The sequence below is a fragment of the Solanum verrucosum genome, unplaced genomic scaffold (genome assembly GCF_900185275.1).
Source record: "Solanum verrucosum unplaced genomic scaffold, falcon-dt-bn FXZP01000261.1, whole genome shotgun sequence".
Taxonomy (NCBI): Eukaryota; Viridiplantae; Streptophyta; class Magnoliopsida; order Solanales; family Solanaceae; genus Solanum; species Solanum verrucosum.
The window spans coordinates 8,669,813-8,771,235 of NW_026019969.1; the positions used below are offsets into that span (position 1 = coordinate 8,669,813).

At 33.8% G+C, this 101,423-nt stretch overlaps 7 protein-coding genes across 9 annotated transcripts; all 7 read left to right on the forward strand.

The window, feature by feature from the left end:
- Positions 1 to 517: 517 nt before the first annotated feature.
- Positions 518 to 14,437, forward strand: LOC125816830 (uncharacterized). 2 transcript variants are annotated; one of them, XM_049496464.1, is made up of 20 exons: positions 518 to 598; positions 1,170 to 1,228; positions 2,558 to 2,668; positions 3,144 to 3,200; positions 3,284 to 3,357; positions 3,735 to 3,834; positions 5,266 to 5,327; positions 5,587 to 5,687; positions 5,769 to 5,872; positions 5,971 to 6,024; positions 6,186 to 6,241; positions 6,796 to 6,834; positions 6,995 to 7,139; positions 9,028 to 9,209; positions 9,292 to 9,359; positions 9,526 to 9,598; positions 11,119 to 11,180; positions 11,269 to 12,193; positions 12,691 to 12,981; positions 13,969 to 14,437. In XM_049496464.1, the coding sequence occupies exons 2-20, from the start codon at positions 1,175 to 1,177 to the stop codon at positions 14,243 to 14,245; spliced, it is 2,835 nt and encodes a 944-aa protein (XP_049352421.1). In that variant the 5' UTR covers positions 518 to 598; positions 1,170 to 1,174; the 3' UTR covers positions 14,246 to 14,437. The 2 variants fall into 2 exon arrangements, with proteins under 2 accessions (XP_049352421.1, XP_049352420.1); XM_049496463.1 differs by lacking the exons at positions 518 to 598; positions 1,170 to 1,228 and adding an exon at positions 1,238 to 1,392.
- Positions 14,438 to 15,445: 1,008 nt separating this feature from the next.
- On the forward strand, positions 15,446 to 16,561 carry LOC125816842 (mitogen-activated protein kinase kinase kinase 18-like). The gene has a single exon (XM_049496481.1). It carries the CDS (start codon positions 15,479 to 15,481, stop codon positions 16,544 to 16,546), a length of 1,068 nt encoding a protein of 355 aa, XP_049352438.1. The 5' UTR covers positions 15,446 to 15,478; the 3' UTR covers positions 16,547 to 16,561.
- A 6,911-nt stretch (positions 16,562 to 23,472) lies between these two features.
- Positions 23,473 to 84,720, forward strand: LOC125814973 (zinc finger CCCH domain-containing protein 19-like). Its single transcript, XM_049494405.1, is given in 13 exon segments — positions 23,473 to 23,532; positions 23,649 to 23,852; positions 24,487 to 24,804; positions 24,806 to 25,379; positions 26,439 to 26,560; positions 27,953 to 28,012; positions 29,289 to 29,339; positions 29,577 to 29,647; positions 79,003 to 79,961; positions 81,080 to 81,201; positions 82,354 to 82,413; positions 83,774 to 83,824; positions 84,103 to 84,720. Coding segments are annotated over 13 exon segments (2,802 nt in total). The 3' UTR covers positions 84,253 to 84,720.
- LOC125816849 (zinc finger CCCH domain-containing protein 44-like) lies at positions 48,310 to 50,936 on the forward strand. Of its 2 annotated transcripts, XM_049496492.1 has the most exons (4): positions 48,310 to 48,413; positions 48,974 to 49,053; positions 49,920 to 50,107; positions 50,744 to 50,936. In XM_049496492.1, the coding sequence occupies exons 1-4, from the start codon at positions 48,310 to 48,312 to the stop codon at positions 50,795 to 50,797; spliced, it is 426 nt and encodes a 141-aa protein (XP_049352449.1). In that variant the 3' UTR covers positions 50,798 to 50,936. The 2 variants fall into 2 exon arrangements, 1 of the variants encoding a protein (XP_049352449.1); XR_007442243.1 differs by lacking the exons at positions 48,310 to 48,413; positions 48,974 to 49,053 and having other exon boundaries at positions 49,967 to 50,107; positions 50,739 to 50,851.
- LOC125816856 (zinc finger CCCH domain-containing protein 44-like) lies at positions 57,588 to 75,176 on the forward strand. Its single transcript, XM_049496499.1, has 5 exons — positions 57,588 to 57,675; positions 62,331 to 62,482; positions 68,547 to 68,626; positions 73,589 to 73,776; positions 74,798 to 75,176. Exons 2-5 carry the CDS (start codon positions 62,379 to 62,381, stop codon positions 74,849 to 74,851), a joined length of 426 nt encoding a protein of 141 aa, XP_049352456.1. The 5' UTR covers positions 57,588 to 57,675; positions 62,331 to 62,378; the 3' UTR covers positions 74,852 to 75,176.
- A 6,233-nt stretch (positions 84,721 to 90,953) lies between the features above and the next one.
- On the forward strand, positions 90,954 to 98,237 carry LOC125816831 (probable serine/threonine-protein kinase At1g09600). Its single transcript, XM_049496465.1, has 8 exons — positions 90,954 to 91,976; positions 92,185 to 92,469; positions 94,032 to 94,349; positions 95,168 to 95,395; positions 95,752 to 95,852; positions 96,665 to 96,779; positions 96,891 to 97,361; positions 97,608 to 98,237. Exons 1-8 carry the CDS (start codon positions 91,512 to 91,514, stop codon positions 97,812 to 97,814), a joined length of 2,190 nt encoding a protein of 729 aa, XP_049352422.1. The 5' UTR covers positions 90,954 to 91,511; the 3' UTR covers positions 97,815 to 98,237.
- Positions 98,238 to 98,700: 463 nt separating this feature from the next.
- Positions 98,701 to 99,585, forward strand: LOC125816845 (glucuronoxylan 4-O-methyltransferase 1). The gene has a single exon (XM_049496487.1). The coding sequence runs from the start codon at positions 98,748 to 98,750 to the stop codon at positions 99,576 to 99,578; it is 831 nt and encodes a 276-aa protein (XP_049352444.1). The 5' UTR covers positions 98,701 to 98,747; the 3' UTR covers positions 99,579 to 99,585.
- The last annotated feature ends 1,838 nt before the right edge of the window (positions 99,586 to 101,423 follow it).

A 101,423-nucleotide genomic window follows, 5' to 3' on the forward strand; every position in this document is an offset into this window, starting at 1 on the left:
GAAAAATAACTAACAACAATTTTTTGAGAATATTAGTCTGTTAGGTAATCGTGTATGTTTGTGTTTTGTCTTGTACCATTTTTTCTTTCTTTAAATGTTACTTTCAAGTCTGTGATTTAATAATACATCTCGTTATCAAGTTATGACACTTGTTAAACATTAAAAAAATTTTATTTTTACATCCACAAAATCTTAAAAAAGAATATATACTACATCTGTCCACTTTTACGATAATAATTTTGACTAGAATTTTACGATATATTATTTTCATCATATTGATATATAAAAAATTGAAATTTATAGTACTTTTCGTGTAGTTTTTGAATATCTAATTTTTTTGTTTAATCTAATTTAATTTTAAAAATTAGTTAAATTGACTTCAAAAAGCGTAACATGACAATTAAAAGTTGACAGAAGAGTAATATTTACTTTTATTTAACTTATTTTCACGACTTCCATTAATACAATCATTTTTTTTTTATTAAACTGAATTTTTTTTAAAAGTCACTCCCAAACCCATCCCTATTATAAAGATACATAACGCCTATTTTCATGCTTGTTGGATTCTGAAGTAGGAGTGATTCAGTTACTTTTCCAGGTTAGGGTTCTTTCTCATCCAATTTACTCTTTATCTATTGTTCATGCATTTCGATTTGAAGCTGATAAACAAAAAGCTTTTGCAGCATTCTTTTAATTTGACATCTGAATTTGTAAAATTTGATGTTATAAATCTGAAATCGAATCGAATCTATTGTTGTTGATCAGCGAAAATGGAAGTGTTTTGTATGCAAAATGATGGAGTATATGCATAGTATAATTATTCATTTTTCTTTGTTAGAGTACAGCAACTTACCCAGTATAATCGGGGTGAGGGTAGAGTGTAAGTGTGAAAAATGTTTAGACTTTTCAACCAGCTGATAGTGCGTAATTCATTCTCCTTCGGACTTGTTAGACTTTCAAACAGCTGATGTGCATAAAGCTTTGGCAATATAGCCTAGATTTAAGACAGACTAGACAGAGAAATGATGATAATTTGAATCTTATGGAAATTATGTATTTTTCTACCATTGGCATTATTTGAACCCTGCTTCTTGCTGTAATGGAACTTGAGAAAAGAAAATTAGGATGCTTTAGAATATACTGACATCATATTTCTGTGCTCAATACAGGAGACATGTTGATTAATGGATCTAATAAAGGAGAAGGAGAATGTTGTAAGGATCGCGAGGTACACCATTTTCTTTCCCTGCTATAGTGTGTGCTGTGAGGAGCTTTTCTTTGTTTATTATTGCTTATTTCTCTTTTCTCCAATTTAATTGTGATGGCATGAGAAAATTGATGAACCACATATGCTTTAGGTGCAACAAGGCACAATTGCGGCGCCTACATCAGGTCCCTTGTGCAAAACACTTTACTGCGTTCAAGGCCTGTATTATTTGCTCGTATTTATGATTAACCACAAGAGCTGTTGTCTATTAACTTCTGATAGTGGTCAAAATCCATGCAAGCATCTGCATAGCTAGATTCTCGTAGCGAGGCACTTTGAGTTAGTGAAGCACTGTAGTAGCGCCAAAGCCCTTAACTGAGTTCTGAACAAATTAGCTTGTACATTATGTTATTACTGGATAATTACTTTGAAAGAGTTACACTATATGAAAAGAGAACATTACGTGAAGAATCTGATGGCTGTGTATGATTTGGTTAGAAAAGAAAAAAACTTATGAGCTCTGTCAATTTCAGTTTTATGTATTTAGAGCATCACAGTTGACAAGTTATGTACTCGGTGTGAACAATTTTATTTACAAATTTCTGTTTATGTTTATTATCGTTCACTTTTGTCACTCATGTCTATGGGGTTTCGGGCAGCTATGCGTGATGACTCTACAGTGATCATAGGCTTGTGATACCCTTTGGTGCCTTCATATAGATTATGCCTTAAATGCCTATGCCTAAAGATTTTTTGAATAATTGATTAAATATGTTGTTAGTATAATTACTCAAGTTGCTTTAAGAAGTTGTACCTGCACACTGGTTTTTAAGCTTTTTGGTTTTGAATTGTCTGACTTGTTTATTTGATTTATATGATAACTGCAAAGGTTTTATCCGTGATTTATCTTTTAATTGTGCTTATAAAAAAATCTTTGGTCCATGAAAAGGACTCCCTTATCTAGTGCATTTCCATTGCCTATGAGAAGCTACATATACAATAATATTCAACAACAACATACCCAGTGTAGTTCCACACAGTGGGGTCTGGGGAGGGTAGAGTATGCAGACCTTACCTGTACCTCAGAGAAGCTACTTATGCAATAATATTCAACATGAAAATAGAATGTAATTTTGAAGATTTTGTATGTAGCACCAACTGGAACCTACCACAAATTAAACCATATGGTTACATAGTTATGTGCAGTTTATCTCAAAATAAAAATAAAAGATAGTTACGTGCAGTTTATAGAACACAGATACGCGGATCTTTACAGTTTTCTATGTAGCAGCAATATGGAAACTAATGTACTGCTGCTGATGAGGTTGTCCTTTCCCCCCTTTTCTCCAGGTCACGGTTGACCCAGCGAAACTTCCATCTTTGACTTGGCAGCGCAAGTTAAACTGTGATGATATTTCCCTTTCAGAATTCAATCTTAAGCTGAAAGAAATGGTTACTCTGGTATGTGAATAAACTCTGATTTTCATGGTTTCACTGATTCGTGCCAACCTTCGTTTTACCAGACATCGTGGTTGAACATATTGAGAAATACTTTAGAATTCCATGAGCTCTATACTTTTGTGAAGTCAGTCAAAAAGCATGTTTTCAAGCCGTTAGATCAATTAGGAGCTAACTGATAGCCGCTTTAGCTTTTTGGGAGTTTTGCTGTTCTAATCCTAGATTTGTTAAGTCAATGCTACTCATGTCTCTATGAGGCTGATTAAACACCTGTTATATAAGTATTTGATGTGAATTGTACTTGAATTTCATGCATTAACTTAGAGCTAGTTAGACATGTTGTCAAATAAAAAAAATAGCTACATGAAAATGCATGCACCAGGAGCCTAAGTTGGTATTGTGATACCTGTGAAAATCTTGTCACTTTCTACCTTGAACTCATTGTTTGTTATCTTGTGGTACTTTTTGTTTCATGTAGGCTCCATTAGGTTTCCGTCTATGGAAATATCTACAAGAAGAAAAAGCCAAAGGAAAGGTGATTTCCTTTTGTTTCAAGTTTAAGTATCATCATCTTTCTAATTATTAGATGCACTTGTCACCTATATTTTTGTCTTGCAGGATGCTCTGTTTATCAATCCTTTCATAAAAAGGGTCTACTCATCATGCCAAGGAGTTCCTATTGGTGGTATGGGGTATGATACTAGATATTCAGAATCTTTTGATTAGTCAAAGAAAAAAATTGCTGCACCTACTGTTATTAACATTTTAGTCATATTTGCATGATAATCCATTCTCTCTGTACAAAATTATAATACATTTTCATGTTATCGATACACTTTATTCTGCTCTCATTAAGATGTTAATGAATTCATATCATACATGGGGAATCTTTAGAATTCCCACTGGATCAGCACAGCTTTAATTTTTCTATTCACCGTAGAAAAGGGTTAATTATCCTACATGTCTGCGTACTGTTTGATTGAGTAGATATGTGATCTATTGCTAATATGTTGAAGCCACTTCAACTGAATTATTTGGTATCTGTTATCTAAAAAGAAAGAACTTTCAGTGCAGGAAGCATAGGAAGAAGTTTCAAAGGAGAATTTTTGCGCTGGCAAATATTTCCTAGGATATGTGAAGATAAACCAGTTCTGGCAAACCAATTTTCTGTAAGTTCTATGAAGTATATGACTATATAACTGTCAAGTGCTTTGCATTTCACAAGTGTATGATTTTCCTTTAATACTTCAGATGAGCTACTTTTTAACAAGAAAAAATTTGACGAAGGAGTTCAAATGAGTAGGTCACACTCATCTTTGATTTATGCGATCTTGTTGGGATAAATTACATTCCCACCGGGACTTTGTGATTTTTCCAGAAAAAACATTTGAACTTTGCGGGGGACCTATTATCCCCTTATCCTTGTAAGAAGTGTATCATTGACCGCCTTATGTAGCAAAGACCACTGTAAGATAGGTGTGTGTCTAACACGCGGTGCCGCATGTCCAAAAAAATTATTTTGTTACTTCAGATTACCCCCCATTCCTCTACTCCATCGACATTCTCCCCTTCCTCCTCAAATACCCCCAGTCAAACTATCACCGTTGTTCTAGTCTTACTTTCTCACACCACAGTCTTGTCCATTATTCAAGATCCGTTCGAATAATGCACCAAAGGAAATACTCCTCTATCATGCTGTCAGAAAAGCTTGCATACTTAAATGGACCAAATGTATATGTGTTGGCTACCTATAGATGGCTTTTCTAAATCAAAGAAAAATATCATAAGCTTAGCACATTCTGCTGTTAATGGCTCTTTTCCTTGAGAAATTATTTGATTTCGTCGAGAGGGGTAGATTGGTTTAGATGGTTCAAAACAGTTCTAGCTATAAAAAAGATCATGAGAGAGCATTGGATGCTGAAATTAGTTATATTCAATTGATTTTTTGTTGTACCAAATTCAAAGATGTTTGATATTTTCTAATTTCCTGTTAATTGTGCGCCTCATTTCAAAGCAGTGGATGCTTCGCTTCTTGTCACTTCAAGCCCCATTGACCTTATCATTTTTTGGTGCTTTTGCTTCTAAAAATACTCGGGATATACTTTTATCTTGGTCTACTTACTAGTATCCAATGTACATACATGCAGAAGTAAACTTTGAAAAATCATTCAAAAAAATTAGTTTACCAACGAGTTAAACAGTTCTATGCATGAGTACAGTTCCCTGGATGACAAAATAAGGTCTAGCAAATATGAAATTAGCTCCACTTTCTGATGGAAAGAGAAAAAAATGAATTTCTCAAACATGGGAGTGGTCTATGTTTGTTCAAAGGATTGCCTCCATGAATATAACATTTTTGACTTAGCATATCAAGATTCTAAAAGTTCTTAAACTAAAAAGCATCTGCAGCAGTGCTGTATGAATTTTGATAGTCATTAAGAGCCTGCATGTGCAGTAAAGAGGAATAGCAGGATTAAATCTGATCAATGTTAACGAAGCATTGGAGAAGAGACGGCGAGCAAAGATAGAAGCAGGAAAAACCTTATTTGCTGTTATTATTTCAGCGTGTGACCTCACTTGACTGTGGAATACTATTGCAGATATTTGTTAGACGTCCAAATGGTGAAAAATATTCTACTGTGTTATGCCCGAGAACTCCAAAGTAAGGAGCTATTCTTTTCTTTGGTTATAAATGTTTTTAATTTTCTCACTGTTGTCTTGCCTTCTCACAATCTATGTTGCTCATACTCTTCAAAAATGTCGAAGGATGCATATCGGATCCTCCAAGATTAGTGCAATTTTGGAGGTTCCGACACGGGTACGGCATCATTTTTGGAGAATCCGAGTAACATAGCTCACAGTATTATATATTTATGGAAGAGATTCAGTGGTAAGGCCATTAATATTTTGTGAGTAAACAGTGACTCTTCAGCTTCTGGGATAGGATCTTGGGACTGGAATTTGGGTGGCCAAAATTCTACATATCATGGTCTTTATCCAAGAGCGTGGACTGTATACGATGGTAATTTTATGTTTGACCAATATATTCACTAGTTTGATGTGCTTCATTAGGGGATGTCTTATATTTTCAATTTTTATCAAGGGGAACCTGATCCAGCACTCAGGATAGTATGCCGTCAGATCTCTCCTTTTATCCCCCACAACTACAAAGACAGCAGCTTACCTACATCAGTCTTTACATTCACGGTTGGGAATATTCAGATCTCTTTTTAGCCCTCCATTTTTTTCTGGTGGAGATGTATTTTGTAGCATTAACTTTGCGGGTTGAATTTTATTTTGTTCAGCTGCATAACTTGGGAAATACGTCTGCAGATGTCACTTTGCTTTTCACCTGGGCAGTAAGTTTTCTCATGTGACTTTGATTTACTCAGTATTTCAGAATCCAGATTATGAACGCTGCTAATCCATCTTTCGGAATTTTGTATTATTTACTCGTTCTCAAGAATGGGAAGATAGTGAGTAAAACATTTGTTTTCTTCTTTCCTTTTTGTGTTCACAGAATTCTGCTGGTGGAGATTCTGGAATTTCTGGCCATCATTTCAATTCAAAGTTTAGGTCAGATCACTTTTAGCAAGGTTATGACTTAGTCATAAGTCCCAAAATTTTATTGAACTTCTGTTTTTGGTTCACCATTAGATATTGCCTGCTTTTCTGAAGCTCCTAAAAGTGAAACCTTTGCCTGACAATTCATGTTCAAGTAGTTAGATGGACTTACTGTTACATTTCTTGGTATGGATTCATCCTTTTTTCGTCTGTGAAAAGTCAAAAAGTAGCTTGTGGTGCCGACAAAGGGTAGACATTCTGAAGTCTGCCCTGAAAAATCCTGCCAAATCCTATAGGATAATACTATTTGGGACAGCGTACGCAGGACACACTTCACTCATCATTCTGGGTTCCAGCTTTAAAGACACTTCACTTGCCACTTTAAGCTTTATTCTATAAATATGCGCAAATTAATGTAACAGAAAAATAAAAGGAACCAGAAAAGTGACTGTTTTCTTGGGATTATTTGACTTGGTAGTCTAAAGGAAATGTTCAACCTTTTCTCTGAAAATCTTCTTTTGTTTGTTGTCAATAACAATAACTTGTTCTTTGATGATGGATTTTAGAACGGAAGATGGAGTCCAAGGCGTACTCTTGCACCACATGTAAGTTTCATCCTCTTGTTAAAGAAAAAAATGAAAGGAAAAACAAAACAAAAATGAAAAAGAAAAAGAAAATGAGAGACTTGGTTACGAGTTTTTTCACAGTTGAACAATAAATTGGAATGCTGTAGAAAATCTGTATTACCATACTCTGTGAATGCAGGACTTCCAAAGAACTTCCTTCTGTGACTTTTGCAATTGCAGCAGAGGAAAATGATGCAGTTCACGTCTCTGAGTGTCCTTTCTTTGTGATATCTGGTGACTCCCAGGGTATTACAGCAAAAGACATGTGGAATGAAGTTAAAAAGGTGTTTGCAATTGCTTAAAAATGGACTAACTTTGTCTATGATTTTCAAATTCGTTTTCACGGGGGTGCCAGATCTGGACCTTTTCTACCAGCATATTATACATGCATTACCCACTAAATGAATGACTCCCTCCGTTTCTATTTGATTGTCATGTTTTGACTTGACATGAAGTTTAAGAAAGTAAAGAAAACTTTTGAATTTTGTGGTTTTAAATTAAAGATACGTAGAATGTACCAAAATGTCATTTAATCTAGTGGTCTTAAACATGTCATGTGGACAATTGAATTTAAAGAGTTGTCAAAAAAGGGAAGAGGCATTCTTTTTGAAATGGACTAAAAGGGAAAGTAGGACAAACAAACTAAAACGGAGGGAGTATGACTTTAACCATTTATGTTTATTTTCTATCATAGCTAATGTCTTTCGTGATTCAATATACTACGTGTCCTTGACATATCTTTTGATCATTTGATGGGACTCTTGATTTCCTACCCTTAAGTTGTGAGAACTTGTTGAGTTTTTATGACATCGTAACATTGTTGATATCTCAGAATTCTGACAACTGAATTTCCCTAAAAGAAGGTTTTGATTTGACTTTTTATCAAAGGTATACTCTTTCTTCCCCACTTCCGAATTTTCTTGAACCATCTTCTTCACACTTCGAGAGGCAGATAGAGTGAGCAGCAGGCAATATATATATATATATATATTGTGAGAGGACAAATCCTCAAAATCATACTTTCTACCCCCTCAGCAAAGAAGCTAGAAAAAAGGGTAAGAAATCCTATGTGTTGCCAATCCACCTGACACCTCCAAAGGTCTTCATTGATTACCATATCTCAATTTATTCAGCTACTAGGCCAGTACCAGAAATAGAAAGAAGGGAAGTGTCTAATTAGTGTAGAAGGTCCAAACCTATTTTAATTGCAGACTAAACTTATTCTTGGTGCTTGCAAAAGCAGCTTAACAGTTCCATTCTCTGCATCACACTCTTTGAAATTGTGTATACTTGTCCGTGTGGCTCTTTGATATTTTGTCTCCATCAAGATATCTTCCTGGTATTAATGGTGACTTCGATAACTGAACATTTGGATTGTTGAAGCAATTTGAAACGTTATAGAGGACTCTTCTCTGTCTCTGTGTGGCGTTTGGCCATAATTTTTTTTTTTTTTGGGAGTTGAACTACAGAAAATACGTTGGCCATAAAATTCCATAATTCAACTTCAATTTGAATTTCAGAATTTTCAGAAATTTGAATAACACAAAAAAGCTGTTTTCACTCCATAAGTCCATATTACTCACAAAAATTGAAAAACAACTCCAATTTGTATTCACTGCCAAACACAAAATTTTCAAATTTCATTTTTCACTTTGAAAACAAAAACTACTTTTTTCAATTTTTACAATGAAATATGGCCAAACGGTAACTTAACTTGCTTCTGGTGTTAGAAGTTTCCGCTGTTGCTGGATGACTAGTTGCTTACTCTGTGCGCCTAAAGCAGTTTTTCACATCATTATTACTAAGGCTTCTGAAGAATTCCTGAGAACATCTATCAGCTGTTCTAAATAAGAATATTAGTTTATAGAATAAAGACTCAGCAAGCAATGATTTCTTCATGGTATTATTTTGAATTTTTTTCTGGTTATATTGCTTCTTATGTCCACCTTGAAGGGGAAGTATACATGATTCAAACCCATTCTATATTGAAATATTATAAAAAAAAGTTTTTCTCATTTGATTTTCCTTGTTTCTATTTTAATGTCATTCTTTTGTAGGTTATCTGACTTTCAGTAACTGATTCTATACATGAGATATCATTAATAAAATTAAAACTTATCAAAGGGGAAAAAAACATTCTTGACAGACTTTGACCTGTTTCTGCTCTGATAGCATGGATCCTTTGACCACCTTCAATCTGAGGAAAAGTCAATGCCTTCTGAACCGGGATCACTTGTTGGAGCGGCAGTTGCAGCTTCACTAACTATTCCAGCAGATGATGTAAGAAGTGCAACATTCTCATTGGCATGGGCCTGCCCTGAAATTAATTTTGGAGATGGTAAAACTTATCAGAGGCAAGTAGTTATAACATTCTCGACCTTAAATAGAAATAGATGTTTCTTATGCTTTTGCTGATTAATGTTGCTCTATGAACAGGCGCTACACTAAGTTTTATGGCACTATGGGTCATGCTGCTGCAAAAATTGCACATGATGCTATCCAAGGTAAAGCTTGTGCTCCGAATATTTTGAACATGGACTTTCTGATAATATGGGGTTCCATTTACTATTTTTCCTTGTCTTCTTCTGTTGATATAACTACCTAAGATCCTCAAGAGTGTACATATCCAAAAATCATATTTTAAAATTTTATTTTCTTGATGGGACTCAGAGCATACTCAGTGGGAGTCACAAATAGAAGAATGGCAAAAACCTATTATTGAAGACAAGAGGCTTCCCGAATGGTGAGCTTTAATTTTCTTGTGTGCACCATAATTACCAACAACAAAATATTATAGCCAGGGAAGTCCCACAAATGGGGTACACCATGAAAAAGATTATAGAACAATATTGAGAGTAAAAATACAACTCTTTATCTTCTCAGTCAACTCATGCACATAAGTGGTTCGTATATAGCCCTACGACTATCTATTGTACTTAAGTATTAGGATTCTACATTCTAATTATAAACTATATCAAACTAATCTATTGTAAACATATTAACGTTAGAATTCTATATCATAATCCTAAACTATGTTGCTTTCTACCATCCCCTCAAGCTGGAGGTTGGCAATCATGAAACTCCAAGTTTGCTCCAGAATGCAAAGATTGTTGTCTGATGGTTCATTGCTTGTTGTGGAGTTTCCTGTTGAGATTGGTAGGAGTGATCCCACCTTTAAAAGCAAGAGATAGCAGTGTGGTTGTTTCTTCCACAAATGTGGTATGGGTTTGCATGTCCTCTTCCATGGGAAGAGTTGCCTCTACCTCTACCAAACGAACCTTGTGTTTTATGGGTCTTGAAAAGCCACGACATCCTTCTCACTATCTTCATCTCTCATATCGTATCCTCTCAGTGCATTAATATATTGAGTGAAGGTTGCATGTGGAGCTTTGCCCAGCATAACAATCCTCAAGGTCTTCTATTTGTTTCCAAGACCCTTAGCAAATTTTATAACCTTGCTATCTTCATCTAATGGGTTGCGTGTTGCGGTGAGACCATCACAAATTCCTTTGAATTCTTTTATGTATTTATCTACAGATTTCAATCTCATCTTGATACTCTGAATTTGTTGCTTCAATTGAAATTCCTTATCCTGTAGCTTGTAAGTAATTGTCCTCAAGACCCTCCTGAATTTGTTTGATCGAACTGCAGCCAATAATAAAAAACATTGACTCTTCATTTATTGTTCCAGTTAGTCAACTTCTCATGAAGATGTCTTTTTCTTCCCATTCTATAAACTTAGGGTTGTTTGTTTTCTTCATCGTCCTTTTTATTTACCACAACCTTAGATGATGGTTCATTCACAATATCATCAGCTTATCTGGGTTCTCCAAACAGGACAATTTGAGAATTTCAATTTTATGGGACATATAATTATGAATTGATGGAGAGATCCTGGTGAAAGGGAGAGAGTGGAGGAATAATTGACCGTTAAAGAACGTGGAACAGGGTTCAGAATACAGAATAAATTAGGTTAGAATCAAAATTCTGATACCATGAAGAAGATTATAGAACAATATTGTGTGTAAAAATACAACTCTTTATGTTTTATCTTCTCAGTTAACTCATGCACATTGGTGGTTCTTATATAGCCCTACGAGTATCTATTGTACTACGTATTAGGATTTTACATTCTAATCATAAACTATATCAAACTAACTTATTGTAAATATATTAACTTTTAGGATTCTACATCATAATCTTAAACTATGTTGCTTTCTATGTATTACCATATTTGAGAATTATTTTGTGGATTTTTTGCAGGTACCCAATAACACTCTTCAATGAGCTCTATTATTTAAATGCAGGAGGGACAATTTGGACAGGTATGCTTTGATTTCATATGCTTTAACAGTGCTTAAATAAGCTGAGTGTAGCCGATTCATGATCCTTTTTATTTTATTTTATTTTTAGATGGATTGCCACCAGTTCAAAGTGTATCAACAATTGGTAAAAGATTTTCCATTGAAAGATCTAGTTCGGATGTTGAGAGAAGTGCTCATTTAACCCATTCAGATGGCACTGCTGTTAGCATTCTTGAGAGGATGGGTTCGGTGTTTGAGGAACTTCATACTCCTGTCTCAGTAAATGCTGCTATCGGAACAAATCTTCTTCAGAAGGGAGAGGAAAATATTGGCCAGTTCCTCTACCTTGAGGGAATTGAATATCATATGTGTAACACATATGATGTTCATTTTTATGCATCGTTTGCTTTGGCCATGCTATTCCCAAAACTTGAACTTAGCATACAACGAGACTATGCAGCTGCTGTGATGATGCATGATCCTAGTAAGAGAAAACTCTTGGATGATGGAATGTCAGCGACAAGGAATGTTCTTGGCGCTCTTCCTCATGATATGGGAATGGATGATCCATGGTTTGAAGTAAATTACTATTGCCTGTATAACACAGATAGGTGGAAAGATTTGAACCCAAAATTTGTTCTTCAAGTTTACAGGGATTTTGTTGCGACAGGTGACAAAAAGTTTGCCGAAGCTGTTTGGCCGTCTGTGTATATGGCAATAGCTTTCATGGACCAATTTGATAAGGATGGGGATGGGATGATCGAAAATGATGGATTTCCTGATCAGACATATGATGTATGGTCTGTCTCTGGTGTGAGTGCTTACTGTGGTGGCCTATGGGTGGCAGCTTTGCAGGCTGCATCAGCCCTAGCTCGAGAAGTAGGTGACAAGGGTTCTGAAGACTACTTTTGGTTTAAGTTTCAAAAAGCAAAGGAAGTTTATCAAAAATTGTGGAATGGTTCTTACTTCAACTATGATAATAGTGGCAGTGCCGTAAGCTCATCCATTCAAGCTGATCAATTGGCTGGCCAATGGTATGCATCAAAGTGCTTTTATATATATCAAGACTGAAGGATAAATATTGGAAACAGAATTACCCTTCTTTTACTTCAGTTTCTTACTAGCAGCCTCCAGTCCTTTTATCTTAGGTTGAAAATTATAATTATACAATATACAGACACAAAGATAAAATATATTTCTTTATGAGTATATGGCAAAATGGCTAGGTAAATTTGTTTCAGTTTCTGTATCTTGGGTGGCAAAGCCTATATAGCCTTGTGGGTCAGATCACATCCATTTGCCTGCTTGACCCAAAATAGCTGGATCCTTTTGAAGTATTTGTTTTTATGTCGTTGCATTTTTCAAATCATGATTCTTCTGCACCCTTCTTCTCGTATCTACGATGCATGCCTATGCAATCTCCTATGTGCATTCCACACTGAACATCTGCTTATATCAATATAGGTAATGCAGTTGGTTATGTTATTGATGCCTCTTCTTCTTTCATGATCACCATTTTCTTTATTTGTAGGTATGCTCGAGCATGTGGTCTTCTACCAATTGTTGATGAAGAAAAAGCTAAAACCGCACTTGAGACAGTGTTCAATTTCAATGTCATGAAGATCAAGGATGGGAGGCGTGGAGCAGTGAATGGAATGCGGCCCAGTGGGGAACCTGACTCATCTAGTTTGCAATCAAGGGAGATATGGTCTGGAGTTACATATGCTGTAGCTGCAGCCATGATTCATGAAGACATGGCGGATACGGGATTTAAAACTGCAGCTGGAGTCTATGAAACTGTTTGGTCTGAAGATGGCTTTGGGTAAGTGAAGTTCCTGTTCTTTCCTTCATTTGTTTGAGGTAACTTCATGTTTTGTAAGCTTTTGTTCATTGGACTACAAGAATTCAAGCAAAAACCTTGGCTAGTGGTATTGGGTATTTCTTGTCATGTTTATTTGAGGCTGTTAGGTAATACGATTGCCCCTAAAGGGGATTTTAATCTCCTGGGATACTCCACCCATTGCCTTAAGGTTTTGGATTAGAGTTCAGATTCTTTCACATGGTATCAGAGCAAAATTTGGTTAGCCCACTTTCACTATTGTTTTCTCTCTACATTTTGTTTTCTACGCTGTCTCTCTCAGATCAACCTATCGACTTAAACTAACTTTGTTACAGACTAACTCCTTAACTTATTGAACATTCTCTCTCTCTACTTCGAGTCTACCCTTCAAACTTCTCCAAGAAAAAGAAAAGAAACGAAGTGTTCAAAATCTCCAGACCCAATTCTATTGAGCCTACTCTCTCCCTCTCTCTCTCTCTCTCTCTCTCTCTCTCTCTCTCCACTTTAAGCCTACGCCAGTCTTCTCCAATATAATGAAGAAAAATCTCTTCAACTCCATATAGAATTAGGTTACACGTGCTGAGAGTGTTGGACAATACAATTGTCCCTCATTGGTTGTGTAAGGATTTTCAAAGGGATTTAGATACCTCTGCTACTTCACCCATTGCCTTAAGGATTTGATTGATGATATAGATCTCCTGTAGCTTTTGTTCAGTAGCAATTCTTCTTAGAAGGCTCCAACTCTACAACAAGTCTAGTCTGATCCCACAAGTTGGGTATACACAGACCTTACCCCCTACCTTGTGTGAGGTAGAGAGGTTGTCTCCGATGGACCCTCGACTCAAGAAGGCTCCAACTATATCATTGTAATTTTTGGAGTAACACTGACATCAGTATTTGGCAACTCTCGGAGGTTGTGAGATTTTTCCCTATTCCTTGCTTGCTAAATCTGTTCTTCCTCATTCGCAGCTATGCTTTTCAGACCCCAGAAGGTTGGAACACAGAAGGCCGATACAGAGCTCTGGGTTACATGCGTCCTTTGGCAATCTGGGCAATGCAGTGGGCATTAAACCCACCTAAGATTCCCAAGCAAGAGGTGAAGCCAAAACTGGAGGCAGATTCATTGTCTAGGCAACATGCTGGTTTTCAAGCGGTAGCTCGTCTTCTAAAGCTGCCCAAAGAGAAAGATGCTAAAAGTGTTTTTCAGGTCCTTTTCGATTACACCTGTAAAAGAATAACAGGCTAATAGAAGCTTTCTGAAAGAACCTGCATTCTCATATACCAGAACAAATATTCTTGATCAATTCCTTGTGGATACATTCATTGTTATTCTTCTGAATAAGAGATGGGAAGAGTCAAGTTACAAATGTGTATCTGTTTGTACTAAGACAGAATTCATGTGGAAAGAAAATTGGCAATTTGTGTGTTTCATAGAAAATGATTCATGTATTTTTACATCTCACTTTTCTCAGTTTTATAACAATGTAGATAGTAATTTCTAAAATACGTACACAAAATAAACTTACACTGCTCGAAAACTACTGTAGACATTAATTTGTGATGGAGTTTTAGCCTTTATTCAAACCCTCACAACTTGAATCCAAACTGTTATACTAGTTAAGTTGACACCATTTGCACAAAATTTTGCATACGCCACTAGACCTGAGTGAAGAGTAAATCCACAAGATGTATCTCCCTTTAAATTAGAGCGTTGATTCTTACTTCATTGAAGATTTTTTTTTTTGAAGTATATTAGCTAGTTGTTTTTTGGTATTTTTTCACAAGGTAGAAAAAGGTATGCACACGCACTATATTTAGTTGGTATTTTTTTCACAACGATTCTTGCTTTTCTAAAACGTCAAATATTTTTAAAACAAATTTAGTTAGAGTCAAATACATCACTGATAATTTATTACTATATGTATAGGCACATTTAATCAAGTTTTAGGTGACATAGGAACATCCCCCAAAGAAAGTTCCCCTTTATTAATCAAAACAAAATTCAAAGAACATGAAATTTGTTTACTTTAATGTGGCAGTTACTGTCCGTTAATTTCCCATCCAATAGGAACACATAAGTTCCAAAATTCTTGGATCACCAGACACCCCTTTATAAGTTGGATTTTTTCATCCAAAACTCATACTTCCTCTTTCTCTTTTGTTTCATCAACACAGCAAAAATTTAAAAATTCAATCTTCTTATTTTGGATAGAGCGGTTTTCCATCATATGGGAAATGGAAAACCGCTCTTTCAATATTCTCTCTGTTGATTCTGTTGAAATTTCTGTGTATGTACAAGGAATTGCAATATAAAAATCTAATTTTTTGAGTTCTTGTAAGTTGTTTGGTAGTTCCCCGTCTTTCGTTTTATGATAAATTTATTCATAATTTGAAAAAGTTGTGATCTTTAGTCCAGATTGTGGATTTTGTTTTGACACTAAAAATCAAGATTGGTGTCATTTGATCTTGAGTGCACACTATGGCTGAATTTTCCAAATGTTCATGTCTTAAACCTACTAAGTGGTTGAAAGGAAAAGTGATTGGATCAGGATCATTTGGGAGTGTTCATTTGGCAATGGACAAGGCGACCGGAGGATTTTTTGTGTTGAAATCTACAGACTCAGAGGCAGGATTTAAGTGTCTTGAGAATGAAGTTGAAATTCTTGAGAATTTGGATTCACCACATATTGTTAAATTCATTGGTAAAGATTTGTCTTTTGAAGCAAATGGTAAGAGAAAGTTGAGTCTTTTTCTTGAATTCATGACAGGAGGGAGTTTAGCTGATGTAGCAGAGAAATTTGGAGGGTCATTAGATGAAGAAGTAATTTGTTTGTATACAAAAGGAATATTAAAAGGTTTAAAATATCTTCATGAAAATGGAATTGTGCATTGTGATCTCAAGTGTAAGAATATATTGTTAGGTACTAGTGGAGAAATCAAATTAGCAGATTTAGGATGTGCAAAAAGAATAAAAGACCATAAGGTAAAAGGCATAACAAAATCTCTATCAAAGTCTATTGGTGGCACACCTTTATGGATGGCACCAGAGATTTTGAGGAATGAAGAGTTAGATTTTGCTGCTGATATATGGTCTTTAGGTTGCACAATAATCGAAATGGCGACGGGGAAAACACCATGGGGAGGTGATATATGTACAAATCCCCTGGCTGCAGTGTTGAAAATTGCTTGTAGTAATGAAATGCCACAATTTCCATCACAATTTTCTGATGTTGGTTTGGATTTCTTGGCTAAATGTTTGGAAAGGGATAGTAAAAAGAGGTGGAAAGTTGAACAATTGCTTGATCATCCATTTGTTTCAAAGGGTAATTCAGTAAAAATCAAGAATTTTAAAGTTGCTAGTACACCTGCTAGTGTTTTAGACGGTGGAATTTTCTCCGAGATGGATTTCTCAGATGATCAATTATCAAGTGATGAAGATGAATCTATGAGTGGAAATGCATTACGCGATCACGGGTTTTGGATCTCAACAAGAGGAGGGAAAATGGACTTGGAATCATCAGAAAGTTGGATTAATGTGAGGAATTAGTTGTAAATTTTTCAAGAAAATCATATGTTTTTTTTTGTTGAGGAAGTTGTAAATAGACTAGGTGAATTTTGTATTGCATGTGTATGAAATTGTGAATTTTTTTAGAATATGTTAGGATTTTTTTTTCTCTCTTTATTATATGAGGAGGCTACTTAGGGATGTGAATTACTGTACTATATTGGCACACTGCTTAGTTTGCTTCCTTGTGGAATAACGTTCTTGTTTTAAATCAGTGAGTAAATGTAAATACTTTAATTGATTTGCATAGTGAGTATTAAACTATTCATTATTTTGTGTTCATTCATATTTTCGAGTAGAGGTGATTAGACAAGACATGACACAGTTGTAGTTTATTGAAGATATGACCTTAGAAAGGAGATTGCAAAAGACACATATTTTGGTAGAATATTAGTAGATAGTTGAGTATTGTCTTGCTTATCCTTCCGTACTAGTAGTAGTGGTATTTCTTCTTGTCTTTCGATTTCTATTACTATCTATTAACCGTTTTTTTTTTTTTTCAAAATGTTTTATCATGCTTTCTGCAGTATTTTGCCATGATTTCTTCACTTCCGTTATTTCTTTTCAAGCTACTTTGATGTGACTTTCTTTGTACTAGGGTCTATTGAAAATAGTCTCTCTATCTCTCCAAACTTCACTTATAAAATCACATTGAGTATATATATTATTGTTTTCATTTCATATTTTTGAGGTTTTATGTTTTTTTTTTTTTCACCAAAGATTTTTTCGTGTATTTTATGTTGGAAAAAAATTCAGTCACACTTGATGTTTATTCTAAATACATGATCGTATGACATGTGTCTTCTACATCCTCTTTTTCCCTTTAGTTGTGACAGAGATTTTCAATTTTCCAATTGCTTCACAAACTATTATTACATGACATATTTTAAGTGTGTGTTTCGATTGAAAAAGTGTTTTTAAGTCAAAATAGTTTTAAAGTATTTTTGAAATGTTTGATTAATTTTTAAAAAAAATGATTATAAATACTTGATTTTTAAGTTAAAATAATAAAAATAAATTAAAAATCATAAATTAAAATTTGTGACTTGTAACTTTTGGCTTGTAAATCAAAATTCAAAAATCAAAACAAGCTCTTCATACTAAGTACGGAAATTATTGTAATAGGGTGTTCATAATAGTTAAATTATACAATAATTTATCATCAAATAATTTGGTTATTCATATTATATACGAACATATGAGGTTTAATTTAAACCGAACACTTGATTTTATTTTTGATAGCAAATTGTTTTTTAATCATAATATCCTTGACCTATTACTAAAATTTTGTCCAATCTGAAAGTGAGTTGTATTATCCCACGTGATTAAGAGTAATTAGCATAATGTATTTTACTTACTTTGTCCCACTTTAGGTAGTATTTTTTATTTTTCGAGAGTCAAATAATTTAAATTTGATCGGAAATTTGCACATGGAATTTTCATTTTTTAAAAATGAAATTTATATATTTGTAAACTACGTAAAAAATATTATAAGTCACAATAATTGATTATTGAAAATATTTAAAAGATCTATGAAAAACTTACAGTCAAAGATAGACTTGTTTGAATCTCAAAATCAAAAATTGTCACATAAAATAAGATGGGAGTATTTGTCACATTTTGCTTTTCAACGTCAAATTGACCAATTTAATTAAATAATTATAAAAATTAAATAATATTTAAATTTATAAAAATGCTACTGTGGTAAAAATTGACGTATCTCGATGAAAAATGGCAGTTTGTGAAAATTAGGAGGAAATCGTGTTCCCCCAAAAGAAGTAATCCGTCAACGAAATGTGAAAGCTAAGTGTAACAAATACTCCCTCCGTTTTTATTTATATGTCATTATTTTAGATTTTACGTCCCTTAAGGAATTAGGTGGATTACTATTGTACTCTTATTTAGTAATCTCTTACAGTCAACTTTTCAATAAATGAACATAAATTAATTTACTTTGATTAATTAAATTGACCAATGATCATTTAATTTTTCTACGTTAGTCAAATTTATTCTTTCAAAGCTAATAACTCTGAAGGATAAAATAGGAAGAATATTGTCATCTACACATTGATTTTGTGAAATGACCAATACTCCCCTATTCATTTTTATTTGACTTGACACAGTCGTTAAAAAAAGAATTATTGATATAAGTATTTACCATATCATCCCTACTAATTAATGTTTAGTATTAAGTCATGAAAAATGATATAAAGAATAATATTTAATGCTAAGGGTAAAAAATAAAAAAAAATAACTGTCTTTTTCTTGATATTTCAAAAGTGACCAGTAAAAATGAAAAATCTATTTTAGAAATTAGTGACAAATAAAAGGGAACATAAAAAGTATTAAGGACCATCTATTTTAGTAATGACGACATATAAATAGGAGCGAAAGGAATATCATATTTGCTCCATTCCTATTTACAAATCGTCTGTACTAAGAGCATGTGTTGACATTCCTCCTAAATACTGCTTATTTTCATAAATATTTTTAAAAAATAGTTTTTCAGACTAGTGATTTTTAAAAAATAAATAAAATTGTTTGGCTAATAATTCATTTGAAAAGTGTTTTTTATAAGAAAATTGTGTTTGACTAATATTTTTTAATAAATGTTTGTGAGAGTCAAATTACGATTAAGGGCAAATATTAATGTACTTATAATATTAAGATTATTTTATAGAGAGAAACTAGTTTAAACATCTATTACAAAAAAAATAAATTAAACTTTTATTTTTATTAAGTTAAAATGTTCATCAAATTTTCAATCAATATTATACGTTTTTTTGAAGGGTTGAAATCTTTAAATTGTTATTTTCTTACTTTTTGTCTAATCTTACAAAAATATTGTTGTTACCTTTTTTTTTCTCCTAATTCTGTAAAATAATACGTAAAATATTAATCAATAAACGTAAAATAAAATATAAATTTATTATATAAAAAAAATAAAAAAAATTATTGAATGGAACTTAACTAGACATGTGAGATATATGTAAATAAAATAATTTTCTGCTTCTATTTTTTTTTAAGAAATAGAAATTTTTAGCTTCTTTCAACAATAAATAAATTGATTTTGTTTCCAATTAAAAGCAGTTTTACAGATTTACCAAACACTTGATTTTTCAAAAAAAAAGTGATTTTTTCTCAAAATAAGTGCTTCTGGGCTCCCAATAGCAATTTCAAACACGCTTTAAAAATAGATGTTCATTAATACGATGTTTGATAGGAAGATAAAAAATATGTTATTCACATATAAAATTAATACGACGTTTGATTGACAATTTAAAATTATCTCTAATTAATACATGTATAAATTAGAAAAAAAACTATGTATTATTTTATACAAATTTAAAAAATAAAATAATTAATACATTAATAACTATTTTTTACTTAACTAGATACATATTTAAAACAATATATAAATTCATTTATAATTAATCTTCTAATTCATTTCCAAACCGGTTACAAGTAAGTGACGGCATGATGGATTTATGTCAATCGCCAGAAGTTGAACCAAATTCCGATGCCACCTTATAGAAGTAGGGAGTAATATTTTATAGTCTACATTATCTTTTAATATTTTAATTTTTAACATTATTGAATAATTTTTTTCTAATTTATAATTGAATTAGACCAAGTCACTAAATTGAGACTGTCCACTTCCATTATTATTGATTGAATTTGCTATTATCTTTAAAATGTAAATTTTTAGTTGAATTTATTGTTATAAAAAAAGTTATTATTGGAAATTATGAAGTAGAGAAAAAAAATTCAATAAATTTAGTTAAACAACAAAAATTTTGTTAGGTTTTAAATATATTGTTAGTTTTTTTAACATAACTAAATAGCAATTATACTCTATAGTACTTTTTGAATCGTTTAATTATTTCAAAATTAAGTATCACAAAATAAATTATTTTAATGTGTATATGAGATAACTTTTTACTTAATATCTCCCATCAAATACAAAATAAAATGACTCTACGTTTTATAAATTATTCTTTACAACAAGGACTCCTTAGTATTTTAAATTGATAAAATATAAATAGTTTAAAGGGTGTTTGAGATATTAACTCAAACTTTAAAAGAAAAAACTAATTAGTCCTAAACATTGTTTTGATCGTCCTCTTTTTAAACTGACAAATGTTTTCATTCTTCTGTTTAATTGTTGAGTGTGTGTCAGCAATTACTGTAAAATCCAAGAATAGATTGCTCTCAGTTTCAATAAGTAAAACTTTCTTGAAAATAGGACTCTTCAACTAAAATCTCTCTCTTTTCTTTACCCCATTTCTCTCTTCAATGCTTAATGTTATAGCAGAGTAAAAGTTTTCAGTTTTATGTTGAATAAGGTACCAAGTAAAGCTGTTTTTCTTTATGATTTTTGTGAACATCTACAGTTGATCAAAACAACATTCATAGGTTTTAGGTTAATGGGTGCCACAATTCTTGAAAATCTGTAATTTTTGTTATGACTTCTTGGGATTTTTTAGAAGTTTTTGTTATGATTCTTGGGGTTTCCTTAGATTTTTTTGTTATGATTCTTGGGATTTCTTTAAAAGTTTTTGTTATGATTCTTGGGGTTTCTTTAGATTTTTTGTTACGATTCTTGGGGTTTCTTTAGATTTTTTAGTTATGATTGTTGGGGTTTCTTTAGAATTTTTTGTTATGAGTTCTTGGGGTTTCTTTAGAATAAGCTGATTTTTGTTCTTGGTTTTGATTTTCTTTATCTGCCAATGTATATACTATTTCTGCAAAAAAAATTACAGCAAGAATGGGTGGGTATAGCTGCATTTTAGTCCTTTTGTTTATATGAACTGAACAAGGGGCTTTTTCTTGATTACAGTGAAGTGGGTATCTGGTATAAATGGCAAAGAAGAGGGGTAAGACGACTTTGAACAAATCAGAAATTGCAGAAGATTGGTGCTTTGAATGTAAAGATGGAGGAAAGCTCATGATTTGTGATTATGGGTAAATTCTTCTTCCTAAAAAAATTAAAATAAATCAATTTTATTTTGGAACAAACGAAATTCTCTCAAAGCTGGTCTTGAATATAAAAATTATATTTTTGTTTTCTGGATGAAAACGTGGGACATTGTTTGGAAACTGTAATTATTAATTTATCTGGCTTGAAAAGGACGCATTTTCCAATTTAAGGTCAAAATTGCCCCTCTTCTTGGAATCCTAGGTTCTTGGTCATCTGTTATTTGTTATGTCTTTTTTTTTTTTTTTTGAAATTGTGCATTAGCTATTAGCTGACTCTTCAGTATTTCTCCATTATTAAATTAAAAAAAAAAAAAAAAAACATATATATATTTATTTATTTATTGTTTTATTTTTTTCTTGTTTGATAAACCAAAAAAATTCTTGGATAAAATCAATGTTGCTTGCAAACATTTCTGTTTTGTAATGTCATGTTATAAACAGGTTGGTTCTTTCAGTTTTCTGCTCTACTTCACTTGTATAAAGCACAAATAAATCTATAATTCCTTGGATGCTAGAGTGGATTGTGATTCTTTAAACTCATGCTCTACTTGCTGGTCATTCATCTTTTGAGATGAGCACTGCTTTTCTTTTTATATAATTTCATGTTAAAAGCTTCAGAAAATCAATGATATAAGCAGTATATCGCCTAGAAATTAGCTAGGTAGTCTTTGTTTTGGCTAGCCTTTTCTCTTTTTGCTTGGTACTCTGCAATGGTATTCATTAGGCGTTCCAGTTAATTGTCTCTGGTCTAATATGGTACAAAAATTGAAACCAACCTCTCTCTCTAATGAACAACTGAGGTCATGTGCAATTGAGAGAGTGAAAGTGCAGACAAAATAAATTGTGCATCTCCGAGAAACGCTGGCACACTACTTATGCTACTAAAGCACTTCTGTGTTTTAATCAAGTAATGATTTGTAAGCCCTCTAATTTAACAAATGCAAGTAATCTTCACTACAAAGTGAAATTCAGTTTGGCGGGGTTCATGCATTCCTGTCACGATTGCAGTTTCTTTCCTTTCATTTTTGAAATTCAAAGGATTGAAAGTAGTTGACTGTGACTGATTACCTTTGCTGCTGATGTTCACCCTGTGACTTGGTGATTCTTTCTCTTCATGGACTTCTACTAATAATATATTTTTGACTTTGCAGGGACTGTTTGAAAGCTTATCACCCTGCATGTGTGGGGAAAGATGACTCAGTCTTGACAAGTGATATCCATTGGATATGTGGCAAGCATCTTAATTTATCCTTCTTCAAGCAAATTTAATATTTCTGAATTTTATCTTTCTCCTTTTGTTTTGTCTGAGTGGTTTTTTTCCTTTTGCTAGTTTATTGATTTTGACTAACCAAAGTTGAGCATGAAAGAACATAGTTTATATTGAGCGAAAAAGGCAATTGAATTTTGAGTTTCTGTTATATTGAGATTTTTTTGAAATAATCACTGGAAAATAAACTGTCTTTGCCATTTCTACATGTATAAATAAATTTTTATAAGAACTTGTAGATACAAGTTTGAATTTCATCACTTATCCACAACCTAAATTCTCCAGGGATAGGTTCCTTTAGCGGACGTGTGTTGTATGCTTAACAAACCTTGATAAGAATATGATTAATACATATTAGCCAAGAGAATATAAAGGGCTTAAATAGTACTATACTGCAATTATTGTAGTCATGTTTTTCTTGATTGTTGGAGTTTGATTTAGAAAACAAAATCTGCTTCTCTATTACAGAACAATATTGGAATAAATGTAATTGCTTAATTTGGCTCCAAGTTGTTACTGCACCACTTTTTGGAATGACGACCACAATGTTAGAGGATCCGTAATCTGTGGTAACTTTTTCTGAAATACATAAGTACATCTATCACTTAAAGACATTAGATTAAAAGGGTAGTCTGGTGCATGAAGCTTCCCGCGTTCACACATGCTCCAGGGAAGGCCACACTCCATGGGCGGTAATGTAGATTGCATTCAAATATTTGAAGTTTGAGTACTTATTTATTGTTGGCGTATTTTGTCTTGTTAGTTTCACTGGTCATGTGTTGCTTACTTGCTTTTCATTAAATAGAATAAAAATTGTTGTGCAAAAAGTAATATCAGTTTTACCGTGTTCCAGGATGGCATACATGCTTAGTTTGCCAGAAAAGTTCAAATTATCAATGTTATTGTTGTGATAGAGCTGTATGCTCTCGCTGCATTGGTCGTATCAATTTTGTCCTTCTTAAAGGGAAGCATGGATTCTGCAATAACTGCCTAAAGCTCGCATTGCTTGTGGAAGAAGACAGAAATATTGATTCTGATGGGGTATGCATGATTATTATGGTTACTCTGAAACTGTAATTTTTTGGTTCAGTATTAACTAGTTAGTTACTATACTATTTTGGAAATGTTTATTGTCACACCCGAAGAGAACTTGTCATGGAAACTATTAACTAAACTAGCCCAGGCAAACAGCTTGAATGTTAATAGCATGACGCCTTAGGCTTCTGTCACATTTTGTGGCATGACCAATAGGTGATAGGCCGTTGGCCACTGCACAGTAAAGGAGCAGGTATTGACTGTTTCTGTGCTATTCTGACACATGTATCATTTATTATCCAGATCAAAACCTCTTTTTTGAGATTAACTTGTCTTGAACATGCTTCCTGGAGAGCAATCCAACAAAAACGGATGATCTTGGTAGGCATTTTGGTCTTCCAAATAAGTTTCCAGGGCCAAAGATCAGTAATCTAGCAATATGTGAGATGGATATTATCACGATTGATCTTGTTGTGTCACAAACTTGATTAACAGCTTATGTTCCTCTGTATGAGCATGTGAGATTACAATTTGCGTGTTTATCACTATTAATTGGCAATATTCTCTTATTTGCTTTATTTTTCCTCTAGTTGATGAGTGATCTATTCCATTTCTCATATGAATTATTGTTGCTTTCCAGGAAAGTGTAGACCTCAGAGATCGGGAAACATACGAGGGCCTTTTCAAGGAGTATTACGAGATAGTAAAAGAAAAAGAAGGATTTGACAAGAATAGTCTCCTTGCTGGTAAGGCTAAACTAAATAAGGAGAAGATTTGCCAAATTAGCTCTGATTCAGATAAACGTAGTGAAGAAGAGAACGAACACAGTGAAGAAGAGGATGAGCAGATTTCTTCAGACAATGGAGATTTCAGTGACGGAGAACCTCAGAAGAAAAGGCTTAAAAAGAAGAGATGTACACAGCAGAAAACAAAGATGCAAAGAAGTGTCAATTCAAAGAAAAAAAGTATTTGTTGGATGGGGATCAAAAGCTCTTATTGACTTTCTTCAGTTTACTGGTCAAGATACCAGAGAAAAATTATCCCAATATGATGTCACATCAATAGTAACCAAATATATAAAAGAACATAACCTAATCCATCCAGTTAAAAAGAGAAGAATCCTTTGTGATGTTCGGTTACAAGCTGTTTTTGGGAAGAAAGTGGTAAACAGACACAGAATATTTAGCCTCCTTGAAAGCCATTTTCTTGAAAATGAGGAGCAATTACAAAAGGATGAGCTTGATCATGATCTTGAAGACGATGACACAGAAATTTTGGTGGCTCCTAAAACTGAGAAAAAGGTTGAACAAAAGAAGATATCCTCAATTTGGTATTCAACTGCAGCACAAAGTCAATATGCAGCCTTGATTCCTGAAAATATCAAACTCGTTTACCTGAAGAGGAGCTTAGTGCAGGAGATGATCAAGCAGCCCGAGTCCATTGAAACCAAGATTATAGGAAGTTTTGTTCGGCTCAAGTTAGATCCACGTGACTATGAGCAGCGTAACTCTCATCAGCTTGTGCAAATTGCAGGTTGTTTTAATAAATGACTTACGTTCTTTGATTTGTCTTGAAATAGTTGCTAAAATCCCTCGGTGGACTGCTGTGAATATGTCTGAATGCTGCATTATGCTCATGTCTTCCATACGGAGATTTTGGATAATTGGACATTAACTAGCCAGAACACCTGTTTTTTCTCTAACATAAATGATTATGGTTTCCTCAATCAACTTTGTTTACACTTCTTGTTGTTAACTTGACATTGATAATATGTTCAAGCACATGAAATAAATGTTGAAACTCGAAACTCTTCTCATCTTTCCATGGGCTGAATTTCCTTTGGTCATTGCTTTGTTGCTAATATTGAGAGAAGAGTTCATTCTTAACACCCTCTATATTTTGTTTGAAGTATATAAACCTTCTTTACAATTTATTATACTTTGTCTGCCCATGTTGTATGGTACTATTACTATCTGGGTAGTCAAATTGTTTCTTTCTTTGACTGCCATATGTTAAAAGAAGTTGATTAGTTTTTACCAAAGTAATTGTGATTAGCAGTAATTAATATGTAGTTTTCAAATATGTTATTATATTTTAAATATTGTAAAAGCATCGATGCCAGAATTCACGTAGAGAATCAGATGAGTTGATTCCAGATCATGCCACTATTTTCGTGACGGATGATGTTCTTTGCTAAAAACAAGTTACTCTATTTAACCCAAAGAAGAAAAGTAGAAGACCTAGTTTGACTATCACCAAAGGTTGAGAGAGAAAATTATAAATAGGTTACTATAATATAAATCAAATAGGATTTTAATAAATTGGAAGTAGAAATTTGATATGTAAATAGAGTGGAATAGATCGATGAAAAGATATAACGTGATGAAATAAGATAAATCAATCTATTAAAGAAGTTCAGTAAATTTGGAAGGGAAAAAGGCAAGCAAGTCAAGTAAATGGGATGGAAAGAGTGAGGCAATGAACATAATCTTTTTCTCATCTTCCAAGTCTTATTATAGATTATTATCTTCCATTGAAATCTTAATCTTGAGCACCAATTTTGCTTTCAAACTGACATCTTTCTTGTTTAAGCGAGTGTTTCAGGGATCAAGCTCAGATCAAGTGATAAGTGCAACAGCGAGACTTTAATTCAAGTTTCAAATATGGCCAGAGATGTTAGCTTGACCATGCTTTCAGATGATGAGTTTTGTAAGGTAACCTACTTCATATTTTGAGGTATCTGCTATGGAATCTCTACTTATAATGTCAGCTATTTATATAACAAGCGACTGTGAATATTTTCGTATGCCTGCTCAGAAGTCTACTGTACTGCTGATTTTGAGGAGCAGATATACACAACACTTGTATGATCATTCTATCAATACAATCATTATACAGATATTAAATGTTTTTAACCAGAGTCTTGCCATGTACAAATATGTGTCGCTCTTCTAATTTAGTTTTAGATTCCAAACTGCTAAAAGCAGACTGCAAAAAAGTTGTTACTTTTGGATGTTGGTTATTTTCTAGGCCATATTTGTTTTGATGATTTTAAAAGATTAAAGGTTTTTTATTTTTTTGAGAAGTTGTTATCATTGTCCGTCTCAGATTTTGTATTAGTAGCATCATAGTAGATTTCACCCTTGGAAAAGATCCCTATTGCAGCCGATGATTAGGAAGTTTGGCATGTGGAATAGTTCTCCCTTTCTATTTCAAAATGGAAGTAAATAGTTTTTTAACCCGTCTTCAAGTTATAATCTGCATCACAGAAATCGTAACTTCTTACGTTTTTTAGTTACAGTACAACAACAATGTCAACAAACCCAGTGCATTCCCTATGCGGGGTTTAGGGAAGGTAAAGTGTACCCGGACCTTACCCTTACATGTTTTCTAGTTACGGTAAAAACCAAATTCAGTGACTGAAGAGTGGATTTATGTGGTTACCAATGTTCTCAACTTTGTGAAAGCTGAGGTTGTTCTGTGTGATCATAAAATTGGAAAGAATTTAAAATATCACAAGCGATAAATGTTTGATAGCATTCTAGAACTGCTGGACTGTCACGTGTAATTGTAGTACTCATATTATTGGACAGTCTTTTGAGCAACTGTTGGTTTTACATTAATGGGAATTGCTTATCCAAAAAATAGACCTTATAGGAGGTTTCCTACTGATTATTCCCTTTCCCATTGACTTTACAGTTGAGAATTCTGAGGATCATTTTGAGTATTTCTTGAACTGAGGGAAAGACTGATTGAACGTTTCTGGTAGTTTATATCTTAGCGGAAGCTATTATTTTGTTTCTTCAGAATACAATGTAGCATCTCACCCTTAGTTGATTTGAAGCTGTCACATGCTAAGTTGCTTGGACTCTCCAAAAATGTTGCAGCACTCGTGTCAGATCCTTCAAAAATACACTGTTTTTGGAGGATCCGACACACACCGGTCGACATTTTTGAAGAGTTTGAGCAACATAGGTCACATGTATTCCTCTATACTTGAGAAGCATCTTAGCTGTGTGGAACTACCCAGTGACTAAGCTCTACCAAGAAGCTTTTGTGGTTAACCCTTCTATTCAATGTTTTTGACATTTTTCTCTGTTTTTCAGGAAGAATGCGATGATCTGAAGGAGAAGGTGAAAGCAGGTCTGCTTGAAAAGCTTACAATTGTAAGGTTTTCTTGCTTGCAGTTTGACATAACCATTACGTTGAAACATAGTCAAGATATTATTGTATGACTGAAAGCTCTAATTTGTTTAACTATCGTTTCCAGCATATAAATGACTTGTCCAAAAAGTGCTCTCTCTTTCCACTCTGCTCAGTGCAAGTTCTGGTTACCTCTAAGACAACCCAATTTCTTTTTCATTATGGATTGAGTGGGAGCTAGTTTCTTCAGTCTCAGATCTTCAGGCAGAATGCTGCTTGCAACATACCACGTGCTCGTTTCCCTCAGAGTGACTATCTTTCAAATACCCCTCTGTTGGGAAGGAACTATTAGAACCTTGGTAGATCTTGGCTGGGTTAGTGGCACCCAGTTCTTAACCAGTTTTGAAAAAGACTTAGATATAGGGAGCTTACTGGAGTGGCCAAGTGAATTCTCAATCTTCTTCTTCTTCTAATCCTTGTCCCTTGTCATTTTAGGTTGTTGATGTAAAATGAGTCGCTGTAATGCGAATATGTTGATAATTTAGTTTCTCCCGTCCTGGTCTCTATCACTAATTATTCCGTCACTTGATAGTTTTCCATTCTAAATAAAAAGCATGCATCACTGAAACCCATTGTCTTCTTTCTTTTTTAGCAAACTCTACATCACCACCTCAAAAAAAGTGTTTTCCCATCATCTACATGTTACATGAATATTCTTTTTCTCCAAAAGGATGAGACAACTTTAGAATTGCATTAGTGGGAGGGTCGCAAGATAGATCACTACTGCAGATCAACCAAACAACATGATTCAATAGTGGGTTACGTGGATCAGTACATTTCTTTCCTAGTGTGGGAGATAATGAGGGAATCTTCCAGCTTACCAGTCTGACACAGTGCTTTTGTAGTTCTCATTTTACTGGATGGTGAGTCCTTTTAATTTGTACCACTTCATTTAAAATCTTAAGCTACTAGAAAGGGAATACATTTATCTAATTTGCATTTGGTTTTTCATCCTCCTTACTTGTGGGCATGGATATATCCCTGAACCACGGGAGGAGTTCTTAGTGATGGGTTGTGGTGAGGCTCAAATCGAAAAATAAATTCTTGCTCTGATACCATTTTGAATTGTGTGTCACCTCTATTAAATGTTTGAGCTATTAGAGATCTGCTACTTTTATTTTAGTCTTCTACATTTCTGAAAAGATATAAGTTCAATTCCTCAAGTTTTTCAGTTATAGATTTATAGATTCAGCTGAATTCCAAATCCGTTTAGTACTTAACTTTGACTCCTATTTGCAGGTGGAGCTTGAACAGAAAGCTAAAATCCTTCACGAGGACATCACAAAGCATGTATGGTTTCAATCTTACTAAGTTACTTTTAAAGTTGGATAATTTATTTCCTTGGGAACTCCTTGTTGATTTGGATTGTTTGTAGCTCTATGAATTTATACTCCATTTGCATGATAAAATGATTTCAGCTTCCATTTCGGTAACATGAAAATACTAGCGACCTGTTTATTTTTATCTTGAATCAATATATTTGCGAAACATCTAAATATCTGGTGACACCTTCACTTTTAATGTCAGAGGATTGCTCGAGAGCTGGAATTGTTGCAAAAACTCATTGATCGAGCAAATGAGAAAGGATGGAGACATGAATATCCTTTTTTCCTTATTATTTTTTGGGTGACTAAATTTATCGTATTTGACAGAATGCCAAACCAGTCCCAAGGATGGCAAATTTAGCACAGATTTGGAATCAAGCTTCTGTGTTTGGTCACTAGCATTACTTTCTATGATCACCAATTTCATCCTAACCCCTATGTTCCTCTTTTATCATCTCATCCTTCATGCCCTAATTTTGTCTGTGTGTACTGTTGTCTCGCTGTTCTTCATCCTGGTCCATTCTGCAAAGAAAGGAAAGTGTTTCCTTAACCCCTTGGTGTTTACTCTTTTCCAGCATCTGGAGAAAAGAAAGCTCCTACAGCAAGCTTCGTACCTGTCATTTGTGCTGCAGAATATTCCTGCAGTGATTCCAGAGGAAGTAGAGCTTGAATCTCTTGATAGGAATGACAATCAGATGCACCAATGCTCAGATGAGACAACCCCTATGAAACAAAATATTCCTAGAACGACTCCCGAGAAAGTAGAGCTTGAACCTCTGTCTAAGGACGAGAAGGATGACAATCAGATGCATCAATGTGCAGATGAGACAACTCCTACTGTAGCTATCAAATGTGAACCGAAAGATGGAGCACCTTGCTCAGGTAGTTAGTAGATGTAATGTAGCTTTGTGCAACTCCTGTCTTCTCCTCCCTTGGTCAAATTGGCGTTGTCAAGCCTTTCCTGGAGAACTTAGTAGCCCATCTCTAACAGGAGGAAAGATGTTTCTATCAGTTGCAGGTCTTACCAGTTAAGACTCTTTATCGGACCTCTCTAGTTGTTGTAAGAAAAACCAGGTGTAGTCATTTTGAAGTTGCATTTGCTCTTTCCCTATATCTGATAATGGATCAGGGGTTATATGGTGTATTTTTTTCAACTTAATGCAGCTTATCTCCCTTTTCCAGAATTTCTCGTCTGAACTTTGCATGTCTTCCCTGGATGAAATATCCAAACTAAATGTTATCTATATTTACAGTCTTTGAACTTGCTTGTCTTCCCTTTGTGCACACGTTGGGTGGTTTCATGTAAACGTTACTGGGAAAATCATCGACATGTTGATATAAATGAACTTCTCAGAGTGGTATCCTTCTCTCAGAACAGTACCCCCCACGTTATGTTTCATTCTGAAGAAGGAAAAAAGTGCTAGTACTGTATTAGGCTCTGGGAGAAGGAAGCAAATCTTCTTATGAGGATTCTGTTACATCTAAAGATGAGCCTACAACAACATAGACATATCACGTGTAATCCTACGAAGTGGGGTTTGAAGACGTTAAAGTGTATGCAAACCTTATTTAGAGAGACGGTTTAAATGGACCCTCGGCTGAAGAATAAATAGTACAAGAAGTAACTAAAGTGAATGTGAGTCTACATCATCTAAAAATTCTCTTTGAAAAGTTACAATTCATCTTGATACTTCAATATCATTGAAATCCAACAGCTTTGATTGTAATAGCTAAATTTACTATTGCTTCGTTCATTAAGTTAATTTTATACCCTCAATAACATCATATAATACACTGACCACGGATGAAACTATACCAATTTTCTACGATTAAGTAATTTAATAATGGAGAAGGGCCTAAAATGCCCCTCAAGTATTTGAATTGGTACAAAATTACCCTCCATCCACCTATCGGTCCTAAAATACCCCTGACTTCCACTTTTTTGGTAAAAAATACCCTTATGTCTAACATATCATACTCATTAGGTGGATCAAGGGTAATATTGTACCAAATCTCATAGTTTAAGGACATTTTAGCCCCTTTTCCGTTAAAATAATTTGAAATTACTTAATATATAAGTTCACATGATTGACTTGATTTTGAATTTCATAGTAAATTTAAAATTATAAAAAGGTTAGGCATCTACTCTCTACACTCCTCCCTTCCGGGCCCTTCACTTCCTATCTCTTCCATTTTTTTTTCTATTTGGATCTTGTCCACCATTTTTTTAAAATTTATGACAAACAAGAGAGAAAAAAAAGGAGGAAAATAACGATGCATTCATATAAAAATAATTAGTTCAATAAAAGATGACTTAATTAAACAAATATGTACAAATATTACATTTTTCTTTCTTGTGTACCCAAAATTAAAAATATAAGAATAAAAATAATCATTTCTCGTATCCTCACCCTCATCCCATCATGACAATAATACTAATTAAAAGAATATAAATATGTGAGTTCATTTCAAGTTTGAGTCCCGGATTTCCTAATTAAGAATAACATATTACAAAAAGGAATAAAAGAGAAAATGAACAAGACATTTGGATAATTGAGAGGAAAAATTATATTAATGAAAAGAAAAAAAAATTTAGATGGACAATCAGTCGGGGCAAGTATGAATTTTAGTTGGATCCCCATTTATGAGTTAGGTTATGTAATAATAAAGGGAAATTTTTCAAAATGTCAATATTTAAACATTTAATAGGATCCATTGTCAACACTTTCAATATTTAGTAAAAATGTCAAAAAATAGTTTATTATGTATCTTATTTAAGTTTTCATTATTTGTTTTAATAGAAAGAATACAATTGTTAAATAACAGAAAGGAGAAGTTTATGGGAGATAATAATTTTAAAAAGGAACAGTCCCTTAAAAGTCTCATTAGTTACAAAAATCAAAATTGAATACTTCATCGGCGACCCATTGTTGATCAATTTTCTCATTATCGATATTCAAGATTCAATTGAAAATACGCAACCTCTAATCAATTTATTTTGATTAAAATCTATTTTTTTTCTATTTGGTAAGATAGATTTGAACGAAATAGGATAAAATTAAAAAAAATTGTTGGCAAGCAGCTTTGGAGAATGATTTTTCTGCTAGAAGTTCGATAAAATTGGTGGAATACAAATTGGATCATGTATTAGTTAATTGCTTCATCCTTAATCTGTTTCTAATTGATTATAATTTTGAATTTTTTTACATAATTGTAAACTGTATTTATTTTCATTGTAAATTGTATGTATTATGAACAATGTATGAATAATTAGTTTTGGTGGATTCGTTGAATTTTTTTGCTTGTTGAATACGAAAATAATAATGGATTGTTTGAAGACATGTTTTTTTTCATTGGCTGTTTGTTTTTAATTTTTGAATCAAATTGTATCCCTACGACAAATAAATTGGGGCGGGTACAATTTTTTACGACAATTGTACTGTATTTTCATTTATTTTTTTGGTTATTTGTTTTCTGTTTGTTGAACTACATTGTATCTTAGAAACCACATCACATAAATACAAATTTATACCAATGTAACTTATAATCCACACAAGACAAATACAATAATTATTATGATCTAATGAATACACCAAATATGCCATACTGAATAGAATCTAAAAAATCATCATTGTTTGTTTAAAATGAATACAAATGTATGAAGTTAATATGTATCTTAACTTGACTGGATACAAACAACACTCTTGCAATGTCCATAACTAGAAAATGATACTGGAACAACTGTAAAATAAACTCCATCTTAGTCTACCCGACTTTGACTTTGACTTGAAAGAGTTATGCATAGCATAATGAATACAAACACATGTAAATACAATAACTTGTAAAGCTCATAACACAACCACAACAAATATGCCATAATGAATACAAAACAATCAAATAATAAGGAGCGAGTACAATCTAAAATATCATCACTATTTGTTTTAAAGAAATACAAATGTATAAGTTAATATGTATCTCTACTTAATTGGATACAAACAACACTCTTACAATGTCCATAACTAGAAAATGATATACAGAGCATAGTGAATACAAAAACCTATAAGTACAGTAACTTATAAAATCACACAACACATATACAACAAATATACCATGATGAATACAAAATCATCCAATAAGAATTCATTAATACAATTTGAAATAGCATCATTATCTAAAGAATAAAAATATTCTTAATTTACATAATACATACCAATGTACATACCTAGAAAATGGTGATTCCAAATATGTGGTATTTTATCAAAACTAACAAAATATCCACAACAATATTTCGATCGTCTCTCTTCCATCATTTTAGCAACGGATCCTACATTATCCGCCATTTCTTGAGTAATACGTGGATTAAATGATGAAAAATTGCTAGAAAATTGTTGATTAAGTTGGACACCTCTAGTAATTCTCTTAGATTCTGCCATTGGAGAGTGATTTAGAGTTTATCAAACCCTAAACTCGATTTCAACTACAAACAGCAATTTTGAACGATTTAAATAAAAATAAAATCATAAAATAAATCTTAAAAAACGAATAAAGATGCATACCTTAATCAAAGGGATTGTGTGAATATCTTATAAAATATACTTTCCAATTTACAACAACAACAACATACCCAGTGAAATCCCACTAGGTGGGGTCTGAGGAGGGTAAAGTGTACGCAGACCTTGCCACTACCTCGTGCGAGGTAGAGAGGCTGTTTCCGAAAGACCCTCAGCTCAAGTACATCAAATCCAAGTAAAAGGCGAGGAAAACAGTGTATATACATACCATCCAATACGAAAGATAGTATACAATCAACAAAGGAAGACAGTAACATCAATAAACAATGAGAGAAGTGAAACACATTAAACAACATAAGGCTATAGATATCACAGACAAGAACTGCAAGTGCAAGACTAGGACTACTACACACGCTAACAACCCCTACCCTTGCAAGGAGAGACAATACGCTAGCCCTACTAACCTTCAACCTTAATACGCGACCTCCACTCCTTCCTATCTAGAGTCATGAAAGAAAAAAAAAACAAACAAGAAGGAACAGAGAGAGGCGGGCTTTGAAATGGAGAAGAATTGGAAGATGAAATTATGAGAGAGAAAATATTCACTTTTTTTAAAAACATATGAGAGAGAATTAATTGAAAAATGTGTAATTAAAGTGAGATAAAATAGGAAGTAAATTAGGATACACAATCTTTTCTAAAATAATGACATTTTGACATTTTTACTAATATTTATAAAGTATGAAGGTTTTTACTAATTAAGTTAAGTTTTTTGACTAGTTTGCTAATTTGGGGTCTATTGAAAATAGGCCAATAGGAAGATATCATGAAATTAATTATTTTTTCAATATTATTTCAAGTGTATCGGGTCAAAATATGAATCATAATTCATAAGTGGTTTTATAGAAAAATAGAATTTTTAAAAATATCATTTTTATTATTTATTTGAGAAGGGTTTAAATTTGGACCAATCACATTAAGCAATATAATAAATAAATATTTAATAATTTTACTTTAATGGAGCTATTAAAAATAAGGGCAAATATGAGTCAAAGGATTAACATCGAGGGTATTTTTAAATCGAAAGGTGGACATCAGGGGTATTTTAGGGCCGATAGGTGGATGAAGGGTAATTTTGTACTAATTCAAATACTTGAGGAGCATTTTAGACTCTTCTCCGATTTAATAAAGCAAAAATATATGCTAACTAATCATATGCTTAAGTGAAACAAGTTTATATTTATATATGTCATACATCTAGTGATCCTCATATTTATATATTTGTAACCTATGTAAAAAGTATTCTAAGTCATAATAATTGATAATTCAAAATGTTTAAAAGATTTATAAAAAACTTAATGTCAAAGATATATTTGTTTGAATCTCGAAATTCGAAAAGTGTCACATAAAATAGGACAAAGGGAGTATTACTTTTTCTCATACTATCCTTAGTATTAAATTATTAGTACTCTCTTTGGGCAACAATAGTTATCCACTATTGACTTGACATATGAATTAAGGTAGGAGTGTGCATTGATCGGTTCGGTTCAATTTTGTGTATTATCGATTCGGTTTGGTTTTTAAATATGCTAATCCAATAACAAATCAATAAGATTTTTTTTATCGATTTTAGGTCGTTATCGGTTTGATTTTTGATTTACCCAATAAGAAAATGTCCGTAAAATATTATATGACTTCTCACTTCTATAAATGATTTGATATAGTGAAACAAGAAATATAATGAGAAATTGCATCAGTAAGAGAAAATATAGCACGAAGGTTTACACGTCACCGCCAAAATATAGTATGAAATTTCTTATGTTAATCAAATTACAGACCTTTACAAACTTGCAAAAGCTACAACCTACAATTACAAACTAAAACTAAAATCAAATAGTCCAATAAGACTAAAAAAAAAACTAAAATCAAATAGCTACAATACCGAACCCTTACTTTAGTTTTTGAGTTTTGAATAAACAATAAAGACGAGTAAAATGACCTAGTGTGAAGTGAATATTACTAATAATTTGACATAGTTATAGTGTCTAGTTATATTTTAAATTATTAATATTAAATATTTAGGAAGGGTAAAGTAGTAAATTATTACCATCTTATTGGGCCATCGATTTACCCAATAACCCAATAACTTTTTTGATAAACCCATTAAAAACCCAATAACCTAAAATCCCAATAACAATAACCCAATAACATTTTTTCGGTTCGATTTATTGGTCGGTTCGATTTTTGCACATCCCTATTAAGAAGTTGTAAATTTTTTACCAAATCACCCTTGTCATCTAAATATTGAAAAATGAACCGTATGTAATAGCAAGGGTAAAATATGCATAAAATGGTAAATGTTCATTGATTTTATAAACTTGATAAGTATCGTTGGACATTCCAAAATAATATAGTGGACAAATAAAGATGAATAAGTGGAGTATATAAAATAGTAATAGTAGGCAAATTTTTAGAATTCAAAGAAGATTAATTTAGTAAGAAATATTTTTATTTTTCTAAAAATAAAATGTCATAACAATATGCTATGATCAAGTAAAATAAAAAGGAGGAAGTAATTAAATTAAGAAGAGAGAGGTAAAACCAATGTGCATCAACTTGGAAAAGCAGGACACCATTTTTAATAGGAAAGAGAAAAGGCAAAAGGGAAATACGAAATGGAAAAAAGAGAGAGGATCATCAAATAAGACGCTTGAGTTAGCTTTTCTCACTTGCATATCGTAAATTCACACGCTTTTAACTGTAATGGGTTACCCAAGGGTAATTGCTCATGTAGAATTGTTGGTGTTCAAGGCATTGCTTGGGGTTTTGGTGGTCTTATTTTTGCCCTTGTTTACTGCACTGTTGGCATCTATCTTTCTGACTTTTTTTACCTCCATAGTTTATGTATTTGTCTAAAGTTGTGTGTTTATTTCCAATGTTATAGTCTCTTTTATCATGTTCATTAGTGATATTTTGCTTCAAAGATGAGAGCTTTAGTGGCTATACTTCTTTACCTCCATAGTTTATGTATTCTCCTAAATTGATTGTGTGTTTAGCTTTATTAGTGATATTTTACTTCAAAGATAAGAACTTTAATGTGTTTTTTTTTATTAATGAAGAAGGAAAATCTATCAAGTTGCATTCTTTACCAGTTATTTTGAGCTTCTTTGTCTAAAGTATTCCTCTGGAGTTTTGCAGTACAACAAGATTAACACTTCCCTTTTGGACCATGTGGAGAATAAAAGATTCTTTTTTTATGGAATGTTGTTACTTGTTATGGTCTTTTTAGATATACTAATGATATTTCCTTCTGATAGAGCTGGATTAAGTTCTAAGTAGTACCTTAGCCAAAGATGGCCAGATCACGGAGAATTGGTTTTTATTGAGTTTTAAGTTCTATCACACGATCAGATTACTTATAAGGTAGTTACAAGTAATTTCTTTGATAAAAATTAAATGACAACCTAGTAAAAATGGTAAATAGCTTGCTTACATAGGTTAAATTACACGAATAGTGCAAGAAGTCTTTATACTACCAGTGCATATAACTTATATACTTTTAAATTTATTCTCTGTGTTCTGACCTTGAGAAAATTCTTGGCTTTGATCATCAGGTGGCCACGTTTGGTCTGTTTCTAGCAAGCAAATTGTCCCTAACCAGGGCAGTGTTCTACATTGTGATGCAATGCCTTGGTATGCTTTGTGGTGTTGGTGTTGTCAAAGGGTTCCAACCATCTTTTTTAAGATTAAGGGTGGAGGTGCCAATGTTGTGAGCCATGATTACACCAAGGGAGATGAGATTGTTGGCACTTCTATTCTTGTCTACACAGTCTTCTCTGCTACTGTTGCCCAGAGAAATGCGAGACACTCCCATGGCCCTGTGAGTACTTATAGTTGACTTCTCGTTTTGTGCTTTAGATTTTATAGTTGAGCTAATTAAATTTGTATACCAACTCATTATTGTGTTCTGTAGATTTTGGCTCCTCTCCTGATTGGATTTGCTGTGTTCTTGGTTCATTTGGCCACCATCCCTATTAAATACACTGGCATTAACCCTGCTAGAAGCGTAGGTGCTGCCATTGTCTACAACAGAAAACATGCATGGATGACCATGTAAGTTCTACTTCTATGCAGTAATTCATGAGTAATTGAGTGTTGTAATACAAGAGTAGATTGCTTTGTCACGCCCCGAGCCTACACCCTGGGGGGGACTGGCACTCGAGAACCATTGCTGGTCCCAAGCGAACCCTTGTCCTGGCTTACTTATTCAGCGGAAGACTTAAAAGCATAAATACAAGGATTCAATGCATCTCTACTCAACTGTTTAATAAAATACTTAGAACGTTTAAAGATCAAACATTCAACTTGGCCAAAATGACAACTCAAGTCTTAACATATGAAATAATAATATAAAGACAACTGACTACTAACTGTCTATGAAGCCTCTAAAACAAAGAGGGATGTCGGGACAGGACCCTCGATCATCCTAACAACTGAAAACTAAACAATTATGAAAATGACCCTCCGAAAAGCAAGGAGGCTCACCAACTGACTCTGAGTTCTCAACTGGATCAACGAGGCGTTGGATGCTGATCCTGGTTACCTGCGTATGCATCATTAGACGATGCAGGCCAACTGGCATCAGTACATTGAATGTATGAGTATGCGAGTTGGAATGCTAAACATAACATAAGCTTGAAAAGAGTCTGAAAGAAACACTTACCTTGGCCTTACTCAACTCCTGAATACTTAACTCAGATGTGAAGTAAAACAACAATAAAAGTGCAGTTTATACAAAACATTTAAAACAATACTTGATATCTCAACATGTTAAAGACATTAAAAAACAACTCAATTACATAAAAGTAATATAATAATACTGTGGGAGTTTCTCTAACCGACAACCACCACTATGAGCCTAAGTGGTGATACAACGTCTTGCCCACGCTGCCAGAATTGTCCTATACTTTGCTGGTGCTCAGTACTACTCTCAAAATGTACTTAGCTCATGTGTTTGTATAAACAAAACTTTTTCTTTGGTTTGAGATAATTACTCAAAACTTAGCTTAAAAGCTCTCTTGGAAATCGGTGTTTCCCTTTCTTGTTCAAATGTGAAAACATTTTAAACTCTTGGGAATACTTAGTTCCCTTATAACTTGTGAAGAAATGAACTCAACTCTTTACTCTTTGCTTAACTCAAAACTTATGTCTTAAAACAAAGTTAAAACGTTTGTAAAAGACTCTTGAAATTTTTTATGAACTTCTCTTGACTTGTTTCTTGACTCTTAACTTTCCTTGAATTGAATTATGGATTCAAAGATTGTGATTTGTGATAGCAAGGATCTCATGATATTTAGGAGTGTTTTTAGATAGCTAAGCATGAGAAAAGATCAAGAAATCACCGCCTTGGAGCAAGTCCGCGACGCGGAGATGCATTTAAATAAATGATCGCGAAATTAAATTTTGAGACAGAGGAGTCCGCGTCCTAACCGCGACACAGAGGAAATTTTCATGCACTGGGGAGCAAGTCCGCGATGCGGAATTGCGTGCCAAAACCTGCTCGACTTTTTCCTTCTTCATTTTCTCACCCCAATTCGCCTAAATCCGATTCGTTTTCTCAATCCCTCTTTAGAATCAAATACCCAGTATATATACACAAGAATATAACCCAAAACAACCCTTAAATCGACACGATTTCATCAAGAACCCCACAATCCCATCAAATCTCAGGAACTAAAACAAACTTCAAGATCATAATTCAAGAACATCATACTTTCAACTTTCTAGAAACGAATATCTCTGGAACAAACATGTTTGGCGCATGGGTGAATGAACCCAACGCTATGAAAGTCTCACATACCTCGTAGGATTGAATCCTTGGCGAATTCCACAACCAAAATCGCTAGAACTTGACAAATCTTGAGCTTCTCTTCTCCTTTCTCCTTTTTTCTCTTCTCTCAAAGCCCTAGCGTATTTCTTAATTGCGTAAACTGAACTAACTCAGTTTAGACCCTTAGAAAATTACCAAAAACGCAATTAAAACAATAGGGTAAGGAAAAGACCAAACTACCCTTCCAAAATCCGGATTGAACTTTCCTTATTCGAACAACCCAACTTCCAATGGGCATATCTCACTCATACGAACTCGGAATCGCGCAAACTCTGCGGCGTTTGAAAGATAATTCAACGATCTTTTCTACGGTATCTGGAAACACACCTAACTCATCCTGAGCTAGTACTTATGGTCGTTTGAAGTTGACCAAAAACCCAAACTTAACATAACAAATTTCCAGATTTTCATTTTTTCCTAAAATGACTATTTCCAATTCTAACTCTTTCTAGTTCTTTCAATTAGCGAGATGTTACATGCTCCAATCCAAGTAGTATAACTTTCTTGAAGTATAATATTTTTTAAGCAATTGCTACTGAACATTGTTTTGATCGTCGTAGTTCCAAACGACAAGTGTTTCCATTCTTCTGTTTAGTTGTTGACTGTGTGTCGGCAATTTATAACTTTTTTGAAGTATAACATTTCTTAAGTAATTACTACTAAATATTATTTTGATCGTCGTAGTTCCAAATTGCCAAATGTTTCCATTCTTCTGTCTACTTGTTGAGTGTGTGTCAAAAATTCATAAGTAACTGATTGCTAAAATCCAAGAAAAGATTCCTCCAATCGAAGAAGCATAACTTTGTTGAATTGGACTCTTCTGTTAAAAAAACCTTATTAGAAAAATCTTTCTATTTTTGTTACTCCCTGTTAGAATATAAATAAGTATTTCCTACTTAGAATAGGAATAGGAATAGGAATAGGAATAAGAATAGGAATCCTAGTTGGAAAAGGATTCCAATGTAGTGTCTATAAATAGGGTTTCAATGTAACTATTTAGATACACAATTCAATAATATTTTTCCCATATATTTCTCACATGGTATCAGAGCATTGGTGAGAAACTTCAAGTCACCGTGTCAAATTCCGGCGACGACGGTTGGGACTGATTTGTGTCATCTTTTCGTTCTGAAGGTGTTGTGCGAAAGACAACACCATCACGAGGCTCGGGAAGCTCAGGCGACTGAACCCCAATTAGATCCACCGGAAAACAGCCCCTCACGCGCCTCCACGCGCCGTTCGAAGGTGGAAGTTTTCCGGCAAGATCTGGTCACGCGTTGGCGCGTGAGTGCTGCTCCGGTCATCTGTTTTCGAGCAGTTTTCTTCTTTTAGGGTCGTCCAGTATTTTCGACCAGAACCCAGTCAGTTTTCTCCAGATCCGATCACCAGAATTAGGGTTTCGGTGATTTACAGGCAGTTTCCGGCGAAAGCAGATCACTGTAGGGCAGTTTCTGGCAAGTTCCTGGTAAAATCAGAATTTTCAGGCCACTGTGGGCAGATTACGGCAGATTCCGGCAGCTTCCAATATTTTCAGACCACTGTAGCAGTTTCTGTCAATTTCCAGCATACATACCAGTCTATGGAGAATCGACGAAGGAGAGAACGTTTTGAAAAATCTCAATCCAAATGTAGTCATTGTCATAAACATAGACACACTCGTGACGTATGTTATATTTTGCATGGTCCACCACCCAGTTATGATCCTAGTGTTCTAAAGGAATATAAAGAGTTCCTTCGGTATCGTGCAAATAAACAAACGTCTCCATAAGTAGTTTCAGTTGCACAACCTGATGTTTCTGTTGCGGGTAATTCATTTACTTGTGTGTCACAGGCAAGCACTCTTGGATCATGGGTCATAGACTCAGGGGCTTCTGATCATATCTCTGGTAATAAATCACTATTGTCTGATATTGTTTATTCACAATCTCTTCCAGCTATTACTTTAGCCAATGGGATCCAAACAAAACCAAAAGGGGTTGGAAAAGCCAAACCCGTATCTTCTGTCACCCTAGACTCTGTTCTTTATGTCCCTGGTTCTCCTTTTAATCTAGCATCGGTTAGTCGTTTGACGAAAGCCCTACATTGTAGCATAACCTTTTTTGATGATTTTTTTCTCATGCAGGACCGCAGTACGGGACAGATGATTGGAACAGGACATGAATCACAAGGCCTTTACTATCTTACCTCTTCAAATTCCTTAACAACATGCTCCGTTACAGATTCCCCAGATCTAATTCACAAACGTTTGGGACATCCAAGTCTATCCAAACTGCAAAAGATGGTGCCTAGTTTGTCTAGTTTATCCACATTAGATTGTGAGTCGTGTCAACTGGGGAAACACACTTGTGCTACATTTTCACGTAGTACTGAGGGTTGTTCAGAGTCTATTTTTTCATTAGTTCATTCTGATATTTGGGGTCCTAGTAGAGTCAGTTCCACCTTAGGATTTCGTTATTTTGTTAGTTTCATTGATGATTATTCGAGATGCACTTGGGTTTTCTTAATGAAAGATCGTTCTGAGTTATTTTCTATATTCAAAAGTTTCTTTGCTGAAATACAAAATCAGTTTGGTGTTTCTATTCGTACTTTTCGTAGTGATAATGCCTTAGAATACTTATCATCCCAGTTTCAGGAGTTTATGTCTCACCAAGGAATTATTCACCAAACATCTTGTCCTTACACTCCTCAGCAAAATGGTGTAGCAGAAAGAAAGAATAGGCATCTCATTGAGACTGCTCGCACTCTCCTCATTGAATCCCATGTTCCGCTGCGTTTTTGGGGTGATGCAGTCCTTTCATCTTGTTATTTAATTAATAGAATGTCGTCTTCTTCTATTCAGAATCAAGTTCCACATTCCATACTGTTTCCTCAGTCACATCTCTATCCTATCCCCCCTCGTGTCTTTGGGAGCACATGCTTTGTTCATAATTTAGCCCCAGGGAAAGATAAATTAGCTCCTCGTGCCCTTAAATGTGTCTTTCTTGGTTACTCTCGAGTTCAAAAAGGGTATCGTTGTTATTCACATGATCTTTGTCGATACCTTATGTCCACTGATGTTACATTTTTTGAGTCTCAACCTTACTATACATCTTCTGATCATCCTGATATATCTATGGTCTTACCCATACCTCAGGTTTTACCTATGCCAACCTTTGAGGAATCTACAATTACTTCTACATCTCCAGTTGTAGTGCCACCACTACTAACTTATCATCGCCGTCCACGTCCAACCCTAGTCCCAGATGATTCATGTCATGCGCCAGACCCTGCTCCTACTGCAGACTTGCCTCCTCCTAGCCAACCGCTTGTACTTCGAAAAGGTATACGATCCACTCGAAATACTAACCCACATTATACCTTCTTAAGTTATCATCGTCTATCATCACCCCATTATGCATTTGTGTCGTCTTTGTCCTCTATTTCCATTCCTAAGACTACAGGTGAAGCACTTTCTCATTCTGGATGGAGGCAGGCTATGATTGATGAGATGTCTGCTTTACATAAGAGTGGTACTTGGGAGCTTGTCTCCCTTCCTGCAGGTAAATCTACTGTTGGTTGTCGTTGGGTTTATGCAGTCAAAATTGGTCCAGACGATCAGGTTGATCGACTTAAGGCTCGCCTTGTTGCCAAAGGGTATACTCAGATATTTGGGCTAGATTATAGTGACACTTTCGCTCCTGTGGCTAAAATAGCATATGTTCGTCTTTTTCTATCTATGGCTGCCGTTCGTCATTGGCCTCTTCATCAGTTGGACATTAAGAATGCTTTTCTACATGGTGATCTTGAGGAAGAAGTCTATATGGAGCAACCACCTGGTTTTGTTGCTCAGGGGGAGTCTAGTAGCCTTGTATGTCGATTGCGTAGGCCACTTTATGGTCTGAAACAGTCTCCTCGAGCTTGGTTTGGGAAGTTCAGCACAGTAATTCAGGAGTTTGGCATGACTCGTAGTGGAGCTGATCACTCTGTGTTTTATCGGCATTCTGCACCAAGTCGATGTATCTATTTGGTTGTTTACGTTGATGATATTGTTATCACCGGTAATGATCAAGATGGTATCATCGATTTGAAGCAACATCTCTTTAAGCACTTCCAGACCAAAGACCTTGGCAGATTGAAGTATTTTCTAGGTATTGAGGTGGCTCAGTCTAGATCAGGTATTGTTATTTCTCAACGCAAGTATGCCTTAGACATTCTTGAGGAGACAGGAATGATGGGATGTAGACCTATTGACACTCCTATGGATCCGAATGTTAAACTCCTTCCAGGACAGGGGGAGCCACTTAGTAATCCTGAAAGGTATAGACGGCTTGTTGGAAAGTTGAATTATCTCACAGTGACTAGACCTGACATCTCTTTTCCTGTGAGTGTTGTAAGTCAGTTTATGACTTCCCCTTGTGATAGTCATTGGGAAGTAGTTGTTCGTATTCTGCGATATATAAAGTCAGTTCCCGGTAAAGGACTACTCTTTGAGGATCAAGGCCATGAGCATATCATTGGATATACAGACGCTGATTGGGCAGGATCACCCTCTGACAGACGTTCGACATCCGGATATTGTGTTTTAGTAGGAGGTAATTTGGTGTCGTGGAAGAGTAAGAAACAGAATGTGGTTGCTTGATCTAGTGCAGAATCAGAATATCGAGCAATGGCGACAGCAACTTGTGAGCTAGTTTGGATCAAACAGTTGCTGGGAGAACTAAAATTTGGCAAAATTGATCAGATGGAACTTGTGTGTGATAATCAAACGGCTCTTCATATCGCATCAAATCCAGCGTTTCATGAAAGGACTAAGCACATTGAGATTGACTGTCACTTTGTCAGAGAAAAGATACTCTCGGGAGATATTGTTACGAAATTTGTGAAGTCAAATGATCAGCTTGCAGATATCTTCACCAAGTCCCTCACATGTCCTCGTATTAATTACATCTGTAACAAGCTAGGTACATATGATTTGTATGCACTAGCTTGAGGGGGAGTGTTAGAATATAAATAAGTATTTCCTACTTAGAATAAGAATAGGAATAGGAATAGGAATAAGAATAGGAATCCTAGTTGGAAAAGGATTCCAATGTAGTGTCTATAAATAGGGTTTCAATGTAACTATTTAGATACACAATTCAATAATATTTTTCCCATATATTTCTCACACTCCCAATCCTCTCTTTTTTCGTTACCCCCAATTCTCTCTTTTTTTGTTACCCCAATTGTCTCTTCAATGGTTCATGGTTTCGCTGAACAAAACTTTTCAGCTTTTTGTTGAAGAAGGTAGTGATTTGCGTCTATGTTGGACCAGCAACGCTGATTTTTTTTCCTTATTTTGATTTTTATGACATCTTTCACTTGATCAAAACGACATTCATGTTTTAGGTCAATGGGTGCTAGAAGTGTTTGAAAATCTATAAAAAAAATTTATGATTCTTGAGATTTCTTCAGAATTTTGTGTTAAGAGAACTTGCTTTTCTGCTGTGTTTTGTTAATGGGTATTTCATTCTCCGGGCTAATCATCAAGCTTTGATTTTCTTTTTCTGTTAATGTATATATTATTTCAGCGAAATGGTCTGATAGACCCTTATACTTGTATGTGTTTGTATTCTGAATCCTTTTACTTGACCTTTTGTCAACTGAACCCTTAAACTCTATTAAAATGAGACTTTTAAACCTCTCGAACCATGTGTGGAGCTCACTCTCTCTTGCACAAATGACATGTCATATCCACGTCAGATATAATAATTCTATGTCATAATTATTTCATAAATATTTTTAAATTATTAATCAAAAATGTTATTCCATAAAGGACAAAAATAAGAAATCTTCTATTTACAAAAATAAAATAAAATAGTTATTTCTCTCACCTACCCATACCTTCCTAAACCCACAACCACCATTAACACCATCTCCATTCACCTTTTTTTTTTTCCTTCTTCATGTCCGATTTTTGTCTATAGTTATGACCAGGCTCTTCAAGTTTTTAAAAATCATAATTCATTTTTTCTCAAAGTTTTTAACATTCATAACTCTTAATCGTATTTTTTTTACCAACGTTTACATCATCCATTTGAACCAACATAAATTTCTTTTCTCCATTAATACCAATAATCATCATTAAAATATCACAATAGATCACAATATTTGTACACAATTTTACATAATACATTTCATCTAATTTCACAAAGACATTCAACAGTCAGTTTTCAATGTTCAAGATTATTGAATCTTATCACCTTATGAATTGTAAATAACCCAGAAAAATAGATCTACCATAACAACACATTTTTGTTTCTCTAGAAAGAAATAAAATATGAAAAAAGGAAAGAAAAGAGAAATTGGAGATGTGGGAAGGGGAGAAAAAAAAGGAAATGGGGGTTGAATGGGGAAGAAGTTAATGGTAATTAGAGAGAGAAAGAGAAATGGGGTGGGCTAGGAGGGAAAGAAGAAAGAAGTGGTTTTTTTTAATCTTCTTTTATTTTTGGTCTTTTTTTTTAGAAAAACATTATTTTAGTCCAAAATTTGGAGTTCACGCTCCTTCTACCTGTGAAATCACGTGTTGGTGCCAACTCAATAAATAAACTGCCATGTAAGCTTGGTCAATAGTCAAAAGGGCTTAAAATATCGAATTTCATTAAGTTTAAGGGTTCAGTTGATAAAGAGTCAAGTAAGGGTTCAGAATATAAACTCATACACATCAGACCATTTCGCCTGCTATTTTTTGGCAAAATGGTCTGATAGACCCTTATACTTGTATGACTTTGTATTCTGAATCCTTTTACTCTATACTTTATCAGCCGGACCCTTGAACTTATTAAAACACAATATTTGAAATTCCTCTGACCATTGACCAAATCTATGTGGCATAAATATTGCTGAGTTTGAAAAATGTGTGAATACACTTGCTTCCAAGCGCATAAATACACTATATTTTATTTAAAAATATTATTTTTATTATAAAGCTAATTTCTTCATTAACCCTCTCCCACCCCACCCCCGCCCCGCCCCACCCCAATTCTTGTTCTTCTCCAACACTCTTCCCACCCCTAACCTTAAACTTTCTTCTCTTCTTCTTCAAATAAATCACTCACCATATCCATTCTTTTTTTTTCTTCGAAATCACCCGCTATACACTCTTTTTCTTCTTCAACCCACTCTCCTCTTTGCAACAAATCAAAACCCCGCCAAAGAGAAGCTTTTCATCTCGTTTTCTCCATCTGAATCGAAGCATTTCTGGTGATGATCGAAGCATTTTTGTGTGTATTTTCAACTTGATTACGTAGTTTATCAACTGATTTAGTAAAGGTTAGTTCTTTGTCCCTTATTTCGAGTTTGTGCTTTATTAGGGTTTCTGTTAATTCGTGAAATTAAGAGCAACATTGTGTGAAATATTATGTCTGATTCATCCATACAAAGCGTATTCAAGTTTTCATTTGCCATTTTTAACGAATTTTGAGAAAATTTAAAATTCAAATTAGAGACCCTAAATAAGAAATTAGAGCAAATTACAAATCCTAACTTCAAGATTTAAAGTAGAAATGAACATAAACAACTAAAACCTACCTTAAATTGAAAGAAAATCGTGAAATTTTTAAAAAAGGAACAAGGGTTAATGGTGGGGAAGAAGGAAAAATGGTTTATTTAACTTGGGGAAGATGACCGTTGGAGAAGTACACTTTTGCCTCTTCTCACGCGCCTAGAGGAGGTGTTCTCACCTCCTATGACAGGTCAGCACTCAAGTGTGTAGTAAATAGACAAATAAAATGTTCAGGTGGGTGATAGGACACTCGTAAAGTTGGAGTGTGTAGTTGGGATTTCGGGTATAGGTTGGGGGGGGGGGGTTAGACCATTTTCTCAAAGTTAAATATTTGATTTTTTATTTTCTTAATATTTAATTTCTTACGTGTCATTGAAAAATGACATGGAATTACATGTGTATGATACAATGCTTAGATGATTAGGAATATTAAATAGTAGTTATTACTGGTCATTAGTCACCACAACAGTAATTACTGTTCACTGTTTGTTAGAATTTGTTAGAGCAGCTATTTCGTTAGCTTGTAGCTTTAGCTTCCAATTCAATTCTATAAATAGAGATTTAATACAATTGTTAAGGCATTGAATGATATATAATAGTTCTCTTCTTCTCTCTTTTATTCTGTTCTTTCTTAACTTTTATCTCGGAATTGCCCTGATATAACTATCTTCTTCTTTCGAGGTTCATCCTTCTAGTTGATATTATCCTTTCGATTACTGGTAATTGGATCAGTGTAAGAGATTGGATTACACACACAATATTCTGATGAGAAAAGGGTTTAAAATATAGTGTTTTAACGAGTTTAAGAATTTAGTTGACAAAGTGTTGAGTAGGAGGGTTCGGAATACAAACGCATACAAGTATAAGGGTCCACCAGACCATTTTGCCCTATTTTTTTTTAAAAGGGAAAAAAAATTACACCAAACAATTGCCATATCTGCATTTTACTTTTGATCATTTGAACTAAACATGGGAATTTTCTTGATTATAGTGAAGTGGGTCTTTGCTACAAATGGCGACAAAGAAGGGCAAGAAGATTTTCAACAAAGAAGAACTTGCAGAAGATTGGTGCTTTGAATGTAAAGATGGTGGAGAGCTCATGATTTGTGACTATGGGTAAGTCGTTTTGCTAAAAAAATCAATTTTATTTTTGGTATATTTGATGGAATAACTAAAAACATGGTCATCATTTTGAAACATTTTTAATTTCTTTCTCTGGCTCGAAAAGGACGCATTTTCCAATTTAAGGTCAAAATATCCCCTTTGCTTGGTGGTTTTCACCTGGATTTTGGGGAACATTTACTTCGATAGAACACAAAGTTTATAGATTTGCTAATGTCAAGTTGATTTCCATGAAACCCAGATCTGTAGATTCACTGATGTCAACTTGACGTTTATGAAGCATAAAAAAGTCTATAATTAAGTAATGACAAGCAAGCTTTCTAATTTAACAAATGTAAGTAATTTTCACTACACAATCCTTGTACAAAATGAAATTCAGTTTGGTGGGGTTCATTTACTCGCAATTTCCTTCCTTTCTTTTTCGTAACTCAATGAGTGAAGGAAGTTCACTGTGCGCTGTGACTGATTACCTTTGTTGCTGACGTTCACCTTGTGACTTGGTGATTCTTTCTTTACATGGACTTCTACTAAATAATATATTTTTGATTTTGCAGGAAATGTTTGAAAGCTTATCACCCTGCATGTGTGGAGAAAGATGACTCAGTTTGGACAAGTGATAAACATTGGATTTGTGGCAAGCCTCTTAATATTTATCCTTTAAATGACTTTGCATCTTTCTAAATATCAATATACACTTTTTCGGTTCTAAAATAAAGAAAGTTTTACTTCCATATTTGTTCAGTCCCTGGAGTTTAATTTCAGTAAACAGATAGTTCTATGTATTTTATACATATTAAATATTTTGTCAGACCACATTTACCCAGGTCAAAACAGTTTTCCTTAGTCCACTCCTTAATAAAATAAAAGCTAATATATGATCTCACGTGCTTCTCAAAAACAAATACTTAACAACTGATCTTATACACTTTTCTCTTAGTTATGACTCCAAAAGTCAAGTTAGGAAAATACATCAGGATGGGGAGGCGGAAGATTTTACTTCAGAATTCATTGTGAATACATTTCATTGTAAGAAGAATGTTTGCATTCACACAGGCTTCACGGAAGGCCACACCCCAATTGGTTTTAATGTAGATTGCATTCAAATATTTTAAGTTTGAGTCCTTTAATGCTGTTGGCTTGTACCCTTCGGGGTGGCCCAGTGGTTTGGGCTTGGGACTTTCATGTTGGAGGTCTCAAGTTCGAAACCCCTTGCCAGCGAAAGCAAGGGGTTTGCCTTCTGGGTCAAGCTCGTCGTGCCGGGCTTGCCTAGTGCAGGTTACCTCTCCTATGTGGTTTGCGAGCTATTGCATAGAAGCGGGGGTTTTACCCTATGCGCACCCAAAGGGTAGCGGCTGCAGGTTTCCCTTGTCATAAAAAAAAAATAAAAAAAATATTGTTGGCTTGTTTTGTCTTGTTAGTTCACTGGTCATGTATTGCTTTTTCCTTTCATAGAATAAAAATTGTTGGGCGAAAAGTAACTCCAGTTTTGCTGTGTTCCAGGACGGCATACATGCTTAATTTGCCATGGAAAATCATATTATCAATGTTATTGTTGTGATAGAGCTGCATGCTCTCACTGCATTGGTCGAATCGATTTTGTCCATCTGAAAGGGAAGAATGGATTATGCAATAACTGCCTAAAGCTCGCATTGCATGTGGAAGAAGACAAGAATATTGATTCTGATGGGGTATGCATGATTATTTTGGTTACTCTAAAACTGTAATTTTTGGTTCAGTACTAACTAATTAATTACTTTACTGTTTTGGAAATTTTTATTTTCAAATCCAAAGAGAACTGTCATGGAAACTATTAACTGAACTAGCCAAGGAAAACAACTTGAAAGTTAATAGCATGACGCTTTACAACATTGATGTATAATTATGTTAAAATTCATGATAGACAGATAAATGAAGCCATGTATTTAAAGAACCTTGAGAGGCAACAAGTTTGACAGCAGGAGAGTATGAGATGTGCTATCTGTTTCTCTTTAAAACAAAATATTCATTTGTGATCAGAAAAAGTGAAAGATTATAAATGTAAAAAGACTAAGTTTCTTGTTCAATTTTCAATGTTTGCTGTATTTTATGGAAATTTTAAAAGTTTCATCTCTTCTAGGCTTCCTGTAAATATGGGTGGATATTATCATGTGAGATTATGTGTTTTGTTTTTATCACTATTATCTTATTGGCAATAGTCAGTTAGATTTGTCTTTCTTGTATTGCTTGATATGTCTATTTTCTTATTTGCTTTATTTTTCCTCTAGTTGATGAGTCATCTGTTCCATTTCTCCTATGAACAATTGTTGCTTTCCAGGAAAGTGTAGACCTCAGAGATCACGAAACATACGAGGGTCTTTTCAGGGAGTATTATCAGATAGTAAAGACAAAAGAAGGAATTGATAAAAATAAACTTCTGGCTGGTAAGGCTCAACTAGACAAGGAGAAGATTTGCCAAATTAACTCTTATTCAGATAAACGTTGTGAGAAAGAGGATGAACAACTTTCTTCGGACAATGAAGATTTCGGTGATGGAGAACCTCAGACAAAAAGGCTTAAAAAGAAAAGATGCACACCGCTGAAAACAAAGATGCAAAGTAAAAACAATTCAAAGAAACAAGAATTTGTTGGATGGGGATCAAAAGCTCTAATTGACTTTCTGCTGTTTATTGGTCAAGATACCAGAGAAAAATTATCGAAATATGATGTGTCATCGATAGTAACTAAATATATAGAAGATCATAGCCTTATCCATCCAGTTAAAAAGACAAGGATCCTTTGTGATGTTCAGTTAGAAGCTGTTTTTGGGAAGAAAATGGTAAACAGATGCAAAATATTAAGCCTCCTCGAAAGCCATTTTGTTGATAATGAGGAACGATTAAAAAATGATGAGCTTGATGATGATCTTGAAGACGATGACACAGAAATATTGGTGGCTCCTAAAGCTGAGGTAAAAGTTGAACAAAACAAGATATCCTCAAACTGGTATTCAACTGCAGCACAAAGTCAATTTGCAGCCTTGATTCCTGAAAATATCAATCTCATTTACCTGAAGAAGAGCTTGGTAATGGAGTTGATCAAACAACCTGAGTCAATTGAAACCAAGATTATAGGAAGTTTTGTTCGGGTCAAGTTAGATCCACGTGATTCTGAGCAGTGTAACTCTCATCAGCTTATGCAAATTACAGGTTGTTTTAACAAATGATTTCATTCTTTGATTTGTCTTGAAATGTCTAGCATCCCTCGTTGGGCTGCTGTGAATATGTCTGAATGCTGCACTAAGCTCATGTCTTCCATATAGAGTTTTTAGATTATTGGACATCAATTAGCCAGAACACCTGTTTTTTTCTAAAATAAATGATTATGTTTTCTCAACCAACTTTGTTTACACTTATGTGGTTATCATGACATTAATAATCTAATCAAGCACATGAAGTAAACGTTGAAAATCGTAACTCATTTTATTCATCTTTCCCTGAACTGAATTTCCTTTGGGTTAGTATTTGTTGTGTTGTTTATATTGAGCTAAGAGTTTATTCTTAGCATCCTCTATATTTTTCTGGATTATATAAACCTTCTTTATAACATATTATACTTTGTCTGCCCATGTTGTATAATACTATTACTATTTGTGGAGTCATATTGTTTCTTTCTTTGACTAGGATGTGTTAAAATAATTTGGTTAGATTTTTTTACCATAATATTTGTGATTAGCTGTAATGAATATTTAGTTTTCAAATGTGTACATACTATTTTTAAAATAATACGACGTTGATGCCGCAATTCACATAGAGGATCAAATGAGTTGATTCCGGATCATACCACTCTTCTCAGGATGGAGGATGATCGTTGCTAAACTAAAAAGGTTACTCTCTCCAACCCAAAGAAGATGAGTAGAAAACGTAGTTTGACTAGCTTCAAAGGTTTAGAGAAAATTTAAAATAGGTTACTATAATATAAATTAAATAAGATTTTGATAAATTTTGAAGTAGAAATTTGATATGTGAATAGAGTGGAATATGTTGATGAAATGATGTGACGTGATGAATTATGATAATTGGTCTATTAAAGAAGCTTAGTAAATTTTGAAGAAAAAAAAGCAAGTAGGTCAAGTAAATTGGATGGAGAGAGTGAGGCAATGATCATAATCTTATTCTCATTTTCCAAGTCTTAATATAGAACATTACTTCCCATTGAAATCTTAATCTTGATCACCAATTTTGCTTTCAAACTGACATCGTTCTTGTTTACGGAGTGTTCTCAGGGATCAAGCTTGGATCAAGCGATACGTGCAACAGCGGAAGTTCAATTCAAGTATCCAATAGGGCTGGAGATGTTAGCTTGACCAAGCTTTCAGATGCTGAGATTTCTGAGGTAACCTACTTCATCTTTTGGGGGCATCTGTCTATGCAAACTCTACCTTTAATTTGACATGATTTTTCAGCTAATCAACTATATATATAGCAAACAGTTGTGAATATTTTTGTATGCCTGCTCTGAAGTCTACAGTACTGCTCATTTTGAGGGGGCAAAAATACACAACACTTGATCAAAGTTTTGCCATGTACAAATACTTGTCGCTCCTTACTTAGTTTATATTCCAAACTTCTCAAAGCATACTGCAAAAAAGTTGTTACTTTTGGATGTTGGTTATTTTTTATTTGCTCTTTTAAAAGATAAAAGGTTTTCTCTTCTTTTTTTTCGAGAAGTTTTTGTCATTGGTTGTCTCAGATTTTGGTGTTAGTAGCGTTAAAATAGGTTTCACTCTAAGCTTTTGTTGTTAACCGAAATTCAATGTATTTTGACATCTTCTTCTGTTTCTCAGGAAGAATGTAATGTTTTTAGAGAGAAGGTGAAAGCAGGTTTGCTGAAAAAGCTAACAATTGTAAGGTTTCTTTGCTTGCAGTTTGACATAACTATTATGTTGAAACATAGTTTAGATATTATTGTATGAGTTCAAGCTTTAATATGTTTTGACTATCATTTCCAGCATAATATACCCCCAAAAAATGACTTGTCCAAAAAGTGATCTCTCTGTTGGCACTGCTCGGTGCAAGTTCTGGTTGCCTCTAGAACAACCCAATTTCTCTTTCGCTATATATCCGTAGAGCTTGTAATAAGGATTTTGAGTGGATGCTAGCTCTTCAGGCAGCATGCTACTTGCAACTTACCTCATGCTCTCTTGCCTTGCTCTAGGATTCATCCTTCCCCTAAGAGTGACTACCCTTGGTCATATTCATGTATCCTTCATGTCCTGTCATGTGACCCCTCTGGTGGGAAGGATCTAGTAGAACCTGGCTGGGTTTGTGGCACTCAATTCTTAACCAGTTTTAGAAAGGACTCTGATCAAGGGAGAATACTGGTGTGGCCAAGTGAATTCTCAATCCTCTTATTCTTCTAATCCTTGTCCGGTTGTCCCATATTGTTGTAGTTGTTGATGGGAAAATGACTCACTGTAGTGCGAACAAGTTGATGGTTTAGTTTCTTAAGTCATGGTCTCTAGCACTAAATATTCCATGTACTAGATAGTGTCCTCAGTTTTGGCTTCACCAAGTAACAGTGCCTGCTAGCATGCCTTTATCATCGTGTTCCATTTTAAATAAATGCATTCCTCTCTGAAACCCATTGTCATCTTTTCTTTTTAGCAAACTCTACATTGCCACCTCAAAAGAAGTGTTTTCCCATCATCCGCATGTTACTTGAATATTCTTTTTCTCCAAAAGCATAAGACAATCTAGAATTGCATTATTGGAAAGGTCGCAAAATAGAGTATAACTGAACAGTGAATGGGTTCATCTAGAACACTACCGCTGATCAGCCAAACAACATGATTCAATAGTGGGTTATGTGGATCAGTGCACTTCTTGCCTAGTGTGGGAGATACTGGGGGTATCTTCCTGTTTACCAATTTAACACAGTGCTTTTCTAGTTCCCTTCTTTCTATATATGGAGTGTCCTTTTGAATTCGTACCACTTCATTTAAAATCTTAAGCTACTAGAAAGGGAATACTTCGATATAATTCGCTTGTCGGCATGGATATATTCCCTGAGCCATGAGGGAGTTTTCAATTAGGCTCAAATCAATTTTTTTTTGGTTGCTCCGACACCATTATGAATTGTGTGTCACCTCTATTAAATGGTTTAGCTCATTGAGCTATTAGAGGGTTGATGCTTTTGTTTTACTCTTCTACAATTCTGAAAAGATATAAGCTCAATTCTTCGAGTTTTCCGGTTAATGATTCAGCTGAACTCCAATTCCATTAGTACTATTATAAAACTTACTCTCCTATTTGCAGGTGGAGCTTGAACAAAAGGCTGAAATCCTTCATGAAGACATCACAAAGCACGTATGTTTTCAATCTTACCAAGTTACTTTTAGATTTGGATAATTTATTTCCTTAGGAACTTCTTGTTAATTCAGGTAGTTTTTAGCTCTACGAATTTTTACTCCATTGGCATATGATTATACAAAATATTATCGTGCAACATAGATCAAATGCTGTAAACTGATTACAGCTTCCATATCAGTAACATGAAAATATTAGCGACCTGTTTATTTTTATCTTTAATCAATATACTTGGGTAACATCTAAATATCTGATGACACTTTCACTTTTAATTCAGAATATTGCTCAAGAGCTGCAATTGTTGCAGAACCGCATTGATCGTGCAAATGAGAAAGGATGGAGAGATCAATATCCTTTTTTTTGTTTTTCTTTTTGGTGACTTAATTAATAGTATTTGACAGAACACCAAACCAGTCCCAAGGATGGAAATTTAGCTCAGATTCGGAAGTTAGCTTTTGTGTTTGGTCACCAGCATGACTTTCTTTGTACACCAATTTTATCATCTCATCCTTCATGCCCTAATTTTGTTTGTGTGTACTGTTGTCTCGTTGTTCTTCATCCTGGTCCATTCTGCAAAGAAAGAGAAGTGTTTCCTTAACCCACTTGGTGTTTACGCTTACGCAGGCTCTGGAGAAAAGACACATCCTACAGCAACCTTGGTACCTATCATTTAAGCTGTTGACTAATCCTGTAGTGATTCCAGAAGAGGTAGAGCCATTCAAATCTGAACAGGAAGATGGAGCATCTTGCTCCGGTTGTTAGTAGATGTAATGATGTTATGTGCAACTCCCCATCTTCTCCTTCCTTGGTCGAATTGATGTTGTCAAACCTTTCTTGGAGAACGTTGGTAGCCCGTCTCTAATGGAGGGAAGATGCTTCTATCTGTTGCAGGTTTTCCTTTGGTATTTTGATTTTAGTTGCTACAAAGACTATTCAGTTCTAGCTTTGTAATTTGTATTACAGCCAGTTAAGACTTTTTTCAGACTGCTCTAGTTGTTTCAAGAAAGCCTGGTGAAGGCATTTTGAAGTTGCATTTGCTCTTACCCTATATCATATGATGATTCATGAGAATGGATCAAGGGGTATATGGTGTACTCTTTTCAACTTAATGCAACTTATCTCCCTGTGTTATGCATATTCTCCCCCTTTACCTTATCCACCTTATCCTCATAGGTCTTAGATATATACAAATACTTTTACGATAATATATTTTAATTATATTTCAAATACAAGAAAATAATTAAGAAATCAATTGTTTTTTCTAGAAAAGATATTTTCTTTCAGAAAAAGGTTTTCCATCCTACCAAACACCTAATAAATTCTTCTTCTTTTCATCATCGCCCGAAGCATTTAGAGTGAAAATACCTTTAAGGAAATATTTTAGAAGAGGTTTTTAACCTTAGACTTTTGATCCAGCTTTTCCAAAAGACCCAATTTTGACATGTCGATCACTAAAAGGGGAATTTCTAAACTTGATAAATTACAAAAAAAAAAACTAGACTAATGATAAAATATAAGTAATTTAAAATTTTTAAGGTAATGTTTTTTTATCACGTTGTTATATGTGTACTTCATATCAATTGTTATAGAATGCATATTAAAACAATTTTGAATCACAAACATATTGTAAGAATTTCAATTTGAGCCATAATTATAATTGTTGGAACTATAACAACATGTAAAAATTATTAATAAAGTTAATTTCTCCTACTTTTAACACTAGTTCGAGTCATGCTTCATATTACTATGTATAAGGCTTTATGAGAACTTTTATTGATAAGATCATAGTTGATTAAATAAAAACATAATAATTAGGCTAGTCTTTCTTATTTTGATCTAAGTCCATAATATTGTAAAATACAAAATGATGCAATAAAGTGTAAACAAGTTCTAACAATTTTTGCTCTCAAATACATAATATATAAGTTAATTTTTAAATGGTTCATTCAAGTTTTAATAATTGCTTTCAAATATCATCTTTGTTTTATTTAAGACAAAAATATTACTCAATTATTATTATTTTCCTCAAAAAATATTTAACACTCCAAAAATCTCTTTCCCTCGTAATTGACATGTCATGTCATTAAAGATTAATTTTTAAATAATATATCTACAAAAAAAATTTTTTGGATACGGATAAGGAGGTCAATACATGAATCACATAATAACATATTAAAAAATAATTAATACAAACATTTTCCATTTTAACAACAAAAACAATGATATATAAAGTTCTTCTTCTCCTTCTATTTTTTTTTTATATATATATTCGATTATGATGATCTCACATATTTTTTTCTAAAATTGTTATTTAAACTTTATTTTTCTACATTAATAATAATGAATTTAGTTTACTAACTCTCTAAAATTTATATCATAAGATAAATTAAATTTAATACTATCTTAATACATTGTGTTATTAGAGTAACATTTTAAAGTTATTTCGATAGTTGGAAGGAATTTTTAAGCCAAATAGGTAACAGTGAGGATGTTTTTGAACTAAAAACATAATAATGGGTAAAAATTACCAATTTAAATAGTTAGAGGATATATAAGCCCTTTTTATTTTTAATTTGTCAATTTGTTTTCTTCTCCGACGATTACAATTGCCCAGCAATTATTCCGAGAAAAAGTGTTGGAAAGTATTGTTTTTACAGTAGAAGAATTATGCAGTGTTTGAGATCAAGGAAAAATATGGTCAGTAGGGTTTTGGGTTGCGAATTTATGGTGTGTTCTTCAAGATTTGAGGAATTGCAATATCGAATATGTATATTGGGAATGCAATTTTATGAGAAGAGCTTGGTTATTTGAAGAATGATTTGGTGGATGCTCGAAGGGTATTTCGAAAACAGAGTTAGTTGCGTTCTTCTTCTGGGGAGTTTTTTGCGAAAATATGAAGGAGATGATACCCAGTAAGTGCAATCTTTCAATTTAAATTTAATCCTTGCACCAATATGATCTCCAAATATAGCATATAATCAAATCATGATATGCTAGATATCATGAAAGATGAATTGTTTATTGCTATCACATAGTGGCGGTGTAGTAAAATCTGAAGAATTGCCCTTGGGGTTATTATTTTTCTCAGGAAACATGCTATTTAATCTTGTGTTTAAGGGTGTAGCATTTGCACCTTAATCTTCCCTCTCTGTTATTGATTTGAGATGTTATTTGCCAACACTAGTTACTCCCTTTGTAATTCAATTTTCTGTTTGTCAGCAATTAAATAATTATGGTGCTCTATGCCTTGGTTATCTTTTTAAGGTCACTAAATTGGGATAACTTTTTTTCTGGGTAATGATCTAAACTAATATTCTTACGAGTGAGGGTCAAAAACATACCTAAAGTATTCCAGTTTTTTCGAGTTCCATAACTGAAGTGTGCAAATTTCCTACCTGAACTATCACCAAATGTTTATAGAAACACACCTAAAATTTCTCTTTGAAAGAACGCAATTCATCTCGATTTATCTTCAAAGCATCATGCATTCCTTTTAAGAATACATACAAGGATCAGATTACATCTATCTTTCTGTCTGATCAGATAGCCAGAAATATCCTATATACTAGTATTCTCCAACTGATCTCGGCATTCTCTGTCTAAGTTCTTTCATGTTAAAAAAATAATAGCAAGAGTTGGTAAAAGGATGAAAATCTAGTGTTGCAACTGAGGATCCAGACAAGTAGGTGTGGCATGTGTCTAGCGACTGAGGAGAGCATAATACTGCTCAACCAGCACATAGTGAATAAAAGGAAGTCACTCCTGATGAGTCATGTTACATCTAATGTGCAAGCTAAGTTTAATAATATTCAACTGTAAGGTATTTTGATATACTTTATTGATCACCCTTGTAAAGAGGCACACCGATACTCCATATCGTTTAAATCCAATAGCTTTGATGGCAATAGGTGAACTTACTAATACCTCGTCCATTAAGTTTAAGTAAGCAGATGATTGAATAACTTTGTATCTTCAATGACATCATATGTACACTGACCAGAAGCTCAAAAAACCCAAACTGGCACCAAACCATATCAACTAACTATGATTAAGTGATTTAATGAAGTGAATATATATATATATACTAGATACAAAAGCCCGGGCCCAATATATATTACTTTATTTGTTTTACTCTATGTGACAACTAGAATTAGGAGAGGCAACTAAGTTTTTAAATATTTTTGTTGTTAATTATTTTTATAATTTTTCTAACGTACTTTTCAAGTAATATCTGTGGCACATGTTAAGTTTTGAGAGTTAATTGATTTCTTAAAATATTTTTTAAAATATTGGGAAAAGGTCTAAAATATATATTCGAACTTTGACCGAAATTGTTGTAACAATCCCAAACTTTGGGCAAGACCTATTACCCTTGCACTATTTAATAGTGTATTTTAAAAATATATAAATGCGCAGCTGGACAAGTTACTATTTATAATGATGCAATATTTATGATGTCCACATGGACACATTTAAATAGTGCAGGGGGTAATAGGTCCTGCCCAAAGTTTGGGATTGTTATAGCAATTTTGGTCAAAGTTTGGATATATTTCGAACCCTTTTCCCTTAAATATTTGAAGTTGTTAATTATTGTGATTTATGTGGCACATCTGAAGTTTTGCGAGTTGATCAAATTTTTTAATATATTTGTTTAAATATTTGAAGTTGTTAATTATTGTGATTTATGTGGCACATGTAAAATTTTGAAAGTTAATCAATATTTAATATATTTTAAAACATATTTTAAGTTATTAAGTATTGCGATTTATGGAACTCTTAGTTAACGTAACTTTCAAATAATATATGCTACCCCTTCTGTCTCAATTTATGTGGAATACGCGAAATTTCAAAAGTTAATCAATTTTTTAGTATATTTTAAAAATATTTTAAATAGTTAATTATTGTGATTTATAATATTTTCAGCATAATTTTCAAATAATATATGTTACTCCCTCGGTCCAAACTTATGTGGCATAAGTGAAATTTTGAGAGTCAACTAAATTTCTATGTGCTTCTAAATATTTTAAGTTGTTGATTATTGTGATTTACAATATTGTTTTTTTCATAATTTTTAAAATACATAGCGTACTAGTAAGACAAATAAATTAAAACAGAGAAAGAACTAAATATAAATAGAGGAAATTGAAGGAGAAAGGCAAATCGACCAATTCACTGACTGATCCTTAGCTCATCTATTCACTCTTTTATTTATGTGGTACGGGTGAAATTTCGAGAGTTAATCAATTTTTAAGTTGTTAACTATTGTAATTTATAGTATTATGTTTTTGTAATCTTTTAATGCATAATAACTAAAAAGGAAATTAAAATAAATAATAATATTAATTTTACGTAATTTTTAAATACATAATATACTAAAAATAAAAATAAATGAAGAAATACTAAATATAAATAGAAGAAATTTGAGGAGAAGGAAAAATCGGTTAATTGATCAACTGACCCTAAACTCCTCAAATTCGCTCTTATATAATAGAGAAATATATGTACATATGTAACGGCCCAACCATTAGTGATATTGTCCGTTGTAGACCTAGACTCATACGACTTAAAAATGTGTCACTAGTGTGTAAGACCTGCTTATTTATTTATCCAACATCTATCCTAAGTTGGAGTGTATGTGACACCCCCTCTTATGAACTCAGCTTCCTCGGTGAGGTTTGCTCCGCCGCATGGGATTTGCCTAGGTTCAGCACTGAGGTTTGCTGTCTTTTTAACTGGTCCATATTGACAAGGCAAACAGAGACGTGACTGTGATAGCATTTGTAACGGCCCAGTCCACTAGTGATATTGTCGCAATGTGGGTCTAGACCCATATTGCTTTAAAATGTGTCACTAGTGTGTAAGGCCTGCTCACTTATATACCCAACATTTCTCGTGTGCTTTACCGATGTGAGACTTCTTATCCTAAATTAGGGTGTCATACTATATATATATATGATTAAGTGAAATAACTCTATATACAAATACATGCGTACATCTATTGACTTGATATAAACACCCGATATGCATTAGTTTTATCAACCGAAATCTATTTTAAATAAATATGTATAACTACAAATGGAGCATCCATATTACAAAGAAAAAGTCTTTAAATTACTATGTAGGTCGTTGATCTATTGATAATCCCTATGACACAACAAGAAACTATTCTTTTTTGATTGCCCAAAATTAAGTAGTTGTTGCTAATTTACTAGGCCTACGAGCTTTGTAGAAGTCCAATAATAGTGATTAAAGAATTCCATCTTTGCGAAAAATTTCCAAAGGCATGCACAGACCACTCCACCAAGCAACCTTCAATACATGGGTTCATTTGCAACACAAGTTGTTTAGTATTGATCCATAGGCATTGCAAAAAGGAAATAAGAAGTAACAAATACCGCTGCATCAAATAAAAGAAGAAAGAAAAGAAACTGCAAATTGGACCGTACCATAATTATCTTCATTCAAGTTGTAGTCGTCTTCATCGTAATCATAAAGATTCTGTACAATTGTTCAAGAGTTTCAATAGACATAAGCTCAATACATACTTTATAGAGAGTGTCACTTAATGATGTTGATCTATGTATACAAACAATTGGCAAGCAATGCAAGTATAATTCAATCTAGAGGAACACAAATTATTCTGATTTCAAGTTCCTTAAATATGGCTGTCATGTTAGGGAAGCAGAGGGATTTTCCACATACTTGATTGCACTCTCCGTCATCACTAAATTATTATCTTCCTCTTCAATCTTCTCCTCTTGTTCTTCGTCCATGTCTTCACCATCTTTTTTCTTTTCGTCATTGCCCTACATTTGATGAAAGATAAAGGATAAGTTTAGGAATCCAAGAATATGTCTATTGACAAATTAAAGGTCAAAGGATAAATTAGGTTATTTGGCATTGCAGGATATGTTAGATAGAAAGTATTATAGTTTAGGAATAATAACAATATTTTATAATTTAATTATTAAAGAATAATTTAAATTTTATAATTCAGCAATTCACATGTAACTCATACCTTTAATCCAAGAATAGATTCCTCTAGAGCCCAAGAAATAAAACTTTCTCTAACAGGACTCTCTTCTATTGAAAAGCCTATTCAGAAAATCTCTCTTATTTTTTAACCCCCAATTTTCTCTTCAATTGTTGATGTTGTTGATGAGCAAAAGTTTCAAGCTTTCTGTTGAAGAAGGTACAAACTTTTCCCGTAGATCTGTTTTTTCAGTCAAATAAATCTTCTTTTTTGTGGACTTCTTTCAATTGATTAAAACGGCATTCGCTGTTTTAGGTTAATGGGTGCCATAAGGGTTTGAAATCTATAATTTTTGTTATGATTTTTGGGATTTTTTAGAATTTTGTGGTAAGAGAGCCTTCTTTTCTTGTATGTTTTGCTCATGGGTATTTCATTTTTTGGGCTAATCAAGCTTTGATTTTCTTTATCAGTTAGTGTGTATAATTTTTCTACTGATTTTTTTCTAAAAGGGAAAAAGATATACCCTAAGAATTGCCATATCTGCATTTTAGTCTTGATTATCTGAACTAAATAAGGTGCTTTTCTTGATTACAGTGAAGCAGGCATCTGGTAATTTATTTTCAAGAAACCCTTCTGCTATAAATGGCGGAGAACAGCGGCAGGAGGATTTTCAACAAAAACGAAATTGCAGAAGATTGGTGTTTTCAATGTAAAGATGGAGGAGAGCTCATGATTTGTGATAATGGGTAAGTCTTTTTTTTTTACTGACTTGGAGGTGGAAGGTACTCTTACCATCCGAGCAACTCCTCTTGTCCGATTATGGGCAAGTCCTTTGGTTAAAAATACCAATTTATTTTGAACAAACGGAGATACTCCCGAGCTTGTCTGAATATAAAAACTACATTTTTCTTTTCTTTTCGGTCTTTGCTTTCTGGATGAAAACGTAGACATCGTTTGGAAGCTTTATTTTTTTTTTCTGGCTTGAAAAGAACACATGTTCCCTCTTTACAAATTGCCCCTCTTCTTGGTGGTCGATTTGTGTGGAAACATTATCTTTCTCAGAACCCTAGGTTCTTGGATAAAATATTACAGTACCTGATTGTATATGGTGAGAAAACAAGAGTTTGTGAGAGAACTTAGCTTGATTATTCCCACAAGCTATGGGGTTTAAAGAACTAAGTTTACATGTCCTAAAAAGGAAAGGAAATCAATATAAATCAATACCTAATTAAAATAGGAGTAAATCAAGCCATCTACTATATTTACATATATGCTATAGAATATTCCTAGGATTCTAACACTCCCTCTTAAGCTGGTACATCTAAATTATATGTACCAAACTTGTTAAATGCATAACTCGTTTTGGGACCGGCTAGGGACTTGGTGAATGTGTATGCAAGTTGATTATTTGACTGCACAAACCATGTGACGATGTCTCCTAAGTGTACCTTTTCACCGAAAAATGGCAATCAATATCTATGTGTTTGGTCCTCTCGTAAAACACTGTATTTGATGCAATGTGAAGTGTAGCTTCATAATCGCACACAAGTTCCATTCCGTTTGTATCTCCAAATGTCTAACTCTTTCCGTAGTTGCTTGATTCATATGAGTTCAAATGTTGACACTATCATGGCACGATATTCCACTTCTACAGAGGCCAGAGCTAGCAACCACATATATTTCTTACTTTTCCAAGACACCAAATTTTCCCCGACTAGAACACAATATCCAGAAGTGGATCGTCTGTCAAAGGGGAACCTGCTCAATCTGAATATGAATATCTAACAATTTTCTCATGTCCTCGGCCTTCAGAAAGTAATTCTTTCCATGGACCAAATTTTATGTTTCAAATGATGCGAATAATTGCATTCTAGTGACTACAAGGAGAATTTAAGAACCGACCTACAACATTAACAGGAAAGGTAATATTAGGTCGAGTCACTAAGATAATACAACCTTCCTACTTGCCTTATATATATTTTAGGATCGCTAAGAGGCTTCCCTTAACATTTGAATCCATTAGAGAATTACTGGGGCTACAATATGTCATCCTTTTCTCTCCAAGACTATCAAGTGCATGCTTCCTTTGTGAAAAGGCAATTTTTGATTTGGATTGAGCAACCTCAATGCCCCAGAAGTACCTCAATCGACCAAAATCCTTAGTATGAAGGTGTTGGAAAGGGTGATGTTTCAATTCAGTAATTTCCTCATTATTACCTGTGATAACTATGCCATCAACATACACTACCAATCATGCACAAACCTGGAGCAGAGTGACAATAAAGCACATAATGATCAGTTACACTTCGTACTATGCCAAACTCCCCAATAACTATGCTAACTTCCCAAACCATGCTTGAGGAGATTGCTTCAAGCCATAAAGGGCTCGTCGTAGTCTACACACCATGTTACTAGACTTCCTCCGAGTAACAAAATCAAATGGTTGCTCTATATGTACCTCATCTTTGAGATCTCCATAAAGAAAAACATTTTTAATATCCAATTGATAGAGAGACTAATGATGCACAACCACTATGGATAAAAAGAAATGGACTAAAGCAATCTTGGTCACAGAAGAAAAGGTATCGCAATAGTCAAGACCAAAAATCTGTGTATAACCCTTGGCCACTTTTAGGTGATCAATCTATCCATAGGCCAACCTTCATTGTATATGCCCAATGACAACCAATTGTTGATTCATCTGGAGGTACAGGCTCCCAAGTACCACTAGAGTGTAAGGCAAACATCTCCACAATCATAGCTTGTTACCAGCATGAATGACAAAAAGTTTTACCTATAGTCTTAGGAGTAGCCACAACTGATAGTGATGATGCAAAGGCAGAATAGGTCGGTGATAAACGATGATAGCCTAAACAAGTATAGGGTGAGATTATGAGTAGAGCAATTACCTTTACGAATGACAATAAAAGAACTCTGTATAGACCAGTCCTTAGTAGGCAAGGATTCCGGTGGCGGGCAAGAATCATATGTGCACGGACAATAATGATAGGTCAATAGTAGTAGAGGTGCAGGGAGAAAGATGGAGTTATAGATGATGACATAGAAGGATAGACTGTGGCGGTATCCCTTAAAGATAGAACTAGTAGAACCTCATAAATGCCTAATTATTCAACAAAAAAAGATGTAAAGTAGGGTTGAACTTCAAAAAACATCAACAGACATAAGGTATTGCTAGAGGTCAGGTGAGCAACATCGATATCCTTTCAATACCCTTGAATAACTAGGAAAAACACTTTTAAGAGTAGAGGAGCTAATTTGTCTATTCTTGGAGCGAGTATATGGACAAAATATGTGCTCCCAAAGATGCGTGGTGGAAAAGAGAATAAGGTTGACTGGTGAAACAAAATAGAGTGTCGAACCTGATTTTGAATAGCAATTGAAGGCATACGGTTGGATAACCAAAGGTGAGCACTACATTCCCTTTAAAGCGCAATGGAACATTTGCTTGAATGAGATGAGTGCATGCAGTCTCAACAATTTCCCTATTTTCTCTCTCAGCGACCCAGTTTTGTTGTGTACTTTAAGGATGAGGTTTTTTATGAAAAATTTCATAGGAAGAAATAATTTTTTTTAAATTGAGATTATAAATATTCACATGCATTATCACTGCGAAAGGTGCTAATAGAAACACTAAATTGGTTTTTTTATTTAGCACAAAAAGTTTGAAAATGGAAAATAATTCAAAATGATCTTTCATTAAGAACAAACAAGTGCACCTTGAGTAATCAACAATGAAAGTAAGGGGTTGTTTGGTAGAGTGTATAAAAATAATGCTAAATAGAGTATACTAGTAATGCTTGTATTAGTTATGTTTGCATTAATTATACATAGATTATTTCTTATACATTGTTTGGATAAGAAATAATTATATTATTTCAATAGATTTTGAAATAATTATATTATTTCTATAGATTAAGAAGTAATTATATTATTTCTATAGATTAAGAAATAGATTAATTATACATAGATTATTTCTATATATTTATTTACAAAAATATCTTCACAATTATGGTGGAAAAGATGTAAAAATAGTTTTCAGGGATAATTGGATCTTTAACTATGTTAATGCATGCATTAAACCCATTGTGTTACTAATACCTAGAAATTCATAGGTGTAGTAATACACACCTTAACACCTTAATACACATGACTCACAATCTAACTTCGATAACTTTGACAAACTAGGTATTAATTTTTTAAGTTTGGACAAACTAAGGTGTCCCAATCGTCTGTGAATTCAATCTAGAGAGTCAAAGACCGAAGCCTCATTTGTTTTCATTAAGATTAAGACGTCTGAATTTGAATGCGCAATCGGATGATTCTTCTGTAGATCTGTACATTGAATGATTAAGATTCTTTGTTTTTAAACATCTGATTATGTGTAGAATTTAATGCCTCAGCCAAACGACTTATTGACAAGAGGCTAAAGGGACAACCATTATTTAGAGTCAAGGTGGGTAAGGGATTGTCTTGACCAACTCCGGTTGCCATAGTCTGGGAACCATTAGCTAACATAATAGTGGGAAGGGACTGAGAGCAAGTAATATTAGACAATAAAGATTTGTTACCAGAAATGTTATCTGAAGCGCTTAAGTCCATGATCCAATGGCCAAGTGTGGTGGACAGTAAGATACAAACAACACGATTATCAATCTGGGCAACAGAAGCTGTTGATGAAGATGGCTACTTACTCGCTCAATACTAAAGAAAGTCAGTGTATTCTACCTTAGGCAAAGAGAACAGTTGATTGGTTGGATAACCAGTGGATTCAGCTTAAGGGTTACTGGAGCCCATGGATTTAGTATTAAACATATCAGATCCGAGAGACATGGAAACAAATCTTTTTGTGTCCAAAAAAATTAAATTTTGGAAAAGAACTTGAAGAATAGATCTTATAAGCTGCTTGCTGTCTCACCATAAAAATAGATTTGACTGTCGGAAAATCATCGGAATCGGGAAAAATATTTAATGAATAGGGTCGTATTTTTGTGGGTGGAGAACACCACACGCGAGGATTCTGATTATAATGGTTGTACTAGTATATGCACAATATCTCTGGATAGTTTCGGAATCACGGAACAGTGGAGGTTTTGCTGGAAAAATGATCAGCAATTTTGTACTCTTATTTTATTCTTGCTTTCTAATTAAATAAAGTGTTGGTACCATATGAGAAAACAAGAGTTTGTTAGAGTACTCAACTTGGTTATTTCCACAAGCTATTGGGGTTTAAATAGCTAAGTGTACATGTCCTAAAAAAGGAAATCAATACCTAATTAGATAGGAGTAAATCTAAGAGTAAATCAAACCACCTACTATATTTACATATATGCTATAGAATATTTTCATGGTTCTGACATATATCAAAATAAGCAATTTAACTCAGTTATAAATGATGGTTAAAAGGACACATGTTGTCCATTCATTTATTTGTTGTGAACAATGGATACAATAAATATTTTTACCCCCAAAAAGTACCATAAATGTGTTTTGAGGTCTTAAGTTTAGTTTCTCCAATGATTGGTCATCTGTAAGTGCTGGTTTTAGCCAACTCTTCAAAATTTCTCGTTATTAAAAAAAAAACTTGTATTTTGTTCTTTTTCCCATGTGTACTCTCTCTATTCACTTTTACTTATGCGCTATACTAAAAATATTTTTTTCTTAACTTTTTACTTTTAGCCTATTAAGAGAAAAACATACTTCTTTCATGTTTTTCTTAACATCAATTACTTATTCTCCAAATCATTTCCCACGACCTAAGACTAAATATCAATTAATATTGGTATTGTGGTAAAATATTAATGTCAATCATTATTTCTTAAGGGCCATGCAAATTTTACCCTTAACATTAATTACCTCTAAATCATTTCACAAACTCTAAGACTGAATATCAATTAATGCGGATATTGTGATATCATGTCAATCATTATTTCTTAAGGTGGACAAGTAAAAAAAGAAAGGATGGAGTAACAACTACTGTTGGCTTTTTGGGGAAAGGTTATTTTCTTGTTTGATAACACAGAAAATTCTTGGATAAAAGCAAGCTTGCATGCAAACATTGTTAGATGGCTCCTTGTAATCCTAAAAATATAATAATGTATATAAGAAAATAGATACAACTTGCACCCAAGGGTGTGACCTAGTAGTCAATGAAGTGGTTGAAAGTCATGAAGTCTCAGGTTCAAATTTCAGCGGAGACAAAAAACACTGTGATTCTTTCCATTTGTCCTACCCTTGGTGGATAGAGATACCTGGTATCTATTGTTGGTGGGAGGTGGCAGGTATCCTATGAAACTAGTTGAGGTGTGCTAATACTAGCCCGAACACCACGGTCATCATAAAAAAAAGTGAACAGTCAGTTTCCAGCTGGGATATCCTTATTAGGAATGTGTCAACTTTACTTCTATGGAACACAAAGTCTATAGATCCCCGCTACTGTCAACTTTACTTCTAAGGAGGAAAAAGGTTGTAGATTCACTGATGTCAACTTGACTTATATGAAGCACGAAAAAAATTCTATAATTCCTTAACCTCACGCTCTACTTTCTGGTCTTTCATCTTTTGAGATGAGCACCGCTCTTATGTTTACAATTTTGGTTAAAAGCTTCAGAAAAAATTTGCTATAAGCACTATATGGCCTAGCAATTAGCTAGGTAGTCTTTGTTTGGGTTAGCTTTTTTTCTTTTGGCTAGGTACTCTGCAATGGTATTCATTAGGTGTTCCAGTTATTTTTACTTGGTGATTCTTTCTCTACATGGACTTCTACTAAACAATATATTTTCAACTTTGCAGGGGATGTTTGAAAGCTTATCACCCTAAATGTGCGGGGGTAGAGGACTCAGTTTTGACAAGTGATGAACCTTGGATATGTGGCAAGCCTCTTAATTCATCTTTCGTCAAGCAAATTTAATATTTCTAAATTTACTCTTTGTCCTTTTGTTTTGTCTGGGAGTTTTTTTCCTTTTGCTAGTTTATCGATTTTGACTAACCAAAGTTAAGCATGACAACTTAGTTTATATTGAGTGAAAAAGGCAATTGAATTTTGAGTTTCTGTTATATTGAAATTTTTCAAAATAATTCACTGGAAAAAAAATTGTCTTTGCTATTTCTCCACGTATACTAGAATGAACATGGACATGGACTGCTAACTTGCTTAATAACCTTGCAGTCGCATACACTGTACTAGGTGTTGCTTACCCTTTTACTTGGATGAATCAAAATAACTTTCTTTGATAAAAAGGTACTATTAATGGGAGGACGCTAAGTTATACAGTAGTCGAAGTCCCATGATACCATCTGTCAGGTATAAGGAATTACAAAACTGCCACTTTGACAAACAAGGTTTCCAGTGGTTTGAGTGTTTGGAAAGTAGTTGTAACTTGGAAGGTTGTTATTTTTTTATTTATTTTTGTTTTGCATGTATATACTTCTCGTTAAAGAATAAGCTTCCAAGAAGGCTAAATGATTCCTCCCATAGTTTATAACGGTACGGCATCGAGTAGTTGTTGAAATCCTCCTTCATGTCACTTTAGCTGCTTTAGGGATAAAGTTAATTTTACACTCCTATCTTGCCTCAATGAATTCTTTTGATGGTTGGATGTCACATTTAAAATCTTAATCAACTTGCCAGTTATGCACTAAAATTAACAACATACCCTGTATAGACAAGTGGGTGGAGTTTGGAAAGGGTAGTGTGTACAACTGTGCATAACCTTCCCCTATCCTTGTGAAGGTAGAGAGGTTGTTTCTAAAGGTCCCCAGGCATAAGTAACACATTAAAAAAAATGAAAAGGAAATAGTAGTGAAGAAGTTCATTACCAAATTTTTAAAAAAAAATGTAGTGAAGAAGCCATGTTGAAAATAATGGAGAAAAGAACAGTAACAATAACAAATAATATGATAACCTAAACAAAAGGTAATAAAAACAATAGGTAAAATAGCCCCCAAGGCCTAGCTCAAGTGGCAAAAGGTGAGGATTTGTGGCTTAGGTCGCAGGTTCAAGCCCCACACCATGCAAAGCTAAGCCCGGTATTTAAGTGAAGAAGGGTAGAGGGGCGGGCCCATTATCCACCGAGTTTAGAAGGCTGTGATTGGTCCAAAGGGCAGGTCACAGACGGATTTCTCGGTTATTAAAAAAAAAACAATAGGTAAAATAAATCGAAGAATAAGATGGTACAAGAGTAACAACAATAATACTGATAGGGAAAACTAGACACCTCGACTATCTACTACTTTCTACCCTATTCCTTGACCTTCATATTCTCCTATCTAAGGTCATGTCCTCGGTAAGCTGCAGTTGTGCAGTCCTATCTAATCACCTCTCTCTAATACTTCTTCGGTTTATCTCGATTTTCTCCTTAGAACCAACTTATTCAACCTCTCACACCTTCTCACTAGGACATTTGATCATTTTCTCTTCACATGTTCAAACCATTTCAGCCTCGCCTCCATCATCTTGTCCACCACAGGGACCACTTGCACCTTGTCCACGAATATCCTCATTTCTAATCCTATATTTCCTAGTATGCCCATACATCCATCACATCATCCTCATTTCCGCTACTTTCAACTTTTGGACGTGTGAGTTCTTGATTGGCCAATACTAAAATGATGATTTTAGAATGTTACTCATTATAAATCATCTTTTTTTTTTCTTCATTAAATTTATGAACCACTGGATTGATCTCAGCTGCAGCAGTTCCTGGTATGTATGCTGGTGGGACCCTGTGTTGATAGCTTACCAGAGAAGCAAATCCTTCCTGATGTTCTATGTTCCTTACAGAGAATGAGAAAATGTTGTCTCATGTTTACTCCATCTCCTCTATTTTAGAAAGAATTATCCAAGAAGAGTCCAACTTTCCCATCCTCGTTTGAGATGTCACTTATTACGTCGTGAGAAAAGACTGTTGAGAGCATGTGTATATATAGTACCTCGCAATTGCTTTAGTTAATGATCTCCAACAAATCTCCAAAGAGATGGCCTAGCGGCTAGGAGCTGCAGTGTAATCCCACAAGTGAGTATAGGGTTTCTAGTACTAAGTATTAAAATATTTTGAAGAAAATCTTTGGAGTATAGTTGTCAGAATTTTAGGTGATTGATATGCAGTACAAAATAGGAGAGAGAGGGGAAGAGAGAGAGAAATAGAATTTTAGTGAACATTTTACTATGGATCTCTATTTTTTTGTCTACTTCTTGTATGTGGGAGCCCTTTCCCTTTGTAAATGAATATATTTCTTAAAACTTGATAAAAGAAAAATGGACATTTTACTATGAATTTATGCTAGCCCTTTAAATGATTTTGCATATTGCTCAATACTAGTATATACTTTTTTAGGTTCCAAAAAAGAAAGTTTTGCTTCCATTTTTGTTCAGTCCCAAACTGGAGTGTATTTTCATTCAGCAGATAGTTCTATGTATTTTATACAACATTAAATGTTTTGTGGGACCAGATTCTCAAAAACAAATACTAACCAACTGATCTTATAGACTCTTCTCTTAGTTACAACGCCATAAGTCAAATTAAGAAAATACATCATATGTGGAAGAGGGAAAGTTTGCTTCAGAATTGATTGTGAATCTATTCCAGTCTAAGAAGAAAGTTTGCACAAGCACTTGAATAGATTTAGTTGTGCTGATGGCATATGAAAAACGTTTGTTCATTTTGAGTGATGAGGAAAACAAGATCGTGAAAGACTTCAGAAACCCCCCCCCCCCCCCCCCCCCCCCCACATAGCTTTTAATGTAATGTCTAGCTACAAGTAATTTACAAAAAAATGCTCCATTGTTTTAAAGCATATACTTTAAGGATGCATGCATGCAAGCTCAATAAATAATTTGCATATTCCAACTCGAATATAATGTCTTGGCACAAATGAAATGAGTAATTTTCTAGGCAATTTCTGAGGGTCTCACATTTCTCCATATGTAGGCAGTTCTTTGCTAGAGCCAGTATTTTCTTTATTCCTTTGTGTAGTTTAGATTTATATTTGTTGCCCAAGGCAAAAGGAAAATATAAAGGAACTAAAAAGAAGATTAGAAGTATGTGGTATTGGATCCTAGCGGCTAGCCCTATTTCATGATGGGCAAGTATGATTAATGGTTATTTAATTCCCTTAAATTTAAACTACTTGAGGAATGATATTCTCATTGTGTAAATAAATTATGATAAGAAAATTGTTAAGCTCATAATAGACTTATTCTTTAACAAATATAACCTAATATGTAGATACAAGTTTGAAGTCCATACTTTTTTTTTTGAGAATTGGTAACATTGTATTCTTCAACATTAAGGATATGCTGGGGACCTTTAGAAAATAAAAAAAGAACAAAAAGCATAATAGTTACAAGGATCCCAAGAATTCTAAAAGTTGATCCGAATCTTCTAATCCTATCTCTTTACACAAAAAATATAGAGATACAATGCAATTCCATTTTACCTTGTGAATGGAATTGGATATATCTTCAAAATTCCTACTATTCCTCTCCTTCCACACTGGCCACCAGATGCAATGTGGAATCAAATTCCACCAGGTCTTCTGTCTCTTGCTACCTCCTCTCCTGATCCAACAAGTAAGTAAATCAGCTGTATGTTTTGGCATAGTTCATTTCACTTTTGAAAAGTTGAGAAACATGAACCATATTTGTGTTGTGAAAGTACAATGTAAGAATAGGTGACTATTAGTTTCCTCTGTCTTCCCACATAAAGAGCACCAAGGAAGTATGATCTTTCTTTTCTTCCTCAAGACTTCATGTGTCAAGCATGCCTTTTTAATGACCAACCAAGTAAAGCACTTAACTTTTGTTGGTGCTGCAGTCCTCCAGACATTTTTCCATGCATTCCGGTATCTGCTACTTTGCGAGTTGCACTCCTTTTTATATACCCCGTCAACTGTGAATATACCATCCTTACAATGAGACCATCTAACAACATCATTGGCAATATTGGTGCCTGCAAAATCCCCCACTTCCTCCAACAATTTGGCTACTCTCTCTATTTCCCAATCATTTAGTAGTCTTCTGAAATAGAGATTCCAACCTTGTTCTGTCCAGCAATGACTGATCATTGCCTCAGAATTGGTGCACAAAATAAATAGATCAGGAAACAAGTCTTTTAGGGGGGTTTGTTTGATCCATACATCCCACCAGATCTACTTCTCCTTCCATCCCCCACCTTGATATGTAAATTTGGTTCTAACTTGGGTCATAAGTTTCTAATAGCTCTCCAAACCCCCGTGAAGTCCATACTTAACCTCAGCCTTAATTCTCTAGGGATAGACTTCTTTATCATACATGTGTATGCTTAAAAACCTTGATAAGAATATCATAATACATATAAGCCAAGAGAATATAAAATGCTTAAAATAGTAATATACTGAGAAATGATTATTGTAATCACGTTTTTCTTGAGTGTTGGAGTTTGATGTAGGAACAAAATTTCCTTTCAATTACAAAACAATATTAGAATAAATATTATTGCTTAATTTGGCTCCAAATTGCTACTGCACTACTTTTTGGAACGATGAACCATAATGTTAGAGAATAGTAGTCTGTGGTAACTGGTAACTGTTGCTGAAATAGATAAGTATTTATCACTCAAAGACATCTGATAAATGGATAGCCTGGTGTGTCAAGCTTCCTATGTTCACACAGGCTCCAGGGAAGGCCACACCCCAAGGGGCTGTAACGTGGATTGCATCCGAACATTTTAAGTTTGAGTACTTATATATTGTTGGCTTATATTGTCGTGTTAGTTTAATTGGTCATGTATTGCTTTTTCATTACATAGAATAAATATAGTTGTGCAAAAAGTAACATCAGTTTTACCGTGTTCCAGGACGACATACATGCTTAATTTGCAAAGGAAAATCATATTATCACTGTTACTGTTGTATAAGAGCTGCATGCTCGAGCTGTATTGGTCTTATCGATTTTGTCCATCTTAAAGGGAGGAATGGATTGTGCAATAATTGCCTAAAGCTCGCATTGCTTGTGGAAGAAGACAAGAATATTGATTCTGATGGGGTATGCATGATTATTATGGTTACTCGAAAACTGTATTTTTTTGGTTCAGTACTGATTAATTAATTTACATTTTGGAAATGTTTATCTTCAAATCCAAAGAGAACTTGTCATGGAAACTATTAACTGAACTAGCCCAGGAGAACAGCTTGAAAGTTAGGGGGTGTTTGGATTGACTTCTTTAAGTGACTTATAAGTTAAAAGTCAAAAGTCATAAGTTTGGGAACCCCAACTTTTTACTTTTGGCTTCTTTTTGTACTTTTTCAGCTTTTAAGCTCTTTTTGTGTTACCCAAACACTTTCAAAACTAAAAAATACTTAAAAGCCAAAAGTCACTAAAAATAAGTCAATCCAAACACCCACTTTACAGCATTGACATATAATTATGTTTAATACTCATGATAGACGGAGATAAATGAAGCCAAGTCCATAAAGAGCATTGAGAGGCGACAAGTTTGACGACAGGAAAATATGAGATGCGCTATCGGTTTCTCTTTAAAACACTATATTCATTTGTTATCAGAAAAAGTGAAAGATTATATATGAAAAAAGATAAAGTTTCCTGTTCAGTTTTCAAGGTGAACTGTATTTTATAGAAGTTCAAAAAGTGAACTCTCTCTCAGGGAGTGGCTTCACACAGGTTTAACATTAGAGAAGAGCGGTAGAAAATCTTAGTTGTATTCAATAGGTATTGGTTTGATCATCATTTTGTTGTTTCCTGAATTTATTATTCCTCTAGGCTTCCGAATATTGAGTTTATTCTAGTAAAATGTAGGGAGGATATTATCACAATTGATCTTCTTGTGTCACAAACAATATTAACAGCTTACTTTCCTCTGTTTGAGTATGTGAGATTACGTCTTGCATGTTTATCACTATTATCGCATTGGCAATATTCAGTTAGATTAGTCTTTCTTTGATTTCTTGATATATCTCCTTTCCTATTTGCTTTATTTTTCCTCTAGTTAATGAGTAATCTGTTCCATTTCTCATATGAGTGATTGTTACTTTCCAGGAAAAAGTAGACTTCAGAGATTGCGAAACACAAGAGGGCCTTTTCAGGGAGTATTACGAGATAGTAAAGGAAAAAGAAGGAATTGACAAAAATAAACTTCTTGCTGGTAAGGCTCAACTAGACAAGGAGAAGATATGCCAAATTAGCTCTTATTCAGATAAACGTTGTGAGAAACAGGATGAGCAGCTTTCTTTAGACAATGAAGATTTCAACGATGGAGAACCTCAGAAGAAAAAGCGTAAAATGAAAAGATGTACACAACAGAAAACAAAGACGCAAAGCAAAGTCATCGGCAGCCTTGAACAAAAACAAAATATCCTCAATTTGGTATTCAACTGCACCACAAAGTCAATTTGCAGCCTTGATTCCTGAAAATATCAAACTCGTTTACCTGAAGCGGAGCTTGGTAATGGAGTTGATCAAGCAGCCTGAGTCAATTAAAACCAAGATTATAGGAAGTTTTGTTCGGGTCAAGTTAGATCCACGTGATTCTGAGCAGCATAACTCTCATCAGCTTATGCAAATTACAGGTTGTTTTAACAAATGATTTCATTCTTTGATTTGTCTTGAAATGGTTGCTAGCATCCATCGGTGGACTGCTGTGAATATGATGCTGCATTATTCTCATGTCTTCAATTCCTGAGTTTTTAGATAATTGGACATCAACTAGCCAGAACATCTATTTTTTTTCTAAAATAAATGATTATGTTTTCTCAACCAACTTTGTTTACACTTTTGTGGTTATCACGACATTAATAATCTGTTCAAGCACATGAAATTAAAGTTGAAACTTGAAACTCATCTTTTCATAATTTCCTTTGGGTTAGTCATTATTGGGTTGTTAATATTGAGTGAAGAGTTCATTCTTAACACCCTCTATATTATGTTTGGAACATATAAATCTTCTTTAGAATTTGTTATACTTTGTCTGCCCATGTTGTATGATCCTATTACTATTTGGCGAGTCGAATTGTTTCTTTCTTTGACTACGATATGTTTAAATAAGTTGGTTTGATTTTACCAAATAATTGTGATTAGTAGTAATTAGTAATATGTATTTTTCAAATATGTATTTTTCAAATATGTAAATGTTATTTTTAAAATGGTTAAACATCGATGTCAGAATACACGTAGAGGATCAAATGAGTGGATTCCGGATCATACCACTCTTTTCGGAATGGAGGATGATCGTTGCTAAACTTAAACAAGTTACTCTCTCCAACCCAAAGAAGAAGAGTAGAAAATCTAGTTTGACTAGCACCATAGGTTGAGAGAGAAAATTTAAAATAAGTTACTATTATTAAACAAAATAGTATTTAGAGAAATTTGATATGTGAATAGAGTGGATTAGATCAATGACAAGATATGACGTGATGAAATAAGTAAATCAATCAATTAAAGAAGCTGAGTAAATTTTGAAGAGAAAAAAGCAAGCAGGTCAAGAAATTGGATGGAGATATTGAGGCCATGATCATAATCTTATTCTTATCTTCCAAGTCTTAATATAGAATATTTTTCTGTCATTGAAATCTTAATCTTGACCACCAATTTTGCTTTCAAACTGACATCGTTCTTGTTTAAGGAGTGTTCTCAGGGATCAAGCTTGGATCAAGTGATACGTGCAACAGCGAGAGTTTAATTGAAGTTTCAAATATGGCAACTGATGTTAGCTTGACCATGCTTTCAGATGCTGAGATTTCTGAGGTAACCTACTTCATCTTTTGAGGGCATCTGTCTATGCAAACTCTACTTATAATAATTTGACATGATTTTTCAGCTAATCAGCTATATAGAATTTGACATGATTTGTGGTTAACCCTTCAATTCAATGAATTTCGACATGTTTCTGTGTTTTTCAGGAAGATTGTGATGTGCTCAGAAAAAATGTTAAAGCTGGGCTTCAAAAGAAGCCTACAATTGTAAGTTTTCTTGGATTGCATTTTGACATAACCATTACGCTGAAACATAGTCTAGATATTATTATATGACTGCAAACTTTGTATGATTAACTATTGTTTCCAGCATAAAATACCTGCAAATAAATGACTTGTCCAAAAAGTGATCTCTTTGTCGGCACTGCTCGGTGCAAGTTCTGGTTGCCTCTGGAAAACCCAATTTCTCTTTGTTATATAGTGTTAGAGCTTGTAATATGGATTTTGAGTGGGAACTAGTTTCTCCAGTCTCAGCTCTTCAAACAGCATGCTGTTTGCAACATACGACATGCTCTCTTGCGGATAACATACATGAATATACGACTGTTATATTCATGTATCCTTCATGTCCTATGGTGTGACCCCTCTGGTGGGAAGGAACTAGTAGAGCCTGGGTGGATCCTGGCTGGGATAGTGGCACCCAATTCTTAACCAGTTCTGAAAAAAGACTCAGATCAAGAGAGAACTACTGAAGTGGTCAAGTGAATTCTCAATCTTCTTCTTCTCCTCCTAATCCTTTTCCCTTATCATTGTAGATTGTTGGTGGAAAAATGATCTCTGTAATGTGAATATGTTCTCCAGTCCCGGTACTAAATATTCTGTGAACTTGATAGTGTCAGTTTTGGTTTCACCAAGTAAGAGTGCCTGCTAGCTGGCCTTTACTGAAACCCGTTGTCTTCTTTCTTTTTAACCAAACTCTACAGCGCCACCTCAACAAAAGTGTGTTCCCATCATCTGCATGTCACATGAATATTCTTTTTCTCCAAAAGGATAAGACATAGAATTGCATTATTGGGAAGGTCACAAGATAGAATATAACTGGGCATTGAATAGGTTCATCTAAAACACTAATGCAGATCAGCCAAACAACATGATTCAATAGTGCATTGCGTGGATCAGTGCACTTCTTGCCTAGCCCGGGAGATCAGATCTTGGTGCTATTCTTGAGTTCACTCCATAGAGATCAAATCTCCATAGATCTACAACATATGAAGCAGTTACTTCCTTGGTGATCCACCTGTCTTCCTCCTCATACTTAGCATCAATGACTTCCCCCACAGCATTTGCTTGTTATTTGCATACTTCCATAGCCATTTCATTCTGAGAGCCTTACTGTGGTTTTTCAGGTTCTTAATTCCCAGACCCCCATATCTTTTTCCACTATCAGATCTTTCCATTTGACAAAGTTATAGCCTTCCCTTTTGAATTTCCTTTTTTTGAAAAAAAAATTGCTTTTGAGTTTGTATCACTTCATTTAAAATCATGAGCTACTAGAAAGGGAATACTTCTATATAATTTGCATTTGGTTTTTTCATTATACTCACTTGTGGGCATGGATATATTCCCTGAGCCATGGGGGAGTTTTCAGTGATGGGTTGTGGTGAGACTCAAATCAAATAAAAAATTCTTGCTCTGACACCATTTAGAATTGTGTGTGTCATCTCTATTAAATGTTTGATCTATTAGAGGGTTGATACTTCTAATTTAACCTTCTACATTTCTAAAAAGATACAAACTCAGTTCCTCAAGTTTTCCAGTTATAGATTCAGCTGAACTCCAATTCCATTTAGTACTACCATAAAACTTAATCTCCTATTTGCAGGTGGAGCTTGAAGAGAGGACTAAAATCCTTCACGAGGACATCACAAAGCATGTATGGTTTCAATCTTTCCAAGTTACTTTTAAAGTTGGATAATTTATTTTTCTTAGGAACTCCTGGTTGATTTGGATAGTTTGTAGCTCTACGAATTTATATTCCATTGGCATGATAAATACAATTATCGTACAACATGGATTAAATGTTGTAAAAAGATTTCAGCTTCCATGTCAGTAACATGAAGTTATTAGGGACCTGTTTATTTTTATCTTGATTCCATATATATGCAAAACATCTAATATCTGGTGACACCTTCACTTTTAATGGCAGAGGATTGCTCAAGAGCTGGAATTGTTGCAAAAACTCATTGATCGAGCAAATGAGAAAGGACGGAGAGAGGAATATCCTTTTTTCCTTCTTTTTTGGGTGACTAAATTTATCGTATTTGACAGAACGCCAAACCAGCCCCAAGGATGGAAAATTTAGCACAGATTTGGTAGTAAGCTTCTGTGTTTGGTCACCTGCATTACTTTCTATGATCACCAATTTCATCTTAACCCCTATGTTCCTCTTTTATCATCTCATCCTTCATTCCCTAATTTTGTCTGTGTGTACTGTTGTCTCGATGTTCTTCATCCTGGTCCATTCTGCAAAGAAAGGAAAGTGTTTCCTTAACCCCTTGTTTACACTTTTCCAGCATCTGGAGAAAAGAAAGCTCCTACAGCAAGCTTCGTACCTGTCATTTGTGCTGCAGAATATTCCCCAAGTGACTCCAGAGAAAATAGAGCTTGAATCTCTAGATAGGAATGACAATCATATGCATCGAGGAATGGCTGGAGATGAGAGGAATGGAAATAAGATGCATCAATGCGAAGATGAGACAACCACCCCTACAAAGAAAAATATTCCTGGGGTGATTCCCGAAAAAGTAGGACTTGAACCTCTGGCTGAAAATGAGGATGAGAAACTTTCTTCGGAAAATTTCAGTGATGGAGGACCTCAGAAGAAAAGGGGTGAAAAGAAAATATGTACACAACAGAAAACAAAGATGCAAAGAAGCGACACTTCACAGAAAAAAGAATTTGTTGGATGGGGATCAAAATCTCTAATTGACTTTCTTCAGCTTATAGGTCACGATACCAGAGAAAAATTATCCCCATATGATGTGACATCGATGGTAAGTAAATATGTAAATGAAAATAACCTTATCCATCCGGTTGAAAGGAGAAAGATCCTTTGTGATGTTCAGTTAGAAGCTATTTTGGGGAAAAAAGTGGTAAACAAAGACAAAATATTTAGCCTCCTTATAAGCCATTTTGTTGAAAATGAGGAGCGATTACAAAAGGATGAGCTTGATCATGATCTTGAAGACAATGACACAGAAATGTTGGTGGCTTCTAAAACTGAGAAAAAGGTTGAACAAAACAAAAGATCCTCAATTTCGTATTCAACTGCAGCACAAAGTCAATTTGCAGCCTTGATTCCTGAAAATATCAAACTCGTTTACCTGAAGAGGAGTTTGCTTCTGGAGATGATCAAGAAGCCTGAGTCATTTGAAACCAAGATTATAGGAAGTTTTGTTCGGGTCAAGTTAGATCCACGTGATTTTGAGCTGCGTAACTCTCATCAGCTTGTGCAAATTACAGGTTGTTTTAACAAATGGCTTCATTCTTTGATTTGTTTTTTTACATAGTTGTTAACATCCCTCGGTGGACTGCTGTGAATGTGTCTGAATGCTGCATTATGTTCATGTACTCCATACAAAGTTTTAGGATACTTGAAATTATCCAAAATATGACTGCTGTGAATATGTCTGAATGCTGCAGTATGCTCATGTCTTCCATTCAGAACACCTGTTTTTTAAACATAAATGATTTATGTTTCCTCAACCAACTTGTTTACTCTTTTTGTTGTTATCATGACGTTTATAATCTGTTCAAGCACATGAAATAAAAGTTGAAACTCAAAACTCATCTTTTCATCTTCCCGTGAACTGAATTTCCTTTGGGTTTGTCAATGTTGTTTTGTTAATATTGAGAGAAGAGTTCATTCTTAACACCCTCTATATTTTGTTTGGAACATAAAAACCTTCTTTATTAGTTATTATACTTTGTCTGCTCATGTTGTATGATACTATTACTATTTGGTGAGTCAAATTGTTTCTTTCTTTGACTACGATGTGTTAAATAATTTGGTAAGATTTTACCAAAATAATTGTTATTAGTAGTAATTAATATGTAGTTTTCAAATATGTAAATACTATTTTGAAAATAGTAAAGCATCGATTCGGAATTGACATAGAGGATCAGATGAGTTGATTCCAGATCGTACTACTCTTTTCAGGACGGAGGATGGTCGCTGCTAAACTAAAACAAGTTACATTCTCCAACCCAAAGAAAAAGAGTAGAAAACCTAGTTTGAATTGCTTCAAAGGTTGAGAGAGAAAATTAGAAATAGGTTACTATAATTAAATTTAATAGGATTTGGATAAATCTGGAAGGAGAAATTTGATATGTGAATCGAGTGGAATAGATCAATGAAAAGATATGACGTAATGAAATAAGATAAATTGATCTCTTAAAGAAGCTCAGTAAATTTGGAAGAGAAAAAAGCAAGCAGGTCAAGTAAATTGGATGGAGAGAGTGAGGCAATGATCATAATCTTATTCTCATCTTCTATGTCTTAATATTGAATATTTTCTTCCATTGAAAACTTAATGTTGAGCACCAATTTTGCTTTCAAACTGACATCTTTCTTGTTTAAGCGAGTGTTTCAGGGATCAAGCATGGATCAAGCGATAACTGCTGTTGCAAGAGTTTAATTCAAGTTTCAAATATCACTGAAAATGTTTGCTTGAACACGCTTTCTGATGATGAGTTTTCTAGTGTAACCTGCTTCAACCCTTTCATGATCATTCTACATATACGTTCATTACATATAGATATTAAATGTTGTTAATCCGAGTCTTTTCATGTACAAATACGTGTCACTCTTCTAACTTAGAGTTAGATTCCATACTGCTAAAAGCAGACTGCAAAAAAGTTGTTAATTTTGGATGTTGGTTATTTTCTAGGCTATATTTGTTTTGATCTTTTAAAAAGGATCAAAGGTTTTCTCTTGTTTTGAGAAGTTGTTATCATTGGCTGTTTCAGATTTTTATGTTAGTAGTGTCATAATAGATTTCACTCTTGGAAAAGATCCTTATTGCAGCCAATGATAGGAGGTGTGGCATGTGGATTAGCTATTATTTTCTATACAAACAGAAGAAAATAGCTTTTTAACTCGTCTTGTAGGTGTAATCTGCACCACAGTATTGGAACGTTATACGTTTTCTAGTTACGACAACAACACACTCAGTGTAATCCCATATCTAGGGTATGGGGAGGGTAAAGTGTATGCATACCTTACCCCTTTATGTTTCTAGTTACGGAAAAAAACAAATTCAGTGACTGACGAGTGGCTTCATTTGGGTTACCAATATTCTCAACCTTGTGGAAGCTGAGGTAGATTTGTGTGATCATCAAATTGGAAGTAATATAAAATATCCTAGACAATAAATGTTTGATAGCATTCTAGAGCTGCTGAACTGCCACGTGTAATTGGAGCACTCCTGTTTTTGTTTAGTCTTTTGAGCTACTCTTGGTGCATTTACACTAATGGAAATTGCTTATCCAAAAAAAAAAAAGTTATAGACCTAATAGAAAGGCACCTACTGATTATTCCCATTTCCATTTACTGATTATCACTTTGAGTATTTCTTGAACTGAGGGAAAAAGCTGATTGAATGTTTCTACTAATAAAAAAGGAAATGATTGAACGTTTCTAGTAGTCTAGATCCTAATGGAAGCTAGTTTTTTGTTTCTTCAGAATACAACATAGCATCTTACCCTTAGTTGATTTGAAGCTGTTACATGTATTCATTTATACTTGAGAAACATGTTAACAGTGTGGAACTACCCAGTGGCAAAAACTCTACCAAAAAGCTTTCTTGGTTAACCTTCAATTCAATGTGTTTTGACATTTTTCTCTGTTTTTCAGGAAGAATGTGATGAGTTCAGAAAGAAAGTCAAAGCTGGGATTTTCAAAAAGCTTACAGTTGTAAGTTTTTTGGCTTGCATTTTGACATAACTATTACGTTGAAACATAGTCTCGGTATTATTATATGACTGAAAACTTTAATATGATTAACTATTGTTTCCAGTATAAAGTACTCCCAAATAAATGACTTGTCCAAAAAGTGATCACTCTGTCGGGACTGCTCAGTGCAAGTTCTGGTTGCCTCTAGAACAACCCAGTTTTCTCTTTCATCATAAAGCATTTCTCAAGTCTCAGCTCTTCAGGCAACATGCTGCTTGCAACATACCACATGCTCTCTTGCCTTGTTCTAGGAGTCATCCTTTCCCTAAGAGTGACTTGGTCATTTTCATGTATCCTTCATGTCCTGTCATGTGGTCCTTCTGGTGGGAAGCAACTAGTAGACCTGGGTAGATCTCGGCTGGGTTAGTGGGACCCAATTCTTAACCAGTTATGAAAAGGACTCTGATCAAGGGAGAATACTGGAGTGGCAAGTGAATTCTCAATCTTCTTCTTCTAATCCTGGTCCCTTATCGTGGAGGTTGTTGATGGAAAAATGAGTCGCTGTAATGTGAATAGGTCCTCCAGTCCTGGTCTGTAGCCCTAAACATTCCGTGTACTTGATAGTGTCTCAGTTTTGGTTTCACCAAATAACAGTGCCTGCTAGCTGGCCTTAATCATCGTGTTCCATTTCAAATAAAAAGCGTGACTCACTGAAACCAATCGTCTTTTTTCTTTTTTAGCAAACTCTACAGCACCAGCTCAAAAAAACTGTTTTCCCGTCATCTGCATGTTACATGAATATTCTTTTCATCCAAAAGGTTAAGACAACTTTAGAATTGCATTTTTGGGAAGGCCGCAAGATAGAGTATATCTGGACATTGAACAGGTTCATCTAGAACACTATCGCAGATCATCCAAACAACATGATTCAATAGTGGGTTATGTGGATCAGTGCACTTCTTGCCTAGTGGAGATAATGAGGGAATCCTTCAGTTTAACACAGTGCTTTTCTAGTTCCCTACTATACAGAGAGTCCTTTTGTATTTCATTTTTTCAAAAAAGTGCTTTTGAATTTGTACAACTTCATTTATAATCTTAAGCTACTTGAAAGGGTATATAGTTTGCATTTGGTTTTTTATCCTCCTCACTTGTGGGCATGGATATATTCCCCGAGTCATGGGGAGTTTTCAGTAATGGGTTGTGGTGAGACTCAAATCAACAAAATGTTTATTAAATGTTTGAGCTATTAGAGTGCTGATATTTTTATTTTTGTCTTATACATTTCTGAAAGGATATAAGCTCAATTCCTCAAGTTTTCCAGTTATAGATTCATTCTGTTTACTGTTTAGTATTACCATAAAACTTACTCTTCTATTTGCAGGTGGAGCTTGAACAGAAGGCTAAAATCCTTCATGAGGACATCACTAATCATGTATGGTTTCAATCTTACCAAGTTACTTTTAAATTTGGATAATTTATTTCCTTAGGAACTCCTTGTTAATTTGGATTGTTTGTATCTCTACGAGTTTATACCCCATTGGCATGAGAATGCAAAATATTATCATGCAACACGGATCAAATGTTGTAAAATGATTACAGCTTCCTTTTCAGTAACATGAAAATATTAGGGGCCTGTTCATTTTTATCTTGAATCAATATTTGTTGCGAAACATTTAAATATCTGATGACACCCTTCACTGTTAATGTCAGCGGATTGCTCGAGAGCTGGAACTTGCGCTGCAGAATATTCCTAGAGTGATTCCAGAGGAAGTAGAGCTTGAATCTCTTGATGGGGATGACAATCAAATGCACCTATGCTCAGATGAGGCAACCCTACAGAGAAAAATAATCTTGGAGTGAGAGGGATGGTAATAAGATGCATTAATGCGCGGATGAGACAACTCCTCCTGGAGTTGTCAAATGTGATCCGGAAAATGGAGCACCTTGCGCAGGTAGTTAGTAGATGTAATGATGCTATGTGCAACTCACCATCTTCTCCTTCCTTGTTTAAATTGGTGTTGTCAAGCCTTTGCTGGAAAACTTTAGTAGATCGTCTTTGACGGAGAGAAGATGCTTCTATCAGTTGCAGATCTTACCTTGGTATTTTGAATTTAGTTGCGACAAAGATTATTCAGTTTTAGCTTATTACAGCCAGTTAAAACTTTTTCCGGACCGCTTTAGTTGTTATGAAAAAAACCAGGTTTACTCATATCATGATTCATGAGAAGGATCAAGGGGTATATGGTTTATTCTTTTCAACTTATCTCCATTTTCCAGAAATCATCTTTTCTGAACTTGCATGTCTTCCCTCTGTGCACATGTCATTAGTCGGAAAATCATCTACATGATATAAATGAAATTTTCAATGTGATATCCGCACCTCAGCATTATGTATATTCTCAAAAAGGAAAAACATTGCTTCTGGAAGAGGAAAGCAAAAATGAGTTCTTGTTCCTCTTGTGATAATTCTAAAAGTGAGCTTACATCATCAAAAAATTCTTTGAAAGAATGCAATTCATCTCGATTTATCTACAAAAAAGCATCTTGATTCATCAGTTTACGTCTCATCTTTTTGTCGGATCAAATTGCCAAAATTATCCTAGCATACTAGTAGGGTTGTACCTGGCCGGATTGGTTCGAGTTTTTCAAATATCAAACCAAATCATTTGTGTCAGATTTTTAAATTTATAAATCAAACCAAATCAATAAAACTCGGATTTTTCAGCCTCGGATATTTTCGAGTTTTTCGGATTTTCGGATTTTGGTAAAGTATTCATACAAACATATAATTTACTTGTACTTCAAATATTTCTTTAGTCCTACCAAATATACAATTATCTAAGGTATTTCTTAAGAAAATAACACAAAATATGATATGATTAATGACACTAAAATATCCAACAAAAATAATAATAATAATGAAATCGCGTAAAACAAATATTGCAATTAACAAGTCATAATGAGAATGATCATAATTTAAAAGTACTAAATCATGCTAAAATAAGTTTAATAAGTATTAGTTACATGACTAAATATTAAAGGAAATAAAAATTAGATTATGTATTTTAATTGTCTAAACCAATGTAAAACTAAAGAACAAATATTCAATATTATTGTCATTCTTTAAGTAAAATCTGTCAGAAATAGTTAATCAAGGGACCAAAGTTACAAGTAAAATAAAACGTCACTTGCAAGGAAAAAGGAAATCCTTGGGCTTAAGAAATTCTCAATATACCAATATGTAAAAGTTTCAATATGTTAACATAATGTACAAGGCTATTTTTACAGTATTATAATAATGCTGCCATATTACACCTATTAATAATGATAGGCTTGCATAGAAAGAAAGAAAATTGTCCATATCTCTTCCTAATGTGGCATAATAAAGTACTGCTTTCCATTAACTTCTCCCTGAATTTATTCCAGGTGTCTAGATTTTGTAATCAAATTATGTACTCAGACATCAAAACAGGCCAGACATCTTTCTATTCATCATCATAAAAACTCTCATATCAGCCAACTGCATTTTTTAGTACAGCATTATTGCAGGTGCTCAACTTCCAAGGATAAACTTCAGTACGAGAAAATCATCCTTTGGAACGCCACTTCTCCTATCCAACAAAAAATTTAATCTCTTACGTTAGCACGAATTTTTACAACTTCAAAAGTAGGAAAAATTCACCCATTTTCCAAAATCAATATATTAATCAACTATGATGATCATACGGCTTTATTTATGTGGTATACAGATGATTCATTATGTTTTATCTAACACTGCACCTATATTCAAACTTGTGACCAAGCTCATTAAGCAATGTTACCCATCCAGAAACATATAGTTCGTGTGAAGAATATAACAATAACGAGACAAAGGATTTCACTTGCAGGAAGAAGTTCAAACGAGACTTGCTTAGCCAGCCCCTGACCTCTGTAGGCCATTAAATCAAACCCTGTATCATGGCCCATAAAAAAGATTAATACAGTGTTAACCGGGAAAAAAAAGAATCAGTAATTACAACACAAATCTTTTGTTGCTTAACCAGTAGGATAAATACTTGTATGAGTATACATGATTCAGTTCGAGTCAAAAAAAATTCTTTAAAAGAAGAAAAAACAAAGCATGATGGTGATCATTCAATTTCAACGCCACAATACTAGTTTTTTTCCACCATCAAAATACAACTAACTAAACTTACAACAAGCAAAGCACCAATGGAACTTGACGAACAAAGCTGACAAGTTTCTTCTTCTTTTTGGTGCAATGCGGTGCTCGCCTAGGGTTTTCTTCTTCGTTTTTTCTACTCTGTTTTCCTCTGCGCTTTGATTTCTTGGATTACAAGTTCATAAAACTGTTATATTAAGGAAACGGGTTAATGGTTATGTTTGTCGGGTCATTTGTCAAATTTGATTAGATCTAATGCAACCATCCAATATGATTGTATATAAATTAGAAAAAAAAAATGGTTAATCTAATTGAATTTATCTTACTTTTTCTATTAAAAAATTATATTTTAAGTAAACGTGTATGTGTAGTTCGTTCAAGTAATCTACTAATATAAAAAAAAAAAAATCTATTAAAGTTTGGACAAATTAAAAGAAATTACCTATAGTATTTTTATTTTTATTTTTATTTGTCAAACCTAAAATTTTATAAATTCTCAACCTACTCAATTATAGATATTAAATTGTTTCCATATGCGAACAATAGCATTTATTTTTTTTAAACACCTAACTATATGAGGTACTTCTTAGTTTCCATATGCTAGCAGTAGCATTTATTAAAGGAAAAGACTTAAATATGTCATCAAAACTTTTTTAAAAAGCTTATTAATTATGTTATTTGTTAAAAATTTAGTACATCAATGTCATTGCTGTCAAGGGCTTGAAATTTCTTCAAAACTTTAAAATTTCAACATTTTTTAATGGTAGAAATTTTAAACATAAACTCAAAAAAATACTAGGGAACAAAGATCTAATGTCAAATACAACTACAAAAACACGACTCAAAGCATGATTTTCAATTTTCTGGAATTTTTTTAATACCAGTGAATTTTTTAAACTCTACAAATGATTTTTAGAATTTTGAATTTTAAAAAAAAGAAATTAATGATGTAGCCGAAATTTGAGATGATTTCGTAAAAATTTGAAAAAATATTGAAAATTTGGGAGTTGTTTATGTCTCTATGTGTTCTTCATGTTCATAAGGAAGAAGGAGCAAAAAGAGTACATTTGATCCAAAAACTCCAATTGAAAAAGTGTTAAACGTTGTTTGGGGTATAAAAAATGATTTGCAAAATCAGAGTTAAAAAAATGGCATGGATGAGTCTTTTCTTTAACGACAATGGCATAGATGAGCTAAATTTTTAACGGATGACATAAATGAGCCTTTTTTGAAAGTTTGATGACATATTTGAGCATTTTTCCTTTATTGAATGAAAATGATCAAACACCCAACTATCTGAAGTACGTATATATAATTTTGTTTTGATAAAAATATTTCTTTGGTTAAGTAGATTTTGAAATTCTAACTAAATAAGTTGCAAATATTATTAAAAAAAAAATTTCTTTAATACATTTATTTGAAAGTAGTCTTATTAGGAGGGATAAAATTAGATTTGAAAATATTGCAGTTAAAATGAGAGTAACATCAATTGAGAACAAGATGTAGAAAGCGAGACTAAAATAATCGGACATGTGAATAAGAGTTAAGTGAATGTCTAATGTAGAGATGTGAGAGGAGTCATGAATGATCTCAGAAAATGCACGTCGAAAAAATATTAGAGAGAAATGATTAGACAAAACATATTACAGTTTCAATTTAGTGATGACATAATCTTATATAGGAGACTATGGAAGACACAAATTAGGAGCTGGTATAAGTAGTCGTGTGTTGTCTCACCTATCCTTACATGCTAGTAGTAGTAGCAGTACTATTGTAGTTTATTGTTCTTTAGTTTCTACTAGTAATATTTATTGTTTTTTTGTACTTCAATCATAGTATTATTTTGTTATAGATATTATTCCTTTTTTGGGGAATCTTTTATCGTGCTATCTTTTCTATTTTGTTTTGTTTTTTTCATTTATAAAAATAATGACTTACTAGTTCCCATTTCCAAAAATATTTTGTCATCTCCATAAGATACACGTTCACACCATATCTTTGATTCTTTTCCCAAGAGTTAATCAAATTATAGTTTCGTTATACTATGTAAATGTTAATACTTTCCAATATTTTCGAAGACCAAATAATTTTATTTTTTAAAATCCTAATTAGTAAATAAAAATATATTCTCACCTCAATTTACAACATAATACTTGTATATCGTATATATTTTTCTTTTCATATCAATAGCATTAATATTATTTTAATAATTTTTGTCCCTCCATTTTTATTACTATATGTTATTTTTGATGTTTTGATTATCACATTATTTTACTATTATCACCATTCCTTTTTAAAAATAAATTAATAATCCACACAATAATGTTTTCCCTATACTTATTTGATATGCCTTTTTACTTATGTAGTTTCCTTTTCAAACTATTTTGATATGCGTTGTCTACTTGAGCTGAAGGTCTTTTTGAGTCAATCGTTCTATCTCCACGAGATAACACTTAGATATACGTACACTCTTCACTATGGATATTTATGATTTAAATAAAATTCGATCCAAATCAAAATCGAACCAAATCAATTAAAATATATTGATTTCAATTTTAATTTGATTGAAATAGTTATAATATTAACTTGTATATGCCTTTATCAAAATTTATTTATAATTTAAAGGGGTAATGAAATCAACTTGGGGGCATAATTCAGTTATTGACTCTTTCGATTTTGATTTTATTTTTTCTACTTCGGTGAACTCAACTTGAAAAAAAAAAAGGTACATTATGGTGGACAATTATTACTTGGAGAACTCATTTATTTTTTTATTCTCCCACTCTATCTTTAATTTATGATTAATAACTGAATCATAATTGTTAATAACCAAATCAATAAATGAATATTACATTTGGTTCAGTTTCAATAATTTAAAACTCGATTAACTAATTTAATTTCGATTTTAACCAATAATCGATCCAAATCAACTCATGATCAACACTATTCTATACTCTCTTAACTCATAAAATTACATTAAATATATTATTATTATTGATTTCTTCCAAATTATTGTTATAATTTACAATATATCACTTAACTGTAATGCAAATTAATATAGTCCCCCCTAGAGACACCAAACTTTATCCTCATTAATCAATGTTAGTATTGCTTAACAAAGTAAATTAGATTTTAAGTTATATATATTATTATATTTAAATGTACTTTAGCCTGCAAAAGCATATTAGTGGAGTATATGTTTATCAGGTAGTCAACAAGTATCTATCGGTTCATTTTTACCTGTAACTTATTTTCAGAATAGATTTTTAGTTTTACTTGTTATTTTTGACATATCAAAAAATATCTTTCTCTTTTTTTTCTTCATATTTTACACTTAACATTGAATACTATTCTTCAAATTATTTTTCAAGACCTAATACTAAAACATCAATTAATATGAATAATGTGGTAAAATATCAATATCAATAATTGTTTTCTAAATAGGTATGTCAAGTCAAATAGTGACAAATAAAAATGAACGGAGGAAGTACTTATCAATCATATAAAATTAGTATGTAATATTTTTCCCCACTCAATATTCAATACTCTTTCTATCCCTTTGTACTTGTCAAATTTTGACTTGACACACCTATTAAAATAATAGTACTTAATTGATATAACGAGTTTACCATTTTATCCTCATTAATTAATAGAGTCTTAAACATATTAACCACTACATTTTTCAAAGACATTAATTCAATGTTAATAAATTGAGGGTATAATAAGTTATTTTTTTTTACATGTCCTTCCTTGATTTGTGGGAAATCAAATTAGAAAATATTTAACAAGTAAATATAAATGGAGGAAGTATCCACATCAAAGTCCGATTTAAAACCTCTAATTAAGGATGAATAATTCATCCACTGCACCACCTTCTCTGACGCGGTAATATATTTACATATAAATCTAAAAATTCAAGGAAATATAGTTCTCTAAAATTTGTTTGGCAGCACCTTAACGGCCATACTAGAGGAGGACGATATTTGAGTAGGTCCCACTTGATATGAAAGTATTCCTAATGTTTCAGCCACGTGTCAGTATGTTACAGTAGTGGGCCCCACAGTAAATTCCTGCAAAATTTCTCTATACTTTCCTTCTTCCTCACGAGACGTTTATGTCCTTTCTTCCTCCATCTCTCTCAACAAATTCTCCTAATTTTTTGTATTAAATATCTCAATTTTGAATTTCCCAAATAAAAAAGAATCTAAATTTCAAAACTTTTATTGTTTAATTTTCTTAAGAGTTAAGAAAAAGAATTAGGTATATTCCAAGATTAATTTTTTTTAGAATATATCTGAAATTTATCTACTTTTTCATGATTCACAATCTGTCAGATCCGAAAATCACTCGATTTGTAGGTTTGGACTAACCCATTTTGATTTTTTCTTTCTTTCTGTTATTTTTTGTTGTATAATTTTGCTTTTCTTGTTGTATTTAGTTATTTACTGTGTGATTTGAATTGAAATCATTTGTTTTTTAGCAAGAAAATAACTGCAGGAAGTTCGGGAAAGCAATCCTGGAATTGGAGTTTATTGTGTCAAAATTCATTTTTAGTACATAATTTCACTTACATTCTTGATTTTCTTACAATGTGGGTTGGTGTTTGGTGAGGGTCCATATATTCTGGGATCTGGGGTTGTTGGGATTCTTGTTTTACGTTGTTTGTGCGAATTTTCCTGACCCCATTTGGATCCTAAAGATTACTAGTCTTTCTTTGAGGTACCAATCCATTTTTATTTAATCAAGAAGCTTGTAGAATATATTGTTTTCTTGATTGGGATTTGAGGTTGGGGGTTAATTTTTGGAGTCTTTGGTGATTTGTGAGAAATGCTGGTCCAATTCAGCTAAATGCCGGAGAAACTGCGTGAAAATGGATTGAATTTTGTGTTAAGATTTGGATATTGTGGGGAGTGCATTGATTCTTATTTAGAAAGAGGGAGCTTTAAATTTGGATATCATGGGATGTGTTTGCTCAAAGGGGGTTTCTGTTAAAAAGAATGGCAGGAAACGAAATAAGGAGAAAGAAAAAAATAAATCTTCATCCAAAAGACTAATTGCATCTGACAAGGATGAGGATGTTTTGGTGGATGTTGATATTGGTGGCAATGATGCGACTACGAGGCTTATATCAACAGAGCCAATTGAGAAAAGTGCAGGTTCCACCCCACCTGCTTGGGATGAGGGAGAGAAGAAGCCTATGGTTTTTGAGAAACCTGAAGTGCCAAAGGTGCAAAGTTTGGCAGCAACAAATGCCACCGAGGTTGGAGAACAACCTCAGATAAATAGAATATTCTGTGTTCGGAATGGAGTTGATGGTGCACAAGTTGTTGCTGGATGGCCATCATGGCTGACAAACGTGGCAGGTGAAGCTATCAAAGGATGGGTTCCTCGGAAGGGAGATTCATTTGAGAAGTTAGATCAGGTGAATCTGAAGCTACTATGTGCACTTGTTGCTAAATTATGGTATAAAGTTAATGAAATTGCAATTTTTTTACACAATTGCAGTTACCATGTAAGAGCAGTTTCATTCTGCTTCCAAATAAGAATTAGTGATATTCATTAATGCACCTGCTTTTGTTTCCTGTATTTTTTTTCCCATTCCAATTGATGGTTATTTATAAACAATACAGATTGGCCAAGGTACATACAGCTGTGTATTCCGAGCCAAAGACCTGGAAACTGGAAAGATTGTTGCAATGAAGCAAGTACGATTTATCAACATGGATCCAGAGAGTGTTCGTTTTATGGCTAGGGAAATTATAATACTTCGCAGACTAGATCATCCAAATGTTATGAAACTTGAAGGTCTTGTGACCTCTCGCGTCTCAGGCAGTCTGTTTCTTGTCTTTGAATACATGGAACATGACCTTACAGGTCTTGCAGCATCACCAGCTGTCAAATTTACTGAATCTCAGGTGTGTTCTTCTGTTTGCAGTCCGTGTCACTTAGATATCTTATCTAAAGGAGACAGTGGTTGATGTTTATATATATATTATATAATAAACATTACTTGCAATAAGATATAATTACTTGAAATTTCAACAATGGAATGAAATAGAGATGTGCTAACTTAAGGATATTAGACCTGATCTCACTGATGCAAATTGCGAAATAATCTTTTGTGCTAGAGTTCTACCTCAGTTAAAACCGTCTCCAACTCCATTGTCTGTTTTTGTTAAAGGGAGTATGGTTGGGCTTTCTGTTGAGTGTGTTGTAATGATCAATGCTTCAAATTTGGAGAGAGACAGCTAGATATTTGTTTCTCAAAGGATCAATTATGCACGGCATTCATCCTGATTCTAAAGATGCTAAGTTAAGACCCGATGGAATGATGAAAAATCTTCACTTTCTTTCTTGTCACTTTTTCATTTTTCCATGTCTACAACAACAACATACCCAGTGTAATCCCACAAGTGGGGTCTTGGGAGGGTGGTGTGTACAGACCTTAAACTGTTTTAAAAGAAATAAATTTAGGGAAGAAAAAGGGGAAACACATCTTTTCTTCTAAAGTTGAAAATATGCATGATTCAAGTAGGTGGATATGTGCCTGATTTATATTTTAAGCTCTTGTATAAAGATTCCATCCTTTAAGCACAGGTGAGAAGCTATTTAAGTTGTGTAAAATGATGAATCTTGGTATTAGTGGAGGGCAATATTTTTTTTTTGTAGTGGTAACATTCTGTATATTAACGGGTATCCTATACAAAAACTGTATAGGTCTGGGAGTTAGACAGTTACAAAATAGAGGCTTGTCATCCTATGATACTTCTTACATGTTGTCTAGAACATCAAAAATATCTTCTGTTTGTACTACATTCCTGTTTACACCAAAATTTTAAAGAGCTAGGCAATTCATCTTCAGCTTCTGAATGCTGTACTGCTTGCCGTCAAAGCACCTCTAATTTCTCTCTTTCCATATAGTCCACCAATTACATGTCGGGACAATCCTCCATCTCTCCTTCTGACTGGACAAATACCCTTCGCTCCCCCAACCGTCAAGAAACCCTTGGTGTTTCCTGGCATCACCCACCTTAGTTTTCTCAGGTTAGTGAAATTCTCTAGATTTGTTGTGTCCATTTGCAGTGTAAAAAGAGTGGTTGGTTGTCTCTGCCTGTTCCCCACACAAGTAACATCTAGAACATAAGTGAAATTCCTTGCCTCTCAACTTCTCCTGTGTCAATACTGCTTCATTATCCACCTGCCAAGAGAAGGTAGGCTACTTTCAGTGGAGGCAATTTTAGATGGCTTTAATTTTGGTCTATAGACTAAAGGCAGAAAGGCCTGAGAGAAGTGGCTTAATGTTGCTCTTTCCTCTTTCGTCATATGAGGAATAAATAGGAAAAGGGCTGGGGAGAAGAATCTTGGAGAAGAGCATGTTGCTCACCAAAATTGTCATAGTTTGTCTGATCTTTCTTGTTTATATTTTTACTGTTATGTATGATGGTTGCATTTCTAAAAAATATGTGTAATCTTGCAGATTAAATGTTACATTCAACAGCTTCTTCGTGGACTTGAATACTGCCATAGTCGTGGTGTCCTTCACCGTGACATCAAGGGTTCAAATCTTCTGATCGACAACAGTGGTAACCTCAAGATTGGCGATTTTGGGCTGGCAACTCTTTACCAAACCAATCAAAGGCAGCCTCTAACAAGTCGTGTAGTTACTTTGTGGTATCGTCCTCCCGAGCTTTTGCTTGGTGCTACAGACTATGGAGTGGCTGTAGATTTATGGAGTTCTGGTTGCATTGTAGCTGAATTGTTTGCAGGAAAACCTATAATGCCAGGAAGAACTGAGGTATGGTTGAAGTCACTGTTTTTGTTTCGTGTATTTGGTTATAAATAAGAATATACTGATATATCTTCTCTTGCTAATAAACCTATGCACATTTTAGGACGAGGAAAGTTCATACTGAACCTTCAATCTACCACATCTCTTTGTAAAAGTGATACATTTGAAGAACATCAACCTAGTATATTCTACCCACGTCGGGAATATGTTTTCCATGTGTGTCCTTGGTTGTTAAGTTTCTCAAGGAGTTAAAGTGGTCTGCAATGTCGCATAATCGAGTGGTAAATATGGGTTAAAAGGTTGCCACATGTTACCATATCATTGATGAACAATAAAGAATTTTCTTAGTTTTTGCTCTTTAGTTCCAGCCACTTGAGTGTATCATACAATTGTTAGTCTAGCAGCAACTTCTTTTAGACGAATGTTGTTTTCGCCTTTGAGCACCTGGGAACTTAGGGTACTCTCCCTAGTCCTTTCCTTTCAAAACAGTATGAATCATATTATGCTTGCAAGGTACTCATACAAAATGCACTAGTCAAATTCTATCAAAGAAAGAAATGCATTAGTCACTTCTGCATTCTGCCAACTTTGTTGTACACCATTCCATATTTAACCAAACAAAATGTGCATTTCTCTCTATTATAGCTTATCATTTCTCTTGGTGCATGTATTATCATTGTACGCATATCTGATGTGCATTTAAAAATGTGTTCCAGAAAAGGGGTTTGGGTGGGCTTGGGATTGGACAGGTTTCCTGACCAGCATCCCTTGTCGGTCAGGAAATGACCATTCAATAATGACTCATTGGATAAGCTGTTATGCAGGTGGAACAGCTACATAAGATCTTTAAACTTTGTGGTTCACCATCCGAAGAATACTGGAAGAAATCAAAATTGCCACATGCGACGATCTTTAAACCTCAACAGCCATATAAACGCTGCCTTGCCAACATATTCAAGGACTTCCCTCCATCAGCTTTAGTACTTTTGGATTCTCTCCTGGCTTTTGAACCTGAGTATCGGGGTTCTGCTACTTTGGCACTTCAAAATGAGGTAAGCCTTAGTTTATAGATTGTGAATAGCTTGTTTTATCTTCTCAGAGAGCTTTTTAGTTCCTCAAATCAGGAAGTCAATTTATTCAGACGTCTTTTTCCATATCAGCAATCTTTTCCCTTTCTGGGAACTCAAGATCTTGTCTTCATTGTATTTGGATCACTTCTATGCATATGCTAGTAAAATGTTGTATGATGCAGTTCTGGATACGAATCATGTGGTTATAGATATCTGAAAATTAAGCACAGTGAAGAAGTTTCTAGTGGTTGGTGGTTTGATTTGCTTCTTATGGTGTTTCACCCTCTTTATTTCTTTATACTGTTTATATATTTTAATGTTTGGGTTCTCTGTTCCAGTTCTTCACAACAAAGCCTCTTCCTTGTGATCCATCATCTTTACCTAAGTACCCTCCAAGCAAGGAATTTGACGCTAAGATGAGAGATGAGGAAGCAAGAAGGTACTCATTACTGATTTCTCTTCTTTTAATACAAATAAATTGATTGACATACAATTTCTTTTAATTACTTGTGCTTTATTTATCGGATCTTGTCCTTAAGGATGTTTTGTTACATTTTTGTTGATTCTTCTCTACCATTTATTTAAATCTAGTATGCTGGAATTTTTCCCATTAATCAATAAAGATATTACTTCCTCTAGAGAAAAAGTAGGCTGTCTTGTTGTATATTTAGTATATTGAGGATTTGGTGTCTCTTAGATATTACTCCCTCCGTCCCATTTTATGTGGCACCTTTTCCTTTTTAGTCCATCCCAAAAAGAATGTCACCTTACTATAATTAGAAACAATTTAACTTAAAATACCTCGTTTATCCTTAATGAAATGATTTTCAACCACACAAATATCTAAGAATTTGTTCTAGACCACAAGTTCCAAAAGTCTTCATTTTTTTCTTAAACACCATGCCAAGTCAAATGGTGCCACATAAAATGGGATGGAGGGAGTATGAGAAAAGGTCTGATAACTTTTTCTTCGCCCAAGCAAAGGCATCCAGCTTGCATTTTGCAGTCATGGTCCTGCAGGTGTTCATCATTCCAGCCTAGTTTTCAACCTCATTAACCAAATCAAAGAGCCTTATATTTCAGTTGACTCAACAGCTTTTAACGTGTTGTTGTTAACCAATACTGTGTTCTGACTTGTCTAATAGTCTCGGTTCAAGAAATTCTCTTGAACTGAAGACCTTCTTTTGTTCTCATTGAACTGGAGATTGTTTGCTTTCATTTTCACTTTATTGAGCAATATTCTGTTTCTAGGCAAAGAGGTGAAGGTACAAAAGGATCTGGCATTGAATCTTGTAGAAAGGCTGCAAAACAGTCAAAAGCAGTACCAGCACCTGACGCTAATGCTGAGTTACCAGCATCCATACAGGTTTTTTCCTTAGACACCAATAACATATTTTAGCTTTTCTTTATCTACATTATGTTCACCTTTAAGCTGAGTGTAAGATTCACATATAATCTGGATTTCTATGGCATGTAGAAGAGGAAACAGCAGTTAAATCCCACAAGCGTTAGTGAGAAGTACAATCATGAAGAAGATGGCGGCCCTGTTTTCCCTTTTGATCCCAGCAGAGGATCTTTAAATAATGGCCATTTATCACAAGTCAGTGATTCTGGAAATTCCATAAACACAAATACCAGTGGACTTGGTCCTCTTATGAGTTCTCAACAAGCATTTGATTCTTCAATATTTGGAGAATTAAGTGCTCAAAAGTCCTTCAGACCTCATGGTGCAGCTGCACATTTGTCCAGGTTCTCCAATTCAGTTGCAGCTCATGGTAGTTCAAGATATGATATGAGCAGGGAGGTCAGTACCCACTCACAGTGGCCTGAAGAGCATACGACTGGGACGTATAATCAGCTTAATGATTCTGACTCATCCTACTCTCTTTTGGGGAAAGACTCTTCCAATAAGAAGGACAAACATACAACAGGAAAGGAGTCTGCAGTGGTAAGGAACTTCCAATTTGCTTTACGTCTTGGCTATTTTGGCCCACTTTTAGTAGTGTATTATGGTTGAAATCCTACACCACACCAAAAAATAAAAATGAAGAAAAAAACACAATGAAAGAGAAATATGCTCACAGAAAGGATCTTCCATTTTCTGCTTTGGCTGAAGAAAAAGAAGGAGAGAGAGGCATATCACGAGTACTATCCAGTAGAGTGCCTAATAAATTTATTTTTTGTTTTGCTGTAGGGTTATATTCCAAAGAAGAATCGAATCCACTACTCTGGACCTTTGATGCCACCTGGTGGAAACATCGACGAAATGCTGAAAGAGCATGAGAAACAAATTCAGCAGGCTGTCCGTAAAGCTCGTATTGACAGAAATAAGATAAGAAAAAACCTCACTGACAATGGGCAAACAGAATCGCTCTTACACTATACGACCAATGGCCGGTGACTTGTAGAGGAGCAAGAAGATGCAACCTTTTGATGTATTACAGAACTCTAGCCAATGGTAGAGTTTCATGGATCAAGGAAGCAACAATAAATCCTAACCTACGAAAATCGCAGCAGCAAGAGAAAAGCTTTACTCACATGGAACTCTCAAGTCTTTTTTGCCTATACTGAAAGTAGTACTTAGCAGAATGCACAGTCTACAGTTCCAGAATCATATCCTAACCTCCTCTTGTAATGGCCCTTGGAATGAAAAGAGAGTTATTCTTTTGGTGGTGTATGTGTTGGGAAGTATTGTTGTACAGTTATACCTTGGTCAGTTCTTCATGTAAAGGATAAACATTTTTTTTTCTTTCAAATTTGTAGGAATTTTGAATATTACACAGATACATCAATATGATGGTAGGATCTAACATTTAGTATCAAATTATCTAGTTTATATATTCTTCTCGTTTTTCATCATGGATATTGGACATAAACGTTGGTGGTAGTCACCATGTCTATGAAACTTTTGCTTCTTTTTTCATTAGAAGTGTAACACTTACAATCAATCAATGAACCTTTAACGCCAAACTAGTAGGGATCGGTTATATGAATCTTGTACATTTACCCACTCTATTCGAGTTCATTTCATTCAAATACAAAAATCATATATTAAAGCTACACTAAATAAAATTCAATTGAATTATTTGTTGGTGAAAGGATTCCATAAAGCTCTTTGTGCTTCTTTCTTGCCCCATAGCAAATTGACATTCCTCTTAATATCAACAAACTCCATCACAATCAAGTAGATCTCTCTCTACCAAACCTCTTCATATCTACCAGCAACTACATTGCTTCATCCAAATTTTTCTTATCTTACATCAAAATCTTCAATATATATATCTCTTTGCCTCCTAGCTTTTAAACAAAACTTGTAATAACTCCCAAGTCAAGCATGAGGCCTAAAACACATGGTTCACTTAGCCTAAAGCTTCTTCTCATATGTGTTTTCATAGCTTTCTTACTTCTCTTTGTGTTGAGATCAACATTAACATCATCCAGTCTAAGTACATCATCATCATCAAAAAGTACTTGTTCATCACCAAAATGTAATAAAATTCCATCATCAGTAGCAAAATCACTCATTCACTACACAACCTCAGCCATCACACCACAACAAACACAAAAAGAGATATTAGTAACATCCAAGATTCTAGACAAGAAATCACCTTGCAACTTCCTTGTATTTGGTCTTGGACATGATAGCCTAATGTGGCACACACTAAACTATGGAGGACGAACGATCTTCCTCGAAGAAGATGAGGCATGGATACAACAAATCAAGAAGAGATTTCCCATGTTGGAATCCTACCATGTTACATATGACAGTAAAGTGAATCAAGCAAATGTTTTAATAGAAGCAGGGAAAGGAACAGAGTGTACAACTATAGCTGATCCTAGATATTCAATGTGTCAACTTGCCTTAAAGGGTATGCCTAGTGAAATTTATGATATTAAATGGGATATAATTATGGTGGATGCACCAACAGGATACTATGAGGATGCACCAGGAAGAATGACAGCAATTTATACAGCAGGAATGATGGCAAGGAACAGAGAAGATGGAGAGACACATTTGTTTGTGCATGATGTGAATAGGGATATTGAGGACAAATTTTCTAGGGAATTTTTGTGTGAGGGATATATGAAGAAACAAGTTGGGAGGTTAAGGCATTTTACAATTCCTAGTCATAAGAGCAACTTGAATATGCCATTTTGCCCCTAATTATTTTTTTGTCCTCTATATTACTCGGACTCTTGAAAAATTTCACTGGATTCATGTCAAACAGTTGTGAGAGTCTTGAGTAACATATTTTTATTTTTATTTTTAGTTTATCTCTCTTTATTTGTTCATTTTTTGAGGGGTGGATGATTGGAAGATCCTGCTGATGGATCACTGAGGTTATTGTTTTTGAGTGAGGAGAGTATCAATAATACCAATAAATTGGGAATATTATGATATTTTAGGTATAATAGAGGCAAATGAAGTTGAGACTACTTTTTTCATGTAATATGTTTGGTACATAGAAGTTAATTTTTATGAAATTTTTTTTTTTGTAAAAATGCTTAATCTATATTTGTTTTGTTAAGAGATTCTTTAAAATAATAATAATAATAATATAGTTTTTATAGTGTTTTCGTGAGAATTTCAAGTATTAGAGATTGATAATAATATGTCACAATGGAAGCAATTGATATGACATTCAAAGTTAAGATATTTATTAGAGAAAATGGCATCCCTCCGTGTTAAGTGATTTCTCCCTTTTGATTGGGTAACCATCCAACATAAAATAATTTCCTTATTATAAGTTTTTCTCAAAAATAACTTTTTGTTATATCAAACACACCTTAATTATTTATCATTTAAGAGATTTTTTTTTTGTCAATCATGCATGATGATTTTTCTCTATGTTTTGAAAACTAGGGAAAAGAAGAATGGGATGTATTTCAATATTTGTTTGGATTGAAATAGTGGAAATGAAGAAGAAAAGATTGTTTATTTCATTTTAGATAAATTACTAATACATATTAAGGATTTTTTTTAAAAAAAAACTAATTACAAAATTTGGATAAAAAAATTTCTAAATTTTATTATATTCGTAATCAAAATAATAGTTTTATATTTAAAACCCATGCGGAATTTAAATCACATCGCTAACTCTTTGAATATTCTTTAACTTGTGTATGTAAAAATTAACCTCTGAACTTTAGTTTAGTAGTAAGAGCATAATGTACGATCTATTAGTTAGTCATATCAATTTATACACATCTCAATTAATTTTATGAGATATTTGATATCTCCCATCAATAATAGATACTAAATAATTTTGTATATAAAAAATTAGACAAATAAAAAGAACGCAAATTACCTGACACATTTTTATTTATTTTTTTATAAAACAAGTAGTTGTGAATTAGGAAAGGGATAGAATTTGATTATTCTAAATGATTGGAGGAAGAATATTCATTGTTGGACAGAGTTTGGGCAAGGAATGATTTTTCCTAATGAAGCTTAGAGTACAAGACAAATTTCCCTTTCAAGTGACTACTTTAATAACTTACATAATGTTGACAAGATACCAAATTAAAATAATATATAGTTAACCTATCAAATCATTTATGGAAATAAATTAATTAATTAAATTGGTGCAACAAATTGGACGTGTAGTAGTCATGGCCAACCTATCCATTGCCAATTGAGTAAAAAAATATTTTCTCATCACATGGCAGACCAAACAAAGATATGTTGTTTAGGATTTGTTTTTTTTCTTCTTTTTTGTTTAGGGAAATTTAATTTGGAAAAACTTTAAGAAAATGTTTAGGATATTGTATAGAATATTCTGTTAGTTCTTCCAAAGAATCATTTGTATTTTTTGGAGAAGTATTTTAATTTTAATTTCGAAAAATAATGTTTCTTGAAACACATTTGTTATCATAATTTTCAAAAACTTTTCAACCTAAAGTTGATTGTCGATCATTTCCTTTGTAAAAGTTTGATTTAGTACCCATGCTATATTTTCATAGAATTACAGTAATTTCATATTGAAGTCATATGAGCAAATTTTTATAT

What these genes read in the sequence shown, in the direction of transcription:
- LOC125816830 (XM_049496463.1), top strand. Translation starts at nt 1,327, where the DNA reads ATGAGAAAATTGATGAACCACATATGCTTTAGGTGCAACAAGGCACAA. An exon ending in GTTCCTATTGGTGGTATGGG is followed by an intron (nt 3,358 to 3,734) that starts GTATGATACTAG and finishes AAGAACTTTCAG; the next exon opens with TGCAGGAAGCATAGGAAGAA. An exon ending in GATCAATTGGCTGGCCAATG is followed by an intron (nt 12,194 to 12,690) that starts GTATGCATCAAA and finishes CTTTATTTGTAG; the next exon opens with GTATGCTCGAGCATGTGGTC.
- LOC125816842 (XM_049496481.1), top strand. Translation starts at nt 15,479, where the DNA reads ATGGCTGAATTTTCCAAATGTTCATGTCTTAAACCTACTAAGTGGTTG.
- LOC125816849 (XM_049496492.1), top strand. Translation starts at nt 48,310, where the DNA reads ATGGCGACAAAGAAGGGCAAGAAGATTTTCAACAAAGAAGAACTTGCA. An exon ending in CTCATGATTTGTGACTATGG is followed by an intron (nt 48,414 to 48,973) that starts GTAAGTCGTTTT and finishes TTGATTTTGCAG; the next exon opens with GAAATGTTTGAAAGCTTATC. An exon ending in AGAATATTGATTCTGATGGG is followed by an intron (nt 50,108 to 50,743) that starts GTATGCATGATT and finishes AGGAAAGTGTAG; the next exon opens with ACCTCAGAGATCACGAAACA.
- LOC125816856 (XM_049496499.1), top strand. Translation starts at nt 62,379, where the DNA reads ATGGCGGAGAACAGCGGCAGGAGGATTTTCAACAAAAACGAAATTGCA. An exon ending in CTCATGATTTGTGATAATGG is followed by an intron (nt 62,483 to 68,546) that starts GTAAGTCTTTTT and finishes TCAACTTTGCAG; the next exon opens with GGGATGTTTGAAAGCTTATC. An exon ending in TGATGAACCTTGGATATGTG is followed by an intron (nt 68,627 to 73,588) that starts GCAAGCCTCTTA and finishes ACCGTGTTCCAG; the next exon opens with GACGACATACATGCTTAATT.
- LOC125816831 (XM_049496465.1), top strand. Translation starts at nt 91,512, where the DNA reads ATGGGATGTGTTTGCTCAAAGGGGGTTTCTGTTAAAAAGAATGGCAGG. An exon ending in CATTTGAGAAGTTAGATCAG is followed by an intron (nt 91,977 to 92,184) that starts GTGAATCTGAAG and finishes TAAACAATACAG; the next exon opens with ATTGGCCAAGGTACATACAG. An exon ending in CAGGAAAGGAGTCTGCAGTG is followed by an intron (nt 97,362 to 97,607) that starts GTAAGGAACTTC and finishes GTTTTGCTGTAG; the next exon opens with GGTTATATTCCAAAGAAGAA.
- LOC125816845 (XM_049496487.1), top strand. Translation starts at nt 98,748, where the DNA reads ATGAGGCCTAAAACACATGGTTCACTTAGCCTAAAGCTTCTTCTCATA.